Below are 142,646 nucleotides of genomic sequence, written 5' to 3'. Positions count from 1 at the left end.
ATTCAAACATTAGGCTAGTTGGCTTATTTCAAGTCAAAAAGTAGTGTAAAAGTTGTTGTGAGCAATTGATTATAACGTCACTCGTATGATCCTTTTTTAAGCATTCTTTGCTAATTTTGAATGCTTTAGTAATGTTGCTTAATTAATTAATTAATCAATACTTGTATATATTAAGAAGCATATTATCAACACAGATTTGTCACTTTCTGAAGATACTCTTTTAACTTAGAAATCTTAATTTAATCTATTAAGAAACATCATTTTTGGTGTCATTATCTTAAATCTAACAGCAAATTTAAGTAGATTCTTGTATTTATAAAAATAAAAATTGCATCATCAATATTGTTTATTAAGCTAGATAGACCATGATTCATTGAAACTTAGTACTTTCCTCATACAAGTATAAGATTAAAATCTGATTTATATTTAGTTTCTTAAACAGAATTTTAGCTAGGGACATGATTCTATGTATTATATATTCATTAAAAAAAAAAAAAAAAAAAGAAGTGCATGTATCCATCACTAATTACAAAAATTAGGGACAGATCTAATTTTTCTTGGTACATCTTAAGTGCAACATTATTAGTAAGTTTGAATATATATTTTTAGTAAGAAAATATAAGATGCATAAAAAAAATTAGCAAGAAACAATGAAGAACCTGAGAGTGCGTCAAGTATGTAGTGATGAAAAACGCTTTCCTTCATACGATCAAAGTAAGTCCTCACATGAAAAGAGGAAGCTAGGGTCTTCACCAAAACAATCTTAACCAACCATATGATAGCACCAACTAGAACCGCGACTAACAATTGAGACACCCTCTTGACCACCTTATTATTTTGGTGCACTTGAGCATCAAACATACAAGTCCAAGCTAATAACACAAGTGCTAACCAAATACAACTTTGTATACTCTTCCTTAACCCATACACAAAGTACAACACCTTTTCTCTTAACATAAAATTCCTCTCTATCAAAAACACCAAGAAGCTCACTAGCCACCCCGAGCAAAGCCGCCCACTAAACACTACCATCACCATTAGGCACCATTGCCACGGCTTTAGACCCATCACGGGGTAGTCCCTAAGGGTGTTCACCATAAAAGAAAGGATCAAACAAGTCAATATAACAAAAAATATTGACCACTCTCCTACTCTCCTCCACTTAATCTTTCTCTTCTTTTTTTTTGCCTTGTGATATTTTTTACCATCGCTTTCCTCTTCCTCTTCCTCCTCCTCCTCCTCAGACGTAGAGTAGGAGGAAAAGTCCGTACCACTATTACCACCATTATTACAATTATTACTTATTTCTTCTTCCCAAATAGTCGCCTGATCTCTCTCAAACTCGTCGATGACATTTATTTTGGGAGGGAGGTTAAATTCAACATTTCGAGACTTAGGTTTAGAAAAACTAAGACGACGCAGGGTGGCTCTCTTTCTAAGAGTATTAGTTGATTGTAGGGCGGGGGTTTTTTTCTTGTCACCACGTCGATCAACATTGATATTGTTGCCATTGGCATGCTCCGAGTCTCCGGATTGGCCGCCGTTGTTATGACCCTCGGCCATGAACACAATGACTTGATCACCAACCCCATCACCACCACCATCCATCTCTAGGAGGCCACCTTCTAGCTTATTAGCTAGCTATTATGGTTAGTTATTATGAAATTGAACCAATAATATAATTATACTAGCTAGCAACTTTCTTTTTTAAGGTCCTCCTTATTAACCCTCTATTTTTAGTGGGTCACTTAATATTATACATTGACATTATTTATACAAATTTGTTGTTGGGCATATCATATATAAGATACAAGCATACAACTACAATGGTGTCACTCTCATCATGAAATAAAATTAAAGTGGAAAAAGCCAATGTTTTCACGATTTGTTATTTTGTGGTTGATAATCTCTTTAACATCTCAATCACATATTTCGTACCCCGTAGGTTACAATTTTACAATTCTTGTTATAAGTATAAAAGATGTATACAATCTAGCTTAGTAGCTTATATGTGCTTAATTAGACGAATTAGTTGGTCGACATTCATGTTTTCTTTCACTTTATTAGTTAAGTATTTCATTGATTTCCCATTGTACCTAAGTTAGATTCCTAGAAGGCTTACTAGGATTCGTATCGTCTACTACTCCCCACGTTGTATTATGAATTTAAGGGAATCGTGCACTCATTACAGTCACCTGTAATTTATGGCTCGACATTATTATTATAATCCTTGCTTCTAAAAGTTCTTCATATATTTTATTTTTTTATTTTTTTTAAGTTCGTTATTTATATAAATTTCCTATTATATATTGCTTTAATTTCGTTTTGACTAAGAAAATTCTCTCTTTTACCCTCACTTATGTGAGTCATCTCAACGGTTCCATATGTGTCCATTTTTATATTACTTTATGATAATACTCAGATCACGAGTATATACAATTTTCTCTTCCCGCTTAAAAAATAAAATCTTAGAGAGACTTAAATTTCATTTCTTTGATTAACGTATATACAACTAGAAAAATCAATGAGAAACAACGTACTATCAAATAACATTGAATGCGTGGCTTAAAGAATATGAGATCAGAACTTCCATTTTGGGCGCCTTAATTAAGTTTAGCATGATTCCACATTAGGTACCTAATTAATTAAGATGAGTATGTACCTCACCCTAACATGAGTAACATCATTGAGCTTTTTTCATCAAAATAACAATGTGGTGCATACTACATACATTAAAGTTAGTAATATAAACATGAAAAGAATATGAAATAATTTAAAATTTTGAATGATATTTAAAAATATTTAACTAATAAATTAAAGTTAGGGTTGTAATTTGAAGATTATAAGCACCAACAAGGTGCATAATTTCATATGATTAAAAAGTTCAAGAATAAGCAACATAATATGTTCATACAATCTAGTTGTACAATGTCGTTTTCCGTTTTTAAAGATTTGTTTCCTTCATCATTAATGACCTGAAAAAAAACTAGCTAGAATTAAAATAATTGTTTATAAACAAAGCAGTCTTGTATTGTTTTAATTAATTTGTCTGTATGTTTTCTTCATCATTAAAGATCTGACCCCCCAAAAATCTAGATCCAAAATAATTCTATACAAACAAATTAAAACAGTCTTGAATTGCTATGTTTGCAAACAATTACACGCAAGTACATACTACATGGTCTAGTTTACTTCAAGTAAGATTAGCGATTTATTAATTCAAGGATATATTGTCCATAATAAATATATATTTCCCAAACTTATTCGAATCCAAATGACACTAATTTAGTAAGATGTTGTGCAAGTGCAATAAAAGTACAGACCCTATCTTATCTTTCATGTACATGAGCGATGAGACCAACATAAAAAATCAAAAGAAGAGCTCAAAAAGTTCAGAGTATATCCTCTAGAGTAATCTAAATGGCTAGCTATGTTATAGGCATGCATGTCATCAATCTAAAAAAGTAAAAAGAAGATACTTAATATATTTTTTTTTTTAACCAAAAAAAAAAAAAAAAAACTCACAATAGTTACCATTAAAAAAGATTGCATGTTTCACGTTATCGCAACGAGAAACAAGTTTGAAAAGCTCATATTCCCAAATTGCACAAATATTAATTAAACCTTAAGTATCTCTAGCTAAATCCAAAGTAAAATAATCTACTAAAATGAATAATTCATGCACTATAATTAATAGAAATTTTGTTCAATAATACAACATTATGAAAAGCAAAAATAGTCTTGAATGTTGTTGATGGGATTATGGATGCGTGGATGAAAATTGTCAACTTTGAATAGAAGGCGCAGATAGTGCACTTTATTTGTCTTCTGATAGGCTGATAGTGCGAGACAGATGGAGATGCACCAACTAGTTAATTATTGACAACGTAGTACTCGTGCTCTTGCTCCTCTTCTACCTAGGCCTCAATTAATATTTTAATTGGTTCGTGACAGGGCTTGGCTAAAATGGTGATTTTGGTGGCTGGGATAATGGGTTTCGCTAGCAGCCTTGAATGGTGGTTTCGGTGGTTGTGGGTGGCTAAGAAAGTGGTTTCGATGGCAGGGAATGAAGTTATTGTCGAGAGGGTTATGGATGTGGGCAGTGATTAGAGAAGAAAAAAGAGGAGGTGCTTGTTTTATTTCTATCTTTTATTTTTATTAAAAAAGCACTAATCAATACCAACTTCACACATCACCCTTTTTACTTGAACAATAGGTTACCAAAATGAGTTAGACTATTTTGAGAAGGGTCACCCAATAGTTAGCATTATTCTAGGTTAAACTATAATTGGGATTAAAATGAGAAGGAAGACAATAGTTGGGATTATTCTTGTTGATTTTTCCTAATTAATATGGCATAAATTTCTCCACTCTTCATTTTCAAGTCTTCATCTCATAACAAAAGTGTATCCACTTTACTTATAAGGGCTATAACAATTTATCAATTCCAACAAAAAGTTATAAAAAAGCAAATTCTTGCATGTCCAGAATTTCAATATAACAATGTTTAAAACCTGTAATGACAAATGCATGTTTACATTTAGCTAGATTGCTAGAGGATGAGGTAGTGGCGTATACCCTTCAATCCGTTTCTTAAACCATTGTCTTTTAACCTATACTATACGTGATGAAGGGAGTACTACGTACTTTACTTAGCACGATGGTAGTTCGCTAGGGCAAGCCCAAATTGGCCTTCACTAAAGGTGTGTTGGAGGAGAGGGGTGGATAATGGTTATGATACTTCATTATTGAGGAAGTCCAAGCCCATAATTACTATTGTCATGAATGACAATAACAAGTGTTTGTTGGTACATTTATACCTCATGTTGGTATAATAATTGTAGCAACATAAAGTCTAAAAATATACCAATTGTTAAAATTTTACCGATAGTAAAGGATTTATTAATGAGGGGATAGCAAGCAATATGATAGAAACCTTTTATTAATTCTTTCATACATCGTTCACAATACGTGAACTTCTTATATAGCAAAATCTATGAAATATAATAATACACATTATTGTACTATATATAAATTATTGTACTTGGTAAAATTGCATTAACCGGTTAAAACTACATACATGTGAACTTCAATCATATTTGTATTTTTCTCAACACCAACAATCTTGTTGGTATATTTAGACCTCATATTGGTAATTTGGTATAATAATTATACCAACATGAAATCTAAAGATACCAACGGGACTTTGTTATTGTCATTGAAGACATGAGCAATTATTGATTCAGACAACCTCCTTCATTATTGACACTACCTTCGTTACAACTTACAATAAAGTTATTATAGTATTTGTTTTATCTATCACAGTCTTCAATGCACATAGCTGAATATTGATGTTTTTAATAACATATTCTTACTATTTATTGACAATAGGTAACACTTTAGTGGGTGATACATCCGCCCATGTTCCCTAAAGTCTAATGTAACACTTTGGGTAATGTATGGTAACACTTTTACAAGTGTTACTAAAAACCCTCTTATGTATCACTTTTTTTATTATATTAGTTTCATTTTTAAAGTGTTACTTTTTTGTTCTTATATAACACTTACTTATCTTTAGTAACGTTTTTCAATTATATAGTAACACTTTATTTGACATTGTGTGTCACTTTTGCGAACTAATGTAACACATTGTTGATTATTAGGTAACATTTTTCAATCATCTTTTAACACATAGTAACACTTTATTCGACATTATGTATCACTTTTTGCAAACTAATGTAATACATATATTATTCAAACACAATATTAACATGTACAACCACAAATGAGAAATTAACATATATGATAGCCAATATTTTGAATTGATATAATTTCATAGCTTCTCAAAAAAATTCCATACACACCAATTTTTTGTTTGGCTAAACAATCTAATAAACAAAATAAAAAGAAAGCCAACTTCGGCCTCTATTAGACCACCAAATTCCAAAAACTAAAAAAGCAATATAAGTTAGCAGTAGTAACAACAAATAGCAGCAGCAAGCAATAACATCAACTAGCAGTATTAGTTGATATCCGGATATGAGAATGAAGAGGATGGAGAGTGTGGACAACCCGTGAACCCAAGGAGTTTGTATGACTTACAAAAATTATTCCTTTTATTATGATTTGTGGAATAATGGTAGTAAACTAAGATTGGAAAATTATTGTGTCGATCTGGACTCACAGTGAGACGGAAATTAAGTAGGTTATTGGACATTTCATATAAGTTTTAGAACAGACTTTTGAAATTTATATATAAGTTTTTGAAAATTTTATATATATAGTAAGGTATTAGACATATCAGTTTTTGGAATTTATATATTGAATGGGTGAACTCATGGTAAACGGACTCAGTCAATGCATTGTAAAGCTATATACTAATCAACCTGATAGACATAAAATGATATCAATGGACATCAATTCTTCCATTATCTTATAGCTTTTGGAGAAATTTAAAGGTTAATGGGACCAATTCAATTGAGTGTTATGGACATAAAATCGTGATCATAAATACATATGTTAATTAAGGTCCCTTAAAAATAGTCATTACGATTAATATGTAGGACCAAGCAAACTTAAGTGTGGTCTATAAAGATCAAATTTATCATGGCAGACGATAATAATGTAAATGAGATTTAAACTTAAGGTAAAGTATAACCATCAGAATAATTAAACCAATGATCGATCTATAGTCATGTTCAAGCTAATCAAGCGCTCGGTAGTCAATATTCATCAATTATGGGACCTAAGGCATTTAATTTTTGTTACGAGTATTTTCACCTATGTACAATATGTACAATCTCGATTATAAATTAGGAATTTACTTTTTGATCTGCAATATACTTTTTGGCAAGGTAAGGTCTACAAATCTACAATTATTTGGTTTGCATATCAATGGAACCGTAAGTGATTCTCGTATTAGATATATGTGCCATGTTTATCGATGTACTTATATAACGATAATGTCACTGATATTAGTTTTGAGCATATATATACCATATACTAATTCACCAGTTAAGTCTATGTATAGATCTCGAGGGGAAAAGAAACTAGTGATCTTAATTACCTCGAATTGAATTTCTTACAAATGAGAGAGAACATACTTAATTTAGCCAAATATGTGGGACGATAAGGGTGATAATTGGGTATTTTTGACTCACAATTCACCTGATTTTTACTTATTTGAACTTAAACTGAACTTATTAAATATGAAATAAGTGAAAATAAGATGAACAGAACCGGCCAGAAAAGGGCCTTCTTTGAGTTATGCATGATTGGTGAAAATATAAGGATGATCAACTAGAGTTCCAAGGCCATATCTATAAACTATTACAAAAACAAAACGTTGCTGACGTTATCACTGTCCACATGTCACTCACATAATAATTTTTTTCCCGCCTAAATGCAACGATTATGTCAACTTTTTTTTTTTTTTTTTTGGAGCTACCATATTTAACAATTTCAAAATTTGAATATTATTAGCTTCTACATTACAACTATAACCTATCAATTTAACTTTAAAAAATGAAACGATTGTAATAGCACACTAATAAAAAGGACTCCTACATTGAAATATGTATTAGACGACGTTGAATAGGTATTATATCATAATATTGATGAAAATCTAAAACTATAAAATTACAAATATTTTTGTACAAAATTCATAATTCTTATTCATATTTATCCATTTTTTTTAAAAGGTACAAATTATAAAAATAACCGTGCATCGCACCGGTTTTAACCTAGTTTTACTACTAAAAGTAGATAAGTCGGTTTGGTAACAAATACTCCATAAATAATACGAAGTATATGATCTCAATCGAACCCGCTTTAATTTGTAATTTTTACACTTTTTTCTCGGTGAAAAAAAAAAAAATTGACCTTAGGAAAGTCTAGCTATCTACTTTATACATTATTATTTTGCATCCTCTAATAGATCGATCTAAATTATTTCCTAGATTTAAAAAAAAAAAAAAAAAAAAAAAAAAAATTATTCCTAGATCCACCATTATATTCATTCCAACGACGTGTTCCTTTAATAAAAACTAGTATAGCACCCGTGCAATGCACGGCTTACAAATCTTGATACTCATATTCAATTCACAAAATTTTAAAATAAAATGATTTAATGAGTAATAATGAATTTACTTATAAATATGTCTTAATCATATATTTTTAACCCTCAAAATATTGATATACGAAGTATTACTTGAAAACAACCTCTTTTTTTTTTTTAATTCTTAAATTGTATGGAAAGATTTGAAAAATAATTCAACTCAATGATCTGACAATCAATACCCACATTAGGTCATATTTTCCCCCTCATTTTTACTTGAGCCACTGGCTACCTCATTTTTAAATAGGGGATTTTTTATGTGACTGGTCACACCGTGTAGCCTGGATGACTCGAGTTACTTAGTCAGGGGTTACTCGAGTTAGTTCTGACCGAGTAACACCTCAAGTAACTCCTGACCGAACCCCCCAGCCTCGAGTAAATTAAACCCTTGACCGAGTAACTCGAGTAACCCCTGACAGAGTAACCCCTAACCGAACCCCTCAAGTAACCCCTGACCGAACCCCTCAAGTAACCCCTAAAGTAAACCCTGACAGAGTAACCCCTCGAGTAACCCCTGGCCGAGTAACCCCTGACTGAGTAACCCCTTAAGTAACCCATGACCAAGTAACTAACCCCTGATCGAACCCCTCAAGTAACCCTTGACCGAGTAACTCGAGTAACTCATGACCGAGTAACTCATGACCGAGTAACCCCTGACCGAGTAACCCCTTAAGTAACCCATGACCGAGTAACTAACCCCTGACCGAACCCCTCAAGTAAACCCTAACCGAGTAACTCGAGTAACTCATGATCGAGAAACCCCTGACCAAACCCCTCAACGAGTAACTAAGCCCTGACCGAACCCCTCAACGAGTAACTAACCCCTGACCGAACCCCTCAAGTAACCCCAGACCAAACCACTCAAGTAGCCCCTGACTGAACCCCTCAAGTAACCCCTGATCGAGTAACTCCTGCCTCACGGTGTGGCCAGCCACATATAAAAATTTGCCTTTTAAATAATGACTATCTCCGTCCTCTAACTCAATATATTTTTGGAAAAGTTTACCATTATAATAACATGATCATTATATATTGTACTTTGTATGTCACATATATTTTCGTATCTTTTTTCTCCTCTATGGCTTCTAAAAACACTTAAAGTTTAACATGAAACTTTTAAATATAGGATTTTTGATCCCATCACTTACTACCTTGATTTTATTACATGATGAATTCACTTGATCATCATCACACACCTATCGCACCTTCAACAAAAAATTTACCCGTCTAAAAAATTTGCAAAGCCACTAACTTAAAGCTTAGTACGAAGTATAATTTTTTTTTTCTAAAATTTTAACCTCGGAACGATGTTTAGGCTTGTCAATTGTTTGATTATCCGTCTTTTTTGAATTATATGTAATCATTTTATATTTTTATTGCATATATATAATAGTAAATAAAAAAAATTAAATATACAAGCATATAAAAGAAGAAAAATAAAACGCATATCATTCTTACATATCACTCGTGACGACATATACAAAATCTACAACATATTTTCTGTGCGGCTGGTCACATCATGTGACCGCTTGTAAAAAAAACAGAGTAACCCCTATGACACTAACAAACTAACCCCTATTATATTGACAGAGTAACTTCTAAGCCCTGTTCACTTCACCTTATATTTGCTAAATGAAATTATTTTTACTGAACTGATATTATTTTTGCTGATAATTTTTTTTTTATTGTTTCTCTATTATATATTTTCTTTAAAGTAATTGCTTTTTACTGAACTGAAATTAAATATACCAAATTGAACTTATTTATACTAAACTGAAATTATTTTTTCCAAATATTATATCTTTATGATGAAGTGAATAGAGTCTTATTATACTTATTTAGTAACCCTTAAATAACAAAGTACAACACTGACAAAGTAACAGCTATAACACTAACTGGGTAACCCCTATAATACTAACCGAGTAACCCTATAATGGTTCGCTACACACATATAAAATTAGTACCAAATCCTATATTAAAAATGAGAATTATAGTTTATCTTATAGGGTGGTACACTTACATGCCTCATATTATTATTTTAATATGCATTTATTTATGTCTATTATGCAAATTTATATACGATAGATAAATAAATTAAAAGCATTCTTATGCACACTCAGTACTCATAAATTCATAATAGATATTATGCTTATATTCATTCCATGAATTAATTGTCTAACTAACAATACCCACATCTTAAATATGTAGATTGTAGATATTATGCATGAGTATATTGTAATATTAGTTGTCAAATAAATGGTTTGATTATAGGTGTAGCATAAATTTAAAATCCTATTATAATATTAAGAGATTTTGGGTTTAGGAATTTTGTAACAAATTATTATAGCAAAAATTGAATCAGCAACTTTAGTGTGTTGCTGGCCACACGGTGTGGCGAGCTAACACTTGAGTAACCCTTGACGTGGCCACGTAACCCCTGAGCGACCGAGTAACCCCAGATCAAGTAACCTCTGACCAAGTAACCCCTGAGTCCCTAACCGATTGAGTAACCCCTGACTGACCGAATAACCCATGACCAAGTGAGTAACCCCTGACTGATCGAGTAACCCTTTACCAAGTAACCCCGACCATCATTTCAAAAAAAATGTGGCTAGCTACACGGTGTGGCCAGCCACATATGAAAGTTTGTGAAATTGAATTATATACCATATGTAAATTTTTTTATAAAATAGATATGATATACCTAAAATCATACAGTAGAAAATTAGTATTATATCAACATAATTGGCTCACAATTTACATATTTTAAAAACATAATTTAACAAAAGACTACTATTAAACATTTTTTAATCAATCAAAATCAATTCGTAGTATATCTAATAATTAATCAAAATTCATAATTTTGTGATCGATTTTTAATTAGCGGTATATCATTTTTATGTATAGTATTCTGATAATAGTTTCTAGTCAATTATTTTTTTGATTGATTTTTTTGGTGAAATATCCTTTTTTTTTTAATGTTACATGTTTTTAAACTAAGATTCACGAAAAATAATCATATCACCTTCTATAAATGAGTATATACAATTTTTATAAGTGTATATATATGTAAAATAATCAAATTCGAGTAAATGAAAAATATGGAAATGCACTTATCATAATTTCTTATTTAGACCACGTGTTATATAAATTAGTATATTTGAATGATATATGATTGATAATCTATATTATCAATAATATCATTAATTAACAAAACTATAATCTAAACTTGACTAAAATATGGAGAATATAAGATATTATAGATTATTCTATAATATACAATATTATAAATCTTTTACTAATATAATTTATAAAATTTTCTAGCTTCATAAAATGGTCAAGAATGCTTATAATTTGTAGCTATTCATAATCTATTATTGACTATCATTGTAGGAAAAAATATCACTTGTCAATCTTTTACCAAACTGTAAGAGATTTTTAATACATAGATTTTATATATAGAGTGGTAAAATATAGGATAAATATATCTTTTCTATAAATTATATGCATCACTCCATATTTTTTAATAATATTCTACTTAATAATATGTTACATTCTATGAAAAAGATAGAATATTACATATTATAAAATATATATTTTAAGGAATAGTATACTTGAGTGATAGATGAGTGATAATCTATATATTCATCAATACGTATACATTATATTTCTTCAAAAAAAAAAAATACGTATACATTATATTGAGTTCCATACAAGAATAAAAACAAAAAATTTATTTCTTAGGATTATGTATGTAGGATAAAAAATTATTTACTATAATTTAAGTATAAAAATATCATCCAACATCTTTTACAAAATTAATTTGCTGCTTAATACTACCCTCGCTTTCCCGAGTTCTATCCATTTACAATTCCTAAGGTTAAAGTGGAGGTAGTATATTACGTAGTATATTTTATAAAAAAAATAATTTATAAAATTAGTGTATTTGAGTGATAATCTACCTTTAATATATAGTCAATTATATCTTTACTAAACTGTAATAGAAACTTAACTAAAATATTCAATATTCATGTGTAAAATATATCAGATTTTATATATTATGAAGATTTATTTTATAATATGCAATCAATAGAATCTTTGACAATGATAAACATTACAATAGACCGCTCAAAAAAAAAAAAAAAAAAAAAAACAGAAAACTAAGGGTTCGTTTGGCATCACTGTGGTTTTCTATTTTTTGGTTTTTTGTTTTTTTAAAATCATATGATATATATCATATAATTTAATAAAAATTAGTCAAATTTATTAAAATCATGATAATTTTGAAAATTGACAACAAAAAAGTGGAAACACCTTTTTTATGTTTCCTGTTTTTGGTTTTTAGTTTTAAAAAAAACAGAAAACTAAAAACAAAAAACAATGTCAAACAAGCCCTAAAACAGGGATACGTGTCAGTTTTGGAGCTAGTGTACCCTATTTTAGTATAGTATATAGATTTGACCTAGTCTAGTATATCCACTTTGTAATTTTAACCTAAGACTCACAAGTCACAATCAAGATGCTCCATTAATTATATTCATTCCAACGACGTGTTCATCTATCTCTTCTTTAATTCTTGAAAGTTATCACCTTTTTTGTTAGAACTAGAATGAATGATATAAGAATAAACATCTATACATCAATTCAGTAACGTTGGCAAATAGAAGTTACTATAAGTGTTAGCTTTCATACTTTATAACGTGCTTTGAACATTTACATAGTCCGATCACTTTCCATGTTCATGTCATGACATATTTCGATGTAGAGATCGATTTTAATTTTTTTGTAGTTTTTTGTAAAATATAAGGATGTAAGATAAAGTAGGTACTTTAATATACTCCGTATAAATCATGACTTATATTAGTTCTATATATAGCAACATATGTTTTAATCATTATCTCTAAGTATTGTGTGATGGATACAAGACAATAAAGAAAGCATTTATATAGCAAATGCCCCCTTTAGATTGCAGATATAGTGGTAGTTGCTTTGTGATCCTAAGATGGAATATGCAAGAATTGTATGAAAGTATAGAAGTTTGGATCAACAAAAAGAAAAGTATGAACTACTAGTATCATTTTGAAAATTAGATTTTTTTTATTTTTTTATTTTTTTTCTTGCACAATCACCGTACCAAGTTTACATACAATTTTGAAATAGACATTATAATTATTATTATTATTATTAGGCCTCGTTCACTTCACCTTATTTTTACTGAATTGAAATTATTTTTACTGAATTGAATTTTTTTTTTGCTGAACTGAACTTATTTTTACTGAACTGAAATTATTCTTACTAATTCTCTATTATATTTCTTCTTTAAGTTACTAATTTTTACTGAAATGAAATTAATTTACTTAATATTATTTTTTAAAGGTGAAGTGAACAAGATTTTACACGACATAATCACGTGTCAATTGATTAATTAATTTTTTTAAAATTTAATTACAATAATCTTTGAATTAATTTTAAGAAAATCCCGTGCATGTATCTCGGGATTTATGCTGATTATACTCTATGTTTGGTCGTAGAGCTGAGCAACATGCCGGGTCGGGCCGCCGCGAGCCGTGCCTCGCCGTGCCAAGAGGAGGGTTGTGCCGTGCCAAGCCTGGGTGATGGCAGGTCGTGTTGTGCCGGGCCACCAAATGGCACACACCAGTCCACGGCACGGCGCACATGCCTGACGGGTCGGGTCGTGTCGGGCCGCGGGCCAGCCCATTATTTTTATTATTAATTAATTAATTTTAATATTTTTATTATCTTTATTTTATTATTTATAATTCTTTATGTTATTATGGTTCTTTTTGTTATTTTTATTTTTATAATATTCTTTTTATTGTTTTTATTTTTATCATTTATAGTTTTTTTTAATTATTTTTATTATTATAGGTCGTGTTGGCAGGCTGTGCTGCGGGCCGTGCTGGCAGGCCAAAAGTTCGTGCCGCCCGCGGGCTCGTGTCGGGTTCGTGCCGAATTTTTATTTTTTTGTTCACAGTACGGCCCATCCCTCGTTTCTCATGCCGTGTCGGGCCGCTATCGTGCCGTGTCCGTGCCGTCCGCGGGCCGGCCCAGCCCATGCCCAACTCTTTGGGTAGTTGCTCCAACTGTTGCTAGAACAAGTAGATCGGCCTTATCAGCTCAGCAATAATAAAAATAAATCCCAATAGAATTTATGTCTCTCAAAGCTGTAAGCCCACTGAGATCTTTAGCAAACTTATTTTTAATTGGGCCAAGCCCAAGTTGAAAAGAAAAGTTAGTAAGTCACCCTTATCAGGGCCTAGTAAATATACTGCAGTCCATATCTTGACTTTTTGAAATGAAAAAAGTGACGAGTAAATTGACTAAATTCTAATCATTTTATTATAAAATATATTTTTAAAAATTAAAATCAATATATCAATAAGAATTCATGCATACAAAGTATCATCACGATCCGTATCTAACAAAACATGAACTACGTAATAAATATAAATTGCAACCAAACTTTCAAAATATAAATTCTTTTGGTCAAATTTTAAAATCAAGATGCAAAGTATAAAAGTGTATCTCCAATGGTAAGCTATACTTCCTCTTTACACATAAGTTTTTAGGATGCTAGACTTTTTAGGTAGAAAATTTCAATAACACATTATAACTAGCCAAAACAAATTAAAAAATTTCAATAGAAACTACGAAGTATAAGTTATACTCCATAACACATTATATAACTTACCAAAACAAATTAAAAAAAAATTCAATACAAAGTTCACATTTTAAGTAACATTTGCTTTCCGTTTCTTCAATCATGCATTCTTGTTTATTATTCAAAGAGAAGCTATCCGCACGCAAATTTCCGTGCGGCTGGCTATTGGCTGATATGTTTTACTTGTTGGCTTATATGTTTTATGTGTTAGCTGATATGTTCCATTTGTTGGCCGATATGATTTTTGTATTGACTAATATATTCTTTTTGTTGGCTGGTATTTTTGATAGGTTCCTTTTGTTGGCTGATTTTGTTGGCTGATATCAGATATCATTTGGCTTATATATTTCTTTAGTTGGCTAATATGTATATTTTAGTTGTTGGCTTATATGTTTTATTTTGTTGGCTAATATGTTGATTTTGTTGGCTTACCTATTGCTTTTCTTTGTTGATTTCATCCTTTTGTTGGCTGATACGCTCCATTTGTGAGCTGATATGTATCTTTTGTTGGATGATATGTTGCTCTTGTTGGCTTATGTGGATCTTTCGTTGACTGATATATTCCTTTTGTTGGCTAATACGTTTTTATTAGTATCTGATATGTCCCTAATATTGACTGATATCAGACATCAATTGACTGATATGAGTTATTTGTTGGCTAATATGATACAACTATATTTATTTCTTTCTCTCTCCTTTTTCTCCCTCTTCCTCTTTCTCTCTCCTCTTTCTTCCTTTCTCTTTGTTTCTCACGCCACCTCCCACCCAAGAATCAATAAACCACGACCATAACCTCACTCACCCTAACCTCACGACCCTAACCTCACGCCACACCCAACCAGCCATCACCCTAACCTCACGCCACCACCCAACCAGCCACCAGCCTAACCTACTGCTGCCCTGCTACGAGCCACCACGAGCCCCCCTGCTGCTGCCCTACTACGAGCCACCACCCCTCCCTTGCTACGAGCACCCTACACACCCACACCGCAGCTCCTGCCGGAGCCCAGCCGTATCCACGGCCAGACGCGCAGCCAGGCGGAGTGCCCAACCACGCAAACCAGCAGGGAACTCCACCAACCAGCCGCTGCTTCAAATCTAGAGTTTCAATCGCCATTTGTCATCGTTATCGTTGTCATCATATCCACCATTGTCGTCATCTTCATCATCATCGTCATCTATGGACGCACGAACTGCTGGGTGCAAACGCCCACACCCAATAGTTTGTGTAGTTTAAAATTAAATTACAACAACTTTTAAGTTATTAAATAATTTGTGTCTGATGGTAAATTTTTATCGATACAATTTATTCTTAATGCAAGTCGATTAATAATATTTACCAATTACCATTGTTACTCATACTATACAATGTCAATGCAACATTATATTTCATAAATAAACAACATAATATTAGTTGTCACTTTAATGTATACACTTTTTTTTAAAACAATAATCAATCTCTTATTCTCTTGTATTAAGCAAAGCTTATTTAGTTATTTTATCGAGCCCAAGAAGGTTAAAGAAAAGGGCTGCAATGTGACGGGCCGGGTTTGGTTTTTGTACGTGTTACTATTTGGGCCAAGACCCGAAGGGACACTGAAGCTTCGTCTCTGATAATAACAAAAGACTCCAAGGACCACATCTTAATCGACACTAATTGACACATTGATAATGAGTCAAATAAGTAGTGGTCTCATGGTCTCATCCAATGGATGATTTTTGGTTAATATGCTCAACAATGCTTACTGTCATTACATGGCTCAATCATGTGAAAGACGGCTCTACTCACCGTACACCATATTAAAAGATGACACTGGGTCAGACAAGACTTGACACAATTAAACACGTCTAGATAAATGAATTACAATTTTTAATAAGTTTGCTTTAAAAAAGCTCATATAAAGATCAATTTAAATAAATAAAAAAGAATTAAAAAAAAAAACCAAAATTAAAGGGTTATCTAGGTTTAATGCAAAAGTAAAATAACTTTAATGATATTTATTATTTTTTTCCAATCAAATAATACAAGTTACTTCCTTAATACAACATTGATCAATGGTTGTTTGGTTTTTAATATGCTATTGATTGCGTACCTTGTTGATATAATGATGAAAGTCCATCTCAATTCACACCATTGTCCATCTTACTTGCATGATCTGATCATCTTCCGTATACAACTATACATATTCAAAGCGGCATAAAAACACTTGCATACAAAGTACTTGATCTATAACGATATGATATTTTTAACGAATACATCTTGAACCACCTAAATTAAAGCATATAAACCTCATATTTAATGAAAGTTTTAAGATTTAAACGTATGTTCAACCCAATAGTTGTTGAAATAGATCGTACTACTAATCAAATACAAATGATTGAAATTAATTGAAATTAGAAAAGGACGAGTTTATCTCTGTCCTTAGGATAATATTAGCCCCCACTATAATTGGGATTAAGGAACTAATTTACCCCCAGGATCCATCGTAATCTCATTGAATGTAATTGTGTTTACTGGAAGTTTTTCAAGGGAAGAAGAAGAAAACAGAATTCTGATCAATTGAACGTAATATGCCTCTTTGGAACTTATATATAAATAACAGTTCCCTTAAGATAACTGTCCATGTATATAATAATAATAATAATAATAATATTAATAATAATAATAATAATAATAATAATAATAATAATAATAATTTATACAAACTTATCTTCTTCTTTCCTTGTGCAGTGGTACTGTCCACTCACAAACTTCACCATTGAAGACTATATTATAACAATCCCCACTTAGTCTTCAATCAAACATAATTGTGTATACATGAAAGTATCTTTCGATTTGAACTCTCACTTAGTGTAAGTTTTTCAAGATCCTAACGAAATTTTATGGCAGTTTAAAAACTTTTGAGCCAAAATTCCATATGCTAGAATCGGAAAAACACACGCACAAAACATTTACAATACATTCATAACAAGGTAGCACTATTATGGCCATGTGCTCTACCTGGATTCATAGACATTTACAAAAGTTTGACCCATACTTTTGTTAGAAGCGGCACCACCTCTTATGCCTATATAGGTGAAATTCTTTATTCACGAAATTTCATTAAGAGTATTTCACTCACCCTTAAAACATACACTAGTATAATCTCAACACTAGTGTGACCTATTCAGTTATAAACAACTTGTTATTACTACATTGAACTTTTTAATTATGGGTATTCATAAAGAAAGGTTGGGTTTCCATTGTTGCTGACTAATCAAACGGGTCTTAATTCCATTTCTCGGCTTGTTCCACAAACTATTTCCCTCGGAAGACCTTTGGTAAAAGGATCTGCCAAGTTGTTACAAGACCTTACATATGTTACAGCTATAATCCCGTCAGACATTAGCTATCTCACATATGTATGTCTTAAACTTATATGTCTAGATTTACCATTATAAATTTTATTATAAGCTCTAGACAAAGTTGCCTCACTATCACAATGCAAAGAGATGGTCGGCATTGATTGTGGCCACAACTTTATATCTAGCAACATATTTCTCAGCCATTCTGCTTCTTTGCCTGCGGCACTTAAAGCTAAAAGTTCAGCTTCCATAGTGGAATGTGTAATACATGTTTGTTTCTTTGAGGCCTAAGAAACAGCACCACCACCAAGCATAAAAATGCAACCACTTGTGGATTTATTATCTCCATCACTAGTTATCCAACTAGCATCCGTGTATCCCTCGAGTACAGCAGGGAAATTGCTATAATGTAAAGCATAGTTTTTAGTTCTTTTCAAATACCCAAAAACTCTTCCAATTGCTTTCCAATGCTTTGTACTAGGATTACTAGTAAACCTAGCAAGTTTGCTAACTGCAAATGCAATGTCAGGCCTAGTACAATGAGTAGCATACATCAAACTACGTATTGCACTAGCATACTCTAGTTGAGCACAGCTCTCCCATCATTCTTACTAAGTTTACACGATGTATCATATGGAGTGTTAACTTCTTTGACCTTCAAATGCTCAAATTTCTTAAGTATCTTCTCAATATAATGTGATTGACTCAAAGAAACCCCCCCCCCCCACTGTTTCTTTTAACTTTAATACCCAAAATAGTATCAACCTCATTTATTTAGTCCTTCATATTGAAACATGAACTCAAATAAGCCTTGGTTTCATTTATGCCTTTCATGTTTGTCCCAATGAATAACATATCATCAACATAAAGACATAAAATGACACCATAATCCTTTGTAAACTTAATATATATACATCTATCTGATGAATTATGAACAAATCCATTAGATAAAATAGCATAGTCAAACTATTCATGCCATTGTGTAGGAGCTTGCTTTAAACCAATAACGATTAAGAAGCTTACACACCTTATGCTCTTGACCAGGAAGTACAAAGCCCTCAGGTTGCTTCATGTACACTTATTCATCTAAATCACCTTTTAGAACAGCAGTCTTTACATCCATTTGATGTACATGTAGATCATAGATGGAAGCTAAAGCCAACAATACTCTAATAGATGTAATTCTTGCAACTAGAGCATGTGTATCAATATAATCTATTCCCTCTCTTTGGCTATATCCTTGTCCAATAAGTCTAGCTTTGAAAATCAGTACTGATCCATCATCTACATTACGTTTTACTCTAAAAATCCATTTACATCCAATTGCCTTGGAACCAGGAGGCAAATCTGACAAGACCCAAGTCTTATTAGCCATTAAAGACTCCATCTCGTCATTATTGCTTCTTTCCAAAAAGCAGAATTTCTAGAAGCCATAGATTCTTGATATGTCTTTGGATCATCTTCAGTTTCAACATTGAAGATTATAGGAATTTTATTAGTAACACTTTCTCTGTTCCCTTCAACAAGAAAGGAAATTGCTTGAGAATTAATAAAATCTGGACCAAAATTCTTTTCCTTTCTAGCTCTTACACTTCTTCTTGGTTCACTAGTTGTATAAGGACTTGTCCTTACATTGCTAGAAGAAGGATTAGAAACTGATACTATTTGTGGTTCTCGCTATAATGACTCATCAATAACATTGGAATCACTTCAAAAATTATTTTCAAAAAATTCTACGTCTCGTGATTCCACAATAACATTTGAGTCTAAATCCAAAAGTCTATAAGCCTTTGAATTTTCTGCATATCCCACGAAAACACTTTTCAAAGCTCGTACTCCTAACTTAGTCTTCTTAGGGTCTGACACCTTGTAAAAGGTTAAACAACCCCAAACTCTAAAAAAAACTAATGTTAGGTTTTCTTCCTCTCCAAATTTCATATGGAGCTATTTTTAACTTCTTTGAGGGAACTCTATTATGCACATGACAAGCTGTTAACAAGGCCTCACCCCATGAATTTATGGGTAAATTAGAGTTTACTATCATGGCATTGACCATATCAACTAAGACTCCATTTTTTCTTTCTTCCACCCCCATTTTGTTGGGGTCTATAAGGTGCACTAACTTGATGTACAATGCCATTATCCTCACAAAATGATGTGAATTTAGTAGGAAAGTACTCCCCACCTCTATCACTTCGCATGATTGATCTTTATTTTCTTGCCCTTTTGTGTTTCAACTAAGACTTTGTAAACTTTAAAAATATTGAATGCCTAATCTTTAGATTTCATTAAGTAAACATAGGTAAATTTAGAACAATCATCAATGAATGTTATAAAGTACCTATTTTCACCTCTAGTTAAAACACTATTTAACTCACAAATATCAAAATGCACAAGTTCTAAAATTTCAGAAACTCTATCAATCTTTGGAAAAGGTTTTCTTTTCATTTTCGCTTGCACACAAACCACACATTTCTCTTTATGTTCATTGCTATAAGTAATAATGCCATTTTTACTCATTAGTTTCATGGTTTGATAATTAACATGTCCCAAGCGATTATGCCAAAGATTAAAAGAAGAGCATTCTACATTGAAACTGAAATCAAAAGAACACAAACAATAGTAAGCAGAACTTTCAATTTTATTAATACTAAGTTTGAACATGCCATCAGCTACATATCCTTTGCCTACAAAGGAACTAGTCTTAGACAATATAACTTTGTCAGACTCAATTACAGCTTTGAGTCCCTTTTTACATAACACAACACCAGAAACTAAATTCTTCCTTACTTGAGGAACATAAAGTACATTAGTTAATACATTTTTCTTTCTAGAAGAGAATTGGAGTTCCACACTTCCGGTACCAAGAACCTTATTAGTGTGATAATCTCCTAGAAGAATTTCATGGCCTTCTTCAGCCTCCTTATAATCCTTGAAGAGTGAGCGATTGTTGCATACATGAGTGGTTGCTTCCAAAGCATACCACCAATCATCACTCAAAGTGACAGCAACATGCATCTCTTGGGTCATACCAATGTGCAAATCAGAAATCATGGCAATAGTTTCATTTTCCTTTTCTTCAATGACATTAGCGCTCACTTCATCATCATTCTTCTGGTTTTTCTTCTAGTTCTGGTTGTTATGTCCCTTTTTTGGGTTCCTGCAAAAACTCTTGATATAGCCCTTTGTAACACCCTTAAATCTCCCTCTACGAAAATACTAGTATAATACGTATAATTATACCGTAGAGATAGACTTAGGCGTATTACCGTCGCGAGATTACGCAATGCTACTCAAAATACTTAACTCAATAACAAACTTGCAGCGGAAAACTCAACTCTTTTTTTTTAATACTTATAAAATAGTAATAACATTGTCAAGAGTACTCAAAAATAGAAACAAAGACCAATATTCCTAATTAGGTGAAGAATATCCCGGGATTCTCAAATGCCCATTTATTGACTCCACCTGAAAATAGTCAACACTGCTTACCGTGAAGGTAAATAGGGCGAATCAAAACAAATAGGAAATACAGATTAGCAAAATATGCTAAGTACGATAAGTGCAAGATAAGTAAACTCAATTTATTTGCAAACATGCTTTTAAAACCAATTCCAATAACAAATCCAATAATTTCAAACTCATAAATTCAAAACCAATTCTCAAGATTCTTAAACAATTCCAAAAACTCAATAATAATTTGAATAATAATTCAAGTGATAAAAACCAATTCCTTTTTAAAACCCCAATTCCTCTTCTAAGTGTGCACACCCCCCAAGCTAGTATCTTTATATTAAAAGGCTATTTTTGAGGAAAGACTAGGTCATACCAAGTCCACAATCTTCAATGAATCCGTATAGTGGGATTAATATAATAATAATGCTTGTAAAGCTTTTAATAAATAATTCTCCTGAAATTCCTCTTTTAAATAAAATCAAACTTTATAATATAATAACTCTTTTAATTTAATTCAACAAGCTTTTAAAATCAAACCTTTTTTAAAAAAAATTGAATCAATCTAACATACTTTTAAAAACCAAATTCCTTTAAACATAATAAATAATTTCAAACCATTCAAAACAAGATAGAAATCCATTCTCAAACATATTTATTAAAACATGAATTCTCAAGGTTAATTTATAAATCATAATACAAAACAATTTAATTAAAATCACACAAACATGCTTATTAATCCAACAATTTCAAAGGTATCTAGCCATCTAAACGTACCTTGATTCCGAATCTCAATCAACTCTTCACACTTTCAAAGTTCAATCACGAATACACTTTGCAATTAACATAAGCATAAGGTTATCACAACATCTTTAGACATAAACCCAAATCTAATGTGCATGGACTATAAAACTCTTTAAAAATAATACTTTAATATAAAATTATAGTTTTGAAATAAGTATTTATATTTTTAGAAAACTAACCATGAAGAAAATAAAGGAATAGGATTAAAGAGAATTGAATTTGCATTGGAAAGAATAGGCAGAACTTGCAGAGGCTATAACTTCTTCAATATAACTTTGAATTGGGCGATTCTTGAGCCTAACTTCAAGTATTTTTCAAGAGGAAAAATTTTCTGTGAAATCAAAAAACCCCAAAACTGACCAGAAGTGACAGAAAATTGACTCCAAAGATATAAGGGCTGATTTTCTTTTAGAAAAGAGGAGAAGAAAAGTAGGAAAATGTTGAGGGAAAAGAAGAGTAAGAGAGAAGAAGAGATTTGAGTTTTTGGTGTGACGAATATGAGAGGTATTAGGGGGTATTTATAGGCTCCTGAATGAAAGAATTAAGTTAAGATTTTGTAGGAAGAATTATGGTAAATGTAGTTTAAGGAATTACTTGGAAAAGAGAGTTTAAGAATTTATGAAGGTTTAGTTATGGTGATTAAGAAATAAAGAATTAAGGTAAGTAGCTTAATCATGAAATTAAAGATGGCAAGTGAGCTTGCTTGGAGAATAATCAAGAAAGATTTAAGGCATTAAATTGTATGATCAAATCTTTGTGAGATGGAGAATAGGAATTAAGGAAATAAGGAATCTAAGGAAGATAATTAAAATACAAAACTAACAAAATAATTATCCCAAAATAAACATAGGGTGGCCGAAAATATTGAGCATATCCATGCTCATATTTTCGGACCTCCACTACTAGTTTTAGGAAAATATTTGCTAGATTTTAAGGATTAAGAAAATGATTGTGTAAATAATATATTTTGTAGAAAATAATTAATTAGAAAATATTAACTTAAAACTAACTTAATTAACTAATAAAAACCAGATTTTCTACACTTAGAAAATCCGAAAATCTCATTAATTAATTTAGGAATTTCGGCCCTTTAATTTATAAATAAGGAATATAATTTTTGTTAATTAAAATATCCGAAAAATATATATATAATTTGGTTTTTATTAAAATAAATGGATAATAAATCTTATCCGAAATCCAAAATAATCATTGAGTTTTGAAAATGTTGTTGGCGCCAAAATTCAAATATCATTTTGGCTCCAAAATTCAAATAGTAAAATAAATTACTAAAATACCCTTTTTAGAAAATACTAATTAATTAATTAATACGTTTCAAAAATACAGGGTACTACACCCTTCATGCCACACTTGTAGCACAAAACATCAGAAAAATCTTTCTTACCCTTTTTGTCAGAATTATCATTGTTAGAGTCATTAGCCTTTCTTTTCTTGCCCTTTTGTTTCTTCTGACTAACATAATTCACTTTAGAACTAGAAGCAACATTCAAACCCTTTTCAAGATTTCGAGTTTCCTCTTCAATACGTAAGTGTTTCTGAATCTGTTCTAAAGTGAATTCCTCAGAAGTACGCAATAATTTCTTTCTATAATCATTCCAGGATGGTGGCCATTTGGCTATTATTCCTCCGACAATTAACTTTTCTGGAATTGCTATTTTCAAATCTTTGAACTTAGAAATTATAATCCGAAATTCATGGTATAGAAGTGCCATCAATCATTGTGAATTCAAAGAATTTAAAAGTAACAAACTTATCTGCCCCTTAACGTTCCGCATCGTATTTGTACTCAAGAGATTTCCACATCTCCTTTGCTGATTGTATAGGGGTGTAAAGATCATACAAACGATCAGGTAAAGAATTCAGTATGTAGCTTCTGCATAATGTTTCATCTTCAGTGCGCTTCTTGCGTTATGCAATCATTTCTTCAGTATCTTTGTCTGATGGTTCTGGAATAGCCTCCAATTTAGGATCCAAGATGTGGAATATCTTCAGTGCAGTGAGTAAAAACGACATCTTTTCCTTCCAACGCAAAAAGTTGGTTCCGTCAAAGCGATCTAGTTTCACAGTATCCTGACTAAACATCTTCATAGTGTTTTGAACAGACTCCATAATATTATCCTAAGATTGTTGAAATAGATACTACTACTAATCAAATACAAATGACTGAAATTAATTGAAACTAGAAAAGGACGAGTTTATCTCTGTCCTTAGGATAATATTAGCCCCCACTATAATTGGGATTAAGGAACTAATTTACCCCCAGGTGCCATCCTAATCTCATTGAATGTAATTGTGTTTACTAGAAGTTTTTCAAGGGAAGAAGAAGAAAACAGAATTCTGATCAATTGAACGTAATATGCCTCTTTGGAACTTATATATAAATAACAATTTCCTTAAAATAATTGTCAATTGATATTATCCAAAAAATAATAATAATAATAATAATAATAATTTATACAAACTTATCTTCTTCTTCCTTGTGCAGTACTCACAAACTTCACCATTGAAGACTATATTATGACAATATTTAGTTTAGCGAGAACTTCGACACATGTTTTCATAGTAGAAAACATAAGTTAATTCAAATATATGCAAAGAATTGTTCATAAGTTGTAAATAAGTGTTTAAGCAATGTTTTACGTACCTAAACATGTCATGATAAAGAAAGATACTTGTTTACTTCTTGTTAAGTATTTCCATTTCATTCATCACTTAAGCTTACGAAGTTACAAACTATTTTAAACGAGTTAATCATAATCACTAGTAGCTTCCACTAAAACCCTTCGACAATAAAAATTAAAAAAAAAAAAAAAAAAAAAAAAAGAAAAAACTCGTACTCCCTCCATTTCTATTTGTTTTTTACGTTTCCATTTTTGGTGTTCCTATTTATTCTGTACATTTATGATTATTCTATTTTAAGACATAAAGTTTAGACTACTTTACCCTTACTTTATTTTTTAATATCTCATGTTGTCCTCAATTTTGCATGTGATAGTGTACTTTTTTCAATTTTATGTTGGATTAAGTACAATTTTCAATGTTCATTATTACTTTCTCTCTCCTCTTCACCTTTTCTTTTTCATTATTTTTTGGTAGTAATAGTCCCTTTTATCATCTCCCAATGAATTATGATGACAAAAATGATTGAATGTACTCACTTTATTAATTTTCCTAAATAACCGTGTATAATTCTAAACATAAAGAATAAAAGGAAACGGAGGGAGTATGAAACAACAAAAAGGCAGCATATAAGACAATAGTTTATAAAGATGATCTCATTAACAGTAGATCTCATTTCTCTTTATTGTTGGTTTTTACCTGATCAATATTAACACAACCATATTATATTTATTTTGGACCCTAAAAATAAATAAAATTACTACTTAAAAAAATAAAAATCAATAATTACTGATTAAATGATTGTTTTTTTTTTCGGGCCAACATTATAATTTGAAGAGTGTTGTCAGATCTCAAAATCTCTTACCTTTTCTCGTGTCTCTCTCTCTTCTTTCTCTCTCCTCTTCATCTTCGCTATCCTCTTCTCCTCATCACATCTTCGCGATCGCAGGTAATCTTCCTCTTGCAGATCTATACCCTAATTATTTTCTTATGAATCACAAAAATTTCACAATAATTTCGAATTTGAGTTTAATTTTTGATTGATTTCCCTAATTCATTGATTGATTCAATTTCTAGAATTTTCATCTGTTGCTTGATTGATTGATCGGTTTTCGATTGGTCCTGATTTGAATTCTTACTGATTTTAATTTGCCCTAATTTTTTTTGTATTTTTGTGTGTTTGATTGATTTTCAGTTGTATTTACGGATTTTGTTTGATTTTTGTTCAGTTTTTGATCGGTAATGGGTGCTCTGGATATTGAGGATGGAAACCTGGAGGTTGGAATGGGTAAGTGTTCTTCAATTGCATTGTGATTCATTTTTTTGTTGAATGTCAACTGAATTGATTGATTGATTGCTCTGGAGAAGTTCACATTGATCAATTTTTTGATTTTGATTTAAATTTTAGCATCTTTTATAGGAAAATCGATTTGTGTTAATATATGATAATGTTTCAAGGTGTTGGAGGAGATAGATTTGTTGTTTCACATAGACTTGATCTATTGTAAAATGGCCTGCCTTTGAAGTAGGTGATATCAATCTATGGTTCAATGGTATAGGAACTAGCTGCTTTAGTTTGATGTTGTTGCCCTCGGGGCGTGGTGTTGGGTGTTCATTGATAGGAATGATGATGTATTTGAAAAAGTTTAATCATTTACCTTTTTGGGGATGGCAAGCAAAAGTTGATCATATAGTAGAAATTTAGATAGTTGACTTTGGGTAGTGAGGTATATGATCGAAATCTCAATAGCCGGTCAATGTTTGACTTGCTCTCTGTGAATCAATCAATTTGTGGTACTTGGATGGCCCTCATTCGAACTTGCACGTTGAGGGGACTGATGATCAGATGAGGCTAGTATGCTCATTTTGCTGTTATTGAATATGGAATGTCTTGGGGTAGTGTCATATCCAAGATTATGAGGCTTTGGAGAGTCTAAGGAGTAGTTGATCATGTTGGTTATGACCTGTATGGGTGGTTTTATGATCATGGCATGATCTATTTATTACTTAGTATTATGTTGTGTGTGATTTGTGAAAAAGGGAGAGAATGAACTGTGTGATGTTGATAGCCCATTCTGTTATCGAATTACTAAGTTACATTTTTAATTTCTGCAGAGTACAGAACAGTCTCAGGAGTTGCAGGGCCACTAGTTATTCTGGAAAAGGTGAAGGTAAGTCTGGTGTCTTTCTTATCTATTTTTCTTGTCCCAATTAATATCTATCTGGATCAATTTTACTTTTTTTACTGTTAAATTTACATTTCTTATGAATTGTGTGCCTATTTGCGACAGGGACCTAAATTTCAAGAAATCGTGAATATTCGTTTGGGAGACGGATCAACTCGTAGAGGTCAAGTTTTGGAAGTTGATGGTGAGAAGGCTGTAGTTCAGGTACTTAAAGTTTATATTTTGAACTGTTTGTTTATCTTTTACATTTTGTGACACTAGTTTTTTTCTGACCTGCTGTCACTAATCCTAATACTATTAGACAATGCTTCTACAGATGGGAGAATTTTAAGCACTTTTGTCTTATGAAAGGAAATTTACTCAGGCAGTCTGATTTATATTTCTGACAGGTGTTTGAAGGAACATCTGGAATTGACAACAAATATACTACCGTGCAGTTCACTGGTGAGGTAAGGAGACTCAGACTATCAGTGATTTTCAGTAACAAGACTAACAAGTAACAACACAAGCTATAGCACTAAATGGTTGATTGCATGAATGTTGTTAGATTAGATTCTTTGTATTTTATCAAGAGTGGATTCTCAGTGTTTTAAAGTTGTATCTATATCTTCATTGTGTGTAATTTATTACTTGCTAGAAAATTATTTTACCTGATGAATAGATAAATATGGTTGATGACTATTTAGTTTTTAATCATAACTTGTCTTTTTGCTGTGTCTCTATCCTCTTCTTTTTTCTTGCTTTGTTTGAACTTAGTGTACTATAGATTTGGGTATTGGTGGTCTTAAATTCTGCTAAGTTTAAAACATAATGCTCAGGAAGCTCCAGTTCAATGGCTCAGTATTTAAGGGAAGTTATGTGGTCTTGTCAAAAAAAAAAAGAAAAAAAAAAGAAGGGGAAGTTATGTGATGCTAAAGTCTTCTCTCACAAAAAAATCTTCAGAATGAAATATCTGCTAGTACTTAAAGGATTTTCATGAGACAATGCCCCCAAGTCATTATATTTTGTTTCTTGCATATTCCTTTACTCTCTTATTCCCCCCCCCCCCCTCCCCCTCCTCCTCCTCTTCCCTGACTTTTGTTGTTGTATGTCTCTTTTTCTTATCTTATTTGGGATTTATTACAATAATTTCTTGTACCTATAGGAACTCTCTTAAATGGATTTCCTTTTAACTTGTGGGTCTTTTTGATACAAAACCTTTAGCAGTCTTTGACTGCTTGGTTAAAGCTCAATCGATTGCACACTTACCATCTTTTCATCGTGGGCAGGTTTTGAAAACTCCTGTCTCCCAGGATATGCTTGGGCGTATTTTTAATGGATCTGGTAAACCCATCGACAATGGCCCTCCTATTCTCCCTGAGGCCTACTTGGATATTTCTGGTATGTAGCTTTGAGACTTGTTCATTTGTTAGTTAAACTTATTCTTTTTGCGGTTTTTTTCTGATGAACTTGGAAACCTTCCTTCTTGTCTTCTTCCCAGGGAGTTCAATCAACCCCAGTGAAAGAACTTATCCAGAAGAAATGATTCAGACTGGCATTTCCACTATTGATGTCATGAACTCTATTGCTAGAGGACAAAAGATCCCTCTTTTTTCTGCTGCTGGTCTTCCTCACAATGAGATTGCTGCACAGATTTGTCGCCAGGCAGGTCTGGTGAAGCGGTTAGAGAAGTCTGACAACCTTTTGGAGGTATGAGCACATTACTGGCCTGCGAAAGCTCTACGTGCTTTTCACAATTTAACAACTGAACCATATTTTAAATACTATTTTTTTTTTTTTTTTTTTTTTTATCTTGTGATGTTTATATGATTCCCTCATTCCTAATTTGGGCTTATTTTGGTGGCGCAAGTGTTACTGGTTTTTTTTAATTTAATCAATATATTCATGTGCTTTTGTTATCTTTTCCTCCGACTTTTTCCAGCCTGTTTGGGGGAAAGATCCGGGGGGGGGGGGTATTATGCTTTCACAATTTAAAATATCTATTCAAGTAGTAATATTTCTTTTTGTTTTCTTTAATCTCAAACTTGTCTTGCATACTTATATGAGGATTTGCCTGTACACTATGCAGGGTGGTGGTGAAGAGGACAACTTTGCCATTGTATTTGCAGCTATGGGAGTTAACATGGAAACTGCTCAATTCTTTAAACGTGATTTTGAGGAGAATGGATCTATGGAGAGAGTTACTCTCTTTTTAAATCTGGTATTTCCTTCTCTATGGCTGTTGCTCAGTGTTAATTGCTCTCTGGTTGTGGCTTCTGCTCTATGTTGAATCAGGTTCTGATTCTTTCAAATTTCTTCTTCTCAGGCCAATGACCCTACTATTGAGCGTATCATTACTCCTCGTATTGCCCTCACAACTGCAGAATACCTGGCATATGAATGTGGAAAGCATGTGCTTGTTATTCTGACTGATATGAGTTCTTACGCAGATGCACTTCGTGAGGTAAAATTTTGTCATCAAAATTGATGATTTACTGTAAGATGCTTAATGTGATTAAATTACGCTCCTTTATTGATACCCCCATGCACCAGATAGGACAGATTTTTTTTTGATGCAAATATGAGTTTAATCGTGATGAGAGCTTTGGACAGCCGAAGAGTTTAGAAGTTTGGCTACAATCTATAGCTTTTTTAGGCAAAGACATAATAAGTGCAATGATCTTCAGTTTGCCCAATTCATACTATTTAATGATCTTCAATTTGCCCTACTCATACTATTTAATGATCTTCAATTTGCCCAACTCATACTATTTAATGATCACACCTAGCTGATAGTGTGCCTAAGGCCGTGAGGCGGCACCTAGTGATTTTTACTTCTTTGTGTAACAATGGGTTAAAAGCTTATTGGTAGCGTTTTATTTATTATAAAATTGAAATTAAAAAGGCATTAAGCTTGAGAAAATGATTCTGATGAATTTTATTTAGTCTGCTATTGTTGAGACTTTCAAGGTTCAATACAAGGTCTAATATTAACTGAATTAATAATCCCCAGAAAGAGTTGCTTGTAAGTTTTGCTATCATCAAGTCTAAAAAATAGTCTTATTGTTGTGCCTTTTTATTTTTTAATTCTCCAACACTCCTGCTGAATAACTGTTGCTCTGTTCTGGATTTGAAGTTGTTCAGACTTTGGTTGTTCATGGAGATTCTGTCTCATTCCTGGACTGAGTGGAAACTATATTTCTTACAACATGATTTATTTTAATATATTGCCCAGGAAACTATATGCTCTCAAATGTCTAACGCTAATGGTTGAGCACATTTAGTAGATTAACTATACTTATACCGTATTTTAGCCATCTGATTGAGCATAATATTTCATGAATGTTAACCTTGTTCGGAGATCAACTAATGCAGTTAATCTTTGTAAATACTTTTTTGGTTCCTTGTCGTGTATGGGCTTTTTTGAATATATAATCGTGGTTCCGATAATTTACAGCTAAGATATTTATACGATCAGCTGTAACACGTCAGCAATACATCTTATGCTATGTCATTTCTGTACATTTTTTCTTGTTAATTAAGGTCTGTTGAAACCTCTCAAGTAATCTTAAGCGGTCAAATCTCATTCATGTCTACTGTTCATAGTAGTGCAGGGCAGCATCTACTCTGGGTGCTCTTTGTTCTAAGTTGCTTTAATTTTGAGTTTAGTCTAGGATCTGTAAATGAAAAATGGAAAACTCTTTTAAATGTAAATGTGCTGCAGTTTCTGGGGTGAGCTTGCATTGCCCTTAGTTAAAAACTATCTTTCTGAACTCATGTTTCTCGAACTGCAATATTGAGGGCATTGTTGTGATGCAGCATCTTGATAATTGATTTAATTCTTCAGGTATCAGCTGCCCGTGAAGAAGTGCCTGGAAGACGTGGTTATCCAGGTTATATGTACACTGATCTGGCCACCATCTATGAACGTGCTGGACGTATTGAAGGGCGATCAGGCTCTATCACTCAGATTCCAATTTTAACTATGCCTAATGACGGTAATGATTTATTTTAATGACGGTAATGATTTATTTTAGACTCTATCATGCCTGTTTTATTCTTCTATTCCTACTTTTGTTAACACCTTTTGCTATCTTCTCTAATTTAGATATTACTCACCCAACTCCTGATCTTACGGGGTATATTACTGAGGGGCAAATCTATATTGACAGGCAGCTACACAATCGTCAGGCGAGTATCTATTTTGGCTCTTAAACTATATGAAGCCTTTTTTTTTTTTTTTTTTTTTTTTTTTTTTTTTTTTTTTTGTGTTATGTCTTCAATTGTACTTTTGTGAAGTATGCACATGGCTGAATTAATTCAAATGTAGAGAAATTATTGGCAGGAAAAGTGTCTAGATATTATGTTGACTGAGTTTTTTCATGTACAGATATACCCACCAATCAATGTCCTCCCCTCACTTTCCCGTCTTATGAAGGTATATCCTGTTGAGCTATTGATCAAATTTAATTGCTTCTTGAATGTTAATTCATGTCATATTTTCTTAAAATCTGGCTGAATTTTACTTCTGACTGTGATTACAGAGTGCTATTGGTGAAGGCATGACTCGCAGGGATCACTCTGATGTCTCCAACCAGGTCTGCCAGCATACTTGGTTTGGTGTTTATTTGACTTGATTCCAAGCCTCTACTTGAATAATATTTGTATGTGTCCTGTTTCTGTGTTTTCAGCTATATGCCAATTATGCCATCGGGAAGGATGTACAAGCCATGAAAGCCGTGGTTGGAGAGGAGGCTCTTTCTTCAGAAGATCTGGTATTTTCTGCTTCCTTTTATTATAGATGTTCCCGGGCTATAGACATAAATTTCACAAGTTGACCATTTGTTTTTCATTCTAATTGTTCAGCTATACTTGGAATTCTTGGACAAGTTTGAGAGGAAGTTTGTGGCCCAAGGAGCATATGACACCCGTACCATCTTCCAGTCACTTGATCTAGCATGGACGCTCCTCAGGATCTTCCCCCGTGAGCTTCTCCACCGTATCCCAGCAAAGACCCTCGACCAGTACTACAGTCGGGATGCTTCAAATTAATCGACAAACGAGTCAGTACACCAGTGTCCTTGTCGCATTCGGTATTTTCAATTTGTTCTTCATTGCTGTTTATCAGTCTTCTGGCTTCAATAAAGGTTCCCATCGTTTTCAGGTCCTCTAAAATTGGGGTTCTTTGGTTAGTTGGTGTGTACATTAAGATATTCTTTTAGTGTGAGGGACCATGTAGATTGTCAAGGGAAAACAAGAAGCAGCTGTATTTTGTGGTTTTGACAATTATCCGCAATTTCTTGTACTACAATTTAAGGCTTGAGAGGGTGGATTTAGAGAGCAGGAATCCTCGGCACTTGTTTGCACTGCTTTCTTGAGCATGTATTTTATTTATAAACTCCGTAGCCCGGTTATTTATTGGGAGCATTGCACAATAATTTTTTGGTCTATTTGTTTTAACAATGCCAAATAATCGACTGTTTCACATTTTTTACACCCAGCTACGCTTTATCTTATCAGTAAACTGTTTTGATTACTTTATAAATTTTTGTGCTGGTAAACATTGTCGATAGAAAAATGGTTTTAATGGCGCAACACAGCTATCTCGATGTACCTTAACAAGGTACCTCAGGTATAGTGGTGGTGCATTTTGTGCAGCATGTGAGGTTTACCCACTGAATATGTCGTGCAGTGGTTTGTGTAGCGGACACAGCCTGAGCGACGAGCGTACAGTGGATGAGATACTTTGTGTTTTGGACGCTGTTTTCAACAATGTTCATATGTTTTAGACCATTAACAAATCTAAGATATTAAATTCAAGGGGTAATAGTCGGACAGGCTAACGATACAGAACACGATGAACTTACTATGGAAAATGAAATGTCCGTTTATGAAAAATTAATTATATCGATCCCTTAGTTTGTACTGTACATAGAATAAAGATAAGAAAAACAAATTCCAAGAGGTGGACAGGGAATAGTATTTGAAAAGATAAATTCTGACTAGCAGTATCAAAACAAAAAAAATTCTCACTTCGTTTAAAGAAAATACTGTAAATTATTATTCACCTTGTTTTGCTGAATACTTCTAATTTTACTCATTTCATATAACTTATCATTTAAAATGAGTACAAATAACGAGTATTACTTTTTGTTTTTGTGTTTTTAAAAAATCAGAGCACTTATATACAGTAGTTAACAGGAATCGGATGTAATAACACTAACTTTTAATTAGCGTGGTTGTAAGGGAAAAGCTGCAAGTTCTTGTCTTCTTGATATTGGTGATAAATTATACTCCCCTGCTGTAAAAAATAAATAAATAAATAAATAAATTATACTCCCTCCGTCATTTATTTTTTGCCCCATTTGACTTTTCACGGTCTCAAAGACACGTATTTAAACGATTATATCTCCATTTTTATATTCGTAAAAATTATAAAAACTTGATATTAATAAAATATATTCTAACAAGATCCTACATGAATATATTATCACTTATAAATTAATGAGAATTCATGGTTAAAGTTTTAAAAGTTTGACCCATATATTGCTATGGGGTAAAAAATAAGGGATGGAGGAAGTGCGGAGTAAAAAGAATTGTTGTGCAATGCTCATCCATTATAGAAATTTCATTACATGGTATCTTTAACAGGTGAACGAACTTAGTGTCAATAAAAAAACGAAAAGAAAACAAACAGGGATGATACACTACAATAATACTCCTTTCGTCCCTTAGAAGTTGATATACAGAGTAATAGATATTCGAAACAACAAATAATTATCCAATCACTCCTACTCCACAAGTTCTTTTTATACCTTTACCCCACCTTTAAGTCAAAAAAGAGCCTTTTTATTGACGCTAAAGTAAGGTCTTAAACGACTGAAAAGGGGTTAAACATTGTTACAAAGATCATCCTCAGAAACAACCACTGGAGTTGCTGGCTAAAAGCTGACAATTCATGGTGTAAAAATCTCAGCACATTTTCATATCATCACGTGCACAAAATTTAAGGTACTGGCTATTTTTAGTACGGAGTACAATGTTCGGAGCATGTATAAACTTGATTAAAAAAAAAATACATCAACTACAAAATAATACTGTAAGATCATATTGTTTTCTAATAGACTAATTTCAGTATGACAAACTCTGGTTTCTTTTATAAAACTTTGAATTCTTCTATAATGAATTGGATAGACAGCACGTTCCTTCTCGTGCGGCAAAAAGAATCATCTATATAAGCTTTGCCTTTCTTGACCTGTGCTCTTGATCTTTCTCTAAATTACATCAAGAGTATAACTTATATTTCATTCTCAACCAGAAAACTCGATGGCCTTCGTGATTCAAAGACTGCTATAGTTTGTCATCTTGAACTCTGTTTAGAGTACCAGAGTTTCTTCTGGCATACTAGTATCTTTTCATTCTCACTGTTGTAACCAGTTTCTTCCTTGCGACACTCCCACTTCATCCCCTTGGCAATAGTACTGATAGAATCCACAAAGTAGTTGTTTTCCCTGATGATAGCATACCCACTAGGTCGAAGGATTCGATCCATTTCCAAGAGCACATACTTCATATCGCACCTGTCAAATAAAATAGTAAATACATTACTAAGGTCCTTGACTCCTTTTTTTTGCTTGTGATGGGGCAAAGTCTTTGCAAGACTCTAAACCCAGATGATGATTTTAAACAATGATAAGGGATTACAAACAAGGAGTTACCTATGACTTTCAGCAGTGAAGAGGCCATCTGCGTGAAGAAGATCATATGTTCTTGGATAGGTAGAGAATGGCTCGCACCTGAATCAATATAAAGGTCGTTAGTAAGGAACCCTATATTGAATTTGTGAAGTTATCGCATGGAAAGTGTGTCATTAGAACAACCAAGATAATGAATCTCCATCGGACAATAGTTTTTGTTTCTTCATCTTCATTATCATTGCCACTTCCACCACTTAGTAATGTGAATTTAGGTGGCAATGAAATTGAACATACATAGATGCTTGTCAATGGATATGCATAAGCTTGAACAATCACATGGAATTTCGATCATTTTCTATGATCTTCTACCAAAAGAATAGTAAATGTATAACAAAAGAATAGTGAATGATGCAAATCCAGATTATTGTCCACAAAGGGAATATTCGGTTACCACTTACCAGTCATGATAAGCTCCAATGAGACCCCGATCATAAACCACAGGCAATGTGTTAGGACCATAGGAGGAAACTACGTTCATAACCCAAACAGGATCCTCAATTAGTTGAGCTGCAAGACCCCCATACACTGTATTCATATCCATAACATTCCTTATCTTGTCACTTCCCAAGGCCGGGACCAACTTCTTGTAATGCTTAACTCTGACCTTCCACTTGCTTTCATCATGCTTGAAGGCACCGCCATTCCCACCAGGAATATCAGAGAGGCGATCTGGTGCAACGTCCAAACGTTGTGGCCACTTTGACACGGATTTCAAACTCAATTTTTTGAACTTTGGGTTTGGGACTGTCACACACGAGCGTAGAGGAGTGTACCAAGCTGAGTCAGGCTCCACACTGTCATCACACTTGGGAGGATAAGCATCAGGATTAGCAAGCTTCTCATCATAGCAGCTATTGTCTGAAGCCTTCCGCCACACAGCAATATCATCCTTTTTGCTGAACAGCTTGAAGCACATAGAAGTAAGCAATTCCTGTAATTTTTCATAGTCTGATCTTTGTTCCTCAACAGTGGTATTCCACCCTCGCCAACGGTTTTCATAGTTCACAGGTGGTCCAGAAAGAACCCAGAAACCTCCTGGCCGAAGTATACGGTGAATTTCCATGAGGTAGACTCCACCTAGAGACAGCATTACAAAAAAATTACATCCACATTAACATAGGATAACCAGATTATCAGATATCTTAGGTGAAAGTCTTCAATCTGAATTTCACACAAGAACACCTTTGAGCTGAAACAAACATAAACTGAGGGACATACCAAACTCTGTCCAAGGGATAAGACATCTTGAGCAGTGAGCCATATCAAACGAACTGGAAGGGAAAGGAAGTCGTTGTGTTGAAATAACTCCTAGAATTGCAGGAATACCACGTTCCAGGGCAAATTGAACTTGTGCCTCATGGTTATCCCTTGGGGCTAGGGAGACAGTAAGAATTCCTCTATCCAGCAAATCGCCTCCCCAGCTAGCGACCTTCAAGTCAATTAGCTCATAATATCAATATTTAATAACAGCATCAATAGTTTGGTGATATAATTTAGATCGATATTCTTTCAGAAAGAACCCATTAACATAAATTCAAACTATCCTATTCTCAGGTGATGTAAAACTTACCCCACAGCCAGTATCAATAGCAGTACGAATAGTTCCATCTTTCAATTGAGGAAGCAAGTTTTCCATAAGATCTACATAATGACTGACTCCCTTGGGAAACATCGTGCCTCCACCAGGGAAGAAGAATTTTTCTCCTTCTTTCTTCAGCCAATGCTGATTAGACTTCTGCTTGTTGATCCAATCGTATGGCACATTTCTACAAATAAATCACAAGAATAATGTCTTGGAATCAGCAAGTTTTTATTTTTAGATATCATACATAATCTAGTACAACAATGCCCATGGGCAACTATATGGAGTTATTGACAATTAAAATCACCTGTACCAACACTCGTTCTTGCTCTTTGGCCATCTAATTGGCAATTTATACCCCTCAGGTGGGGGCACCAAGCACTCTTTTCTTTCGAATATTGGTGGACAATGTCGTTCCAAGAAAGCAAGCCGTTTGTAACCATACTTCTTCCATCTCTGTATAAAGATACACAGACATATAATCAACATAACTTGACTACTTGAGCAGTGTACTTAAGAAATTAATCATCTATGATATGTATAGCTAAGTATTGTGTATACCCTTGGATCAGTGCAGGGAGTGTAATCCTGGTATTCAACGCCACATATAGGGAAGGAAACAGACTTAATCTGTAGAGGTGCGACAGCTGATTTCGTCGTCCGTTTTTGTTCTGTTTTTGTAACCGCGTCGGTGATATCTTTAGCATCAATATTATTGAATACCCCACCAAGATAGAATGATATCCCGCATAACAGAACAATGATGAACGACAGGGGGACGATCTTCACAGCTTTATCAGGGTGAGAAATCGGCCTTCCATCTTTAAACTTCATCTTACTTAGACTTGATGATTTACCTACATCAACAAATCCATGCATGTCAAAAATGGCTGCATATCTCGGCAACTTTGGTACAGAAAATACACTTATATGAGATCCTGGAAAAGAAAAAAAACAAAAGTATGAAGCACAACAAATTGTAGCCAACATATCATCAACCCACCAAACAATACAACATAGCTAATAACTCCAAATCTTCAAACTGAACAAATTTAGTATAACTTTACACTTACCAGAAAAACCCAACACCGGTAATAAATGATGGAAAAACCAAAGCTACTTAGACCTAGATGATTACTCACTTCAGACTTCCACAATCAAATCTAATGGAAAGACACCAAACTCGGGAAGTGTTAGCGCACACGTAAATTCTTGTATAAGACGGTCTGACCTGAAAGGTATATAACAATGACAGTACCATAAACAAAGGAGTCTAAACCAGGATTATAATGTAAACAGATCTACTAGTCAAAGAAGTAAATTGGAATATAATGGCAGCCCACCAAAATACTAAACCAATCTACAAGATTTCCACATGAAGGTGGGGTCCCAAAATGCTAAAACCAATCTACAAATCTTTTCCATGGAAAAAGGCCAACCACAGTCCCCATCCCCACTGTTAGAAAAAGTGGTGGAAATTATAAAAAAGCAAATCATATACTTGTATAATTGTTGACAATTTCCTGCATTAAATTAAAACTAAAATGGAAAGCTGAGACAAACATGAATACTACAAGATCATTGCTTCAAATCTAAGGATAGGAAAAAAGAATTCTTCCTTAAATCATGCCCGAATTTCCTCACCAATCAATAGTTTTCAACGTATACATGATTAAAAAGCAATAACAATAATTATAATAAATAAGTAAAAGAACATACTCAAAAATCCAGATAAATGAATATAATAAAAATTAAAAAAAATCACCAATTAATTCCAATATGAAATTACGAAGTATATTGGATTAGAAACCAATTAAATAGATTCTTGAACTGCAAAATCCATACCCTATTCTTCGAATGATTTAATTTCTCAACCATACACCATTTAAAATTCGATTTTACTGAATACCCATCAATTATAAACCATTAAACTTCAATCGGGAGCTCAAAATGATGAAATCAAAGATACCCATTTAAAGATCTAGCTAATACATTGCAGAAATAAAGGTAAAAAGGAAAAAAAAAAAATCACAAGAATATGGAAGAAATTGCGATGAAAATGGGAGAAGAAAATACCCTTGTATTTATCCTTATAACTTTTTTGTAAATCTTAATCTTTTGCCTGAATCTAGCAACAGAGCACCAAGCAAATTATCACCCAAAAAATGGATGGTGGAGAACTTTCTCTCTCCAAAAAAAAGAGAGAGAGAGAGAGAGAAAGAGAGGATGGAAGTCAAGTGAGAAAGAGTAAGAGTGTGAGAGAGAGAGATATGGTGAGAGAAATTTGGAAGGTTATGATTATCGAAGATTTATTTATAATTCAATTATTTAAAGATTATAATAAGAGGCCAACATTTTAATAATTGTACGAAGGTCGAAGTATCAATTTTTAATACAAGCCTACTATACGATGCAGATACGGTGTAAGGCTCCGGCCCGGTAGGACATCTAAGTGGCTTAACACACCTTCTCCTTCCTACCAAAAATAAGAAAAAGTGTGGTGTAACCCGTACTAAATATTTACGGAATACTTATCAACTTTAATCGAGAATTTTTATTGATGTATGAGTATAAGAATAAACAACAATAATACTGCGTATTACTTTGCTTGAATAGGCGATTTCAATAAAAATAATTTCGTTTTACCATTATTCATCATTACGTTAAAGATATAATTGATCATCAAACATATTTTTTAGAGACCGTAGAAAAATAAATAGTGCAAACATTAATATAGGGATTGAGGGAGTAAACAAATGAAAAAAAAAAAGAGAGAATCCCTAGTTGCTTGCCTTATGTTTTGCTGGGGTGTCCCATGAATTTAGTTCATGGTAGTCTCTTGACAATTTGACATGTTAAATTTGGGATAGTTCTAAATTGATATATCTTAAGAAAATAAAAGAATGATACTCCGCAGTATTTTTGCCGTTTTAACATTATTTATGAAATCATAGTTTAAAAAAAAAAGTTAAATTAGGAGAAAGGTGAAATCTTAGTTAATTTTGTAATCTTGTTAATTTTGTTTCAATATGTACTTTTAAACTTGTTCTAGTACATAATCAAATATGTTAATTGTAAATATCATACAAAAATTACTTTTGTAGATTTCTTTTATTTTTATTTTTTTTTTAAACGAGGCTTTTGTAGTTTATACTAGCTAAAATCCTGTGCCATGCACGGATTTTACAAAAATTTGTAATGAATTGTTAATTCAATCATAGAAAGTAATAATTTACCAAAAGAAAAATAATTTTTAAGTAAAGAAAAATAATTTTTAAGAAAAAAAAACTTAGAATTTGAAATTATATTTTAGTTGAATATTTATGGTAAATATATTATGGATAAATGGGAAGGAAATATATTATATAATATTCCAAATATTCTTCAACGATGTGATCAAGTAAAAAAAAGGGGGTTTGAAGGAAAAATAACAGCACCAGGATGTGACACGTGTTATTCCCGGTGTCTGTTTTAGCATTATAAATAGTATAGCACCCGTGTGATGCACGGCTTACAAATCTTGATACTCATATTCATTTCACAAAATTTTAAAATAAAATGATTTAATGAGTAATAATGAATTTACTTAGAAATATGTCTTAATTATATATTTTTAACCCTCAAAATATTGATATGCAAAGTATTACTTGAAAACAACTTTTTTTTTTTTTAATTCTTAAATTGTATGGAAAGATTTGAAAAATAATTCAACTCAATGAACTGACAATCAATACCCATATTAAGTCATATTTTTCCCCTCATTTTTAAAAGGGGGATTTTTTTGCGTGGCTGGTCACACCGTGTGGCCGGGATGATTCAAGTTTCTTAGCCAGGGGTTAGTCGAGTTACTTCTGACCGAGTAACCCATTAAGTAACCCCTGATCGAGTAAACCCCTGATCGAACCCCTCGACCTTAAGTAAATTAAACCCCTGACTGAGTAACCCCTGACCGAGTAACCCCTCAAGTAATCCATGACCGAGTAACCCCTAACCGAACCCCTCAAGTAACCCATGACCGAGTCCCTAACCGAACCCCTCAAGTAACCCCTAAAGTAAACCCCTCGAGTAACCCTTGCCGAGTAACCCCTAAGTAATCCATGATCGAGTAACTAACCCCTGATCGAACCCCTCAAGTAACCCCTGACCGAACCCCTCAGGTAAACCCTGACCGAGTAACTCGAGTAACTCATGACCGAGTAACCCCTTAAGTAACCCATGACCGAGTAACTAACCCCTGACCAAACCCCTCAAGTAAACTCTGACCGAGTAACTCGAGTAACTCAGCTCATGACCGAGTAACCCCTGACCGAGTAACCCCTTAAGTAACCCATGACCAAGTAACTAACCCCAAACCGAACCCCTCAAGTAACCCCAGACCGAACCCCTCAAGTAGCCACTGACTAAACCCCTCGAGTAACCCTTGATCGAGTAACCCCTGCCACACGGTGTGACCAGCCACATATAAAAATTTGCCTTTTAAATGACTATCACTGTCCTCTAACTCAATATATTTTTGGAAAAGTATACCATTATAATAACATGATCATTATATATTGTACTTCGTATATCACATATATTTTCGTCTTTTTTTTTCCTCGATTGCTTCTAAAAACACTTAAAGTTTAACATGAAACTTTTACAAATAGGATTTTTGATCCCATCACTTACTACCTTGATTTTATTACATGATGAATTCACCTGATCATCACCACACACCTATCACACCTTCTACAACCAAAAATTTACCCGTCTAAAAAATTTGCAAAGCCACTAACTGCTTAGTACGAAGTATAATTTTTTTTTTTCCTAAAATTTTAACCTCGGAATGATGTTTAGGCTTGTCAATTGTTTGATTATCCGTCTTTTTTGAATTATATGTAATCATTTTATATCGCAACTTCTATAATAGAAAGCATTCAGTGTGACAGATTGTCAAGGTGCATTTGTGAAAGATAGGTTTTTTATTGCATATATATAATAGTAAATTAAAAAAATATATATACAAGCATATAAGAGAAGAAAAATAAAATGCATATCATTCTTATATATCTTTAAGATGAAGTGAACAGAGTTTTATTATACTTATTTAGTAACTCTTAAATAACAAAGTACAACATTGACAAAGTGACAACTATAACACTAACTGGGGTATCCCCTATAACACTAACCGAGTAACCCTATGATGGTTGGCTACACATATAAAATTAGTACCAAAATCTATATTAAAAATGAAAATTATAGTTTATCTTATAGGGTGGTACACTTACGTGCCTCATTTTTTCTTTTTCTTTTTTTAATTTTTTTTATATTCATTTATTTATGTCTATTATGCAAATTTATATATGATCGTTAAATAAATTAAAATCATTCTTATGCACACTCAATACTCGTAAATTCATAATAGATACGTATACGTAGTATCAAGTATAATGTTATCCTTATATTCATTCCATGAACTAACTGTCTAACTAACAATACCAACATCTTAAATATGTAGATTGTAGATATTATGCATGAGTGTATTGTAATATTAGTTGTCAAATAAATGGTTTGATTATAGGTGTAGCATAAATTTAAAATCCTATTATAATATTAAGAGATTTCGGGTTTCACACAGTGTGGCGAGCTAATACGTGAGTAACCTTGACGTGACCAGGTAACCTCTGAGCGACCGAGTAACCCCAGATCAAGTAACCTCTGACCAAGTAACCCCTGAGTCCCCGACCGACTGAATAACCCCTGATTGACCGAATAACCTATAACCAAGTAAGTAACCCCTGACTGACCGAGTAACCCTTTACCAAGTAACCGCGACCATCATTTAAAAAAAAAAATATATGTGGCTAGCTACACGGTGTGGCCAGCCACATATGAAAGTTTGTGAAATTGCATTATATACCATATGTAAATTTTTTTATAAAATAGATATGATACCTAAAATCATACAGTAAAAAATTAGTATTATACCAACATAATTGGTTCACAATTTACATATTTTAAAAACATAATTTAACAAAAGACTACTATTAAACATTTTTGAATCAATCAAAATCAATTCGTAGTATATCAATAATCAATCAAAATTCATAATTTTGTGATCGAATTTTAATTAGCGGTATATCATTTTTATGTATATTCTGATAGTAGTTTCTAGTCAATTATTTTTTTGATTGATTATTTTGGTGAAATATCCTTTTTTTTTTTTTTTTAATGTTACATGTTTTTAGACTAAGATTCACGAAAAATAATCATATCACCTTCTATAAATGATTATATACAATTTTTACAAGTGTATAAATATGTAAAATAATCAAATTTGATTAAATGAAAAATATGGAAATGCACTTATCATAATTTCTTATTTAGACCACGTGTTATATAAATTAGAATATTTGAATGATATATAATTGATAATCTATATTATCAATAATATCATTGATTAACAAAACTATAATCTAAACTTGACTAAAATATGGATAGGAGGATATAAGATATTATAGATTATTCTATAATATACAATATTATAAATATTTTACTAATATAATTTATAAAATTTTCTAGCTTCATAAAATGGTCAAGAATGCTTATAATTTGTAGCTATTCATAATCTATTATTTACTATCATTGTAGGAAAAAATATCACTTGTTAATCTTTTCTTTTACAAAATTAATTTGCTACTTAATACTACCCTCGCTTTCCCGAGTTCTATCCATTTACAATTCCTAAGGTTAAAGTGGAGGTAGTATATTACGTAGTATATTTTATAAATAAAATAATTTATAAAATTAGTGTTTGAGTGATAATCTGCCTTTAATATAGTCAATTATATCTTTACTAAACTGTAATAGAAACTTAACTAAAATATTCAATATTCATGTGTAAATATATCAGATTTTATATATTATGAAGATTATTTATAATATGCAATTAATAGAATCTTTGACAATGATATACATTCTACAATAGACAGTTCAAAAAAAAAAAAAAAAAAAAAAAACAGAAAACTAAAACAGGGACACGTGTCAGCTTTGGAGCTAGTGTACCCTGTTTTAGTATAGTATATATAGATTATTGATGTCTATATGAGTAGAATATTGAAACAAATGGAGTAATAATCACGTTACATTTTTAAACATGATTCATTTTCGACCATTTGTCAAAATAACATTAAAAACCTTACAATATACAATTCACTTAATATTAAAAATGTACGTAGTGTTTTTTTTTTTTATCATATCATTAAATTTACTAATATAGATATTTGGCCGAAAAGGGATATAAAATAATAAAAAAAAAATTACTTCTCAAAAAAGATATGCATAGTTGGTAAGCAAAAGGCAGCTCTTTGCCACCATTTTTTCCTTAGTGTCACTTTTCATTTTTCTTTGCCCATTTTGAACAAAATACTTTCTTGTGTAATACTCCTCGGATGTGTTAAACTCCGTATACATAACAGATTGAATCAACCTAACAAAAACAACCATCTACCGCTATCTTGTCAAATCCTCAGACACAATTACTTGTATATAACAATCTCTACACCTCTAAAAATTGTTGTCAAATCAGCCCGTTTTTTGTGTGGCTGGCCACACTGTAGCCAACTGACACACATCAAAACACCAGCCGGATAATTCTTAATCGACCGAGTAATCCTTGATTGACCAAATAACCTCTAATCAACCGAATAACCCCTGACCATGTAACTTCGATCATACAGTGTGATCAGCTACATATGAAATTTTGTAATAGAACTATATTTACCATTCTCTAAATAAAATATAAATAAAGGACTTAAAAAAGAAACAAGAATATTCTACTAATAGAATTGAAATATTTTAGTCTCAAATTGAACTCTAGCTTTGTATATCAGTCGTATACTCTCTTACCAGAGTGGCAGAGTTACCTTTACAAAGTTTACAAGTTTAAATTACACTTTAACAACTTTTTTATTCCCAAATTAACGAAAATACAAAAAAGAATCTAATTTAATGACAGTAACCAAAAAGAAAATACTGTCACTCTGCCAGTAAGAATCGTACCAAAAATAAAATAAAATACTCTGATAAGGTTTTTATTCCACATTTTTGTGACTTCATTTTTCCGAATTTATACTTGAAAACGAATTTAGAATAGGTTCAATAATAAGTTACCGACACTTTCACAATCAATGACACTGTTAATTTAAAGGCCCACTTTATTCCTTGCTTTGTTTCTGTCCATAATCATCATTTACAGAATAAAAGGTTTAACTTTATATAATCAACAATATCAACTTTTTTAATGTATGATTTAACTGCTTTTTATTAAATAAATTCACCGTAATCCTCTCATTAATATGAGTATTGATATTTTGTCAGAAGCAGGTGCCTTTAAATGTGGATTGTCTTTTAATAACAATAATGAAAGTCATGAGAGTTGTTTCTCAGTATTAGATTGTACCTCTTGTGAAGGTTTTACTGGGTGAGGGATCATTCGGTTGTTTTTAAGATATGTTTTCAGTATTTATGACATATAAGAAGTGCTTTGTAAGTAGACGCGTTATGTAAATAAATAATAGACTGTATAAGATTAGATGATCCGAAATACGTGTTTTATTTTAATTAAAGGTTATTTTTTGTAAGAAGTTGCGATTATTATTGCATCAACTTATCCAAATTATATATGGGAATGAGCTTAAATGGAGCGCTAGTAACTTTTTTCGAGCAAATGAATTTTGTGGATGACCAAATAAGTACATCAGGTTATGTAGGGCTAAGCTAGACTATCACTAGAAATATATACGTTAGATAACCCATATCACAAGATTTTGGTAGGGTACTAGGTTGTGCCAAAATTGTGCTAGCTCGGAAAAAATACACTCCATAATTCCATATGCATCATATTCATGTGCGTCATGTTGTGCATAGTTCATGAGATAGATCTCGTCAAATTTGTACTCCTTCCGTTCTTTTTTTGTTACTCTGTACATTTTTTTCTAATATTAATCAAGTTCTTTGTAATTTTTAAAAATTGTTGTTTAAGGAAAAAAAATAATTCAACAATACTCCGTTTATAGTTTTATTTTAATAAAATAAAAAAAATACTCCATATGAATAACTAAATTGGAGTTATTGATCGACTCCTTTTGAAAGAGAGTAGACACTAATAGCATTTGATTGTATTTACACGAATTAATATTTGGTCAATAGACCAAAATAATAATGAATTCTTGACCTATTACTTAAAATTTAGGGTTAGTATGTATAATAAATCACAATTTTAACTTTTTAGCCATCCTTATTTGTAATTTGTATTGGCCAATCTAATACAGTAAAATAGTAAATGCTACCACTTACCACCGACAATCCACTCCTCAGCCAATTGAATGTTACATACGAGTTGATGAATTTTGTCTTTTTTTTTTTTTTTTTTTGACGAGTTGATGAATTTTGTCTTTGCTTGTTCTAATTTATTTAGCTTCATGTGACACAATATATATGCCAATATAGGCTTAGGAAGAAAAGAATCCCATAAAATAATTTATATTTTAGCCTTTTGAAAAGTCATCAACCCATCCCAGTATGACATGCCCCCCCCATAGCTATATAGAAAATAAGAAAAAAAATAAAAACTAATTAATACTGTTAAATTTTATATTTTAGATCATCCCTTGGTTACAAATTAGATTATATACTCCTAATTACTCCGTAACACATTATACGGATCCCCTAAATAGAAATAAGTAATGTCCATATAATATCCAATATCACCCATTTTATACACTACGGAGTACCACATATCTATCTTATCAAAGTATCGATCAATCACGTAGTATTTCTATTTTTATTTAAGGTTCACTCGTGATTTCACACTTTTTTTATTTTATAATATATATATATATTTTTTTTTTATGGTAAGAAAAAGGGAAAAATTAGGAAACCCTCCTCACGATGAGAATTCCCAATGCATTTGAAGAAAGAATGAGAATTAAAGTAGAGTTATTACAAGGTATGATATCCATATTGTCACTAACTAAATGACCTACATTTGCTATCCAAGCTGCTGCTATATGCGCCTCTTGATAGATATGGTGAATGCTCCAACTGTGAAATTGAAAAAGAAGAGCTCTAATATCGAAGATAATGTGCTCGATCTCCCATGGAATGAACCAAATACCTTAAACTGCGTTGATAACTAAAAGGTTGTCGCCCTCAATTTGAATATTGCGAATACCTTGTTGAATAACTAAAAGGTTCACTCGCGATTTCAAACTAGTAGTGTGGAATACACAAAGTATTGAGTGAGTCTGTTTCACCGTGAGTTCACTCACCCAATATATAAAATTTCAAAATTGATGTGTACAATGACCTGTATGAAAATTTCAAAAACTTACATAAAATGTACAAAACACTTAAATCTAAATGTGTAAAGTCAAGGTCTTTAAAAAGTTACTCCCTCCGTTTTTTAATGTTAGTCCCATTTAGAATATTTTGACTATTAAAAATTATTAGAGAGAATTTTCTGAATTTTTATTCGTTTCGATGAGTACTTTATTAATATCTAATTTTTAAATTTTTTGTTTGTGTTATATTAAAGATATTTGCGATCAAAAATTTGCATCGATATACATAAATGGGACTAACATTATAAAATGGAGAGAGTATTAGAATTGTTCGATAATATATATCCATCTCACAATAAATCCAAACTCATAAGGGAGAATATTATTAGGTTGACAAATCATCAGTAAGTTTGAACTTTTCTAATTTCTTTACAGTTTGCAAATATTTTTTTTTGCGTGGTGCTTATAGTTATAGTCTAACCACACCCTTACACAAAGGGGCGGGTAAACAAAACTAATGATTGTTTTTGACAAAAACAATGAACTAAGAATTTATAGGGTAATAAATCATGGGTTTTGACCTAAAATTACTTATTTACTCCAACCAAGAGACAATTGTTGCTTGCCAATGCAACTTAACATCCCACAACGTGAATTTTACGAAATTAAATGCCATTTGCCAACATAATCACATTAATTAAATATCAAATCAAATACACCAATTAACATATTGGACGAGGATGTTTGAGGTGTGACACACTTAATTCGTTTGAGAGTGTTAATACTACACGTTTATTAGTTGTTAATCAGTTTTAATATTTCTTTTTGAGATTTATCCCTATTATCGAAAATATAATAATTTGAAAAGAACATTTTTATTAATTAGTATCATAAATATTTGCATGAGGAATTGAGGAGGATACATGATGGTTATCATGGTACTCATCACCAATGTTGCATACTTATTGCAATGGTTACGTCTTGCATGTTGACACTTGGACTTCTTTTTTATTTCTAAAATAAAAAAGTTGACTTTTGTGGATACTTAAATAATTCGTACACTAACACAATAATGTTGGTGGTTATAGTATATAGACATATAGTGGAACCTTTTCACAATATCTAAAATATCTTGCAAATTTAAGGAATGAAAACTTAAGCTATAAGAGCACTATCAACAATGAGCAAAAAATTAATTTTCTTATTCTCTCTTTATTTATTTTCTTTCTCTTCTAAACTCATGAGCATTTTTGTGATCATATTTTTATCTCACCAATGATCAAAAAAAACTTTCTTCACCATTCTCTCTCTACTACATCTTCTCTCTTACTTTTACTAATTTCCTCCTACATGTCTCTCTACTATATTATTTTTATTCTTTTTTTTACTTGTCTTGTGGACCCCACATAGTTACTATTCATCTTTAAAAATGCTCATCCAGCAATTTTCATTTGCTCATGAGCATTTTTGCTTTTACTCATTGATGTAAGTCATTTTTGTTTTAATTTTACCCAAAATTTTGCTCATTAACATTTTTTTTTCTCATTGTTGGGAATGCTTTAAGAATTAAGAGTCTTCTTGCTCCATATATACTTTATGCTCGTATGTTTGCGGTGGTGAACATATGATTTTTTTTATTTTTTTAAACATCTTTATATAGTACTCGCTTTAATTTTAAAGCAACATTTACACTTGTATATCTTGATTTAATTTGTAACTCGTAAAAGTTTCAATAAATTGTTAGTTTCAGATAGATGTGGAGTAATAATAGTTAAGACCACAGTCGACCTTCCTTGTCACATCAATTAGCTCAAAGTCAAAGGATCAAAATGCAATGTTGCCCTACTCGCTAGTGCACTACTAAATTGCATTCTACTAAGTACTTGGACTTGGAAGCGTTAACAGTTTCTAATCATATTAATTAATTTTCCAACTTTTAAGTTATCAATCAGAAGCCTAGTATATTTACCTCAAACCACATCCAAATTGAACCCGTTTAAAAAATTTATAATTTTTTTTAAAAAAACATCTAAAAGTATAAGAGCATTGAGCAGTTCCGAAAGTATAAGAGCATTGAGTAGGATGAACATACAAAAATATACTTTTTTTTTTTTTTTTTCAAAAAAAACCCCCTTATTTTACTAAAGAAATGAACTTTTAAGTTTTAATATGTTTTTTTTATTCTTTTTTTTCCCAAAACTTTTAAGATTCACTATATAGCAAAGCACATGGCAATTCCCATGGCCTTTATTTGGTAGGGTGGAAAGGACCCGATTACATGTGACTTAATTCGATTGATTGTATTTGAATAGCTCCGATTCATCTACATTCTACTATATACGGGTAGTTGATCAATTTGCTTCATTTTTTGTATACAAGCTAATTAAGATATTTGAATTGATTTATTTAAAAAAAAAAAAAAAAAAAAAAAGCTAATTAAGATATTGAAAATGACCCATTAAATTATTGATAAGAGGTCCACCTAATTTTAATTAATGTATATTTTTTTCCCCTCACTACACCAATCACAGCAATTGTCCTACAGCCATACATGTACTTGTTGAATTCTAACTCATACTTGAAATTAGACAATTGGCTTAGACAATTTAAGGTCAAGCATTTAGGCCACCACCATTCATTCCTGATAATGCGCCACCACAGTTAGCGCAACTGTCGTCCTACTGTAATATCAGTGTCACTCACACTCACATCTTACGATCACTCTAATAGAGTAGTTATAGTAGCGGGCGTATTATGTTTTGTGATAGGTTACCTTAGAATACTCGTACAATAATAGTCGTAGAAATAAACATAGTTGGTCTGGGTTGGGCAGATTAAAATGAGGATTAATTGGTCAAGCAAGGCATAAAATCTGTCCAATTCGATAAGAACATGTCACATGCCCAACATGGCATGAAAGACACATTGATGGACCATGATATGGGTCATGCATAGACATCATTTTTAAATTTTGGCCTAATAAAAGGGTGTGCTGGCACATAATCACCTAGCATGACAATATGACATGACACTGCATGTAAGACAGGACATGGCATGACACTATGACTTTCTAGCTCTTGACCCATTCTAAACACGACTCATTTGAACGCAAGGCTTAAATATTCCTTAACCCCTTAGAGACACACGACACGTGTGCTTGCATGACTTGACACGTGCCCAATCATAACTAATTGAGATCCGATCCATAATGTATAGTAGTATTATTGACCTATTGTATATTGAAATATTTCACATAATTGAGACATGAATGAAGGGAGCACAATAAATATTACTGCATGCATGTGAAACTCAAAAACTATACATTATACACTACTGTTACATTCACGTAGTTTAAATGAAATATCAGAGATCGAGAAAGGGACAAATGCATGGGGTTGCCGTCATACACATAGTTATAGTTGTTAAGAAAATGATATTTATTTATAAAAAGATGTCGGTATTAATAAGTATCATAAAACAAAGGAGTAAGTTCATCAAAGAAAATCCACTTGACTTTACACAAAAACAGCCAAAACAGTCCATGTTCATCTTAGTTGTTACACTCTAAAATGAAAGATTAATATTTGGGTTTTCAAACTACTTGTCCAAATTTTATTAATTATATTAATTAATGTATTTATTATACATACCGTCAATTTTGGAGCATTTTCGCCGACGTTTTTTGTTATCCTTGATTTTTGTGGATAGAATGTCCTCCCTAGAATTTATGTCTACTAAAAACGAATGTGAATCCATGATTGATAAATTACATATTTTTTTCATTTAATCAAACTTTCATTTACTTTATATACACTTGACTATCTCTTTCTCTATGTTACTTTTTGTATGACCACATGGGTTAGCAAGTTGCAAATGTTGCAATTTCAATAAAACGAATGAAAACGGAAGCGTAAATTCTTATCATGGGGTTACTCCGTTAGCATAATAAAGATTATTCGATCAGTGTTATAGGGGTTACTTTGTCAGTGTTATAGGGATTATTCAAGCGGCCACATGATATAACCAGCTGTGTATAAACTGCTGAAACGGAGTACTATGTAGATAGATCGGTGCTCGCACAAGTGAATAACAAAAGCATGATATGAACCGGCCCATCTCTCAACCTTAATTAGCTCATGGGCTGGCCCTGTTTCATTCTGGGCCGATAACAATTACTCAAACTGTATCTCGACCCAGCCCACTATACTCAAACAAAGGCTTGTTGACCACCCAAAAAAGTCAACACAAGTGGGGCCAGAGCCTCAGAAATGAGTTTCTAGTTCTACCAACAAATTTGTTTTTTTTAATTTTTTTTTTTCCCTTCAATATTAACCTTAAATTAATTTTCCATTTTTAATTTAGGAATTGTTTGCTATTTTTCTCCTTCACTGGAAATTTTACCCGAAAAATTAGGGACAATCAAAACTTGTGCTCTCCACACGTTTCTCTCTGCTTTGTTTCTCCATCTTCCTCAAATCCCCAATTTTTCTGTAAGATTTTCTCTCCTTTTTAATTTTTTTTTTTTTTTTTTTTTTTGTAATGTATTTTCATTTAATTTGTTTTTAATTGAAGATTGAATCTTCCCTAGTCAATTTATACATTTGCATGTTCTTGATTATTGTACTAGTATTTATGAAAATGGATTTCTCTGCGAAGATTATGTTGTTTTGGAATCATAATTTGTTGTATTTTCTGGGTTTCTCTGCGAAAATTATGGTGTTTTGGGTAAATTAAATTGGGGTTCTGTCCAATTTTTTAACTGAGAAATTTTGATTTGTTTTGGGTTTTAAGGTAGGTGAGATAGGACCCTTGTTTATCTACCTTAGGGAATCTGTGCATGCTAGTTGTTTGGTATACAATATCTATTGTACAATAAGTTGTTTAGAATGTGTAAAATAATAGTCTTGGTTGTAGCGTGCACAACTGCACATGCTACATTCCGTTTAAAATGACGTGATCAAGAGCCCCGTTAGTTAGAGACATTGGTGAACTAGGAAGCTTGTTGGATCATGAATGTAGAATGTACATGCTAACAATTGTAATAGGGGATTCCTTATGAACATTTCTATGTTTTAGTGATGATGATATGTGCACTAAATTAACAATTTTTAACTGCTGATGGCTATACTGTTAGCTGAATTGCCTGTGTTTACATTGGCATCATGGCATGGAACACTCAAAGGCAATGAGCTTAAGCATCCATCACAATTGAGACGCTTAACATTCTTACAGAAAGATATTTTAATTTTTTTTTATGAAGTACTGTTAATTGTTGTTCCTAGAATGGAGGTATAAAGTTGTCTCAATGCCATCTTTCTCTGTGGAAATTTGACTGGAGGAATTACTCAAACTTCTGGACTGATTAAAAATAAACAACCTACGAATCATTCAAAGGATTTGGGGTAGAGGTTTATGCAAAATACTCTTGTCCACTGATAGCCTAACTGAATGACATATACTTTGATTACTATCAATATTGATAGCGCCCCAGCTTCCTAAGTATAATTGTAGCAGAAACCTGAAGCAGCCTAACGATATGAACTTTTTACTGATCCAGCGCATATGGAAGACAATCCTGCGCATTTCTCCATAACCTTTCTGTTGCTTGTTGCCTTGTCGGTGCTAATATGTCATAATGTCATATTCTGATTAGCTTTTATTTACGGAAATCTCTCTTCTTGCAGGCCAAATCCACAAGAGGTTTTATGGACTTCTTTCTTAACAAAATGAAGGAGAAGTCATCTGAATGCCCCTTCGATGAACAAGATATCCAGCAATGTCCGTTCTTGAGGAACATTAGCAAACCCACAAACTTGTCATTCGCACATGTGAATCTTCCTGTTCCAGTGAGTGCTAAACTGCTAATCCAGTGTCTCTTGTCTGTGGTTTTCTAGTCTAGAAAATTTGCAGGATTTCTTAGCTATCTACTACGTATTACTTGGTGGTACAGTATTGCTTATTTCATAGCTATGTCAATTCTCTTCGCTATTTCCGAAAATCATAATTGCTTCTACTGCTGCAGGCTGCTGGATCCAAGGGTCCAATTTTTGAAGATGGTCCAAACTTCGATTTGGCTTTCAACCTTTTCCATGGGAAGGATGGGGTTGTCCCACTCACAAGGAGGCCAAGTTTTCATGCTGATGATCATTTGGAACCCCAATCTTCTCTGATGTTTAATCCGTTGGCTACAAAGGCAGCCACGATTAGTTTGTCAGCATTTGGACTTGGGGGCCCATTTGGTTTCAATTTCTTATCTGACAAATGGAAGAAACAGAAGCAGAAATCCGAGTCTTCAGGGAAAAAGGATCGTTTTTCTCAAGTAAGTCATTGCGTTTTTCTTGAAGAACAAATTGTGGGCATATTGAAATTTATACTTCCAGGAAAACCATGAACGACTAAACTATATGATTCGTACATGGCATCACTTGTCATTTCTTTTGATAATCTAAACGAAGTATATGATATTTCTTCTCTTTTTGAGATTTTTTTTTTTAAAAAAAAAAAAAAAAAAAAAAAAAAAAAACTTTTTACATGTGTTTTCTCATATTTAGGAAGGAAATCCAGCAGAACATGAGGCCCTCAGCAGTGAGTGGCTACAAAGTGGGAACTGCCCAATCGCAAAGTCTTATCGGGCTGTAGGTCACGTGCTTCCCCTAGTTGCCAAGGCTCTGCAACCACCATCAGGTATGAAGCTCCATTGTCCACCTGCTATAGTGGCTGCCAGGGCTGCTCTTGCTCAAACTGCCTTTGTGAAAAACCTCCGCCCGCAACCTCTACCAGCAAAGATGCTCTGCATTGCTGCATTGGGCATGGCAGCTAATGTACCTCTTGGGATTTGGAGAGAACACACCCAGAAGTTTTCATTGTCATGGTTCATTGCAGTTCATGCTGCTGTACCCTTTGTAGCTATGCTTAGAAAGGCCGTTTTGATGCCCAAGACTGCAATGGCCTTAACAATTGGTGCATCAATTCTAGGCCAGGTAATTGGCTCAAGAGCAGAGCGAATTCGGATGAAAGCAGTGACTGAAAATCAAATTATAACTTCTGAGAAAGCTGCTTATCAAGAATTTCCAGGCTATAGTACAGACCGTGTAGACGACGGCATCACTAATTCCTGTGGGAATGAGCAGGTGATATTTTGTACACTTTCAAGCAAGCACAATAATGCGGGCTCATCTGGAACTAATGTATGTTTCTAAGAATGAGTGAGATGAAATAAGACATAATGAACTACGTAGTAATTGAGTTAGTAAATCAATAAAGCTTGCTATGTAGATTATACTAGTTGTAATCTGCTTAAGTTTGTGTAAAGTGATTTGGAATGCAAGTATATTTATACACAAAAACAATAATTATTATACCAAGGAATTTTTTTTCATTGACACTATTAGATCTGTCTAGATTGAAAAAAATTACAAAACCAAATACAATTTTCTTAACTTTAAAAGAGTTGAAAGTTAATTTTGCGCAACGAGCAATTGTCTTGAAAGGGGACTCCCCTAACCTTTGTGTATCTTTCCATTACCAAAAAAATCTAAATCCGCAACGATTGCTTTTACTCCGTATTCTTAAACAGATGATCAAATGTCCTTGATGGAAAACAGAGGACGTGGGTATCCTTTTTGTACACTGCCATAAAAAGTGTACAAACTCAAGCTGGTAAATGCTTCCCAATTTCATTGACATCCATAATGTAGTGAGAAATAAGCATCAAAATTGGTTCATGACTTGTATTTTAGAAGACTTTTTTCAGAACAGAAATTGCATCCAACCAGGAAAAACAAAAAGCACTATGCACAACCAAGCTGGCTAGGAAACGTTACATATAGTACAGAGTGAAAGCAGATTATACTAAATTACATAAACTAATATCCATTAGATAAACCAAGTCAAAATGTGAAACTAAAATAATGTAAGAAAAAGAAACCTCTTAACTACGCTACAATATCATAGCAAAGCCAATCTACTGTGCCAAAATCTCCTTAGGCTCGGATGGCTAAGTATCAGTTATTACAGACATCAGCGGACTGCTGTACAGAGTCAAAAACACCAGAAACAGTGCCAAACCTAAACCAGGAGATATAAAGTATCAATCAAAACCCGGCGCCAACACTTCTGTACAGACGTCACCTAATACCTAAAATTTAAAAACCTCCAACGTGTTGTCTCTGGCCACCACCATATCTACCAGGACCCATGTTACTACCACCATAAGCTGGTGGCACAGCACTTAAACCAGGACAGTCCCTCGCAAAATGCCCAAATTTTTGGCATTTATAGCACTGTCCAGAATTGCTACCGGCAGGAACTGTTTGATTCCCAAAGGTTGCTGGACTGTTAATAATACTAGGGCAATTTGCTGAACTATGACCAATACCACCACAGCTACTACAGGTCATAGGCATTCCAGAAGCAGCAGCACCGCCAGCGTACCCACCACTATATTGATTCCCCAATTGGCTACTGTTAGTATACATGCCAGCTTCTCTCCCAGAAATAGCAGAGTTTGTTCCGTAGCTCACACCAGAAACTGAAGGCTGACTAATTCCAGCGTGACCAATTCCTGATCTGTTTGCTCCAAAATTGGCAGTGGCATTCTCTAATTTGGCACCTGGGGCACCAGAATCACCTAATTTAACTTTGTTCATCAATTCCAAAATAGACCTGGATTCAGCAGTAAAATTGACCCTCTCTGCCTTTACTACTGTCGACTTAACACGCTGCTCATCGCTGAAAGTCTCCTCCTTTACTTTCAGCTTAAATATGTATTTATTGAAAACAGCTGCACGAACAATTTCTGTAAACTTCTCATCATCTTGTTCCTCATTTTTCAAATAGTACAAATTTTTAGCAGAGATGCCCATAATCTGTTCACCACCTTCCTGAAAAGCTGTTACCCAGGTTAGGCTAGTATGATCCTGTATTTGAAGCTGGAGAATATACCTATATTCACATTCATCAACAGACTGATCACATCTATCACAACGCCACTTCCCATCTCCATTATTTGTGACCTTTTTGCTGCACTGTCGATCCCCAATCAAGATGGGGCATGCTGTATAGCAGAAGTTGTCTGTTTTGACAAATGATATGGTGGCGCACACTGTTATCCAATCAGGCTTGTCAGAGGTCCCCAACTTCTCATCCTTAATTTGAGACAAGGTCTTACGAGCATCAGTCCTAGCCAAACTTGTTGTCTCTCTAGAAATAGAAACAGAAGGCATGTTTCTTCCTTCCCTATCGAACCATTCCTTCAGATTCTGAGCCTCTGGAAAATCTGGCTCTATAAATAACTGGCTTGTGGAAAGAGTTCCAATACCTTTCCCATTGAACTCATATACTCTGGCTGATTTGACAGCTAAAACAGGAAAATTTCCATTATCACACATATTTTGCAAGGTCTGTCCTTCTGCATTACAGAAATTTCCCCACAAGGTCAATTCAACACTTCTTCCAGACATATCCTTCAAGTTAAGACTCCTTTTCTGAGTTTCAGTTCCATTTTTCCTCATAATTGTGGATGATGGACTGATAGAAGAAACGACACCGATCAGATCGATAATACCATTGGTCTCTATGCCCTCAATGTCACTGATAGGCCGGAAGTGGAATTGCTGCCTAGGAATTTGACTGTCATCTTCAAAACAAGGCTGCACTATAGATGTGGTGTCCAAGAATATCTCATGATCATTAGGAAGATGATTGAAATTCTTCTGAGCAGGTTTCAACGCCCCTTTTGATATCATGTATACTTTGCCTTCCTCAATTTGGTTGTAAAACTGATCAACCACAGCATTAAAGCAGGTAACTCGAATTTCTCCTCCATCAGCGTCTAAAAGATCAAAGGAAAAAACTTTCCCATCTCCACGTGTATTGTTATAGTGCCTAAGGTCACCCTTCGATGTTACTCTTGCCTTGATTGTCCATCGAACAAGATAAGGATTTAACGCAGCAATTGGAAAAATCCTAGGGGGCGCCTCATTCTTTGCAACAGGACCCCTATTCATGTACATTGAAGGTGGTTGCTGCTGATAGGCAGGTTGCTGATTGCGTGAATAAGCATTTGGAGGAGCACGTAAGGAATCTGTTTTGGCACTGTGAAAGGCTCCATATGGACCAGCAGCAGGAGCATTTAAAGTACTCCCAGCAGCAAGTTCTGGTTTAGGGCGCAAGGGAGATCCATTATTCGTAGGATAATGTCCTGAGACCTGGGTGGTAACAGAACCACTATAAGACTGTGCTTGAGGAGTACGTTCCAGCTTCGGCTGCTGCAAAATACCACCCCCTGCACTACTAGGTCTAGGAATGGAACCAGTGACTGGTGGCTGAAGATTTGCTTGCTGGACATTTCCAGAAATCATCCCAGTTTGACCCACAGGGGAAGGAACTTGAGCAATGGGTCTAGCACCATCATTTACAAATTGCTTTGGTTCACCAATTGTTGGGCACGTCTCTTGTATCACTTCAAGTTCGATAATAATAATAATCCTGCATAATATTTGACCATACAAAAGCCAAAGTCAGCACACTCCAAATCCTTAACATCTTCAAGAAATCAAGGATGGCTAAAAACAACACATAAGCAGATAGAAAGAGTCCAGCACACAGCAAATGTGTTATCAAAGATGCTATAAGCTAACAATCAGCAAACTAAAATCATAAAATCAAGGATGCTATAAGCTAACAATCAGCAAACTAAAATTATGTTATCAAGGATGCTATAAACTAACAATCAGCAAACTAAGAATGACTGAGAGCATAATTAAAATTTTACAGTTTCGTCAACATACTTTTAACTTTCCCTCCAGATCATAATTTTAATGCATCACATGAATAACCATGCCACTACAAGTCTGGAGTCTGGACTTGAAGAGTAGACAGTCTAGACACCTTGCATCTGATCTTTTGTTTATAAAAAGTATATAATCACCTAGATGTTTGAAGACATGACACATTTGCTTCCACAATATCCAGGAGCAGCTATAACCAATCACTTACTCTCACGGAGTACAATACATATCTATACCTCACCACAGACGAAATACAATCACTTCAAATGAGAAAGTCAATTGTATCAATCATTAAGCAACTCAAGTTGTAATCCTAAAGTGATTCAATGAATTTTATGCCTATAAAGGCTCTAGCCCTTTACAAAAGGGAAAACAATCCTAACCTTTTGCCCAATTAGAAGCATCATCAATTCCGTTACTGCCTAAGTGCCTATTACAAACATATCCTCATGCAATTCCACCAAAAGCCAATCTTTGCAATCTTCAATATACACAAATGATTGCCAAACCCACCAAAAAAAATAATCTTTAACCATCTGCAACAAACTAAAGAACCACAAACCTAGCCCAACAATTCCCTTCCCACCACCAGAACAAAAAGGTAATACCCATCAAAACAAGTATAATAACCCAACATTAGTTTCTTAAAGACCAGCACAAATCAGCTGAAAACACTAAAATATTTCGAAATCAAACATACACAAAGACCCAAATCAAAGAACCCCCACCTAATACTCACAATCCCAATTCAAAAAACTTCATACACTACAATTTAAAGAACCCCCAAACCTCCCCTTTAAACAGCCTCTACCCCTCAAAAAACCTACTTAAACAGTCGAATTAAATATTTTAATAACCAGATACAAAAACATCAAAAATTTAAACTACAATCATCAATAAAATGAAAGAAAACCCATAACACCCCTGATTCCAATAAAAACCCACTCTAAAGCACAATCAATGAATCAATCTTCCAAAATCAAATTATTATAAAGCAATTAACATCAATTATAGATGAATAAAAACAGCAAAAAAGAGTTAAGATACTAACGTTCGGCCTTGAATGACATTGCAAACGGCTTGCATCAATCGAATAATAGAACCCTTTTGCAACGCCCCGGTTTTAACGAGTTCATTACGCTGAGTAGCAAGCATCCCTTGTTGCAAATGCAAACCATCGGACAACAAAAGGCGGTAACGCTCAGTCGCACTGGTCGGATTTTGAGTATTAACAAGTCGAATATCGGCTACTTGAAGCAACGGTTTAAGCTCAGTGTCGCCATTACACATCGCTTCGATTGCTCCTTCTGTTAGATTAATCGCCATTAATGGTGAGATCTGGAATTGAAAACCCTAGGAGAGAGAAAATTGGGGAAATTTCGAGAGGTTTTTGGAGAGAGAAAGAAGATGGAAGATGAAGAAGCCCTAATTTTTGGGGATAATTAAGTTGAATTGGAGAAAAAGCGCCATTTAAGAGGATGAGCGCCAAAGTGAATTATTTTTAGTTTATTTGCTTAGAGGGGTCTGTAGTTTGAGGAAATTGCGGAAATGAAGGGCTTTTTCAAGTGTTGGATAAACTTACAGGGCAAGCTTTGGGAGGAACCGTCATCTTTCCGTTTGGGTTTCACTTGCTTTTTAGTTTACACGTACTCCACATAAGACACACCGTGTAATATGAAGTACTCTTTCGGTTTTTGAATAATACGAGTAGCATTTTAAAATTCTACAATATGTTTGATTAATTATGAGAAGTTGAGAAGTTTCACTTACCTAGGTCTCTCTAGATAATTAAGTTCATCCATTTTGTGAGAAGGGAATTAAAATTCCAAGGAATTTCTATTTCTCATAAATTTGTCGACTAAACACCACACAAGTATTTAAATTCCTAGCTAGAAATTTCAACTTTCTATGTTTTTTTCGTCAATCAAACGACAACTAGATTTTTTTACGTATTACAGTAGGATTTTTCTAGACTCGAATCATAAAGTTGTATTCATAATTAAATTGACATTGCTAGATTAGATTCGAATTAAGTTAACATGGTTAATGAGATCAAAAGTGATGTGTGATCATATGAGAAGGTTAGCAATGCAAACTTAGTACTAAGAGTACACATTTTGGTAAAATATTTGAGTACTGATCATGGACTCATGGTTGTCTAAGTTATTTTGGTATTTTTCTTGGTACAGTATGTGCAAACCTTGATACAGTACCTCCATTTGGTTAATACCTAAGGGTTTTTAATATGTGAAACATTATATTGATCATTGGAGTGTTGGAATCAAGCTGTCATGAATTATTTTCTCTCTTTGGTTGGCCAGTTCTGATTTGAAATGTATAAATTTTTCTAGTATGGTATGAATATTATCTAAGAACGAAGTGGTCTAATCATTATCGAATGAGATCTTGTTTGATTGGTTTCAAGGATGTATTTTTTAAATATCCAATTTTTCGTAATTTTTACAAATGCTCGTACGAAATTAAGGCCGGATACGAAATATATGGCAATAAGCAAACAAATATAAGAAGATATGACCTCGTTTGGTCTTATAGGCATCCAAACTTTGTTGTTTATTACTGACTATCAAGTAAACAATTAAAGGTATTATATCATATTCTGTAACATATTTATGTTCTCTGAGAAAGATAGTTGTTGCTCCATTACACACACACACCGAAGAATTATAGGAACAGATTTGGGTAATATAAGGCAAAATTTGTAGAATATTTGATAAAAAGAATCATGAATAAAGTGTTAATTGTATGAATTCATTAAAAACACGCAAGAACATGATGAATAGCCAGCCTTCTTCAACTACATAGGGAAATTAAAGAATGTGCTACATATGTAAGAAGCAATACACCATTTTTACAACTCCAAACGTGAACAATGGTCGTCTATGACTATCACTCTTATATCATGTAATTTTTAGGGTTAGTGTATTTAGTTTATAAAATTGGTATTGGCTTCGTAAGTTTGCCCTGTAGACCAGTAAGTAGGGCAAACATTATAAGCATAAACAGTTTCTCCGGCTGCATTTTGGAGTTTGAAAGAGAGAGGTTGGCCTCCTAATTTGGAGAATGCTTGGAAAGAAGCTCCCCAATTCCGGCTCATGCTAATCCAATCTGTTAGAGTACCTTTTACCCACATTTCGGATACATCTCCATCTCCTCCCACGTTCAACACAACCACTAGCAACCAATACGGGTTCCCTTGGAATTGAAATCTAATCCCTCCTTGCCTTCCACAAGACACCCTGCGATAATGTCAAACACACGCATTAGTAAAAGATTGATAGAGTATAAAGCATATTCTTAGGCTTTAACTATCAGTTTAAGTTTTTGGTTGAGTTGGTCCATTAACAAAGATCATGTTTTAAATAGACGACAATTACATATCTAAAATTGACATATATACTATATCTATGTGTTTGTTACGTACATTAATGTACAACACAAGTATACATTTAAGTAAGTTAATTAATACAAAAAAGTCCATTAGAGAAGTTTCGTATGTAGAATAGAGGATTGGATACGTACTTTCTATAGTTGACGGGGACAATGCCGGCAGTCCATTCGGCAATCTTCATGAACATGGGCTTAGACAAGTCGAAATGGGAGCGAGGTGGGTTGCACCACCCACCGGCATCGCTGGCCTGGTACCAGTTAGGAGGGCAGAGGTTGGTTGCCGTGATCTTAATGGAAGGTGCGTTGGCGAAGCACCATTTTGACTCGACACATTTGATTTCGTAACAAGCCCCACAAGCTTTCCCATTGTTGAACATCACCGTGCTAAGCGCTGCTGTTTCAAATCCGTACCCGCTATCATGCAAGTTTCCGTATCCACACGCCCCTCCTGTTCATCACCAAATTTAGTTATTTTTTTTATCCTCCAAAAATATACTACTACGTATATGAAGATTGATACGTAATTTATTACAACAATATATTGAGAGATTGTTATATATACCCGGGTGCACGGTACATTCAAGGGTATTATTTGGTCATTTTGATGATTATTGCTCCTTTAATCATCAAATGAGCAAAAATTACCGTTAAGTGTACCATGCACTCAGATGTATATAATTATTTTTACTCAAGTGTTTTGGTCAAGTTTCATACATACATGCCTTGTTGCTATGATCAAATTACAATGACTACAAGTTTTGTATACGTAGTCATTGAAAAATCTTCCTAATAGTTATACAAAGATATAATATGAAAGCATATACTACGTATAATACATCGAAGTAAAACTAACCCATGGTCTCGGAAGCAGTTTCATCCCCATAAAACGTAGCATGGGCTGATTGCCACGTTGACGATGACGAGAAGGAAGTTGATGGCATGACGTCAGAGGTTGAGGGAATATCAGATGTCGAAGGTGTGTCCGTCCACGGTGTGTAGGAGGCTGACGGTGCGTCTGAGGTCCATGGCGTGTAGGAGGTCGATGGAGTGTCGGAGGCCGATGGCATGTCATTAGCCCACGTCGTGTAGGAGGTTGATGGCGTGTCGGAGGTTGACGGCGTGTAGGAGGTCGATGGCGTGTACCATCTATGTTTATTGTGGTCATAGGACCGGCCATGGCGGTCATAGGACCGTCCATAGGATCCATCTACGACGGCTAATCTTGTAGTCATCGTCACTAATACCACCACCACCACCACCATGAGATTGAAGCTTTCAAGATTTACTCTCATCAACTTCTCACGACCCATTTTTTTTTTTGTTTTTGTAAATTGTTTGTTATAAATGTCAAAGTCCATGAACAAACATATATAAGAAGCTCCTAAGCTCCAATTGGTCGACAAGTTTATGCATTCTACGTGAGCTTCACAACTTGGAATAATACTATTTCTTTCATTCGCTAGTCCAGACAAATTTACACGTTGTATCTTAATATTTCATTAGAGGTTATATATATACATGTACTTAAGGTTTAGGAATAATCTAGTATATATATTGACATTAATCTCATTATAACTTATTACATACAACTATATACAAGGCTTTAATAACTTTTTATTAGAAAAGTTCAATGTCTCACATACAACAATTACAACAGTATATGTTTGAGAACACATTTCAGACACTATATTATTAAAAAAGATGCTAAAGATTTTTTATTTAACAATCTACATTATCATCTCAGTTTAAGTTCAAAAAAGTAATTAAAGGAATTTCATCAAATTTTAAAAATCAGTTTTATCAAACAATTGAGGTAATAATCAATCACCTTATTAATTTTAGCTGCTTATTATTTTCAGCTACTACTTTATTAATTCACATTATTCTACTTCAATTTGCTTGATTTGCACCTTTGTTACTTGTTAGAGAATTTCTTTAATGTCAAAGTCGACAAAAAGTAGATATATATAAAATTCGGTAATTATTCAATCCCATTATGAGCCCCCACTAAAGTCTACTTAGGCCATGTTATTTGCAAATTGTAAAAAAAAAATTATTCAAGTTCAATTTGCAAATTGTCAAAAAAAAAAAAAAAAAAAAAAATCAATTTGCAAGTGTAATAAATTCTTAAAAGTTTAAGGGGTCATATAGGTCACTAAACTGGAATGAATTGGTATATAAAATCTCATATTAGGGAGGTATAGACGATTAAAATCCCATACTATATATTTTAAAGTTGTTTAATTTAATTTTGGAATGATTTTTAGATCTATTTATGATGGAATGAAATGTAAATCTTAAATGGTGAAGTGGATATAAGATCCGAGTGGCATGAAGTGGACGGAGTTAGAAACCCGAGGTTTTTTCACTAAAAAGTCTAACCAAATAAGATAAAATGGGTGGAATGGACTCTTGTTCAATTTTAACACATTCTTAATGATGGGTGGAATGGTCCAACCAAACGGGCACTAAAATGTAAATCTTAAAATGTAAATTTTAAATGGGTGGAATGGTCCAACCAAACGGGCACTAAAATTTTCAGTAGGTTCAAATTAACTTATATAAGTGAATAGAACGTAGCCTCTTCTAGGATTTGTACGTATTTTAGCCGATCATAGTTTCAGGTTTGAATGTGCTCCATTAGAGCATTTTCAAGCCACGAGTCACATAGCATTGTGTTCAAAATCAAATTGACATTTTTGGATCAAGTTCAAGTTGAGTACACATTATTATTTGTCATGGATAATGAAATCAGATCAGTAAGTATTACTTCGTATGTGCCTTGCACAATAGCTACTTTTGTGACCAAAATTTAAAATTAGTACCGCAAACGCAGTATTTCGTACATGTGTGTGTAAAAACTAAAAAGAAAGGTTACAAATTTATATGGTATATATGGTACTTCGTATATACTCTACAACCGTCAATCTCATATGATTGAGTTTCTTTCTTTTAATTGCCATATGGTTTACACTACAAGAAAATAGCCTATTTTCGACGGACGGGTTCCGACGGACACGGAATTCCGTTGAAAAAATCGAAAATTCCGACGAATTCAACAGTTCCGTCAGAAATCCGTCACAAATTACCGACAGAATAAACATCCGTCGGAATATATATACATTCCGACTAATTTTTCCGTCGTAAATTATTATTTCCGACGGATTTAAATTCCGTCGGAATCTTATTTAAAACGAAAAAAAAAACTCTTTAAAACCACAAACCCTAATGCAACAGCTCCCAGCCCCCCTTACACTTTCCGCTTCTTTCTTTCTGTTTTTCCCCTTTTTCTTTCTCTCTCCTTATCTCCTTCTCTTTCCCTTCTTCTCTTCCGCATCTTCTCCTTCTCTCCTCTTTCTAACCACCGGAACAATATCAACTACCAACACCGCCTGTTTCTTCTCGCCTCTTCCTTCTCACCTGTACTTTCCCCTCTTTCTCTTCCTCCTATCTCAAACCATGACTAATGACACCGCAACAACAACAATAAGAACCACCAACGTCAACGCCAACACCGACATCAACAACAACCACTAGCGTTAAAAACAACACCAACACCAACACCGCACAACAATGGCGCAACAAAAGCCACCGTCGCAACAACACCACCGTATTGTAGATCTTGTTTTAATTTAGGTTAGATGGTAGATCTAGCTTTTTTTTTTTTCCTTTTAAATTCTAATTTTAGTTAATTATTGATGTCATTGTAATGTTAATGTATAATTTTTGCTAAATAATTGTATATTTATATATTTCTTTAAATTGTTTTGGGTAATTTTCGTTGTTTTTTTATGATAATTTTCGTTTATTTTTGTTTGCTAATTATAGTTGCTAATTTACTTTTTGTTTGGAAAATTTTGTTCTTTTTGGTTAAATTCTGGTGGTAGTGGTTTCGGTTTGGTGTGGGTGGGGGTTTGGTTGGGGTGGTTTCGGCTATGGGTTACGGGTTTTGGTGGTGGATCTGGGTGATGGTGGGGGGTTTTGATAGTGATGGGGTGAATTTAGGCGGCGGTGGTGGGTGAATTGCGGTGTTGGTGGGGTGAATTTTGATGGTGGCTTAGGAGGGGAGGGGGGTACGGTTTAGGGGTGGGGCTGTTTTTTTTATTGACTTTTCCGATGAAAATTCCGTCGGAATTTTCTGACGGAACAGTATTCGTCGGAAATTACCGACGGACTTTTCCGGGCTGGAAATTCTCTTCCAACATCTGAATTCCGTCGGAAAATGTCATTTTTCCTACAAATTCTTTTGCGACAACTGTTTCCGAGGGTGTTTTCAACGGAAAATTTCTGTCGAAAATAGTTTATTTTCTAGTAGTGTTGAGTATTAAATAATAAACTTTATGAGAATTACGAAGTAAGTATTAGTAAGGAGTCTAAGGATAATGAAAATCCTTGATAAGATTGTGTTTAATGTCAAAACTCAAAATACATATGATCACTAACACGCATAAGATGGCTTAGGGGCTGATTATGTGGAAAACCTCTTCAATGTCTAAGTTAACTTGATTGCATAATAGTATTGGTCTTTCTTGGTGGATACTGTGCAAGACCTTGAGATCTCCATTTGGTTAATAACTTAATATATACTTTGTATGAATTATGTAAGACTTTTTATAAGCATTGACTATTGTCTATTGGACATACTTAAGTTGTCATGAGAACTTTGTTAGTCCATTCTCTTTAGGCTGAATGCAAGAGCCTTGCTAACCTTATTCAGTAGTGTTATAACCATGAAAAAAGTGCTAAATGTTTGGATTCATTAAAAACACGCAAGGACATAATGAGTAGCCGACCTTCTTCAATTATATAGAGAAATTAAAGAATGCTACATATGTAACAAGCAATAATAATTAACAATTGCTACAATTCCATAATTGAACAATTCTCTAAGACTACCAGCCGTAAATAATGTGACGGTCCTAAATCATCGATCATTATTTTTCTGGTTAGGTTAGGTAATTAGTTAATAAAAGTTGGTATTGGCTTCGTAAGTTAGCCCAATAGACCAATAAATAGGGCAAACATTATAAGCTATAACAATTTGTCCAGCTGCATTTTGTAGCTTGAAAGAAAGAGATTGGCCTCCTAATTTGGAGAATGCTTGGAATGATGCTCCCCAATTACGGCTCATGAAAACCCAATCAGTTTCAGTACCTTTCACCCACATTTGGGATATATCTCCATCTCCTCCTACGTTCAACACAGACACTAGGAGCCAATATGGATTCCCTTGGAATTGAAATCTAATCCCTCCTGTCCTTGCACATGACACCCTGCATATATATATATATATTACGCCGATTAATTATTAGTAGACCGCATGAATATATATATAATCTCATGTCTTAACTGAAGTACGTAAATACATATATATGTTAATTACACTGACTATTTTAAGTAGACCTCATGAATATAATATATATCTGGATTCAGTCTCATGTCTTAACTGAAGTACATAAGTACATATATATGTTAATTACACTGATTATTATTAGTAGACCTCATGAATATAATATATATTTGGATTTAGTCTCATGTCTTAACTGAAATACGTAAGTACATATATATGATACACTGATTATTATTAGTAGACCTCATGAACATATCTGGAATCAATCTCATGTTTTGGAGTATGTAAGTTTTTTAATATGCAAGCTGACACATTAATTTGTAATTTGTTATATGTAGGGTTGTTCATTGGCCAAAGAATTGAATAATGGTGCAGATTAATTTGAATTGATGTTAGAATTTGTTTCTATATTTTAAAAACTTTTGATGATGATATAATGAAATGGAGGAATTGATCGAGTACATACTTTCTATAGCTGACGGGAATAATGCCAGCAGTCCATTCAGCAATCTTCATGAACATGGGTTTAGACAAGTCAAAATGGGAGAGAGGTGGGTTGCACCACCCGCCGGCATCGTTGGCCTGGTACCAGTTAGGAGGGCAGAGGTTGGTGGCCGTGATCTTAATCGAAGGCGCATCGGTAAAGCACCATTTTGAATTGACACACTTGATTTCATAACACGTACCACAAGCGTTACCATTGTTGAACATCACCGTGCTAAGTGCTGCCGTTTCAAATCCGTAGCCGCTATCATGCAAGTTTCCGTACCCACACGCTCCTCCTGTTTATCACCATATTTTACTCAATTTTATTTTCTCTAAAATATATATATTAATCAAGATTACATATTGCTCTAATACACCAACATATTAGCTCTTGGCCTTTTTATTCATAGAAGCATGTAGGTGAATCCGTGAATAAACAAATATTTTCCCGTTTTATAAAAATTGTAAAATTTGTAAATGTTGCTACTAGCATCTATATCATAAGATTCCCACAAAATATGAGGTGGGGAGCGATACCACTACTTTACTGCCACAACCTCTAACGTGTATGCATGTGTGTATTATGTTTTTGGCAGACATTATAGATAAATCCTCAATGAACTAACATTTAATTGCATTTGTAACACACGTTAGCATTTTAGCTATAAGGAAAATCCATAGCTAATTTAAATTAGTCGAGGAATGAAATAAAACTAACCCATAGTCTCAGAACCACTTTCATCCCCATAAAACGTAGCATGCCCTGATTGCCATGTTTCTGGTGGTGAATAGGAGGTCGACGGCGTGTAGGAGGTCGATGGTGTGTACGCACTGTAACCCGCCATTGTCGATCTCACCGTCATGGTTGCTACCACCACCACCACCACCACCATGAAATTTATCTGACGACCCATTTTTTTTTTTTTTTGTTTTTCTTTTGCTACACTTATACAAATCGTTAGTAATAAATGTCAAACTTCATAAACCTTATATATAGGGAGCTCCTTAACTCTTAATGGTCGACAAGCTTATACATTATACGTGAGCTTCACAACTTGGAATAATACTTTTTTTTTTTGGCTAGTCAAGACAAAATTACACGTGTCTTTATATTTATTAAAAGTAATATACTTATGAAGTCTAAGTCCTCTAAGAAAAATTTTGTATATGACACTATTATTACGTAATTCCTCGTATTAGTACTTAAAAAACGATAAATTTCTTTAATTTAAAATTTGTTAAGACTTAAAACCGTTAAAAATACCATAACAAACTAGCTACTGTATTAAAAACAACTACAATTTTTTTTTTTTTTTTTTGTACATTCTTCTATTTCAAAATATTATATTTAATAACAATGGCAAAGTTGACAAAAGGTTAATGACTTATATAATATAATTTATATAATAGACGCAACTAGATAATTAGTTTAATCCCTTTATGAAATATATATGAATCCCACTAAATTCGATTAACCATTCATATATCAATGCAGTTGAGAAGGTATAATTTAGCCGTCTAAAATGTAGATTTTGTGGAAATTATCAATCAATCGGCCGGCAACAGTCCTATGGATAGCGACCGACCTCAACTCTTTGCGTCGTGCTGGGAGGTCATATATATTAACTGTTTGAAGACGTATACAAATTGCTAATTCAACTACTTATACGAATAAAGTACCAGCACTATGTATAATATAATTAGTGTGTGGATGTATTCATCAGAAAACTTAGTTAGTTAAACACGGAGTAAAAGTCTTAAGAGGTGGTACAATAATGGAATCAAATCCCACCAACATCATGAAATTGATCAAATTAAAGTCTCTCACTCCTTTTACATCAAAATCATACTCGCTCCCTCTGTGTATCAATTTGATTGACACCCATAACTTTAATCATTAATACCTATAATTGTCTATATTAACAAAATCAATAAAAAGATTAAACACATCTTTCATCACTTTTAAGTTAAGAATACTACGAAGTACTAAGTTTTCTCAACCAAAAGCTTAACTTAATTAATGGTTGAAGCCTATGAATATGCTTTATACTCTATATTCTCACGTTCTCTCACATGAAAGCTCGTTGGGCTTGAAATGTAGAGGCTTGGACCTCCTCATACTCAGTGCGAAATAAATTCTACTCTGAAATCAAAGAAGGGTGTGAATGGGATTTGAACCGGTGATTTTTGTGTCAAGTTAGCTCTAATACCATGTTAAATGATCATCTCAAATTAAACTCAGGAATACGAGTAAGTTTTCTACGCTATCAGATACTATTAAATACGAGTTTGGGTCGCCCCGTCACCAAAAAATGGATGTATTTTACAAATCGAAAGAAGTTTCATCCCAAAACCATATGATAATAGGATAAGATTGGAGAACTAATAAACTCCTAACCTTATAATGTATTTAACTCTCTCATATATTATCAATATAGACACTTATACGTGTTGTTTGGAAATACTATAAACTTCAATAGATACGCGTCCTTTACAAGTTCTCAATATCATTTTCATCATGAATATGATTACAAACCCAAAATAGATCCTCCTCCAGTATTGTAACACTTAGCATTACACTTATTAGTTTGATTGCATTTGAAGGAAAGAAAACATGCAACAAATAACAGTATCGTTATATAACTGTTTAGAATTTTAAATAGCTTGGTGACCTCAAATGATCATGTAATAGTCGTTTAATTTTGTTGGTTAATTAATAAAAGTTGATTCTTCCTTCATAAGTTTGGCTTGTAGACCAATAAGATGGGGCCACGTCGTAATCCACAAGAGTATGGCCAGCTCCATTCTTGACCTTGAAAGAGAGAGATTGACCTCCCAACTCTGAAAATACTTGGAAAGAAGCTCCCCAATTCCGAGTCATGCAAATCCATTCAATGCTTTTAGACCCTTTTACCCACATTTTCTCTACATCTCCACTTCCTCCTACGTTCATCACGTACACTAGTAGCCAATATGGGTTCCCTTGGAATTGATACCTAATCCCTCCTTGCCTAATACACGGCACCCTGTAAAAACGAACAATATTAGACTAGTAACGAACATACAGTCTGGATTTGATATCAGGTCTTTCGTACGTGTACAAATTACCTTATTACACGTAGTCAAAACTTTTGACAAAGTTTGTACGTACCTTCTATATTGGACTGGAACAATGCCGGCTGTCCATTCAGCAATCTTCATGAACATGAGCTTAGACAAATCGAAATGGGAGCGAGGTGGGTTGCACCACCCCCCATCATCGGCGGACTGGTACCAGTTTGGAGGGCAGAGGTTGGTGGCCGTAATCTTAATGATAGGTCCATCTTTGTAGCACCACTTTGACTCGACACACTTGATTTCATAACAAGCTCCACAAATTTCTCCATTATTGAACATAACCGAGCTAACTGCCGCTGTTGCTATTCCATATCCGTTGTCATGTAAGTTTCCGTATCCACAAGCCCCTCCTATTTTTAATAATTTAACAATTTAAATCAATTATTCATTTAAGCTAGAAAAATTAAGTAAAAAGATCAATCACTAGCTAGCTATATTTACCTTGAAAAAAAAAGCATCAACTATAGCCGAAGGTTATTTTTGTTGATTGATACGTATGTTATCATCAATGACCTAAAATGTTAATTATGCATACCTCTAACCTAATAACACCTTAGCTTGTTAATATAGTACGGAGTACGTAGTATTTCATTGCCTTTTTCTCGATGGTATTGATCATGACAATTCATTCGTATTACGGAGTACAATAATTTGCTTTTATTTCATATGTGAAATTGCATGTACTAAATATTGACCATATATAACTTCTTCAAGAGCATAAACATGACTCCACTCGATCTGTAAATTAAACAACAATATTATTGAAAAGGTATTTAATCTATTTACTTTAAACTAGCTCAAAGAAATTAACTAGAGTTGTATTATATCAAATAAGAAGCAAAGCTAACCCATTGTCTCAGAGACAGATTCATCCCCATAAAATGTAGCATGAGCGTAAATCCAATCCGTCGATGGCTTGTATACTGGTGCACCCGGCGGTGCACTAGGCGGTGCATTGTAGTCATTGTATCCGTAGTAGCCATCCACAATCATTGAACTCATCACGATTGTCGTCGTTAAAACCACCACCAAAAGACAATTGAAACTTCCAAGGTTTGCTGATGATCTCATAATCATTTCACGTCCCATTTTCTCTCTAAATGTCTTCCTTGTTCTCGATCTCTCTCGTAGTGGTAATACTAACGCAAGTTATTAATTAGACATTTTAAATTATATGAACACAATTATATAATTAAGGATCTCCTTAGCTAGCTCTAACTAGTCAGCGATATTAGATTACATTATACGTGGGCTTCACTACTAACTGTAATCTAAAATTATTATATTGTTTAGCATCTCTATATCAACTATCCAAATTCAACTAATTAAACTTAATTAAAAAGTAGTTGACATCATCTCGTCATTATAAGTTGCTTTAGTCGTGTAGGTAAGTAGGTTATAACTGTTTGAATTGACGGATTCAAAACTTGTTCGAAAGTAAATCTAGGCTTGAATAATAAAAAGTCAAAAGTGAGGTTTCTTATAAAAACCAATTAACAACAGAAACCATACATTAAATTTTATGTGTGCTAAATTTGGCTATATCAATTATTTTAATATAAATGAACTATTGTTGTAAATTGAAGAGAACGGAGCCTAGAGGGATCAGGGCAGGGGTGGTTGTTTAGAGTGGTGGAGGATTAATTTTTTTAGTACAACTAACGGAAACAAGACATGTTACATTATTAGCCAATCAAGACAGTTTTTTGAGAAAAAATCCATAAAGTTGTTAGTTATTGAGTAGAATCAATAGGACCCCATAGAGCATACACGGATACACTTTCACGTGAGAGGAGCATAAAAAATCGTGCTTTTCGCAATATATAAGTGTGCCAAAATAATTTTCTGGTGCGCCAAAATCATTTTTGCATATTGTAGGCGTCGTTCAAAGCGCGCCTACGTTAAGCATGTTGTGAATATGTTTGACACTCATAGGAAGTGGGAATTGACATACGATCAAGGACACGATTAGGGACAAGAAAAGTAGGGAGCCGCCAACAAGTTTTTAAGGAACTTGTAAACCGTTCACGGATCATTTAAGGCAACCACGATTAAGGGACAACGAAAGGCAACAACGATTGAACCGTGAAGGTTACACACCATTCATAATCCATGAGAATACTAACTCCATATGGTTCAGAACCACGAAAGGAGGATCGGAGATGATGGTACAAAGTGAATCATGGAGTCACATTCACCCGTATTAGACCCTACTCGATTCTTTTTGTGAAATGTGATTCCTACGATCTCAAAGGCATGCAAACAAAGATTCAATTTGCTCCAAACTAATATTAAGCTAAATTGGTTTAATGTTAATGCAACATATAATTCTATAATATTGTGATCACTTCAATTAACAACAAGATTAAAAATGAACCTAAACCGGTCGTCAAATTATCTCATTAGGCGTGATATTTACTTACATATTCCCTTTAAACATGCAATACGGTGATCAATAAATATAATAGAATAAACATCAATATTGGAAGCAATTTAACAATAATAACGTTAGTCAAATCAAAGCATAATAATAAGCCTAATCATGATATTAGCAACAAGAATAATAAAAAGAGTAATTAAGTGAATTAACTACTCATGTTCCGTGTTTCTTTAAATTGCTACATTATGAATAAACTGTTAGTAACTTCAACAAATAATAAATCGAATTGAAATTAAATTAAATGAAAAGTAGAGTTGATTTGGTCCAAACCCTCAGTTAATTCTACCTTTCACACCTTGGTTTAATTAGTATAGAATTTTGGGTCAAGTATGGACTCCTTGTAGTGCTTAGGGGAAGTATTATGAGAGAATAGGGTGGCCAGTGTTTAGGCGAAAGAGAGAAGAGAATAATTGTTGGTGTAGGGAGAAAGAGAATGATTTTTGATGCCTAAAAACTGAGGAAATCAAGTTCGTATTTATGGAGGAAATGAATAGGTTGAAGCACAAAACCCTATAAATGAAAAGGCGTCGCAGAGAAACCTTAGAAAAATGCCGCGTCACGGCATGTGTGCAGCGACACGGCGCGGAATACCGTGACGCGGTGTGTCTGCCGTGGCACGGTGCACATGTTTTCCTTAAAACAGTCCAGATTCATTTATGCCTTAGCTTAATAATTAAGTACGTGATATATTATGTGCCGTTTCAGCTATTCCGGATTATTTCAGGCTTAGGGTTTTTATTATTTATTAATCGAGCTTAATTAATAAATAACACGAAATGAATTAAAAGGGTTTGGGCTAGGATATGAGTTAGACTGAGTTTGAATAAATAGTTTGACTGATTTGTTGAATATGTTTGACTGAACATGGATTTTAAGTACTCTCGATATTAAATACTTAATCCGACCAATAATTGCGGTAAAAAGTTGTTTATCATCGTATTTGATTTTGGGGAGACATTTTTAGGTGTCAGCACGTAGCATAGTTGTGTACTAGTGTAAGTTAGCAGTAGTAAAATCTGCAGCATTTGTTGAATGTTTTCCCTTTTAACACCACTCAGACCAACCAAGATTCTCCAATTAATGGATTCACCTTCATCATCATCATCATCCTCTGATTCACCATCACCATCACCATCATCATCATCATCAACATCAACATCAACATCAACACCATCATCTGAATCACCATTAACATCATCATCATCATCAACACCATCATCTGAATCACAATCAACATCATCAAATGAATCGAGAGCGAAGGAATCAAATGATATGGTACTACTACGGTGTTCATTAACCTTAGGGTTTATGCTCATCTGCATAATTTCTCTCTCCTATACTTTCGGCTTCTTCGCTTTACTCTTCTCCAATTTCTCAATTCCTCCTCCTATTTCTGTTCCTTCTCAATGCAAAATCGTTTCCACCAGTAAGTTCAAACTTTCCCCCCTCTTCTTTTTTCTCTAATTTTGGTCTTTCATGATGTTTGTTTCTGTGATTTTAGCTTGAATTTGTGTATGAATTTGTGCAATTCTTAATTTCTGTGATATAGGTTAAGTTAGGTTAGTGTATATCTTTGGATTGCTAGTGATTTGCTGAAATCTGAAGTTTCAGTGATTTTAGCTTGAATTAGTATGTTAATTATGTGTATAATTAATCCTCATGTTTGAAATTTCCGTAATATAGATGTATACTACTAGTTAGAATTTGGATTGATGGTGAAATTGCTGAATTTAGGCTTGACTATGTTTTTTGAAATTATGAGTTGCTGGATTCTAGTTGTTGTGGTGTTTCGAATTGGCAGGATTTTTTCGATTGTGGTGGTGTTGGTGTTTATTGGAAGTTAAGGCCATATTCTATTCACATTGTAATGGAGTTTCAGGCTTAAATAAGTGGACAGAGTTCATTTCAGGGCCGATAAGTTCGGATAAGATATATACGAGTAAATAAGTTAATTATTGGACAAGTTTGTTCGTAAAAAGTCCAATTTAGGTGAACTGGCTGAAGGTCGAAATTCAGGGCTAACTAGTCAATATAAGCTCAAGAGTTTTCTGTTTAAAAAAAATCTAATTTGAGTAAATTTTGCATTACTGAAAATCTGAAGATTATGTGTGTGAAATTAAAGGTTGATGAGGTGGAATCGGGATCATACTGGATTTTTCTCTCTGTGATTGTTCCTTGTTGGTTGTTGTATGATGATCTGTTAGAGGGTGAGTTGGGATTCGGGGGTGTTTACATGCTTAAATATTGGCAAATAACTCACATCCATTGCTACTGTGGAGTATTGCGTTGCTTGGTCTGGTGCCATCCTGGTTGTAGTGTGTGCTTTACACCTGCCAAGAATTTGGAATGTAATTGATAATTGTCTTGAGGTTTCTCTCATAATAATTGATTAGCTATTGTAAAATTTTATACTTAATAGTACAGTCAGTCTAGTTTGAACTTATGTCGTACCAGTAGTAAGAGTAACTTTTATGCTTGATATGAACTGTAAGTATTATGAAGTGCATTGCTTTTTAGAGAGAAAGAGAGAGATATCAAAGCTCAAAGTGCATTGCTAATTGGCCATTCTACAGCAGGTCGATAAACCTCTTTAGCAAATCTTCAGGGCTGCTCAAGGGAACCCATCTTTCATAATATTTATGCTTTGAGAAAATAAAGTGAAATGGAACTAGGAGTAAACTAGTAACATTAGAGATGGGGGAAACAGAATGTGTTAGCGGAAATGTTGTGTCTGAGCTGTACAGCTGTTAACTATGTTTATAAAATCTCTGGAAAGTGAAATGCTTTGTTAAGACATGTGGTTGAGGTAATAAATTTAAATAAATAAATCTGATGTACTATGTGTTTGCATTTATCTTTGAATGTGTGAGCAGGTTGATGTGTTAAATTATTTTTGCAGGTGTTGACTTGAGATCATCAAAAAATATGTGAACTTGGGCTACTAAATTATAAGGCCAAGCGAGTTTTTTACCCATCTGAAAGAAGAAAATTTCGTTGCCGTTATGATTACTACTGGGCTTCTATTTTTAAGGTCTGTAATCACTCTGTACTTGTTACTTTCTGAAACATTTCGCAATTTGTGGTGAATTTAGGGCTCTTGTTCTTGATTGTGGTTCATAATTCATATATTCTTCATTAACCTTCTGTGTCCTTAACATTATTCAAATCATTGTTCTGTTATTCATCAGTGACTTCTCAAACAAAATAAATTGAGATGGTCTCGTAACTTGTTAGCTATATTTCTTGGATTTTTCACCTGCCTTGTGTCCTTGCCTTAACCATGTTAAATGGAGTACCAGTCTGACAGTCTTTGCGAGTCCAATGAATATAGCTCTTTTGTGTATGAGTCGGTTCTTGCATTCTAACAAAGTTCTTACTACTGTGTGGACATGACCTTTGACGAGTAATTTGAGGCATTCAGACGATATCCCACGTTGACTTTAAAATCACTGCTTGCTTGGTTTTTGCAGCAGTTCCAGAGTTGACTCTTCAAGTTTTGGAATGAATCTTTAACCAACTGCTTGCTTGCCTTTTCCTCTAATTTCTAAGGTGAATCTCCATAAATTATTAAATTGGTACTTTTGCCAATCTGCTCTGTGCTTATGCTAGTGTGCTGTGTGAGCTTTGACATCTAGGTCCTATGATGACTACTGGTAGATCATCATTTACGTTTACATCTCTAAATGATCGGGGGAAGCACTATCTTCTGTGGCTGTCACACCATTGCTGATTAGCTTGTGAAGTGTGAGACCACCTTTATGTTGCTTCCTGGAGTGTTCTGTATGAGTAGATTGCATTTGTATCTGTCTATAGATTTTCTGCATGTAATTTCTTTTCCAACCACTCAGATTCCAGGGAAAGAGGAAGATAAAAATAGTATTTAGATATAAAATAAGGACCTTTCTGTTTTATGCTCTCCTATTTTCTGCCTTTTCTGGGAATGAGAAAAGGCCATATATATTCATTGGGGTTGAGAAAAAAGAGAATAAAGAAAAGGTTTATGCAATAGCAATATAACGGTGACAATATGAGATGCAACTATACTGAGGAAGGAAATTTTGATTATCAAAGTCCAATTGTACTTGAAAGGTGTATGATTAGTAGCAATGCTGCATTAATCATAGTTGCTTGGAATAGAAAAGATAATTGCATAGGGATCTCTTGCAGATTAATAATTATCACTAGAACTTATATGGACTTCTAGTCGGTGCTGTGGGTTGAAAACTTGAAATGTTAAATGTTGGCTGTTTGAGTATCAGAGTTCTTGTGCAGGAATAGAGACTAGAGTTATCATAGAATTGTTGATGAATATGATGATTATACTAAGTACTTACTTCTAAATGCTGATGCTTTATTGTCTTTAGCTGTGTGATGTCACCTTATTTTACCCCTGGAAAATGGCGGAGAATTGAAGTAGTATAGTAAGTAAATTTGCTGATACTACATGGCTAACTCATTTGGTGGAACTTACTTGTAGATGATCTTCTGACAATCATTTAACTGTAAGAACAGCTACAACGTTTAGAGCTTGAGATAGTGGGAAAGTTATAGTATACTTCACTTTAATCGTTTAACTGATTAGTTGTGTTTCACCAATTCAGTTATTTGTGCTTCTCTATCAATAATCCCGCTTCATTATAATAGGTGGAATACAAAGACCAGTTCTCAGGTCAGACATTACTTGGTCTGGCAGAAGCTCCGCAGGAAGCTCTTCCTAGTGATTGTCGGCCTAATTTTTCTACTGCTTGGCTGACTAAGCATATGCTGAAGGTAATTGCTATTGGTCTCTGGTTCAGCTGTCTTTGATAGGCCTATATGAGAGTTGGTTCTCTCCTATAATATATCTACCTACATAATTCAAGTTTAGATTAACCTTTTCTAATAGAGCAATGGCCCTTTTTGTTATGTAGATTAAAAATGTAGGAAACGACTTGATATTTATTAGCAAATGATCATCTAGATGAAAGGGACTAAGGAGAAATTTAGCATTATTTTCACATATTATGAAGATGAAAAGGTGTCATGATTCAAAAAAATCTGAGCACTTCTTTATTACTACATTTGGAAAAATGGCCTCAACTTTGAAGACTGGACTGTTGGAGTCCTAAAGTGGAAGGTTCCTGGATGGACTCCTTGGTTATTTGCAAGAATTTCATGTTCTGATTGCTTTTTTTTTTTTTTTTTTTTTTTGGAGAAATGATTGCTTATCACTTCGGATATGTAAATGAGTAGCAAGACAAAGAGTGCGCATTGAAAAACAGTGGAATAAAAATGTGAAGCAGATGAACTTGCTTCGATATATGGTCTGAAGCAATTTTAGATATAGACTCATTTGAGGTTATATGGATGCTTATGCCAGTTCCTAACTTCCTATAGACCTAAAGGCCAAATGTTTTACATTAGGCTGACTGGTACCGGAAACAATAACTATCCATATTGCACATTGATTTGTAATAAATTTCTATTCTCATGTGGTGGATTAGGTGAATGAAACCTACGACTGCTGGTATACCTCTGGCCGATCAAAATTTGAGATATTTCAAGACAGTCACTTTGGTTGCCAAGCAAAGGATCCATCTTTGTTTGAGATGACGAGAAGATACTCCATACTGTGAGTATATTCCTTGAGATTCTAAATTTAAACTTCAATTTCTTTTAGTTTCATCTTTACTACTCTCAGTATAAAAATGATTCTGCTGTCCTATGAATTACACCGGTAAATTGTTGGTTGACTATAGTTGATTTTGGACGTGACACTCCTATGTCGTGAACGTATGATCTACCTTTAAATTCATATGGTTTCTCAACAAACCACTGACAAGAACGTCACATGATTTTTTTTGTGACTTATTTTCAGTCTTGAACTTGTTTTCATTATGGATACTGATACATCTTCTACGTTTCTTGTCACCACAGGTTCACAAAGATGATGCTGTCCTGGTTATCTGGTCAACTAAAAACTAAGCTTATGAGATGGGGAGTGATACTAGGTGTCACTAGTGGTTTTTTCAGCGCCATGATCTCCTTTGCCTTGTTTACTCTCTGTAGTAGATTGTTATGTTTGATTCCTAGAGCTGCAGTAGCAATGGTAACCTCACTGATACATCGGGTGATTTTTTCTCGGATATTTTTCCTTGTGGCATACTTTTCGATTGTCAGCTGGTTAGCAATTCAGTATGGTAAAAGGCTTGGTCTCCCTGAACTCTTTATAGACTACTAACATTCAACAGCGCATATTTAAAGTGCTGGATTCCCTGCGGAAGCTCAGTCCAGCAATTTGGCACTTCAAGACAGACTTATAGATCGAAAATTGCCTTTCTGGAATTTTCACATTATTGCATGATCATGAACAAGTGCATCGCGCAAGACAATGTCAATGTACTCTGTATATTTTTAGCGTAATACAAGTATTAATCAAGCCACCTGATCTTGTACCGAGTCACTCGTATTTCATGCACAAAGCAAGAGTACAGTAAAACTTGCTTTGGTGTGGCTTTCTGTAACACATGTACTAAATCTAGATATCCTTATTATTAGGGTCTTTATTATGATCTGTATAAGTAACTTTTGGAAATTGCATATCATTTTATACCCGAAAAGTTTTTTTTTATTTTTTTATTTATTTATTTATTTATTTTTAAAAAAATAAATAAATTTGGTACTCCGTGTTATAGTACTACTACGTACTGAGAACCTTTTATTCGATTAAAGATTCAGGGTTATGTGTTGTTATCAATTGCTGGGTTATGAGTTTATGGCTTGTGTTGCTATCGATTGCTGGGTTATGAGTTTATGACTTGTGTTGTTAATCTTGTTATCAATTGCAGTGTTGCATGGTTTAATTATATGGCATATAAGGGGTTTAATGAAATTAAAAATATTTTTTTTTTTTTTTTAACTAATCAAATGGTAATTTTATGAACCAACGACAAAACGAAAAGAAAAAAAAAAAGTGAACAAACCTTTAAAGAAAAAGAAAAAAAAAAAAGCTGTAACCCTACTAAAGTAATACATCTCTGTCTTTGTTTAGTACAAAGGAACTTGAACCTCACGTAATCTAAAAAACCTATTATCTAGAGAATTAATTAGTTTTAACGAATACAAAGAACATCTAGGAACGTCACATGAAGATTATCATTTATATTAGGCAAATTATTCATCGGTTTTGGGTTGCACCTGGCTTCACGTCCGAATTGGTCATCGTCCTGTGGATTTGTTGTTGTTCTAATGGTTGTAGTGGTGGTGGAACAATTTGTTGTTGTTCGAATGGTTGCGGTGGAGGTGGTGAATATCGAAAAGTTAATCTTTTTGTCCTCTTTGAAGGACCCGCTTCGTCGTCTTGTTTAGTATGGGCGGAGGAGGAGGCAACATTGATGGAGTCGCGATAATTGGGAAAGGAGCTAAGTGGTTGGTATTTTCTCATACCCATGCAACTTTCACAATCTTTTTCCTTTCTTTCTAATTTTTCATAATCTTTTTCAGCAACCAAAGCTAACAAATCCAATGGACTTAAATTATTCTCCACTTTGCTTATTTCTCTAAATTCTTCTTTGGTTAAGAACTCATCATTATTATTCTCCATTGTCTGAGTTTGAATTTGCAAAAAAGAATTTTTTTTGTTAACGAAATTGTAAGAAAGAAAGTAAATAAAGGTGAAAGTGAATGGCTATATATATGGTTTATTTATAGGAGTTTGATTATTATTTGCATGTTAGTTAAAGAATAATTTCATACATCAAAGGTATTAGGAATTTTATTAGATTTTTTTAAAATATCTTTTTCCACCACTGTGAAAAAGATAAAATAGTAATCATATTTCTAAATCTAAATTTTAAAATAAAATAAAATTTGAAAAAAAAAAAAAAAAAACTGTGGTTGTTATTGGAGCATCTTTTATCATCAAAACAACTTTAAAGACAAAGTAATTTTATATGTAGCTGAAAAATTTATGGAGATGATTGTAGAGGAGAGGAACATTTTTAATGCTAAAAAATTAATAAAGTTTGTATCGTAGTATTAAAAGTGGACTATTATTGTTATAGTAACAATAGTTAGGAATATATATATTTTAGTCATGTCAAATATTTGACTACTTTATTGTAAAGCCGGGAATTCCTAATCCGATACCACAACTTACCTAACACGAATCCCACCCGAAATTATTAAGAGAAATTCAAACCCAACATCTAATGGTTCGAACTCAACCCAAACATATAAATTGGTTATATTACAATAAATATCGCTTGTAAAATATTCTATAATTTTTAAATTGTGAACAATAACCCTAAATTATAGGAAATTTGCTTGATATCGATTGTTACATTTTCAATTTGAGTTAAAAGAATATAAAGTGTAGCCATTAACCCTTGCCGGTAAATATAATAGGTGGTTTGAAAAAAAAATATATAAAAAAAAAAGTGCATTTTAAAATATTGGTGTATATCTCTATTAAAATAAATAAATAAATAAAAAATTCCTTAAAAAAAAGAATTGTGTATATCTTCTGTTAGTCGGATTATAAAGAGTCAAAGGAATAAGTTTTATTAGAAGCTGATCGACAAGCAACAATAACCAAAACCCTAAAAAAAAAAAAATTCCTGTGATTCAACATGTCTCCAAATAACACTAACAAGCCTCTAATTCCTCCAGGTAATAATTCATTCATTTTGCTCAACTATTTTTACTTATGATTAATTAGGTTAATTATTGTGAATTTCTGATGAATTTAATAAAATTTAAACCCAAATTGGTTTTGGTGGATTTTTTCAATGGGTTTATACTTGTTAGTTGTGTATACATTATGCACTTGATGATTGATGTGTTCATATGAATATGGTTTTCATGAAAAATGTTACTCCGTAGTACTTTGTAACTGTCTTCCATTGGTAATGGTGCTTGAATATTTGAAAATCAATTGTATTTAATTCGTAAGAAAAGAACACTTAAATACTAATTAAGATAGCGAACATAGATGGTAAAAATTAAACTTGAGTGTACGATATATAAGAAGAGCGAATATTGGTTAATTATATTGCAAGTACAATGCATATCATATTTACGGGTGTACTACATAAAAATTGGAACAAAATGACTTTCCGTCATTGAATAAACTGTACTTCATTATTGTTGCGTATAAGGTTTCAATAGCTGTGCATATGAAATTCATCATATATATGTTTGTTGATTTACTTGTAAATGGTAATTGGTTGCCCCCTCTATTCTTAAGGATATAAACGAGACCTCTTTGATTTAAGTTAGTTTGATACAAATTGTAGCTAATTTGTTAACTCAGTCTATCAATTAGTTAGATACTGATCAGTCAAAGCTCTATTTTTTATTTTATATTTTTAACAAAGTCAAAGCTCTATTTTTTTTTTTTTTAAAAAACAAAGTCAAAGCTCTATCTTTTTTTTTCTTTTTGAATTATGTTATTTATTTTATGATGATTTACTTCTTTTTATTTTTATAATTTTGTAGGCATAATACAAAAGAGATTTGAGCAATTCTTTTAAAATGTTAGGCTTTGACCATGATTTTAAAATTATGACTTAATTTTTAGAAATAAATAAATTAAACTTACAGCTTTAATATATATATGTAAATATACTTCGTGTTGACATACAAATTAAAAGTATGAGTACATTTTAACACTTATTTTCAAGTTCTTTTCTCCATTTTTGATTGTTAGGTTTTCACATCAATTTCATTGTCGTTTTTTTATCCTAAATTTTATTTTTGTTTTAAAGTGCCAAACCATCCATTCCAAGTAGTGACCGATGATTCACCTAAAGGCGCCTTTGAGGAGAAACAAATCGTTACAGATTATCATGTTCGAATTGATATGTCCGGTGTTTCGAAAAATGGGTTAACAATAACACAAGATTTCGAGAAAAATCAAATTCGATTTTGTGGTAAAGTTCCATCAATTAAAGAGTTTCCTGAACGTGTAAGAGCATATGCAAGTGTTATAAATCTTAATACAAATTTGGGTGATATTGAAATGAAGCATTCTCTTGTTAATGGCTCTTTGAGGTTTGTCTTTCATAAGACACAAGGGAGTCTTCAAATCCTCAAATATAGAGGTATTATTATGCTTTATTTCAATCTATTTACCACATATATAAACTCTAAATTTTAAAATTTAGAAATTCAATTCACTGATTTTTTTTAATTTATTTTTTATTTTTTAGGTGGGAAAGCTGTCGATCAATCTGATGATCATCTAATTTTTGGTAAGAAAATAGAATATATATAAATTTTCTTCAAATTAGAGTAATTATTTAAAAATAACTGTTTGTTAATCCATATTTTCCTTTAAGGTAATTTGGATTCCACAAGTCTTGATGAAAGTAAGTAAAATTGGCTTGATTTTATAATTTGATATATTTATACATTATGTTTCTAATATAATATCTCTGTTTCTTTCAGCCCCTTTGACTCCATCAAATTGTGACATTAATCCGCTAATGATTGGTTCGACAAGATCTTGTATTATTAAGAAATTTGTGAATACTGACGGTGGTTCGATCAATGTTTTACATATTCTCGTAGACACTCCGGGAATGGAGGATTTTATGTTTGACATAAACCATAAAGCTTGCATCATACGTGGGACAGAAGAGGAAGAGGAAAAGAAGAGTAATTTTTTGAAGAGTGAAAGAAACTACTTCATTTCTATGATATTTGATTGTTCTTGTTGTACATTTGATGCAAAAGGGACTAAAAGGAGACACCAAATTCTTAAAGATGGATTGCTCCATCTTCAATTAAGGGTTTTAAGTTCGAGTAAGCTCATAACTGTCAGCTGAAATACAAATTACTCCGTAGATGCTAATTTTAATGGTTAATTTATTATGTATTATGATATTTTTTTTTAGTTTTTTTACAGTCTATGATTGTTATTTCAATTTAGAAACAAGTTTAATTTATGATTTTCCAAATCAAATGTCTTATATTCTATATATAATTACATTGAGATACTCTGTCTTAATATCAAGATAATTTTAGATATTGAGACATCACTTAAATAAATCACACCTTTTATTAATCAATCATTATTGTGATAATCAAATTTTTTTTTATCATCATATGACAGTTTCATAACTAAGGCCTTGTTTAGAGTGATTTCCCAAAATAATGTAATAACACAAACTAATTCCTTATATACATTGGTTTAAAAACTATTTCCCACGATACCTTCCATGCAGGATCGGTTCAGTATTTGCAAGTATAAAACCGCTAACATTGTTGGCGGTTTTTAACTAATATAGAACCTCTATTGGTATTAGAGGTTCTATGCATAGAACCTCTAATGGTATTAACGGTTTTATATATGAAACTGCTAACATTATTAGCGGTTTTATACTGCAAAATTCCAAACCCAAGAACCAATCCTACGTGGACGGTATTGTGGGAAATAGTTTTTAAAACGACTTATATAAGGAATTAATTTGTATTTTAGCATTATTCAGGGAAATCACTCCCTTGTTTAGTTCAACTAATTTTTACTTATTTCTGAAAAAATAAGTTCAGATCAGATCAAATCAAAAAAAATAAGTTCAGATCAGATCATCATTTTATGTGCAATTTTTTACTGTTAAATATCTTTAATTTCGTAATGAAAAAAATTATGAAAATTACATATTAATAAAATAAACATTATTACGTATCTAACAGCAAGAACCCACTTGATATATTTTTTCTTTACAAATTATCGTACACTTATGGTCAAATCACTACTAGAAAATAGGCCATTTCCGACGGAAAAATTTCGTCGGAAACACCTTGCACCCTGTTTTCCGTCGAAAAATCCTGTTCCAATGAAATTTTCTTCGGAACCGGTTGTCGGAAAAGCTTTTGTAGGAAAAACGACCTTTTCAACGGAAATTCCGTCGGAAACACTATTTTGACAGAGGAAGAGGTTTTACGGCACCGGAAAAGTCCGTAGGAAACTGATTTACTGAAATTAAAAAAAAAAAAAAAACACACCACACCACCACCGGCACGGCGTATTACCACCTCAGAACACCACCAGCCCTTAACTAACCCTAAGCCCATAGCACCATCAGACCGTCACTCCCCAAACTAACCCAATTCCACCCACCACCGAACCCTAACCCACCCGAATCAGCCACCACCACCGAACCCTAACCCAGGTTCACCAACAACCACCATCGAACCCTAACCGAAAATTAAACCAAATCCACCAACCACCACCACCGACACCACCCACACCACCACACCAAAAATTAACCCCAAAAAAACATAAATTAGGCCAAAAGTATGAAAATTAACACAACAAAATCGAAAAATACCACACAAAAAAATCAAAACCAGTAGATCTACATATTTAATCAAAATTTCATAAAAAAATAAAAAAAAACGATAATTAAACAACAAAAATTAAAGGAAAAACAATTATCTAATCAAATTTATAATTAACATTACAATTACATAAAAAATTAACTAGATCTATAATCTAACCTAAATTAAAACTAGATCTACAAAACAAAAACCTTGAGAGTGGGTGACTCGCAACGGTGGTTGTCGGCGCTGTTGTTGTTGGTGTTGATGTTGGTTGACGGTGGTTGTGGTTGTTGTTGACGGTGGTTGTGGTTGTTGTTGTCAACGGTGGGTGTGGTTGTTGTTGACAGTTGAAGGTAGCCGTTATTGTTGACGGAGAGAGAAAAGCAGGACGGAGAGACAGAAGAGGAGGACGGAGAAAGAGAAGAGAAAGAAGAAAACGGAAGAGGAGAAGGGAAAAAAGATAGAAGAAAACAGAAGAAGGAAGAGGAAAGAGGAGAGGAGAGAGAAAGAGAAGAGAAAGAGAAGAGAGAAAGAGAAGAAGAGAGGACAGAGAAATAGAAGAGAGGCAGAGAGAGAGAAAAGGAGAGAAATGAGAAATGAAAGGGGGAAGGGGTAGTTCCTTTTTTATTAGGGTTTGGGTTTTTTTATCTATTTTTTTTTTAAAAAAAACCCATAATTCCGTCGGAAATTTCCTACAGATTTGAAATTCGTCGGAAATTAATTAATTTTCAACGGAAAATCCGTCGGAAACTAAATATTTTCCGATGGATTTAAATTTCGTCGAAAATTTCGTTTTTTTCCGACGGATTTTCGTGTCCGTCGAAACACATCCGTCGGAAATTGACCTTTTTCTAGTAGTAAAGTTTGGTCAAATCAGACAATAAGATCAGATACACCAGATCAGATAAGTTCAGATAAGCAAAACTAAGGTGAACTAAATAGGGCCTAAATCAATAACTTTTTCACAATAGTTATTATGTGCACCATGGTGCACCTAGAAATAGGTGCACCACAACTATAATATGAACATTTAGTAAAAAAATCTGAATACTTTACAAAAAATGAACATTTTGTATAAAAATATGAACACGCCACAAAAAATGAACATGAACATCCAATTTTATATGTTCATATTTTATAACGTAATGTTCAAATTATATGCAATAAATGTTCGGTTATATTACAAAACTATTAAAATTATCCCAAGCTAGTAAACTTCTTTCAAAAAAATTTTGTTCATTATAAAATAGTGCTATGTTCATATTTAAATTTCAATATTCATTTTCAAATAATAAATGTTCAAATTCGAGTAGTGTCATATTCATATATATTGATGCTCATTATAAAATAGTGTAATGATTATATTTGAAAATTTCAATGTTTATTTTCAAAAATTATATATTCAAATTCTAACAGTGTCATATTCATATTTTATATGTTCTTTTTCAGAAAACTATAGTTTTAAACTTTATTTATATAATTGTTAACGAAAAATAGTTTATATTAATTCATTATAAATTCTTTGTATGTTCATTATAATGTACTAAATGTTCATTTGAAATATAATAAATGTTCATTTTATATATTAAATCCCAATTGAGGTTCGTAATTCCTTAACCCAAATTAATTAATGTTCATATAACGATCTATTTCAAATGTTCATAAAAAACATATACATGTTCAGATATCTAACATAATATGTTCATAATTACAAAACTTAAAAAGGTTTTTAAAATACATAAATCGAAATCAAAATAAATTTTCATATGAAAAAAATCAAATGTTCAGATATATAAATTATAAAGTACAGAATGCTAAATTTTTTAAATGATTAAAAATACATAGATCTAAAACAAACAAAAAAAGTTCATAAGTAATGTATCACAAGTTCAGAATTATAATTAAGATGTTCATAATTTCAAAAATATATGTCGGTAAAAATAAATAATTATTGAAAACGTATCATACGTTCATATTTTTAACTTAAAATGTTCAAAATACCAAAATATAACCAAATACAGAACTGTTTATAACAAAATACACAAATAACACTAACAAAAAAATCAAAACAATACGAAAGATACATTTTCCGATCCGAAACTCAAACCTAGCCATGGCGATTTAGATAATGGAATCTCTTTGGAAAATAGTCATCTCTGCCGTCTTAACCACCTTCTCCTCGTTGAAGCCGCCATTTTCAGCTTCACTTTATGCAGAAACTCCATTAACAAAGTTTCAAATCGAAAGTTGAAGAAAATGAAATTTGAATTTAATCTATGGTAATCAACAATGGTGATGAAGGAATTCAATCTATGGTGATCAACAATGATGATGAATGATTTCAATCAAAAACAAAATGATGAAAAAATTTAAGAGAGAAAAAAATAGAGGAAGGAGAAAAATGGAGGAGAGAGAAAATAGAAAGTGTTTCTGGAAACATAATACTCCTCAGAGTGTTAGGGTATGATATCAAGATGTCCTAAAGACTAAATCCAAGTATTGTCCAAATGTTCTCTGGCTCCGCCTAGGAAGGATATGTCCAAGAGCTCCGCCTTGCACAGGTATGTCTGAGAGCTAGGCCCTGCAAAACAGAGAAGGTTAACTGCTCCGGGGGTGTAACCCGGGAAAGCCCCTCTGATGCTTCAATCAGCGAGAATACTTCTAGAGAAAGAAAGTAGAGAGAGAGAATTTAGAGAGAGAAAGTAGAGGGAGAATTAAGAAAAAGTCCGTATCATTAATGAATGATGAGCTATTTATAGATGTACTTTTCAGGTGGCAGACTTGTACTTGAGTAGACAGATTAAGAGCAAATCCGTACTTTGCAATGACTAATGATGGGTTAGATCGTGGAGGGGTATTTTCGTCATTTCAGGTCATTGGGGTTAGGACAATGGACTATGCCCAAACAGAGAGAAAAATAGAGGAGAGAGAAATCAGAAATTAGAAAAGTGTGAGGGGGGGAAAAGATAAGAGAGAGAATATATTTTTACTTGATGTTTCACTTAGTTAAAAATTTGCGATTGTTCAAATATTTAAACTAATTGACATGGTGCACCTAGAAATAAGTGATTTGCGACTTTTTCATTTTATGTAAACATATAGTTGATAAATTGGAAAGAACTCCTAGTCCGTGAGTTGATACTTAAAAAGTTCATAAAAGTTGATATTCGGAAAATACAACGAATTTTAGAATATCGCCTATGGAGTATTTTGAAATGGATGGAATACTGAGCTTACTAATCAAACCGACTGTTAACATCAGCAGCATTTGCTGAATTTTCTTCTTCAAATTTAACTCTACAGTCGTCGTAATTCAAACCAACCAACATTCTCGATTAATGGATTCACCTTCGTCATCATCATCATCATCGTCCTCTGAATCACCATCATCTGAATCACAATCATTATCATCTAATGAATCGAGAGCAAAAGCATCACATCATATGGTACTACTACGGTGTTCATTAACATTAGGGTTTATGTTCATCTGCATATTTTTTCTCTCCTATACTTTCGGCTTCTTCGCTTTACTCTTCTCCAATTTCTCAATTCCTCCTCCTATTTCTGTTCCTTCTCAATGCAAAATCGTTTCCACCAGTAAGTTCATACTTTTCTTTTACTGCAATTTTGAGTTTTTATGATGTTGGTTTAAGTATTTTAGCTTTAATTTGTGTATGCCGGTATATAATTCATCCAATTTATGTGATATAAGTTAGGTTAGTGTATGATTAGTGACTTTGGATTGTTAATGGACTGCTGAAATTGAATTTTTAGTGATTTTGGCCTATTTGTGTTTGAAATAGTATATGTTAAGATGTGTGATATAGGTAAGGAAAGTGTGTACTAGTTAAAGTTTGGATTGATGAAATTAGGTTGACTATGTTTATTGGACATAAGATTTGTTGAATTCTAGTTGTTGGGGAAAGTGTAATGATTTTCGATTAATATTGATTATTCACGAGGTTCCATGAGATGAGGTTCATTTCGTTTTGGATATTATAGCAAATGTTTCACTATGAACAAGTGTAAACAACCAAAATTAACAATTGTAATGATGTGTGTAACATTAATATAAACAACCCATTCATCAACAATGGTAATGAGTGGGTTTGAGTAGATAAACCCAGTGACGGATTCCCTACACCTTAATGGGACTTCGGGATGCCTATGGTGATTAGAGTCATCTCTTGCACCTCTCGACTACCTTTACAACAATTTTCTTAAATTGCTATATAGTTGTACCAAACTTATTTTCGGGACATTATAGACTTATAATTGCTCCAAACCTACATTTATGAACTTGGGGTCTCTGGGAATACCTTCTACACCCACTTCAATTTTGGAAAAAACTTTTCGAAATTGGTCCAAAAGGGAATAAGTGAATAACCTTTAACGTTGGACAGTTTTCAATTTTTCCACGCTCTAAAAGAAAATAGGATGAGGGATTTCCCATTAACCCTAAGAGACCTCAGGAGACCATTTGGGTGGTTGAAATCATCCACTTTGTCTCTTATCTATATAATCTATATGGATATGTACATGTCTTCGTTCATTAACTCAAGGCCACCACGGGCCTTTGTGAGACCTAATATTGGCCATATATGGTTCCAAATGACATTATATGATCCTGAGATGCGCTCCCTGCCTTCACTTGAGCTTATGATATCGGGTCCCAAAATCTCCGAAAATGGTCCGTTTTTGTGTATTATTGCCTTCAAATTCGCTTCCCGGAGAATTTTCGAACTTGGCAAGGTTAGGCATTGGGGTGCTTCCCTTGGTTCCCAAAGAGAACCGAGAGGCCTGTTTAGTGCCTAGAACTATTTCATTCATGCCTTGGCCTCCCTTATAATTATGTCAGTATGTCTTATGATGCCTTACCATTCTAGAACAGATATATAACCTTCTATAGCAATTCCCTAGAGCTGCTCAAGGGTCCCATAAGATGTACATGATACGTATTTGCATTTGCCTTTGAAAATATGAGCAGATTGATATAGTACTTTATGTTTTCAGGTGTTGACTTGAGATCATCAAAGATATGTGAACTTGGGCTACTTAATTATAAGGCCAAGCGTGTTTTTTACCCATCTGAAAGAAGGAAGTTTCGCTGTCATTATGATTACTATTGGGCTTCTATATTTAAGGTTGTGTTACATTTTAGGACATTTTGTAAATTATAGCTTCTAATATTCTGAATTTTAGCCTCTTATTCTTGATTGTGGCTGATATGATCTGATACTTCTGTGCCTTAAACTTACAATTTTTGTCATTGATTTCTCAAACAAAATGAATCGTGAATTGTTATGGTCCTGTAACCTGTTAGCTATGTTGCTTTGATTTTTACCTTGCTTGCCGTACCCATGTGGATTGTGGAATATTGTTGTCATCCTGCAAATGTTAAAGAAGAATTTAGTAAAGACTAGACATATCCTTGTTGGACGGAGTACCAAGTCTGACAATTTTGGTGAGTCCAACTAACATATTTTTCGAGTATGAGAATGAGTTAGTTATTGCTTATTGAAATGTTTTTTCTACTAACATGTAAATATCAATCGTTAAATCATTAGGTATAGTTGAGGCATTCAGACTTTATCCCACCTTGACTTTCAAAACCACTGCTTGCTTGCCTTTTGCAGCAGTTCCAGAGTTGACTCTTCAAGCTTGCCCTAAATCTTAAACCAACTGGTTGCTTGCCTGCCTTTTCAACTAATTCTTAAGGTGATTTTCTATAATATGGTACTTTTGCCAAAATTTCTGTGTTTATGCTGTATAGTTTAACGTCTGATCTCTGACAGTTATAGTGCCTCTGCTATTTGGGACATAGGTGACTTCTAGTGGATCGTCAATTACCTTAAAGCAAGAGGTTGAAAAAAAGTATGTGGGTTTGAGACAAGTCCTTTCCCTTTTAAGTTTACTTGTTTACTGCCTTTTTGGGGATTGAGATAAAGCCAAAATTACTTATTGCGGGCAGAGGAAAAGAAGATCAAGGAAAGGTTTGTGTGTTAGCAATATAATGGTGAGAAAATGAAAAGCAATGACACTGAGGAAGGAACTTTTAGTATATCCTTGTCCAATTGTACTGAAAAATGGCCTGGTTGGTAGGAATGCTGATGGACATTCTCACTGAAACTAGAATGAACTTCTAGCTGGTGCTATGGATTGAATGTTGGCTGCTTGAGTACCATTGTTATAGTGTAACAATAGAGTTACCATATATTCTATGATAGTGGTGCTTACTGTGGATGCTCTAATATCTTTAGCTGTGTCATTTTAACTGAATCTTTAAAAATATAACTTTACCTTATATTATTCCTTGAAAATGGCTGAACATTTTATCTGAATAGCCTTAAAGTTGCTAATTCAACATGACTAAAAGATGCAGTCCAATTCATGTTTAGTTCCAATTACATATGGCTTCTGACAATCATCTGTGATTTAACTGTAAGAAAAGCTACTCCTTATATATTGAGAAGTAATAATTGTAAAACTAACTTTGATTGTTGAATGATTAGTTGTGTTTCCTTAGTTAAATTTTGTGCTTGTCTATTCATAATTCTTGTTCAATCTAATAGGTGGAATATAGATTCTCAGGCCAAACATTTCTTGGTCTGGCAGAAGCTCCAAAGGAAGCTCTTCCTAGTGATTGCCGACCTAATTTTTCTACTGCATGGTTGACTAAACATATGCTAAAGGTAAATGTTATTCAGCTCTGGTTTAGCTATGTCTTTGAAAGGCCTATATCATCATTAGATTTCTCCACTACATCCATTTTTTATTAATGTTAAAATCTAATTTTCTGCCTACATTATATTTGGTACTGGAGTAACCTTGATTTCTATAGTTTGCCATCAAATTAACTAATTCATATCAATAAAGAAACAGCCATTTTTGTAACTGTTGATTGAAAAAGTTGGAAAGAGCTTGATATTTGTTAGCAAATGATCACCTAGGTGATAGAGACTAGGGAGATATATGGGGTCTTTCATTGTTTGTACCTGTGATGAGGATACTAATGGGGCATGAAGCACTTTCTAAAAGTTCTTGATCACATCATTTGGGTGACTGAGGTTTTGGAGTCCAAATATGTCAATGGAAGGTTATTGGATGGAAAACTCTGATTTCCTTTGATATGCCTTATTTGAGGCTATATGGATGCATATGCAGCTTGACAGTACCTTATGCCATGCCGACAGCTGTTGGATTTTTCAATTATAGCTCTTAGAGCTAGGAGTGACCATGTCATTATTGTACATTATGCTGACTGATACTAGAAATAATAAGATTGTTTACTATATGTATTACACTCTGATCTTGTAATAAAGTGATATTCCTATGTGATGGATTAGGTGAATGAAACCTACGATTGCTGGTATACCTCTGGGCGATCAAAAGTTGAGATTTTTCACGACAGTTACTTTGGTTGCCAAGCAAAAGATCCATCATTGTCTGAGATGATGAAAAGATGCTCCATACTGTGAGTATTTCTTGAAATTCTGAATCTAAACATTGATTCTTATAGTTCTATCATCTTTACTACTCAGTAAAATAACAATTAATGCAGTCCTGGTCATGTATCTATAATCTACCGTTAATTTTATACAATTTTTTTTTTTTTACTGAATCACTGACAAGAATGTCTCATACAGAGTAATAATTTTGTTTGGACTTGTTTTCAGTGTGGATCACTAACTCATCTGCTATGCCTCTTGTTGCTGCAGGTTCACAAAGATGATGCAGTCATGGTCATCCGGTAAACTTAGATCTAAACGCATGGGATGGGAAGTGATAATAGGTGTCATTAGTGGGTTTCTCATTGCCATGATTTCCTTTACCTTGTTTACACTCTGTGGTCAATTGTTATGTTCGATTCCTAGAGCTGCAGCAGCAAGGGCAAACTCACTAATACATCGGGTGATTTTTTCTCGGATTTTTTTGCTTGTGACATACTTTTCCATTGTAAGCTGGTTAGCAATTCAGTATGGTAAAAGACTTGGCCTCCCCGAATTCTTTATAGGTTACTAATAATCAACAGCATATATATAAAGTGGGTGATTCCCTGTGCGAGCTCAAAAATTGCAGCAATTTTGGCACATCAAGAGAATTTTAGAAATCAAAAACTGCCCTTAAGGATAGAACAGGTTACTGCACAAATCTTTCGAGCAAGTGACTCCGCAAGCAAGAAACTGTCAGTGTATAATATTAGCTTGTACTCGTAATAATGTAATATAGAACAAGTCGTCTGATCAGGTACCAAGTCTCTCATGTATTCATGGACCAAGCAAGAATACGGTGGAAAGTGCTTTGGTGTAGCTATCTGTACGACTGTACATGTACTAAACCCAGATATTTTTCAGAAAAAAAACCTAGGTATACTGTATTCATATTTTTATTTTTTCTTTTTAGCTGTGAGCCTTAAAAGATGGTCCAAAGGGAGATTAATACATTCCGGAGGGGTGGATAAAGTCATAAGCATAAATACTACGTAGAAAAGAATTTATAATACGATTTTATGTTCATGTTCAACACAAAGTAATTGAATTTAAAATTTTATACTACGTAATTTGATACTCTACATCTAAAATCGTACTACAATCTGTAATGTATTTCCAATCCAACAAGTGTAATTGCATAAAAACCTAAAACGCCCTTCAATTTTTTTAATGTATTTCAGAAATTTAATTTCCGTCATCAACTCATCGGATGCATATAAAACTATATATACTGCGCATAAGTGTACACGTAACATTGGGGTAAATACTGAGCATTAGCTAAATATTTAGTATTTTTCAATAAATACAACGTATGTCCGTGAATTAAACCAAATTCTCTCGTGCATGAAGTAGACATCATCCGCCAGAATTTCACTTTAAATAAATCTGATTATCCACCCATCTTGTTATAGCAAAGGAAACACAAAACTGGGACTTTAATATGAAACAAGGTAGAAGAATATATATAATATCCTAATTTAATTCTACCAAAATGCATAAAACTAGACATAATTTTAGTAACCCCCTAGTACCCAACTAAATATGCGCCTTCAAAACTTCAAGTGTACATATCTCTTCTGACTACTTCCAGAGAATATCTTCGAGTTTCATGCAAATGGCATGGTGAGGAGAAGTGCCATGGAGCTTCAACCAAGAGCTTCAGTAGGACGACATTTACAATATGACTTAAGGATCAAATAGCACTGCCAAAGCTCAATACTGAGCTTTAATCAAGATCCTTATTATCAATTTCATAATCTCACATTCACTGAGACACACACCCAGATTAACAATATGGGTTACCTTCAAAATCATTCATCATCAGAGTCAGCAAATGTTATCTTTGTAGCTTTGGGAGCATCAGCTGTGATCTCTCTGAAATGAGCACCATAGAGCTTGGACTCCTACAAGTATAAGGTCACATAAGCTTGAGCAAGAGCAAAACATCACAAATTTCACGACCAGAACTACTAATTTCCTCGAAAAGAAATTTATATAGGAGGGAGGAGGGGTGGGTTAAAACAAGTCGACAAGGAGCGATCAAAGATGCTTACCTTTTTCTTTACATGGGTACCAAATTTTACAAGATCGGGAGGTATATGCTGGTTAGCTTCTCGGAGAACATTCACCAGCTCCCCAGCGAGACCCTGTAGAATGGTGTAAAATTTATTACTAAGGTAAATTTAAAATGGAATAGTAGTAATATAGTTGACTAGATGTAAGTCTCACCTTGTTCTCTTTGGTAAAAAATGTGTGAGCAACACCCTTTTTACCAGCTCGTCCGGTTCTCCCTATCCTGTGGACATAGTCTTCTGTAGTGAGCGGAAAACTGTAGTTGATAACTACTTCAACATCTGGAATATCCAAACCTCGCGCAGCCACATCAGTTGCTATCTGTAAATGCAGTTATTCCAAATTAAACTCCAAAACTAAATTGAAGACTCATACACTAAGCTCATAGTTGTAGTACCGTCCAATGACACAGCTACCTCAGATATAGTTGCACTACAACCAAAAAAAAGGTGCCTTGAAATTTGAAAATTACTGGATTTACTAGCTAAATATAGTAAATGGCACTAAAGGACCCTATTTAAAAAATAAATAAAAAAAAAAACCTTCATAAAAAAATTGTCTAATAGCTAGTTTTTGGGTAACGAATCTAACGATAACTAATTGTTAAATTTAGATACAGAATCATTTCAGCTAAATTGTAACTAAATTTAAAATTTCATCTTGCAAAACAACACTTTTTAAAAAGAGTTCAAAATTTCAGCAAAGCTAAAATTGCTTGCTGTAAACACTTATGCACAAATTACGTACCAATAATGGACAAGTTCCACTCTTGAACAAGGCCAGTGATTTTGTCCGTGTAGATTGTGGTTTACCAGCATGTATAGCAACAACATTCCAGCCCCTAAAAAGCACAAAATATTGGAAACAACTTCAAAAAATACTAGAAGGACAAAAAAATACTGGAAAAAAACAATGGAATTATAAAGCTACCTTCCTTGCAGCATCCTCTCTACTCGGTCTCCTTCCTTCTGATACAGGACAAACACTATAACTCTATTCCTGTACAAGAGAATAAACAGAGTTCAGAACGATGCATCAACACATTCACACTGAAAGTGAGGAATCTACCCAAAATAAACAATCAGAGAAGAAAGAACATAAAGAGTGTCTCATCTAAATTTAAAACATTGATAGATGTCAAGCAGATAGCCAATGTCCCACCCAAATGATTTGTGGAACGCTAATAGAAGTCTTTGTGCATATAGTGTCTTCAACACCCCATATAATATATTTTTCATTTTTTCTGGACCCCACATAAGAAGCTTCACATTTTGACAATATTAAACATGTCATTTTCTTAATGATAACGTACTTTTACCATGCCCATTCTCAACAGAGATGAAAGAGTATCTGACAGAGTGACAGTCAAATTTTAAACTTAGGATTACAATGGACTAAATGGTAGTAGTAGAGGCATCAGATGACGTTCGAACCAGGTTATCAGAAATAGCTTCTTTGCACTTGTAAACAAGCCTCCTTGTCCATGTTAATTCTAAGCCTTATCAAAGGCTTGAAGCCTTGAAAGTAATATCAAAGTTGATAAAGAGGCAAACTGTTTTATTTTGTCTTGATATCAACAGTGATATCAAAGGTGCTCCTTCCATCAATTACTTTTTTTTATTTTGTTTCAACTTTAACTACCTATTTAACAGCTAAGCAGATAAAAGGTTGATGAGAGGCAACTGTTCAATCCTAACATGAAGAACATACTTCTGAGACTCATGGTATTTGTCGAGCAGAGACACAAGGCGTCTATCCCGTGTATTCTCTTCCAAGACCTACAGAAGAGAGAGAAATCAACAGCTGTATACAACAGAACCTACATAAATGTTATCTAACAAAACAAGCCAAACCTCTACTATCTGCATGACGTCGTGATTGGCAGCCAAATCTTCTGAGCCGACCACTACCTAAAAAACAGAAAACAACTTAGAAATACGGCCATATTACCGATTACATAGCAATGAGCCAATGATATCAATATGTTCTTACCTTTATAGGGTTTGGATCCATAAATTCCTGGGCCAGTTGATGAACCTCCATAGGCCAAGTAGCACTAAACATCACCATTTGCCGAGCTAAAAGCAAAATAATTTTAAGAAGATAAGACAATCACAATTCGTAAAATAATCAAGACCACTTCAATCAATAAAGTAATTCAAATTCAACTATGACAAAGAGGTAGGAGGACTAAAGAAACTTCAAGGACTGCCCATCCAATCTCTAATTATCAAGTCAGCTATGAAAATGTTAAAGCCTATAAAAGAACATATAAATTTCATGGGTTAAATAAACCACAAGAAAGAACAAATAGATGGTAAGAAAGAAAGATCCTTACATCGAAGGAAGATAGGTCAAAGTTTAGACCAGATTAAAAAGTTAATTATAAAATAAAAGATAAAAAGTTAATTAAAAAAAAAAAGAAAGAAAAAGCCCATTTCAATTTCAAGTCAATGATCACATATAAGCAAAATATTAATTTACAATAGTGCCAGCAGAGTCATTACTAAATGCTGCTTATTTTGTCAAGGACTCTAATCATAGTCATTGATCTTCTTACCCTGTGCTTTCCCCAACCAAACTTAGAACTCTGTTGACAAAAAGAATGAAGGAAAAACAAAAAGAAAAATGCATAGTAAGTTACTTCAATACCCAATTTTACATTTCTACAAATTCTGTTCTAGACATGTAAAGTCGAATGATACATCCAAATTTATGAAATCAGAAGCAAATTGCTATACACTGAATTATTAATACCTATAAACAAAAAGACATGTTTGGTTCTAATAAACTAGATGCTTCTATTTTTCTCTAATTCTATTTTCCATCATATTTGCAGGGTTCTAGAAAAAGAATATGGACTTGTCAACAAGAAGCATAGAGTTTTAGGCATAGAAGAAATCATAACATACCAGAGTTTGTTTTGCTCAATATAGAACGGACATCTTGTTCAAACCCCATGTCAAGCATACGATCCGCTTCATCCAAAACCTGCAGAGAAGGCATAAATCAAGCAGTAATTAAGATTAGAACTACAAGAATCTACCACAACATATTATTTTGAAATGGAGGGGTATTTAGTTAAGCACTTAAGCCTTCTAGTTGCCAAGATGGCACACAGGAAGCATGCACTAATGGAGCCTAATTCAGAATACAATATTGGAGCTGAATGTAAGAAGGGAAATATGCAGTACAAGACGCATACTAAACAGGCAAAGCAAACACACATTTTCTTCTACCGCTATTACAAGAAACGATCCATCATGGTTAAAGTAACTATAATATGTAAATAACACCTCGCAAAATTCACTAAAGCCAAAAAGAAATCTCAGATGGCATACATGTAAGTACGTAACTAAAAAACTAAAACTTTGGTCTGACAAGCTCAACATATGGCATTTTAGGATCTCCTAGACTAAAACTCTTAAGCACCATAATTTTTAATACTTCCTCCGTTTCTTTTTAGTTGCATCACTTTCCTAAAACGGAAGTTTCAAATTAGTTGCATCACTTTCCTTTTTAGTTAATAAACTCTCTCTATCTCTCTCCTATCACATGGGTCTATCTTTTTATTCTCTCTATCTATCTCATCTCCAAAAATTACCTAGGAGTCCGCAATTTGCAAAGTGATTTCAACTAAAAAAAAGGGAGAAAGTATCAAAAAAGAGAGAGAAGTACAAATTATTGTTAAATGGCATCAGCAAAACTATTTGAAATCTGGGAAGTTTTTATTAACAAAAAGTCCGCAATGCTTCTATTCTGTCGTATTCCATGATAAAGATCAAGGGGCTTATAATTTATGTCTTAGAAGAATCAATCTAACATAAAGGACACACAAAGCATGCTAAAAGAAAAGTTAAGGTACTGATGTTGAGAAACTTATTAACATTAACAAGAAAATTTTAAGCTGAGGAAGAGGATGTCAAATTAATTCAATTAAATATCTCCATTGGTTTCCTCTCTTTCTCAATCCAAAACAACCTCTGAAGACAGGACACAAAACAATGACAAGTGTTTCAGGCATCAACTTCAAATACTACACTGTTTTTCCAAACCACAAAGAATTTTCAATCAGTAGAACACTATTTTATTATAACAATCAACACTACTCAAGAGTAACTATTTGTATCACTTATTGTGCTCTCGGCCATAACAGAGCTGGATCAAAGCTCTGAGGCTCAACAAAGCAAAGGAAGAGTAGTCTTGGTTGGAAGATGAATCAAACTAATACTCAGCCGGTCAGCCCTATAGTGATCTTCTGCTTCCTAAATTGTTGCGGGAAAATGAGCATGATTCTAGGAGGTAGCATTAAGAAGATATGTCTGCTTGTGAATAATGATGACTACCTGTGAGGCTAGGCTGCAACCCTCATATGCCAGAATACATGAAAAGAAAAAGGTGAAAAAGAAGGAGAGGAGGGGAGGGGGGTGTTACACTTGACAAGAAATTATTTGTACTTCAATTCATGCTTACCACAAATGATACATCTTGCAGACGGCATGCACCCATTTCAATCAAATCCTTCAAACGCCCTGGAGTCCCAATGGCTATGTCCTGAAGTCACAAAAAATTAAGGATGTTCATTAAAAGGAAATCCTTATATATACTCAAGATTCTTAAGAGATGCTGAGAGCTACACAAACAGATAGAGACAGCCCTAAGGCAAGATAATAGACATGAAAGAAGATATAGAGGATAAATTAAAAGATCTAATGTTTTCTTATTATGGATAAGAAGAGCACAATGATGTTGACTCGAGTAACGAAAGAAAAGCAATAGCAAGGAATGCAGGCAAGTAGCAACAACTTGACTCCAACACTAGAAAATAAACAGTGATTGAAGTGTGACAGGCCAATGGTACTTTCCCCATAAAAATAGCTCTATATGGTTCTTTGCACTTAAGTAAAACCTGTGTGGTATAGTGGTATATCCAACAGTCTGAGACAGTTTAGTCTTACAGCTTCAGAAGCAGCCGGTCCACATATAAAAATCAAATATTAAAATTTTGAAACAGAAAGTAAGAGGAGTCACCATAAAATAACAATTCAAGTCCAAGCTTTCAAGAAAGTTATGCTAATCATCTTCAGCCCCTTGCCTCATTTGTTCCAATTATTTTTTTTTTTTTAAAAATTGTTCATTTCTATTCATCTAGTTAGCACCCAAAGGAAAGTAGGTAAAGCAGTGAGTATTAAGTAACAAACTTACAATACCAGACTTCAGAGCAGATAATTGAGGTCCTTTTGAGGTTCCTCCATAAAAGCAAGCAGTTTTTATGCCACAAGACTTCCCAGCATCGCAAAGGACATCCGCAATCTACCAACACAAGACACAAGTACATAAACCCTCAATATACAATTCCTTGCTCAAAAACACACTACACTAAACCAAATGAAGAATACATACTTGTTGTGCAAGCTCTCTTGTAGGTGACAAAAAAAGGCAAAGTGGGTTCACCCTTCTAGACTTCTCATCTTTTCTTTTGCCCAGAACATGCATAATTGCTGGAATTCCAAATGCCAAGGTCTTACCTGATCACAACAACATTAAAATCAAAATTCATTACAAACCGATCCGAATCCTCAAATAAGATTGCCTCACACAAACTTACACTAGTTTACTATGAAAAGTTAGGATTTCACATATCACAAATCAAACATTCTCATGCCATACATTACCTATTTACCTACACACTAATTACTAAAGATACCAAACTACATATAAAATCAAACGCACCAATTCAAAATCCAATAGAACAACATATACCTGACCCAGTTTGAGCAATCCCAATAAAATCGCGGTTATCCAAAAGGAAAGGCCAAGCATGAGCTTGAATTGGAGAAGGTTTAGCAAAACCTTTGCAGCATTCAAGCACATTATCAGGAAGCTTTGAATCAGCAAATGAACTCAAAGGTGCATACTTCGAATCACCCGAATTCTTCCCAGAAACCACCACACCACCATAGCTCTTCCTCTCTTCTTCACCCACTTCACCATCTCTCTTCTCCTCTTTCTTCTTCTTCTTCTTCCCACTTTCCCCATTAATCCCTTCACTCAATTCGGACCCGTTTTCCAACTGGGTATTTTCCTCTTCCTTCCCATTTTTCTTCTCCTTCTTTTTCTTCTTCTTTTCAGACTTTTTAGAAGCTGAAATTTCTGGGGTTTCTATCACTTCGCCATTAATTTGAGCGTCTTCTTCTCCTTCAAGCTTTCTCTTTCGCTTGATTTTTCGATCTTCCTCACCGCCTGAACTCGTGAGATCCTTGATTTTTTTACCCATGTTAGAGAATTGATGAGGATGATTCAGGCGAAATGGAAAGAGAAGGAGGCAGAGTTTAGGGTTTAAGAGGGGGATATCGTATTTGGGGGGCGACTACGCTTTCAGTTTTCGTCCAAAAGAACGTTTCTGTTAGGTTTCGGCAGTTAAATGCTTCGCAAATATTTCCGCGAGATTTTTATTTTTTTATTTTTATTTTTTTCCTTTTTTTTTTTTTTGACCTCCAATAGTAAATTGAATTTTTTTTATTTTTTAATAAACCTTTAAAAGCAAAAATCGGACAATTCTAACCACTCAAATGGTCTCTAGGGTGTGGGTGGGTCAATTGGGAGCACCCAAAATCTCATTTCTTTTCGAGTTCGACAACGTTAAAAAATATATCCAAAAAATGAAGACAATCATCATAACATATGAAATGATACTAATTTCAAAGGTCGGGATTGTAGGAGATGCAATTTGGGATCATATAAAGTTGTTTTGAGACCATTACAACATAAAGACTCGTGTTGGACTTGAGTCAATGAAAGGAGGCGTACGCGTAAACGACTAAATTGACATTTTAAAATCATAGCAGACGATTCCAACCACCCAAATGGTCTCTCAAGATGTCCTAGGGTCCATGGGAAGCACCCCAACCTGTTTTCTTTTCGAGATCAAAAGAGTCAATTTTTTCCAAAAAGTAAAGGTTATAATACATGAAATGAGACCAATTTCGAAGCTTTCAGGACCTAGGGTTGCAAACTCTCGGGAGGGTAGGAGATGCATCTCGAGGTCATATAATGTTGTTTGGAACCATATACAACCATTATTCATCAACAAAAAGGCTCATGCTGATCTTGAGTTGATGAAAGGAGGCGCATATGTAAACAACAAAATTTACAATATAAAGTCAACTTGGACTATTTCAATCACTCAAATGGACTCTTGAGGTTTCATGAGGTTTGTGGGAAGCACCCTAATCTCTTTTCTTTATGAATCCAGCAAAGTAAAAATTATCCAAAAAAATAAAGGCTATAATTTACAAATCAGACCAATTCAGAGGTTTGAAAACCTAGTGTCAAAGACTAGGCTTGTGACAGCCTTGAGACAATGAAAGGAGGCGTATGCGTAAATGACATAATTGAAAGTATAAAGTCAATGTGGATGGTTCCAACCACCCAAATGGCCTCTTCACACTTTTTTTATTTGGTGAAGGAGAGGAGCAAGCCCCAAGACCCCAAATGGCCTCTTCATTTGTCTTGGGATCCACGGGGAGCACCCTTTCCTCTTTTATTTCCGGGTTCGGAAAAGTAAAAATGTCCAAAACAAAAGATATAATAAGGGATATGGACTTCATTTAAGATTTTTATGGTCAAAGTATTATATTGAAAAATATGCATAGTCAAAAGATGAAAACATTTAGAAACATAGGGAGTACTTACTCTGTACTATTATAATTTATTAGTGGTGTTTTTGTTAACACCAATGAATCAATATTTGGCTGTTTACAATTGTTCATTCATAATTGATGGAATGAATGAACGAGTGAATGAATCCTTTTTATCTCAAGGTGGAAGATTATCTATGTGAGACTATGAGGTACCTTATTATCAGCTCCATCATTGAGCTTTTCTCCAGAAATATGATGTCGAGCAGAAAATCATCAAGCCCTCAGAGATTAACAGAACAATGAAAAGTAAACGGTAAAAAAAACTCAATTTAATCACAGCACTTCGAAACATCTAGTGCACAGCGACAAGGCCAACAACATCATGAAATAGTCATAACTGATTTAACATCAGCTACAAGCCTAGAGTGACAAGAAATCGTACAAGATTAACTATAGGAATCACAATAAGAAACTTTAAAGATGAATTTATAAAATGAATAAGGGATATGGACTGCCCTTAACATTTTTACAAGGTATGCACAAACTAAAACTAAGGTTTTGTCTACTAGAATAACACTCAGACCCAAGAAAAAATTATGAACTCTTTGCAGGGTTGGAAGGGTACGGAAGGTTATACAAACCAAATGAAGCGCTTGTATGCTTGGAGAATTCTACTTGTGCCCCCTGAAATACATGTAAATTTTCTGCAGAATAGCAAACACAACGGATTAGAAATTTCATTTATAGCAAACCCCTTTTACACAGTGGATTAGAAATTTCATATATAGATAAGCACTTCGTTTGACGTTTGATTCTATCTTATATTATTTCATTCACCTTTTACTTACACCCACAACCACTCATCCTTTTCAAACTCTTATAGAACAAGAGTGAACAAAATATAACTTGGTAAGAAAGGGAGGGAGTACAAAATTGAGATGTCCTTCCTAGTGTTGGCACACAATAGTGATGGACAAATTCACAAATATATGAAAGTGATATCATTCTAACCTGAAGAACCCACAAGCTCAGGAGTGATTCCAGGCAAAAAAACCCAAACCCAACTAGGTAAAAAACCTGCATAGAGTGCATACGCAAACAAAGTCAGGAGTTTTGATTTCTAAAAATACAAGGATAAAGCATGAAGGATGAAAAAAAAAAAAAAAAACATGAGCTGAATGGAGATAATAAACTCTCAAGAAACATATTGCACACATTAAAGTTCCATCACTTACTGTGCTAGACCAGAAAATAACTGGATCCAAATTAAAACTATAAACTCGATGTCAAAAAAATTAGATTTACAAATCGATTACCATATTATACAACAGGAATGATAATGTTCAGGTTATGGAAAACTGATAATTGGAAAACTTGACACTGAATTCGCTACTCCATAATTCAGAAAAACATATTGCAGAACTACACCTATGACTAAATGACATTTCTAATCAAATTCACTGATCAAACTATAAACAAGACATATTTTCCCATTGATGTGATGTAATGTGTTATTGGTTGACTTCAGAAATACTGAAAAATAATTTCCTGGCCAAGACATGACATTAATATCTAACGAACTTACCCCAACAAGAACACTGTGAGGAAATACATCAATTGCTGCAAGAATGCCCCTGGATATTCAGAAATTTAGGTGTAAATAAGAGTTAGTAGCAAGATATAAATTAATAAGTAAACCACATACATATAAGAATAATTATCAGAAATGATATTGACATATATATTATCCAAAAACTACGCCATGTGGACCTTCTACCAGGGTAATGACATATCATTGACAGGTGCCTTACCATGACTTTGGCACAAGTTGTCCTAAAACAGAAATAAGTGATGCGAAGATTGCCAACAACCAAATTAACAAGACTGCAAATCTGACAGCAATATGATGGCATAATAGATGCAGATGAAGATGTAGGATGAGTTCAATATGACCAGGTATACTTTACGATTTACCATGCATGTAAAATGAGTTACAAACATGACCAAGAAAAATTAATAAATTGTGACTCTTATCTAGTGAGCATTTGCCGGCTTATCATCTACAAATTCCCTTCATACATAATTATTTGAAACAAAACTAACAGCCTAGAGAGGAGGGAGGGGGGGGGGGGGGTTAAAAAACTAAATCAAAATACTTTGGAGATTTTTTACTACGAGTAATCATTTATTATTTATGTATTTCAATAAAAGAGAAACCTCCAAAACATAATTTAGAAATCACCGTCAGAGTCCCACAACTCAATGTCTTAACAGAAACTCCTCGTGTTTGTTGACCAAATTTCATGAGTATCTTTCACTCATTCAGCATCACCAACAGATACTGAAAGATTACTACTCTATACTGTAATTTATGTTCTTATCTATGCAGAAAAAGCAGAGTATTAATTTCACCTCTGAAAAAGCAACAATAATAATTTTGGGCCTTTTGGCACCATTTAAATAATAGTTCCAAATTTTGTTTAAGCTTTCAAAATGTTTTTGTATAACCACATACTCACAGTTCACATCACCACCAACAGTCATCATGACTATAATTAAAAAAAATATTCCTCCGGTTTTTCTTTCTATGATGAACCTCGGTGAATTTGTAAAAACGGATGACACCCAGCATAAATCAAAGCTCATATTATCTCAAAAGATAGATTGGCTGAGATAGTGTCAATGTGAAACGGGAACGAGAAACTTACGTAAGAGACTGCCCATGAAAAACAATTGGAGGAGCAATTGCAGCAAACACACAAAAAAGAATATGGATCTGCATGAGGATAATAATATTTAATCAGGACACAGAAAGATGAGAAAAGAGGGTAAGATATTACACCAGATGCCCCCCCCCCCCGGCAACACACACACACTCACACACACACAGACACACTCACACACACTCACACACACTCACACACACACACACCAAAAAAAAAGAGGTATTACAGATATATTGAGTGTAAACTCACCAGGTAGAGCAAGAAAAACCAGCCGAACTTGAAGGCACTATCTGTCCTGAAAGAGAAAAACAAGGCAATTAACATCAATGTTAAATATCTCCTTCAGCGCCAAATCATTGAGGAGAGGGAAGAGACAAGGCACATTCAACTACCTCATCGCACGATAAAGTGGTCGATACCACAGCACATATGACAGTGGAACACCCAATAAAGCATATATTGATGCAAGGAAAAAAATTTTGGCACCTGGAATACAAAATGGGATCAGATTTTTGTATGAAACAACATAGCAGCAGACTGTTAATTCGGAAAATGGAACAAAGTGCTTACCTCCTCCCTTGATCCAACAGACAATGATTGCAACTATGTTGTATGTGAGACAAAGAACTATACCTGTTTAGATAAAAAAAAACGAAGTTGAGCTATTAGACCAAGAAAGAGGTCATTGACTTCAATCAACAAAAACCAACATAAAAAAAGGTCAAACATTAAAATTAAAAATATGACATGCTTAAGACCCTGTTTTCAAAGAAAGTAACATGAAGCAAGAACTACAAGTGATACTATAATATTTACTCAACTTCCTTCATTTCCATTTAAAAGCAAAGATCAACATGCCATGCAATGTTATATGTTACAACGATGCTTAGAATCTAATGATTAAAATACGTCCAGAAATTAAACTTTGAGCAAATCTAGATAAGAGACATGATGTAATTGAATTTTAGAAATGTCCAGCTACACTGCAATGGAATTTTTCATAACTTCACAAGATGAACTGCCTAGCTTAATTTAACAATAAATTTTTTGCAGGTACGTGATAATATTCCATGGTTTCACCAACATAAAGTCATTTCCCATGTGAATAAAAAACATTAATATCAAAGCAACAAAAGTAATATAATGACTTCTATCCCATGGCTCAATACATTCATCTCGTAATTGAACCTCAACAGAGAACTTTGAAGGAGAAAAACTCTTACCTAGCCAACTTGCAAATGCCATATACTGCAACTTCTGAGCATGAACAGGAATTTCATTGGCAATATCATGGTGTATGATTGGGAAGAAAGGTGGCCAATTCCTATCATCTTCAACAACACCAGCTGCATTAAAAAAACTGGTTAGTAAGCAATTAGCAATGTACTGGAAAAGAACATATGAACAAACAATTAATTAGAGCATCATTGAGAATAACAGTCATGGCCAAAGTCCCAAAAAGGGAAAATTAAGCATTTGATATCAAGCTCCAATTCACCGAACCTCCGGCAACAGCATCTTCTCTCCGCTTTATGTCCTGCGACAGGAAAGTTGAAAATGATTCAAAAAATAATAATAAAAATAAAATAAAGACCTAAGATGAGAAAATCAATATTGATCCATTAAGATAGAATCATAGTTTACAGTATCAAGTATCAACTATAACAGTTTAAAAGTAATTAGGAATCATTCCATCTCCACTTAGATAATGGTAAAACTAACCAGCTCTCTTCTTCTGAGATCTGCCTCCCAATCAGAAAGTTCTTTCTGTTTGTTAGGATCCTGCATAAAATCATAAATAAATACCTTTGACAACCTTTTAAGCATAATGCAAAAGCAAGCAATTAAGTGTTAAAGTTTTCATACATTCCTGGTCTCCAATGGTACATCATCAGTGGCATCATGCTTCTGACCAAAACCAAAGTTAGGGAGGCGAAACTTTGAGCCAGTATCACCTGAACCATTCTGTGAAATATGACACAAGCATTAGCAACGAGGGGAAAACGTCATCACTAACAAAGAAAGTAAAACTTCAAAGTCAAAGGAACTTAAATTCGGACATGCACAAAACAGGAAAAATAAGGTAACAGATCAGCTTTGCCAGTGCAGTCTATGTTCCAATTGCCCTTAGAAATACACTGTAACACATAGCATTCAGTAACAAGGTAACAAAATTTCTATCCCTTTGAAAAACTTAATAAGTTCATTAATGACAACACTCACTGTGCCTCATCTTTGAACATGAAAAATTCTGGCCAAAACAAGAACACCACATGTATTGTATTAACAATACTCTAAATCAAGATTTGTGAAAACTTAGTCAAATACACAAGCCCCATCCATACAAAATCATTAAACACTAACACTATGTACATAATATTTAGGATTATTTCTTCAGTTCAGAATTACTTTGAAGTTCAAATTCTCTTGAACAAAATATATACACAATAACTCCAAGCTTGAGCGCTTTATGTTTATTGCAAAATTTGAGCATTCAAAGTACAGTCATGGAAATTGACTTGCATTATATCTAGAGGGACTCTCCTGAGTAAGAAAGTTAACTACCTTTAAGTAACTTAGCAATCAATAAAAATAGCACTAGGAGAATATAAAGTAGGTCCAAATCTTAATTTCTATAGCATATGGTTATTTAAGAAATTGATGGCAAAAGGCAAAACCACCACTCCACTCTCATGAACTATGAGTGAAATGAGCATAGTTGATAGTCAATATTCAATACTTCCAAAATCACAGTTGATAAGAAACATTTATGATGTTACCGAAAAAAAGAATTCTGACAAGTAATGCTTAATGGTGTGAGCTGCTACCATTCTACCAATTCAGAGGACTCTACAAAATTTTCCATCAAAAAGACTTGTGGTTTCTTACTTTCAATTTTGCAATCTTCGGTAAACGTATTTTGAACCTAGAACATCCTGTGTAATATAGGTCCCCTATATTTCAAAATATATGTCACGAACTCACGATTTGCCAACCCCAAAACATTTTGGGAATAAGGCTTTCGTGTTGTTGTATAATTGTATATATGTCACAATTTCATTAAGCCATACCTACAAGGCTACAACAATGTCATTCTTAATATTTCCATACTACCTTTGATCCTTTTTCCCTAACTTTGCCACACAGCCTATACTGTATAGAATGTCTAGGACTCTACACTATAACTCCCTCCTCTAAGATAGGTAATATTTGATTTTTAGACGTCAAACCTTTCCAACTTTGATGATTAATACGGAATACTATCTATTATTATCTAATACATGTACTAAAATTGTAATTTTGCGCAAACATTTCATAAACTAAATGTAAAAAATGCTAAATTTTTTACCCATAAATGACCAATCCTAGGGTTCTTTTACAACTAAACTCGAACGCAACCAGCTAATTTCGGACAAAAGTAGCATATATTTCATTAGATTACGTCCTGAAATCTTTAAAGTGTTGCGTTCATTTTAGGAAGATTATAGGTGGCAATCAACCTTCTTCCTAAGATTAGCTTGTCGGTGATCACAAATTCCGGAAATAATAAACAACATTAACAAAAACAAATCAAAATTGAAACTGAAACGAACTCAGTACATTTTAAATATAAAGCTGAATTCTGAAATGCGCACAAATTTTAAAATAGGGTTTCAGATCCAGATCAAACAATAGCAACCAAAATCAAGCACAGTTACCAAACCGACATAATCAAATAAAAACCAACATTATTCATACAAATTATAACGACAAAACAATGAAATTAAATGCGAAAAAAATGGAGAAACAGATCTAAATATAGAGAATTTAGCAGAAAAAACAAATTTTAAAAAAAACGAGAGAATTTAGGGAAAAATTACAGCGAATGGATTGACGTTTTCCGGTTGAGAACTCATTGATAAGTTGATAATTTGATTGAAATTGAAGCGAAAAAGATTGGAAGGAATAGAGAGTTTGAAAATGGAAAATGCACCAAATTATGAGAGTGAAGAGAAGAGTGTGAAGAGAGAGAAAATGAGAACGAGGGAAAACACGGAAATAGAAAAATATGTTTAGTGTAGCTGTGTAGACATAAATATCTGTCAAAGCAAATCAGATACGCGGGATGTCGAATAGCATGAATCGGTGCTGGGTTACGAATGTTAGCTTCTCTAGTCAACCACGCTAATTGCGCTATGCCCGGTTGGGCAGTCAAGTCGGTTTGGTTCTGGTCAATAGTTGGTTCAGAGGGACACTAATTGTGCTATGCCTGGTTTGACAATGGAGTCGGTTTGTTTCGAGTCAATAGCTAGTTTAGAGGAGGATTTTTGTTAACCCTCATTAAAATTTGTTCTTCGTAATTTTTTTTTGAGCTATTATTAAATGTGTTAGGAAATAAGGGTGTAATTGTGTTTGATTAATGCGGAACAAGTCAATGAAAAATAAGAACGAGAAAAACAATAAAGAAGATAAACAATGAACACAGGGATTTACGTGGTTCGGTCAAATTAGACCTACATCTATGGGTGGGGGATTCGAGAGCTTCTTCACTATAAAGGAGAAAGAACGAGAGAATAATACAAGGAGTCTTAAATCTAATAGCTTAAAAGGTATGATCTAATTGATCAACTAAAGGGTCCTTTTATAACATAAAGAAACGCTAATTAAACCCTAAAATTGTTCCCCAAATATACTCAAATAGCCATCATAGAAAAGATAAAATTTTAGGAAATTATCCCTAAAATAATTAAGCTAAAACCGGAAATATAAAACTGCCCAACTCGTCTACACACGGATGTGCACCCTTTGGGCACGGACGTGCTATGTTGAGCACTTCGTCAGCATCATTCCAACTTCGTCAGGTCTTCGTAAAACAGCCATAACTTTCTCGTTTCTTACCGGAATTGGGCATATAACCTATCGTTGGAAAGCACTTGAGCTATCACCTCCAACTTGAATCACCTCAAAATCACTTATAGTTTGATAGATATCTGCCTTCAAAGTCAACCCTACTAGATTTCGAGTCACAATTTAACAAATCTCCACCTTGACTTGAAATCGACCAAAAGAAGGTAACTCCACCTTGAACCAAGAAGTAATGCTCATAAAAAAAACATAGAACCTCCACCTTAAACAAAATTCCATAAGCCTACTCACATTAGGCAATCAACAAACAGACATCCTCCATAACTTGTGAACCGGTGCGTCTCTGAACACAAAATTTCGTACACAAAACCATTACATGGCCTAGATTGAGAATATAATGTCACAACGACAAGCATGCTTATCAAAATTAACCAAACTCTCTTCAAACACTTCTTCATCTCAAAACCAACCTAAAAAACTTAGGCAATATTAGAAAAATAAAATTACATCAAGAATTTCTAAATTGCAATTGTACTTAATAAATCACAAAAGTACCAAAATTGAGATAAGAAATAGCATAACTAGATCAAAATCTAATGCATAACCAAGATTGCTACTTTATTACGAACGAAAAATCAAAAGCAATCTATCACAGACTCCATAACCCAAAAAATCCACACGGTTTCTCGTTTCACCAAGAGATCTCAAAGGGGCACTTATCATGAAGAGAACGTAGAAACCGCAACCCCAAAGCTCGTAACCCTAAAGTGCATAATCATAATCATCATCGGTGTTGGCAATATTTGCGGATTTGTCCTCATTAGACTTCTCCTCATTCTTCTTCTTCAATTTCCACTCGGCTTTGGTATTACCTTTCACGTGACAATAGTTACAAACTTTTCCTTTACCAAAATTCTTATTACCACCATGAGCAACTAAAGCATTATTTTGAGCAGGATTATTAGATTTATTAACCAATTTATTGTCAATTAAATATCTCTGGGTTAAGGCATCCTTAACATCCTCCAAACTCAAATCATCTCTACCATACAATAAAGTATCTCAAAAGTGCATATACGAAGGCGGTAAAGAACACAACTACCTAATAGCCATATCCTCATCATCGATCTCAACATCGATGTTTTGCAAATCCATAATAATAGAGAAGAATTCATCTAAATAAGACTTAAGCGGTTAACCTTCTTCTAGACGAAGATCATGAAGTCTAGATTTGAGTAGTAGACGGTTGATCACGCTCTTTGTCATATAAAGTGACTCCAACTTCAACCACAAACCAACAGAAGTCGTCTCCTTGGCAACCTCTCTCAAAACATCATCAGAGAGACATAATTGAATTGCCGAAAGAGCCTTCAAATCGATCTCCTCCCACGTATCCTTTGTCATGCCTGATGGCTTTTTGGATACACCTTTAAGAGCCTTGTGACAGCCACTTTGAACCAAGATGGCTTTCATCTTCAATTGCCATAGGCCAAAATTCACTTGCCTATCGAATTTCTCAATGTCAAATTTCATTGGCATAATTTAATCAAACAAATCTATAAACACCTAAAACCTAAGACCTTATAATCTGCCTCTAGATACCAATTTGTTAGGAAATAAGGATGTAATTGTGTTTAATTAATGCGGAACAAGTCAATAAAAAATAAGAACGAGAAAAACAATAAAGAAGGTAAACAATGAACTCAAGGATTTACGTGGTTCGGTCAAATTAGACCCACATCCACGGGTGGGGGATTCGAGAGCTTCTACACTATAATGGAGAAAGAACGAGAGAATAATACAAGGAGTCCTAAATATAATGGCTCAAAAGGTATGATCTAATTGATCAACTAAAGGGTCCTTTTATAACATAAGGAAACCCTAATTAATTAAACCCTAAAATTGTTCCCCAAGTATACTCAAATAGCCGTCATAGAAAAGATAAAATTTTAAGAAATTATCCTTGATATAATTAAGCTAAAACCGGACCCAAAAAACCGCCCAACTCGTCCACACACGGGCGTGCATCCTTTGGGCACGAACATGCTATGTCGAGCACTTCGTCATCAGCATCATTCCAGCTTCGTCAGGTCTTCGTAAAATGGCCATAACTTTCTCGTTTCTTATCGGAATTGGGCATATGACCTATCGTTGGAAAGATCTTGAACCAAGCTATCACCTCCAACTTGAATCACCTAAAAATCACTTATATTTTGATAGATATATGCATTCAAATTCAGCCCTACTAGATTTCGAGTCACAATTTAACAAAGTGTATACAAAATCTTGTATCTCTTCAATTAGAAGTTTAAGGTACAAGCCTTTACCCTCTATATTTTTTGGTTCAAGAAATGCATCTGAGCCAATTAAACTTCTTGTTGCAGCTAGGGGTGTTAGTGAGGCAAATTGACCCCGAGCCTCTTTAGGCTAACTTGAGCTCGAAGCTTGTCGACCTTGAAAATTTTGGTTGGCTCATCAACACCCTTGATTGCAATTTGTTGATTTATATTACGTTGGGTCAACAGTTTATTTTATACACTTTAATAATTGGAAAATTAACCGGGGTGGCGAGGTGGGTGTTTATCCCCTCACCCCCAATTTTCATACCCATCCAAAAATTTTATAAGCATCATGTATTGAAGGTACATAGACTACATTTGCTTTATCCAGTGATTCACTAGCAACTTATATCTAACTAATAATTTGCGGACGTGCCTATATAGTAACACCACAGGTCATTATGAGCCCACTAGTAGATATTGTTCTCAATGAGCCTTAGCTCGCAAGGATTTCTTTTTTATTCAGAATCGAAGTCCTACCTAAAAGTCCTCTATTAAGTTGAGATATCAACCCCCATATAAAACGTGTTTGAATGGGTAAAATATTACAGGAGACAGGGGTTGTGGAAACGTATTTGAGAGGGTAAAATTGATTTATATAAAACCAAGGGAATTTAGGGGTTAGGGAAATGTATTTGAGGGGATAAAGTTGATTTTTATAGAACGTTTTTGAGGGGTAAAGTACTATAAAAGACAGGGGTTGTGGAAACGTATTTGAGGGGATAAAGTTGATTTCTATAAAGCCAGGGACTTTAGGGGTTAGGTAAATGTATTTGAGTGGGTAAAGTTGATTTTTATAGAACGTCTTTGAGGGGGTTAAGTACTATAAAAGACATGGGTTGTGGAAACGTATTTGAGGGGATAAAGTTGATTTCTATAAAGGCAGGGGATCTTAGGGGTTAGTAAATTGTATTTGGGGGGGGGGAAGTTGATTTTTATAGAACGTTTTCGAAGGGGTAAAGTACTATAGGAGACAGGGGTTGTGGAAACGTATTTGAGGGGGTAAAGTTGTTTTTATAAAACGTCTTTGAGGGGGTAAAAAACTATAGAAGACAGGAGTTGTGGAAACGTATCTGCGGGGTAAAGTTGATTTCTATAAAGTCAGAGGACTTAAGGGGTTAGGGAAATGTAGAGATGATCAACTATGCCCCGATCCGCAAGCACGACCCGATCCGCCCCGCCAGAGGACTCAAGGGGTTAGGAAAAACGAGGGGGTTTGGGCAAGCCAAAAATCACAATTTTAGTTTAAAAAGTCCGATCAGGCCCGAAAAGCCCGTTAAAGGCCCGACAAACCCGACATTTTTTAACAGGTTTGGGCTTGAGTTTTCTTAGTAAAGCCCGACCCGACTCGAATTTTGATCACCTCTAGAGAAATGTGTTCGAGGGGGTAAAGTTTATTTTTTTTAAGTGACATAAGATTTGATCCAAATTCAATTACAATACCCAATTGACGGAACTAAAAATCAAGTGTGATCTTAATGGTTCGACCCCAAAATCATTAACATTTCATGGTTTGAACCTTTGGGTTGGGTTTGTAACAAAGGAAAGCCGCAAATCACACACACTTCCCAAATCACACAGCCGCAAAACCCTTCGACCCTAAAACCCTCCCTCCATTTCTTCCCCCCTGCAATCCTCAAATCACTCGAGTTTCTGCACTCATTGCTAACAATATGTCTTCATTTCAATCATAACCTCCAAATTAAAAAAACCCTAAATCACAAAACCCCCATTTTCTTCATCTTGTTGATTGAGGTTTTGAGTAATTTCTACCATGTCTGCCGCATCTAGAGGCTTAATTTCTCGGCTGAAAACGGTGTTAATCCCACAAAGAACACTAACCCAGTTCAGAAATTTTAGTTCTGAGATTCTAACACCTCAAAATGAAGTTATTCGACCCAGAATCATTGAACCAAAACCTGGTGTTATGACCAAACAATCTAAAAGAACTGGGGCAATTGCTATTAAATGTGGGATGACTGCGCTTTGGGATAAATGGGGTGCTCGTGTTCCCATTTCTGTTCTTTGGTTTGATGATAATATTGTTTCCCAAGTTAAAACTGTTGAGAAAGAAGGCTTCTTTGCTCTACAGGTACTGTTTCATGCTTACTACTTTTTTGTTATTATTTTTTCATGTTTAGATCTCATTTTTGGTAGATTTGTTGAAGTGGGTGTGTTTGATTTGCTTGTAATTGTGCTTTTATTTGATTGGGTTTTGCATTGAAGATGGAATGTTGAGATGTTTTTGGTAGGTTGTTGAGAATGGTGAAATGTAAGAAATTAGGATTGAAGGGTTTCATTGTTTGAAATGTAGTTGTTTGGGGATGATTAAAATGTGATGCTAGGTAGGTTGCTTAATGCTGTGCATTTATCTGATTGAGTTAGATGTCGAAGTTTTAAAGTGCTTTCTTAATTGCCCATTTCTCTTTTAAAATTGGGGTTATCTGTTAGTTGGTGCTACATATTTGTAAATGTTTCAATGTCAAGATGTCTGAGACTTTACAATTTTAGGTTGAGGGGTTTCATTATTTGCAATGTAATTGTTTGGGTATGATTTGAATGTGGTGATAGTTAAGTTGGTTGCTTAAGGCTGTGCATTTATCTGGCTGAGTTTGATTTCGAAGTGGATTCTTAAATCTTAATTGCCCCTATCTTTTCTTTTTTTTTTTTTTGGTTGATTTTATATTTTAGTAGGGATTTGTAATTGTTGCAAAGTTAAGATGTTGAAGATTTTTGTTGTCTGCGAAGTTAATTGTTTGGGGATCTCTTTGGATGTGGTGTTAGTTAGGTTGGTTGCTCGCATAAGAAGGAGAAACATTTGACAAAACCTGAAGTGGGTCACTTTAGAGCACAAGGGGTTCCTATGATGAGGAAGTTGAAGGAGTTTCCAGTGACAGAAGATGCACTTCTTCCTGTTGGTACGTCAATTAATGTACGACATTTTGTTCCTGGACAATACGTGGATATCACTGGGATCACAAAAGGGAAGGGATTTCAGGTGAATTTCTTTATCTGATGGTGTTATATCCATTCAAATATTTGTTATATAGATGTATTCTGTAAACTATCCTGAGTACTACTTTGTTTGAAAATAGAGAAACTATTCCTAATAAACTAGAAGGGTAGGAAAAAGGGGAAAGCCAGTTGAAGGAGGCGTGCAAGGCAATGCTACAACTTGAATTTATCTGTGCTGTATTGGATTCCATGCTGATGATACTAGAACTCTGTTCATCTAGCCTCTCCACCTTGTCATACTTGTCCTTTGCATAGTTTCTTCCTCTTAATGGTGAAAAAGTATTGACTGATTGCATTGTTGGCAGATTCAGCGGTGTAAATTTTCGAGTACCTTTGGCTACTTTATCTACATTGTTCCTACTAGGCTCCTAGCATGCACTTGACGAAGAGCTTTCACCTTTTTCTCCCAGTAATTTTTACTTGGACTATATTTAGTGAGGTGTGTTAGTATATCACCATAAAAATGAATGTTTGTGGGTCATTTGTAGGTAAATAAATGAGATATGGGCTTAGGTCAGGGTTTTTGAGTACAATGCACCACTAATCTAAGAACAAACTAAAAAAATAACAAACTGAAAATATCAACCCCATGTTAGGATTAATGAAGCAAAGTGTAGATGCTTAGGTTATTGAATGAGATTGATTCACAAAAAGAGTCTTGATGTTAAGTTTTAAAGAGGAGATATCTCAGTTTCTCACTCCAGTTCTATTTTTGAACATATTCTACTGAAGTTCTTAAGATAGGCACACACTTTATTTATTAACGGAACTAAACTCTAATGACCACTTAATCTTGGCCCTTGGTGTACAAATTGAAATGATTCACTAGCGAGTTTTGACACGAAGTTAAGAAGAGGAGCCACAGTCAGTTTCTGTTTATCGACATAAGCTAATGAAAGTTCTTAAAATAGTAGATACATATATATAAGGAGACTACATTACAATAACTAAATCCTAGTGACCCCTTTAATAATTTGTTGTTGATTTACAAATTGGATGGCTTGTTTGTTTACAAAACAAATGGACTGTAGAGTTCAATCTTGAAATTCTCGTACTGTTCAGGCCTGATCTCATGACTGCCAGAGTGCCAGACACAAGCAGCTTGTGTTAATAATTGCAGCAGCATCAGCCTTCATGGCTGTGAGCTTGTTCAGCTCCCTCAGATCAACTTCTTCAATATTTGTCTCTTTTTTCTTTTTTTTTTTTTTTTGGGGTAAATGATCATGCGTTGTAGAACGTTGAACTCTAATTTCATCTCAAGTAGTTTTATTTTCAAAAGATTTGTAGACTAATTATAGCTCATCTCTATGCCTCTCAGTAGTTGAACCTTGTAGTCTTGTATGAACAATCTAATTTTCACAAATCTTATAGTCTTATGTACACTGTACGATTCTTATGCTTCCGTTTGTCCTCTAAATCATAACCTTGCCTTCAAATACATCATGGACTATTCCACACCTTTATATTCTCAATTAGACCGCTAAAGAAACTAGAATATCGTTAATAATTATAATTCACCCAAATAACTTCGTTGGAACCTGGATCGTCATTAAATTGAATGTAAGGGATTCTCTGTCTGACTTATCCTTGTAATTAGATTAAGGAAATGATTATCTTATGTTATGGAGTTGTTATGCTGTTCTCTATTTGAGCTGATATCCTATGGGATTAAATGTATTTATCTTATTAAAACCATGCTTAGCTATAGTTTTGCTTAGTTGTAGTTTTTAGATGCACATGGACACTGAAACATAGCAAGGGTTATGTCAAAGGCTGACATGTGTTAAGTTGTTGCCAAAATAACTCTGTTTGCTGACCTACTTACTTCATGTGTACAGGGTGTAATGAAAAGGCATCATTTTCCGGGGTTGCCAGCATCACATGGTGTGTCAAAGGCCCATCGGAGTGGTGGTTCCACAGGTCAAAGGGATGCTCCTGGAAAAGTAAGCTCATATGCAAAGCGATGACTGTTTGCCATTGTATTCTGTTGTTTCTTGTTACTGAAATTGATATAGAATATCATTTTCTTTGCTTGCCCTTGGATTTAGCATTGTAGCCTGACCACATTCTTATGAAGTTAATTGGTGTTTAATTTTCCTCTTATCCGTTGCATGTGAAAAATGCCACCTCAGAAGTTTTTCTTGTAAGAGGGAAAATGAGAAGAGGGGGAGGAGTTGTCTTGGGAAGAAAGGGGACCCACCAAACGTATTCTAATTCCCTTCTTCATAAGTTCTATGAATTTTACTATTTCTTTTTCATATGCAATGTTCAAAAGTCTAGCTATAAATCATCCAATAGATTTTTTCCTATACGAACTCTGCACATTGGTGGCTATTGTTCTACACTCTTATGGAGCCATTGGAACTCAGTTGCATACGCATGAATGAAATCCCCTTTTTGCATAGTAGTTCGGCTGTATGCTTTTCCATTATCGGGTAGCCAGATGTTTATCCTCATGTTCACCATAAAGTGATTCAGTTATCTTTACGTGCCTTTTTTGATGACTTAATCATCATTCTGATACTAGAGCAATTTTATACGCTTCTGTTTATCTCCTTACCTTTAATCAAATTTATAGGAGTTAAACTGAGCCTTTACTAGCTTCATTATGAGTGGTGAAGGGACAGATGAAGATTTTGATGCATCAATCATGTTTTTAGGTTGGACAGATGAGTCCTTGAGCTACCCTTGCATTGATGCCTATTCGTGCTGTTGCATGGTTGAATTTGGGGGTAATACTATCGTTTTGGAATCCATCACATTTCCAAATGTAGTAATAAAGTAAAATTAGATTTCCTAATCCTCAAGATGTCACTGCTAAAATCAAGTGATGGGGTTTAGGATTAAAATTGGTTTAATTTATTATAAAGGATCTTTTTGTGACACTATGTCATGTCCGTAATCATATGTGACAGCTAACCTCGGACAGAGGGAGTATATCCAACATTACCTTGAAATTTGAACTATTCTCTCTCTAGGAGCTCTGGCATAGCATGATAGTAACACCTCTGATGTCTCTCTACAGTATTATGGCTGCTGAATGAGATAGTACTTTTGTTTCAGAATCTGTTGCTTTTTTATGTTGTGCTTCAACATTAGTCATTACATAGTTGAATATAGCTTGAAAATTTCTGTACCTTTTTTATGTTATGCAGTTATGCTTCAACGTTAGTCATTGCGTGGTTGACTATAGAGTGATTGTATGCTTTGTGTCCTGGTAGGTTTTCAAAGGCAGAAAGATGGCTGGGCGCATGGGTGGCAAACAGCGGACAGTGAAAAATGTTTGGGTTTATAAAATAGACCCCAAGAGGAACTTAATGTGGGTTAGAGGCCAAGTATGAACCTTTTTAACTATCTTCTTTCTCTTTTGACATTTTTTAAACAGCCAATTTTCTGCTTATTTCATTTTTCAGACATTCCGAACTCTTAATAAACTCAGTCACTAGGAGTATCCAGAACTCTTTTTTTTTTTTTTTTTTTTTTTTTTTTTTTTTTTTTTTTTTTTTTTCTATGAGCTGGCTCTGCTTAACTCTTTGGCTATGTTTGTAGGTCCCTGGTGCTGAAGGAAACTTTGTGTTTGTAAAAGACGCTTTTTATGAGAAACCTGATGTCTCAACGCTTCCTTTCCCAACTTACTTTTCACCAGAAGACGAAGATGAAGATTCATTAGAACCTATAACTGTGGATTTAGGAGAATTAGATCCATTTATGGCAGCTGATTAATTGGCGTGCTAATTCAGAATATCTGTAGAACTCTGGTCTTTCTATGCCTGGGAAATGCCTAGGAGTTTTTTGTTCTTATATATAGAGGGATATGGTCAAGTATGTTTCGAGGTTGGGTTGTGTTTATTTTGATTTGGTGCTGGAGCTAGTGTTCTCCAAACATTACGGTGTTAGCCTCATATTTATTTGGCAGAGCTCGAGACCAGAATGTGACAAGAGTAAACTATGTTATTGTGTAAACTCTGTTCAAATAAACTGTTGAACTACTGAATGTTGAACATTGTAATTCATCATTTAGAGTTCAAAATACTTTTTGTTGCCTTTTCTGGTAAAAAAAAACTTGTCTTTTGTTTTACTTCGACAAATTTAGTACTGTTTTAAGCCAAAATTGATACCAATAGCAAATGTTCATATGTGACTTTATGTTTGCTATATAAATCAGATGAGATGTATGCACTCCAAAGTCCAACCGTCGTGCGTTGTACTGCCAACAAGCTACGCCCAACTGTATATAACCAATCGGTATAGGTTTGGAGGAAGCGAATTTGATCAGTTTAAGCCTCATTGTTGTGGAACAATTTCTTAAAGAGTGATACCGTGATCCGATTATAACATAATGCTCAAAATAAATGTACAATACATACGATAAGAGAGTTCAGAATAAATCATGCGCTTGATAAGGGAGAACTCATTGTTTGATCTTTTGTAATAAATAATCAACTATGAAGTATATCTAAATACCACTTTTAACATATCATATGATTCTTTTTTCCACTCATATCCTTGTCCTAGTTCCATACAAATACATTTTACAAATACAGTTAATTAGCAAATACGGAGTATATGGTTGGACTATACAATAAGTACTTAGGTACTTTCTAAGCAAGTATGCATTCTATACATAAATAAAAATGATGGTATGAAATTATCAGCATTATATCCTTCTTCAAAAACCAAGAAAATTATGGCCCTAAACACAAAGCCAAAGGAAATACTTAGGAGAGTAAGTCCAAAAACTTGAAATGAATGACATAGAATTAACCCTTCTTCCACTCCACACCCTTAAACCCTCATCTTCAATCAGCCAATTTATGAATGCCACGTGGCAATGCAAATATCCAAACTGCATTAGATTACCTCCATGCAACCTTTGTCCATCACATACACCTACAGAGCCTCATCAACAAGATCTCACCCTTTTTTATTTATTCAAAAACAAAAGAAAAATACAATATACAAAAATAGAAATTCCTTAAAAAGACTATTACACCCTCACCCACAAAACTTAATATCTCTCGATATCCCCTCTTTAAACCTCTGTTCGACCTTTCAGTAGCTACCACATTTCATCGAAACAAGGGGCAACATTGGAAATTCGAAAATAAAAATCGCAATTTTTTTTTCTACCAATCATCAAAAGTTGAATAATTTTCTTTCCTTTGTCTTAATTCATCAAATCTTTTTATTTCCATTATCCAAAATTCTGGTCCAAATTCAATTCTTTTTCCACCAAAAGAAAAAAACCCATTTGAAGGCATAACTTCCACAAAATCCAAATAATCAAAAATCTCAAACACCCACTTCATTTTTCTACCATATACAATTTCTCCTTCTCTCTCTTAATTTTTATTAGAGAGAGAAAAAAAAAATCAAAAAATGGCAGTGTGCACAGTATACACAATTCCTACAACAACCCACTTAGGATCATTCAACCAAAACAAACAAGTATTCTTCTACAACAACAAAAGCTTCAACTACAATAAAAGATCATCATCCAATAACATATTGACAAGTAGTAGACCATATGTGATAACATGCTCAGCAGGTGACTCACAGACAGTGGTGATTGGTCTAGCAGCAGACTCAGGGTGTGGGAAGAGTACTTTCATGAGAAGATTAACAAGTGTGTTTGGTGGAGCAGCAGAACCCCCAAAAGGAGGAAACCCTGATTCCAATACCTTAATAAGTGACACAACTACTGTTATTTGTTTGGATGATTTCCATTCACTTGATCGAACTGGTAGAAAAGAGAAAGGTGTTACTGCTTTAGACCCTCGAGCCAATGACTTTGATCTAATGTATGAACAAGTTAAAGCTTTGAAAGAAGGTAAACCTGTTGATAAGCCTATTTATAATCATGTTAGTGGTTTGTTGGACCCTCCTGAGCTCATTCAACCTCCTAAGATCTTGGTCATTGAAGGGTTACACCCCATGTAAGTATTCATTCAATTCGTCTCGCTTACTTGTTATAACTAATAATTAAGTTCATGCATTACACAGACTTAAATTAACAGTCGTGTTACTATATACTGTATATGAATAGACTGTTGATAATTTACTATATAATTTTCTAGTGGCTTTTACTTGAGGTTAAGTTTAATTTGCTAATTCTTCCTTCTTAGGTTAGTATGATGAGTATGTTAATGAGTAAAAAAGGGCTATTATTATTTTTTTTTTCTAATTTTTTTTTTTTTTGTTGAGTATTAATACCTACTTTTGTAGCTGATTCCAACCTTTTCGAATTAAGTTTTATTTAGTTGGTTTTTATTAATTAACTATGCATACATTTGAGAGAGAGAGATCAAATGTACAATATGGTTGGCTGATGTATTCCAAAATGTTGATAAGGAGATAAAATCCTAAAAACGGTTGGCTGAGCTTAAGCTACTGTCTTTATCACACTCTTTTATTTTTTTATTATTGATTTTCTTACATTTATTTTTTTAATTTGAAAAAAAAATGATACTCATCTAATTTCATAGCAATGTATCGAACATGCGGTCCATATGTGATTTGAATGGTATGTTTGCAAATTCTTGTGGTCATATACTAGGAGGAAGATAATGTCATGTATTTTGTAAATAAAATAAAAATTAAATTATGCGTTTGCCGGGAGTCGAACCCGGGTCTATTGCTTGGAAGGCAATTATCCTAACCGTTGGACTACAAACGCTTGTGATGCTAACATTTTTTCTAAAAATTTATAAAGGTATGATGCACGTGTGAGGGAATTGTTGGACTTCAGTATCTACCTGGATATTAGCAATGAAGTCAAATTTGCATGGAAAATTCAGGTATAAAAATTGGAAAAAAAGACCCCTTGAAATTTCAACTATATTATGATCATATACTAGTATGTAAATTATTTTGTAAGTTGTATTATACTTTGTATTTTGTTCTAACAAACTAGTTAATTGTAAATGACATATCAGAGGGACATGAAAGAGAGAGGACACAGTCTTGAAAGCATCAAAGCCAGTATTGAAGCCAGAAAGCCAGATTTTGATGCTTACATTGGTAATTTACCATACAAACTTTTGGCTAACTATTAGCTGCATAATGAATCCCCCTGTTCCAAGAATCAAGATACTTGTTACTTATGCTCGTTAAGTCGTTATTACTTTTTTCGAAGGGATTGGAAACTCTTAGAGTCGATTAAACATTTTTCAAAATTCTAGTTTCGCGCTTGAAAGGATTAAAACTAATGATATGCTATTCTGAGTGCAGATCCTCAAAAACAGTATGCTGATGTGGTGATTGAAGTACTACCAACCCAACTCATTCCTGATGATGATGAAGGCAAAGTCTTGAGAGTTAAGATGATTCAAAAGGAAGGAGTGAAGTACTTCAACCCAGTTTACTTGTTTGATGAAGGATCTACTATTTCCTGGATTCCCTGTGGTAGGAAACTAACATGTTCTTACCCTGGCATCAAGTTTTCCTACGGCCCCGACACCTTCTATGACAACGAGGTATCATCCTCTTCAATCTATATTATATATAGCCTTATTGGCAGTGGTTCGAAATGATGTGTGTGCCATATCATGACATTCTGTATGATTTTGTAGGTGACTGTGGTAGAGATGGATGGGCAGTTTGACAGATTAGACGAACTAATCTATGTCGAGTCTCATTTGAGCAACCTATCAACCAAGTTCTATGGTGAAGTCACCCAACAAATGTTGAAGCACCAAGAATTTCCCGGAAGCAACAATGGAACTGGTTTCTTCCAAACTATCATTGGATTGAAGATCAGAGACTTGTTCGAGCAGATTGTTGCCAACAGGGCTGCAGCTCCCGCAGCAGCTGCTAAGGCCTAAAAAGCTTGAGTTTACAGATGATAAAATATTAATATGCCACTCTGAATCTCAAATTTTTCCTCCTCTCTTCATTTGTAATTTCCACTACCTATTCTTCTTGTATAAGTTGTTTTTGTAGAGTACTCTGATATTCTGCTGTTAATAGACATCATTTAAAGCAAGATATGAAAAATGCGGTTTCATAGCATCAAACATACTTCACACGTTTCTTTTTGTCAATCACGTCGTATAGCTTCCATCAGAAAAAAACTTCTTGTAAAATTCTCTTGATAAAAGATCTTCTTTACAGTTGAAGTGTTGAACAATATCAAAAACTTCTAGGTTGTGTAAATATTTTAATTCAGATTTCAGTTCCATGTTTGAATAATAACAGAATTCATATCACGCATCAAGAATTCCTGGTCACTAACACTTCACCTTTGATCTATACTTTTAAAACAACATAAAAGATGCAAAGAGAAACCAATAAATTTTAATGGTTGTCTATTTCCTTCAAGAACAAAGACGGGAAAAGTTGGGAAAAATTAAGAGCAACAAACCAATTTCAGGCTTAATAAAGGGATCATAAATACTTCCATACACTAAAGAACTTAAACAAGTTTAAAAATCTACATACCCGTACCTAAAACCTTGAACTGCTTAGATATAGACATTAAGATTTTATGCCTACTTGGAAAATGATGCAGATACTGTAAAAGGAGAAACAGGAAACAGAGGCATCTTCATAGAGAAACTAGACCATTTCACTTAATCGTCACAAATTTGTTGGTACCATGCTTAGCCCAATGATCCTTGAGGTCAATCGGAAGAGTCAGGTCATAGCCCTCAGCAGCAAGTCTTTGAAAAAGTTTATCATAAGCCCCATGGCTCATTTTCCTTCCAGCAGTGCGTGAACCAGGCCTTGTGGCACTCATAGGAAGTGGATACTCTGATATGTTAGTTGTGCAACAAGACGATTGCCAACCCCCTGAACCCCATCGGTAGCACTGCCGAGCAGCACCTGTACAAAAGCAAACTGGTGCTGGGAGTCCAGAAGCATCTGTAGTTGACTCATTGCTACGGGAATTCAAGTTTTTCCTCTCACGTTTTGCTGCTGAAGAACCACTTTTAGCCTTTGCCTTTTTAATTTTCGGTTTAGGTTCCTTTGGTGCAGCATCATCAGAGGTTTTCTTTGATGTCTTTGGCTTCTTAGTAGGCTTAGAGGGCTGAGGCTCATCATCCACAACAATATTGGCTGCCTCATTTATAGGCATGCATCGAATGGGCATAGCTGACATTGCTCCTTCAGGGTTGTGTTGAGTTCCTTGGAATGGATTGAATCCATTTCTTGTTGCAGCTAGATAATTTCCTGGGTGAAACCATGAAAAGTGCGGGACAGATCTGCTTCTATTTCCTTCAGGTATAATGGGGTAGTTTGAGCGAAATGTCCCCATCTTCAATCTAACAAACCACTACTTAACAAGAGGAAACAGCTAAATCCGAAACTTTGAAGGTATGCTGAAAGCGGAGTTCTACACGTCAATCATCGATGTTGCAGGCAGGAAACTATAGCACCTAGCAACAGGGCAGACAAAAAGCAAACAAAGTTCAACCTTTTTTTCAGAAATTTAAAACAATTGATCAACTGAATACAGCTATTAAACAATCAAGAAGCTACACAAAACATCCTACCCATTCTAAATAACTTTATCTCAGGAAAACCCTTGAAAGAAGAATTTCAATGGGAAATTAACATCAAGTTGGTTGATAACAGTCTAGGATACAGAAACCGATTGCGCGAATATACCTCCAACTACAACTATATTCACCCTTCATAGATAAAACCAACATTTCAAGCAACAATGGACTCTAATATTCTCTACACACTAGCCTAATTACTCCCTCCGTACCACTAAGATTGCTCCATATACTAAAAATGGATGTCAAGATAATAGAGTTCCTAGAGGAATCAACAACTCATAAAGCCAAGATAATTAAAAAAAGTAAACTGACACCCAATTCCTGAACAATACAAAGAATCATTCATGTTCATAGCAACAAACAAATAAGAAACCCAATTAAACCAATTTGTACTGATTGAAAAGGGGGAAGTACACATGCAATGAACAATTTTCAAGCAACCCTTTAAACTTACAACTACATATTAGAAATCCCACAAAATAAAATCAACAAAAAGCAGCAGATATTCATACAAAAACCACTAAATCAAAACATATGAAATAACCCAAAATCACAGAAATGGAAACAGCAAATTGCCACATTTTAAGCATAAATACAAAGGAAACAACTCAAAAGTCAAAACAAATCAGAAAAACTACAAAACCGAGGTACCCAGAAGCCAAAATTTGAATTTTTCTTAAAAAAAAAACGGAAAAAAAAAAAAAAAAAGGATGAAGGGATTATGAAAGTTACCCAAATCCCGTTATCCAGAAGTTGAAATTGAAGGTTCTAAGCTCAAAAGCTGTGAACTTTACAAGCTGATTTCTGTGCAAAAATGGTAGAAAAGAAGCAGAATAAGGATGAATTAGTGCAAAAATTGGGAAATGTTAGGCTTCACTCGGGAAATGAACGAATCTGATAGTAAAAGAGTAAACAAAATAGGGGGAGAAGGGAGACGAGACGAGAGTAGTGGGTGTTGCTGCTGCCTGACATCTTTTGACGGATTTAGGACCCACTTTCAAGAAATTTGTTTTTTCGTTGATTTGGATGAATTTTTAAAATTACGTTTTTTATTTTGACTCCTAAATTTAAGTGAGACGGTCTGAACAAACGTTTTTAATCAATGAATATTTTTTACTTTAACTAGCAAAAAAATATCATTTTTTCATTTAAAACAAGGTACTCTGTAATGAAAAACTACTAATGCCTACTCCCTTGAGGCCTGGATCCCTCCGATCATCTATGCTCATTGAATTTTGATGAGAGAGGATCAACTTAAGCTATAGAGAGTTAGAGAGTACATGAAATATTCCCATTTTAAACAAAGAAATGTGTTGTTTGAGAAGGGTGAATGACGCTTAAAAATTGAAATCATGCATTGAGAAATTCAATTAGCGAAAAATGAAAGAATGTTAATAAATTTGGACATTCACAATATAAAGTTTGAGATAATTTTTTTTTCAAGATTTCAATTGGAAATAACTTTTTAAACCTTCCTAATAGCGAAACAGGAAGAACAAAAATGATCAGGGAGGATAGTTTGTTAATATACTCCTTTTAATCATCTTACCTTCCTTTATAAGAAGAAGTCAATTTTTATTCCATTTTAAATGTTAACCTACATATTTGATCAAGATAAAATAAATGTGATGAAATTTTCTACATTGTATATAAATAAATAATTTTTCTTTTTCTAGAGTAGCCACTAATATTACTAGTTTGAACTTTGAAATGTTAAGTTACCCAAAAATAAATAAAAAAAAAAAAAAAATCAGTAGACTGCACTAATTTTATGGGATACCCAATTGCATCTTTCCCTTTAAAGTCAGGACCTTTTGTTTTTACAAGTAATGGTAATCGTATCAATTTTTGTTATACAAATTAAAATTTGTGTACTAGTACAACATCCTGCTATGGCGGCTATGCATGGTGTCTTCATTTGTCGATCCACTTAATCAGTTGAACTATCAATCATACAAAAGGTTACTCGAGTTCCTCGCATTCTATTTTACTTAGACTCGGGTACCCATGTCCGACACGGGTACGTATCCAAGCGTCCGACTCGGCTATTATGTGAAAAAAATTCCATGATTTTGAGCTAAAAGTAAAGTGTCCGAGTATCATATCCATGTCCAAGTGTCGAGGGTTCGACACGAATGAGTCCGAGTAACATAGTCACATCTCTCTTATTACATCCAATCAGATATATAATTGTACAGAACGACGATATTACAGCATCAAAGGGCAGCATAGACGGGTTTAAAATAAGTTCACATCTCAGTATCTCACCCACCATTGCTTTATTGATGCTAATGAGAGTTACAAGTATATACCAGGCATTCAACAAATCTTTACATTCTCCCTTCAGTTTCGTCGCCTGGTTGTGAAGGAGTCCATCAAAGATAGTCTTCGATAAACATTTGAGGACAATATAAAATAAACCATGTGCGAAAAATAGGTTGAACCATAATTATCTACAACGAAAACGAATATACTTTGCCACAACGAATCATTATGTACAATGCGTCAATGTACATAGGAAGTTTATGTTACTTAGTAATATCTGGAAAAAATTTACAGCAAATGAACCAAGAAAAATCAACCAACCACAGCAAGCAGACTTTGGCGGACAGCAGGAATTGAGCATAGAAGGGAGCCAAAGATTCCAGTGAGCGCATACGCAATTGCACAGAATGGTAGTGCCTCTGGTTCCTTTGCTGATAAAGCTGCTGTCCCTAATCCATGAGCACTATATTGAACACCAATAATGTAGTTTTAGAATTGGTAAAATGAGCAAAAGTTCAGAGGTGTTGGATCTTACGATGAGCTATATCAGGAAAATCAAAGCAAGCAATACTGAACCACTGAAATCAATAAATCTCGACCATGTAAAGGCCTTGAACCACATACATTAAAAAGTTTGTAAGTTCGTTAATATGTATTGGTAAAGAAACATTGATTATTGTAATGATATTGCAAATTAGGCTTCAAGTTATATTGATATAGCGAAACAACATTTAATAATGCATAAGCTTAGTGGAAGGGAATTGTAATTTGACCAAAAGAAATTAGTAAGAATGACCAATGTTTGGAACAAAGGGAGTCTTTGTATAAGTTTCTCACCTAGATGCCGTAGCTATTCCTCGAGCAATGGGATCGCGGAACTGCAGCTTATCGAGCACAAATTGCACAAAATTGGCCCCAACAAGACCAGTTAGCACGACCACAGCAGCGGTTAGGGACGAATTTGTACCTAAATAAGCAGAAGTTTATCAAGCTTTCCATTTTCAGCACCAGTTAAAGAATGCTTGGAAAAAAAACCTCAGGACAAATGAGTTCCTATTTGTCAAGCTTACAAAATAGTGCATAGAGCTTTTACCTTCAAATAAAGAGACAATGCTGAGGGCCAAAGCCACAGTGATACACCGTGGTAAAATCGAAATAGTCAAAGAACGTTCAAGCCCAACAAGACGCCCTACGAGAGCAGTTGAATACAAAGAGAATAGTGTTGCGACAATGATAGAAGTGAAGATCTCTGCTGCATGCCTCTTCACAAGCTGAGAAGTATTGAACACCAGAGGTTACAGGTCAAGAGATTAATATTAAGACAATAATTTTAGTAGCAATGATAAAAACTGGTGGGAGAGGATTTTATTTCATTACCTTTCTCTGTTTGAACATAGAAAAGGCAAAGGAAATGATAACAGATCCCAAGAATCCCATCAAAATGTCACCAGCTCCAGGGTTTGTTGACACCTTGGTTAGATAATATCCTTCAGAGACCACAGTCACAGTGTATTAGCGTTAGCCTAGGAAGAGATAAGCAAAGCCTATCCTGCTTATTTTTGCAAAAAGAGCTATCAATTAGATTTCCTTTTACTCTAACAACCTCATGTATACGAAAGAGGCTTAAAAGGGAAGAAGTGATGAAACCAAGAAGACCCTAGATGGAAAAAAATTACAAAATATACACACATTGAGTCACCGATACAAAGATACACTCCGATTTCAGGTTTTTAATTTCACCTGGCATGACTAAGCCAAAGCATTATATTACTATAGACTCTGAGCAAAGTTGGTTGCAAACCTAAAACAGGATCCATTCCAGATTTTGAGATGTACCCAAAGGCAAAGGCTGCCAAATCTGCTGAAAGTGCACAACAGATAATTGGATGAAATAGCATCTTCAAGGCAGAAGGTAACCTAAATGCAAAAGAAAAGAAGGATAAGTTTTTACCAAATCAACAATGTTCTAGTCATCCATCAGTCAGAGAATTCAGAGCGGTGAAAACAAAAGCATACCCAGAGCCAATCATGTAGCCTAGTACTGTTGCTGCAAGCAAGAAAGGAAGGCAGGTGCGAGCAGCAGTTCCCAGTATAGTTGGGTATAGGTATGCGCCAGAAAATGATGCAATGAAAATGCCACTCCAAGCCCACACTTCAGTAGCAGAAAAGGGAGGTGGTTTCGACATAGGCTCAGCAGGTATCATTTCTGTCTTGACGAGGTTCCTCACAGCTATAGCTGTATACGCAGCAACACAAAGCGAAGCTAGCCACCCACCAGCTACAAAGAACACATGGTTAGATATAGAGACATAATCAGGCTCTAATATGGCAAGAGCCGTATGACTACTTACTAAAGGAAAAGAAATTATGTCTAGTCTGTAGTGAAGAAGACATGTCACACAATCTAAATCGAATTAATCATTAATAAGCTGGTAACTACTGATAGCATTGGCGATTCTTTCACCAAGTACATAGCACTTTAAAAACCATATTACTATTTTGGTATTTACATAGTCCAATGCCTATAATTGTAGCTGAGGACACTTGGTTGTGCACTGGTTTCGAAATCCATAATGTGGAAACCTATCTATTACAGTTGACATGATCTTCTATTTCTTCACTAGTAATTCTGGTCAGATAGATTATCTTTAACAAAGACATAATTTGGCACCCCAGTGATACCAAGTTTTAACAGCACACTCTGTAGCACTGTTGCTCAATACACTCAGAAGCTGAAAGAAATTATGGCCTCAAAGGTTATATGATATAAATTCAGAGAAATTCAGAACAAGCATTGATTGAACAATAAACAAAATCCAAATGCACTAATTAAAAACAATAAACATTTTCATCCAAAACCATGATTAAAACAATAGCAGACAATTGAAATCCAAAAGACAAAGAAAGTTAGAAAAGGTGTCACAACAGTTTTAAACATGAATTACACCAAAAAGGAGCAAACACTAAAAGCATGTATATAAGGGTGTAATAAGCGTGAATACCTAAAATGCCAACGATCTTCAATCCAGAAGCTGCGGGTATATCTCTAACAGCAAGAGGCAAGATTACCAGTGAAGGAACATAGAACAACGGAAGCCATCTTTGAATGAACAAAAGGGCTGGCTCAAAAAAGTTCACCAAACTCGCTGCAGCAGCCGGAACTATAGTGTCAAGGATCGTTAAAACTGAAAATGTACAAAACATTCCAAATAATGCACTTGGGAATTGAATTGATGCAGCTACAAAAGCCTGCTTCAGCAACTTATCCATTGCCAAAATAATCCCCAGTGAAACAACCAAATGCAGTACACCCACCACCTGATTATATCAATGAACACCAAATCACTTTGTTAGCTAGTAAGCCATCCTAACAACAACCCGCCAAAAACTAACATTCAATCAACATCTAAATTATACTTGGTACCTAATTACATCAATAAAATACATAATGGCAATCAAAATTGGGCTTTTACAATAACCCGCCTCAATTTCATTTATTTCAATCAAATTAATACATAAATAATATGTATAGTAGATCAATAGTTCTTACTCGTATATACTTACATGCAACGGGTGTATTGTAAACAAAACGACACATTTTATCACCCCAAATCACATAAAAGGTCAAAATAAACAATAATACACTCAATAATCAACAATGTCTCAATGCAACAATGACATTATGAATACATTGGTAAAAGAAAGTTGATACTCACAGTTTGAAAGATTGAGGAAGTAACACCATCTTTAGAACTAGAACCAAGTGATTTTGCCAAAAAAATTCGATTTGAATGGGTTTTATGAGGACCCAATTGCAAAAATCGGTACCCAGAACCAACAAATTTAATGGGTATCCCTGATTTTTCATTATTTGATAGACATTTGATGGGATTAACACCAACATTAAAGGGTCTGGGATTTTTCCCTAACAAATTTTGTGTTCATCATTTTGCGATTAGTTAAAGGGCTAAATGATAGATTAGTTGTTGCAACTGCCATGGCAGTAGCCATGGTAGTATAGGATGATAGTACTGAGAGAGTGAGTTTGAGGGTAACAAAAATTGTGAGTTTTGTGGGGTTTTTGTGGCATATTTTTGGTTGAAATTCCCAAATATTTTTGGTTTTGTGGGGGCCTTAAACTGTTTTGTATGGATACAAAATAGCCGTTCTTATCAAAGAGCTAAGAAGGGGTAATCTCCCGGAGAAATTTCAGAGTGTGGTTTTGATTAGTTGAATGTGTGAATGATGAGCATTCAAGAGGTTGTCTCACTTGTTTTTATCTTGGGAATAAAGGGCAAGGGTCCCCTCTCGGCATTAATAAAATATTGATTGAATAGGAGTAGTTTCAGATAAAATAAGTTGATTAAAGCAAAACTTAACAAGAGAGCCTAAGCATAATATTAGAGAGTTGGAGACCTTGGAGCCAAATCCTAATGATCAAACCTAATTCCTCTCATGTTCGCCACAAATACATGAACGTAGTTTTCACTTCACCTTATTTTCTTTAATCTTATTAGTTCTTATCATTCCTTGTATTATTTGAACTTATTAACCCTAATCTATCTTATTTAAACTTTCTAAACTTATTATCCCTAGAAGTTTGTTTATATCTCTACAAAAGGATATAAACAAACTTCTAGGGTTTGGTTAAGTGGCTTTTCCACATCGATAGAAATTATATTTAATCTTATAAGGAGAATATTATTAGGAGTACATAGATTGTCATCCATTAATTTATTGCTTATTGGAAAATTATTTGAAAGAGGATTCATTGATAAATCAAGCTTCAAAAATTAAAAATAGAAATATAGAATTGTACCTTATCAATTAAGCATCTTGGAATCATTTTCTTCATTTGTGCTTGAAATGCTACTCTATGTAACATCAACCTCGAAAAATTGATAGATAGGATTGGAGAGTAGTGCATTGCTGAAAAAAGAATGAAACTCCAACAACTTTAAAATTTGAGTGTAAAAATATACAATGTTAAATTTATAATAAAATTTGAATTCTACGTTTTTGCCTATATCTTAGACAAAATAGAATTTTAACTAGAAAAGTGGCCATATCCTCTTTATTAGGAATAGATATTTATGAGAGTGATTCAGGAAAGTAAATCAATGCAAAATTTTTGTAATTAAATAATATCTACCTTTTTAGGTTTACAACCATCCTTTGTACTACGTAACCAAATACTCATACGGATTAATTATAGCATTTATATGAAAGGTGTTATCTTATTATATGTCTATGAATATATATTGGAGAAAAGGCAGAGTTTATAAAAAAAAATGTACAAATTGATATTTACTCCTTCGGTGATAATATACTCCGCACTTCATAGTACTTATACATTAATATTCCTTTGCAGTCAAATTTTACACGGTTAGTATTGCGTAGTAAGGTGATTTTATTTTGTACTATAAGAGACAAGGTGGCTCATTAGTTGATTTGTCATTTACATTGTACTCATTCTCTCTCTCACTCCATGGCCACCCTACTAGCCTACTAGTCTATTACCATGAAGTCAGCCCATTGGGCCACTAGAGATCCAATGGATCTTATGCTAATCCAAGAAGGACCGTATTGGGCCAGTGAAGCTAAGATATAGCTTTGTGAATTTAGCCATTTAGGCCCATGCAGCCATTCTTGGATCTTCTTAAATTTGGAGTTGTCTCAACCCAACTCACCATCTCATAATCAATCAATCAACACCTTTTTCTTTTTTTTTTTTCCCTTCTTTGTGTGTGTTAGTGTGTATGTTTGAAATTTGAAAATAATCTGACTATGTGCTTTTAAATTTATAAATGTAAGTATAAATTTATATTACTACATTTTGAAAGCAACTTCACACGTTAATATTAATGATCATCTCACACAATAAATTTTAGAGTAAGTAATTACAGATTATGAAGTAGGATGAGTGATTACTAGTTAAAAATGTAAATCGTGCAAGTGTTAATTAGTTAGCCAACTTTGAAATACAAATGGGTGATAATTGATAATGTTAAGGGGAATTGTGGACTCTTGGAGGATCGTCAATTGTTCATGCTATTTTCTTGGAGAACATGAGTAGGGATTACTTGCCCTCGAATAATATCAACTTTCGTGATGTATCTTAGATTAAGCTTGGCTAATGTACAATAGTTTTTTTATTTTGCACTATTCATTATTTGTCTCTGTTTTTCGCACGCCTTTTATTTTGTCTATTCAGTTATACCTTTGATTTCCTACCATAGAAAAAATAATATATTGGATCTAAGTTTTAACAGGACTTACAAAGTATTGCTTTTCTTTTATAGAATGATTCGAGTAATTGATAAATTTTTAAATATTACTATAACTTAGATATATACTCTGTACAAAAGAATAATGCCTTATCGAATTAGAAGCTCACATAGTTCAATCCTACCTGAATTATCCCTTAAGAATAAAGGGATAGGATAAGAGAATACTCTTATGTTTAAATTACACAAGAAAATAATTTTTTATTGGGTTGAATACAAACCCTCATCCAAGGAAAATATGATTGTAAATAAGCCCATTAAATTTTTATCTTGTTCTTTTATTTAAGTCAACAAGTTAACCAATACATTTACCAATATACATTTTTAGCTATTACTATATTTAATTTTACATCATATCTATGTAGATTATATTTTAAGTGTATATATATTATGAAGATATACTCGTACATTGTACAAAGTAATAACTAATCACTGCTCCATACATAAAAACTTAGATGTATTTCATACTTGTGTTATTTTTTTTTTTGGTTGGTAAGGAGAAGGGTCCTATCGGGCCGGAACCTCACACAGGTATTCCCGACCCGAGATAGCGGGCTAGACACTTTGGGAACAGGGGGAAAGTGTAAGGGAATCCCCAAGGTGCCTCTAGGGGATACAAACTTACCAACTAGACCAAGCTTTGTTCGGTTCATACTTGTGTTATTTATTCCCTCTGTTTTTTCAAATTTATCACTTTGATTTAACCTCTTCTATTCACATACTACCTTTGACTTAATTTTTTATTATTATAAAATAGATAAATGTTATTATATAATATATCATTAGATTAGTCACAATATCTATTTTTATTATTTAATTTTATTACACTTTTCACTAATAGGCAATTAAAGATATTAATGATTAAAATTACATATTGATAAATGTACTGATCAAAGTAATGCAAAAAAAAAAAAAAAAAAAAATAAAATAAAAAGTATACACTAGTATGGACTATGGAGTAAAAGATTAAGGCAAAGTAAGGCTTTGTTCATTTGAGCTTATGATAGAGTAGATTTCAGTAGAGTAGAATAGATATCAACAGAACAGGGCATATTTCAGTTAACAAAGCAGAGCAAAGCATATTTCAGTTAACAAAGCAGAGCAGAGCATATTTCATCCGAACAGTTCTAAAAAACAAGGCCAAAGTAGAAGAGGGGCAAAGAGAGAGAGGAGTTTACTCTTTTATTCAATTGTGGGACCATTGTTGGAATGTAAGTTTGCAACAGTACATGCAAGATGCAACAATAATATCCAAATACTGACAAAACGTCAAAACATGATTCATTTGCATGTGTCTGAACTCTGAAGTGTTATAAGAAAAGCAAGTGACAAAGATATGACTGGCAGGCCCAATGCATGATGGCCCAGTGTAGTGATGCAAACAATTTTGCAATGTTTTGGGAAGGTTGCCCAACAAATTTAACCCTCAATTTTTAGTCTCGTGAGCAATGTAATCAACAATGTCGTTTGTCTTACACCTTTAAATATTTTTAATTAGTTCGATCCCGAATTGAAATTACTTAGACAAATTGTATTTTGACATTATAATGGTTTCGGTAAAACACAATTATATCTTTACGAAGCTTTAATCGTGTACTCATTCTGTGTTTTAGTTTAAGTGCCCTTACTTGAATTTTTTTATTTTTTTTTTTTACTATGCTCCCGCACCATTTTGATAAAAGATTGTGATTTATATATAAGATTAAATATAGTCATATGACTACTTGTTAAAATTGTCTTAATGTGTGTTTTTCAAATATCTACTTTTTATTAAATGAAATATACCTATGCCGAAATTTTGCATTAGCAAATATGCCAGTAGTCATTTTCGAGTATCAACTTTTTATGAAATAATACGGAGTATAATACCAAAATTTCGCATTAGCAATTTTTGTCGATCAAATTGGTGAGGAGTACAACTTTTAGCGCAATTTGCTAATCAAATGTTGATTACTCTGTAAATTAATATCATACAAGAAACTGTTTTCTTGACAAAAGAGGATCAAATTACACTTGAGCTAAATCAAGCAAATAATATGACACAAAACCAAAAATGATCACAGTTTCACAGTCTAATTTACAGAAATTAAGAAATACTAGAGCTTGGAACTGTTGGAAGGCAGTAAGTTTTTCAAATTTCTCCTTAGTACTTTCCCTGCTACTGATTTCGGTATCGAGTTCACAAACACCACTTCTCTCACTTTCTTGTGTGGCGCTACCTGCAACAACTCAATACAATTAGCATCACTTTAATGTTGCTTTATGTATTCGTCGAACTTGATTTTTCATCTTCTTTTTACGAAACTATATATATAATCTTTAAGGTAAGAGTGTTAACCATGTCTGCAACGTATTTGACAATGTCGTTCCTAGACAGTAAGCTTCCCGGCTTCTTCACGACAAACGCTACCGGTATCTCCCCAGCTTTGTCATCAGCAACACTGGATCGGACACATGCAGTTACGTTATACGAAGTACAAACGTTATAATTCAGATGATTTGTTTGTTTTTGATAATGTCGTAGATTATATATAAAAATGACAGTAAAAATACTGATACTATGTTGTTACTTGGACTATTCTTCTCATCTCTAGTAGTAGTATTTTTCAGATAACACTTTGATAAGTTAATAAACATTAGACATTTCAATTATATGCACAATTTTACGTACTTCTTAGTGAATAATACTTCGTACTTCATAGTAGTTTAGTATATAGTAACATACCCAGTAACGGCAACATCAGCTATTTCAGGATGAGACACCAGTATAGTTTCAAGATCAGCAGGAGCAATCTGTAGATGGGAATTTGAAAGAAACCCGAATTCCTGTTAGACTAAAAATTGACATACAGTAAAATACTCCTAGTTAAATATGGTGTTTTTTTTTGGTTTTTTTTTTTTTTTTTTTTTTTTTTTTTTTTTATTTTTACAGTTCATACCTGGAAGCCCTTATACTTGATGATATCCTTCAACCGATCAATAACGTATATGTAACCATCATTGTCAAAATACACTATGTCCCCAGTAAGCAGCCAACCATTTTCGTCGATTGTTTGTCTTGTAGCCTCTGCGTTGTTGAAATATCCTGTCATTCACAGAAGGCTTAGCTTGTTATGATCGTGTAAGGAATGTACGTACTTAATTCCGTATGATCAACACCTATGATACATACGTGGCTCAGGTACTCGTGCTAAACATAGGAACATACATGTCCAAATATAATAAAATTCCAAATGTTCGTTTGGTGGAATTATGTAGTGTCTATGTAATGTACACTAGACAAATGGCGGTGTTTCACGTACCTTTCATGATACCAGGACCGCGCAGCAACAGTTCTCCGGCCTTCCCGGGTGGCATGCATGAACCTGTACTGCAATTAACCACTTTTGCTTCCATATTTGGAGCCAAGAGGCCTATTGAAGTGTACTTGTGAGTTTTTCCTGGTGCATTGAATCCACGAGTTCCTACAGCTGTTGTCTCAGTCATGCCATAACCCTGCATAATATTATGCACTAGATTATTTGCACCTGAAGTCACAAGTTTATTACAATAGTAAATTGAAAAACTTATTCAAGAATCCATTTTCAAAGCAAATTAACCCCAAAATAAGTACAGTAAATAATATAAGGATTCAGTTTTTATAATTTCGTGTATGACTAGTTACAAGATTCCGTTACCAAATGAACCTGTCAAATAGGTTGGTATGATAATAAAGGTTTAATATTGGATCGTTTTCAGTCAATTTATGAGTCAAATCTTTATATTATTAAGTAATTCAAAAGTATTAAGACCCTAGCTTTTAGTTAATCATTTTGGATTATGAATGGAAAAATATTATTCAAGGGTATATGACCCTAGCTTTTAGTTTGAGCTAATTTGGGTTATATTAAGATAATTTTTCTTTAACATGATACTAGAGCACCCCCACTCACCCCCGAGTCATGATAACCCCATCTAAGAGATGAACACCTAATGTTACTCGTAAAAACCCCAAAATGTCCTCATATATGTCACCAATTTAAAAAAAAAAAAGTACCCTTCAGAGTAAAATTCTCTTTGCCTCGTTTTAGAGATAGCTTTATCATCACGCAATATAAAACTAGAAAAGAAAGAAAGAAAAAAAAAAAAGTGTGTAGAACAATCAATACTAGACTACTAGTAGAATAGGTAAATGCCATAGTGACCCATTAAAATGAATAAAGAATCAATAAATAAAGTTCACTTACCTGAATAAAATCAACAGTAGGAAAAGTGTGCAAGAAATCAGCAAGAATTTTAGTAGTTAAAGGGGCAGCACCGCAAGAAACCTGCTTCAAACTGCACAACTGACTAACCCCAAAAACACCACCTAAACTCCTAGCTTTTGCTGTCAATGCTCCCAAAATAGGTGGAACAAGAGGAAAATGTGTTACCTTAAACTTATCAATCACTTTAACAACCTCATTTATATCAAATTTTGTCATCACAACTATACTAGTTCCCAATGAAATCAAACCAACTCCAAATAATGCAAGCCCATAAACATGAAACATTGGCATAACAGCCAAATATACATTTCTTTTATGATCCATTATTTCTTTATATTGTGATGCTTCAAATCTTACAAATAACTCCAATGTTGCAATAAGATTTCTGTGTGTAAGCATAACACCTTTGCTTGCACCACTCGTACCGGAAGAATACAGTATTGCTGCAGTATCATCTTGGTTGATTTTAGGGGGTAAAAATGGAGTCTTTTCATGAATTTTACCAAAAATGAGGTTAGAAAACTCGGGAAAATTCTGGGTTTCTTTAATAAGGACATTTGTAACAACTTGAATGGTTTTTAGGCCTAAAGATGATAACTTTTCTGCATTTTCAGGTAGAGTAAAGGCTAATTTTGCATGACTATTAAGTGTTTGTTTTTTTGCCTCAGAGAAAGAAGACAGAGGATTCATGGGTGTAACAATGGCACCTAGATAAACAATACCCAGAAAAATTATTGGAAAATATATTGAATTTGGTAAGAAAATCAATACAACATCACCCTTAGAAATCCCCATTTGGTGGAGCCCACATGCCATGGATTTAACAAGAGGAAAAAGTTCAGAATATGGGATTGAATACCCAGATGAAGAATCAACAAGAACAGAGTTGCTGATGCCATTTTTATGGTAAGAGAAAATGTGAGTAACAATGTCAAGAAATGGGGTTTTAGGGAGATTAATTTTGGGATGTTTACTGCTGTAAATGCCTGTTTCTGGGGAAAACCAAGAATTGTATTGAATTTCTGGGTTTTTGATGGTTTGATGATGAGTGCTGATAGTTTCTGCCATTTTTTTTTTTTTTTTTTTCCAGTTGTCAGAAAATAAAACTAAAATTTTGTTGGGAGGATGGAATGTGTGGAATGTGGGATGTTTTGAGTGTTTTTAAAGAGTTTTGAGACCTAATAAATGCTTTTGCCCCCGCAATTTGAGCCTGACCCCGATTGAATTCGGATTAGTTGAATCGAGTCTAATATAATACGCTCTGGTTTAATCAACGAGTGATTACCCTTGAGATTAAACAAAAAAAAATACTCTGTAACCAATAATGTTTGTTCACTTGACATTTATGCTCATCACATTTATAATTTGGCAGACTCACGTTAATTGTAATCCTTCTTGAAGAATGTGAGGGTGCACAAGCAGTACCAAGTGGATGTCTTGAGTAACAAGGTTGCGAGGGATTCAACCCTGCCTATGTTGCCTTTTGAATTCAACGGCAAAATTTATTACTTTTATGACTATTTTTTAAAACATTTTTGTTGGATTTTGGTGTATAGGGAGAAAATGACTCGATTTTATTTCAAAATCAACCAACACATTTAAGAAGTTTATATAAATGAGTTACTCATTGATATTTACGTAATTTTTATCTGTGAGAGACGAGTGATTAATCGTTAGTCGTTAATAGACGGTCATACGACATCATCATTTATAACAATAATCACTCCACATCTCTAGGTAAATGATAATTTAAGAGATTATCATAAAATGCTTCATCAATTTACTATTTTGTATAATGAATATATATCACATTTTTTTTAAAAATAAGTAATATTCCAACCATAAACGAAATTCAATTAAAAAAAATCAAAATCATTGATGTCGAATCTTATAGAAATATTAGAATGAAAAATCTTTGTAAGTTCACCATAATTCATACTTCATATTTTCAAATATTGCAAGAAGTATTTTATAATTTCTGAAGAAACAATCATGTAATTAAATATAGTCATGGTGCAAAAAATAAATAAATAAATAAAATAATGAATATGCTCATTCAACTACTTGCACCATGAATGAGTATAAACGGGTGTTGCCAGTCTTCTCAATATGTTGGAACTCTGGGAAGCACTCCTAATAAATTGATGTGTATGACTGCTACGCCATATTAAACGTGATTCATGTCATGTATAAATGTATACGTCCAACTTTCAATTGTATAAGACTATTAGTAATAGCCTTATTGGTGTCAATTCGGGTACTTGAGTTGTGTTTGGTGAGGTCGGATCGGATCTATTTGAAAGTTGAGTTATGTAAAATTATTGTGTCATGATACAAGTCGAAATCTAAATTGAATTTTTTTTTTTAGATCAGATTGGATCGGGTCAGTTTTTGACACCTTTAAATGCCTTTTATATAACTCAACTTTTATCAGATTATTTTATTATAACGTTTGCATGGGTCGACATTTTTTTGTGTTCAGTCACATTCCGGTGATGAATTACAATACTGGACAAAGTTCTCACTCAATTTCTGTTTTACTGCATGTCTAAGTAGCAAAGATTTCTCATGACAAGAAAATTTGTCTTACATCAAAATATTGGCAGGACTCCAACTACCATAAAAAAAAAATTGTAAATTTCATATCATATATCCTAATATCATATGGTTCCATACTTGATTTGTATAAAAAATCATGTATAACAACAAATATGTTATTATATACTAATATAATAATCAGAAAGACAAGTGTTGCAATTAATCAGAAACAGAGGCCGTGCTTACTAGCTACTGAGTATCAAAGCATAGGTAGTTGGAAACAAGAATGAAATAGTGCACCGCACTTCAAGCATCTAAAAATCAGAAATGTGATTGATTTGGTTGACGTAAGGTGGAAGCATCTCCAAGTCTTGCAAAGAAAAACTAGTAAAGTGCATAATTTAGCTGGCTTTGCGGCATGTGAAGAACTCAAGAATGATGATGCCATGATATGTTGACCTTTTAAAAGTCAAAACTATTGCGTAATAAACTTTTCTTTATTTTCTACTAACATCAATCACTAACCCCAAATTCAAGGATCTAAATCTCACTAATTAATGATATGTAGTTATGTACTCTCTTTAGAGTCTTTATATACTAATAGTTGTTCAATACTTATTAGCTTGTACTCCCTCCGCATTTTATTACTCACTCCATTTCTTCATGCATGGAGTTTTAAGAGAAATGATAGAAAGTAATAAAATATGAAGGGAGTGAGGTTGGTTGATAGTTAGGGGTCTACTAGGAAAGAAAAAATTAGTAAAATATTGTGAAAGGTTTCCAAAAAAGAAATGGAACAAGTAATAAAATACGGCCACAAAAGAAAAGTGGAGCAAGTAATAAAATACGGAGGGAGTATACAGTACTATTCCGTGCAACTCGAATTTATAGTTGCCTAACGGATTACTCCTTATTTAGATCATCAACGTACCCTGCAATTATAATAGTATGAACACGAGTTAGTCTAATTAATATGGAGTACATTATCAATGTACCCCAATTATGATAGTATGAAAACCAGTTAGTTTTATACGGAGTACTCCCTCTGGTTACTCTTTCGTGCAACTCAAGTTTATAGTTGCGTAGCGGATTACTCTTCCGTGCAATTCAAGTTTATAGTTGCCTAGCGGATTACTTCTCATTTAGATCATCAACGTACTCTGCAATAACACGAGTTAGTCTAATTAATATGGAGTATATCATCAATGTACACCAATTATGATAGTATGAAAACCAGTTAGTTTAATACGGAGTACTCCCTCTGGCCTCTGTACCTTATTTTTTGCCCCATTTGACTTTTCACGGTCTTAAAGACGCGTGTTCAAACGTATATATCTTAATTTCTATACGCATAAAAATTATAAAAATTGGATATTAATAAAATATACAACGAGGTGATTCTAACAAGACCCCATGGGCAGTTCAGTTAGCTAAGAGATTCAAGCTTAAAGAAGTCATTGTCGAGACGGATTGCAAGTCGGTGGTCTCCAAACTCTCCAAAGGAACCTTCTTTCTCTCTGATTTAGATTCAATTTTAGAAGATGTTATGAGTAATATTTCTTGGTTCAATTTTATTTCTTGGTCTCATGTAAAGCGAGAAGGAAATTTTGTCGCTCATCATTTAGCTAGGTTTGTTCCGTTCGGCGATGAGCAAGTATGGGTTAATCATAGTCCATGTGAGATTTCCCCATACGTTCTCATGGACAAAAGTTTGATTGATTAATATAAGCTCGCTTGCGTGGTTTTAAAAAAAAAAAAAAAACAAGACCCCACATGAATATATTATCACTTATAGATTATCGGAAATTTATGATCAAAGTTTTACAAGTTTGACCCATAAAATTACAATGGGGCAAAAAATAAAGGACCAAAGGAGTATGTGTTAAGACTTAAGAGGCATTCACTGCGCCTCATAGTAACAAATCTAACATACGGAGTACTGGAGTAGCAATTTTGTAGATGTATCAAATGTTGACAGCAATATTGTACTCCTTAATATAGTCAAACTGTAACATAATTGGTACTTGGGGAGTGTAATGGTAATATAAATGTTAAATGGTACATAACATTATTTTGTTCACCTTAAAGAATATTGTTCAGGTCTTATCTAATTAAGTGTAGGGCCTCGTTCACTTCAGCTTATTTTTACTGAACTGAAATTATTTTTACTAAATTGAAATTATTTTTGCTAAACTTAAATTATTTTTACTGAATTGAAATCAATTTTACTGAACTGAAATTATTTTTACTGATTTTCTATTATATTTCTTCTTTAAAGTTACTGATTTTTACTGAACAAAACTTATTTTTACTGAACTGAAATTATTTTTACTGAATTATTATTTTAAGGTGAAGTGAACAAGGCCTAAATATAAAGTGCGCTTTGTCCAAAAAAAAAAAGAAAGAAATAAAAAGGTGTAAATATGAAGTGAAAATCGAGATTAGTTATATCTAATAAGTTATTTTAATTGTTTATCACATAACATTTTCATAAATAAATATATAACATTTTTCATAAAAGCGATTCCCACAATGATGATTACTGGATAAAGTTGTTGATTATTTACCAAATTATCATAGGATAAACAATTTTTGTTTATCCCAGTGATTAATCTGGGTTTCCTCAATTCAAAGGGCCAATTCAAATGAAGAGAGTACATGTATGTATTAAATGACACTACCATAAACTGGACCGACTACTTAATTCTCTTTCTCCCCCTCTTCCCTCGGTCAATCGGCGGATCTTCCTTATTCTCTATCACTCTACTATTCTCACTCACACACTTGCTCAATTGTTTTTGTAAAATAAAAAATTGTCACAATATGAAAAAAAGTTAACGAACGCCCCGGAGGCGTTGGATAAGATTAGTAAAAGTACAAAAATTTAATTAAAATAAATAATAATTACATATTTT

The 142,646-nt window shown here is 33.7% G+C and overlaps 15 protein-coding genes, 1 non-coding gene and 2 pseudogenes across 20 annotated transcripts in view; 6 read left to right on the top strand and 12 right to left on the bottom strand.

Annotated features, from left to right (window-relative positions):
• The window catches only part of LOC110732658 (mechanosensitive ion channel protein 10-like), a 4,845-nt gene extending 3,065 nt beyond the window's left edge, over window positions 1-1,780 (bottom strand). Inside the window, exon 1 of the mRNA XM_021912623.1 lies at window positions 660-1,780. Coding sequence (XP_021768315.1) covers window positions 660-1,608 — 949 coding nt within the window. The 5' untranslated portion in view covers window positions 1,609-1,780. The remainder of the gene's footprint in view (window positions 1-659) is intronic.
• Window positions 1,781-25,837: 24,057 nt separating this feature from the next.
• On the top strand, window positions 25,838-32,699 carry LOC110732656 (V-type proton ATPase subunit B 2). Its single transcript, XM_021912622.1, has 15 exons — window positions 25,838-25,986; window positions 26,267-26,325; window positions 27,153-27,208; window positions 27,329-27,427; window positions 27,613-27,672; window positions 28,492-28,603; window positions 28,704-28,912; window positions 29,292-29,423; window positions 29,529-29,666; window positions 31,050-31,200; window positions 31,311-31,393; window positions 31,593-31,640; window positions 31,747-31,800; window positions 31,894-31,977; window positions 32,069-32,699. The coding sequence occupies exons 2-15, from the start codon at window positions 26,280-26,282 to the stop codon at window positions 32,252-32,254; spliced, it is 1,458 nt and encodes a 485-aa protein (XP_021768314.1). The 5' UTR covers window positions 25,838-25,986; window positions 26,267-26,279; the 3' UTR covers window positions 32,255-32,699.
• Window positions 32,700-34,029: 1,330 nt separating this feature from the next.
• Window positions 34,030-38,828, bottom strand: LOC110732653 (probable methyltransferase PMT21). 4 transcript variants are annotated; one of them, XM_021912619.1, is made up of 9 exons: window positions 38,618-38,828; window positions 37,615-37,772; window positions 37,103-37,398; window positions 36,849-36,997; window positions 36,530-36,725; window positions 36,178-36,388; window positions 35,358-36,036; window positions 34,921-34,998; window positions 34,030-34,782 (listed from the first exon to the last, which is right to left on the bottom strand). In XM_021912619.1, the coding sequence occupies exons 3-9, from the start codon at window positions 37,373-37,375 to the stop codon at window positions 34,563-34,565; spliced, it is 1,806 nt and encodes a 601-aa protein (XP_021768311.1). In that variant the 5' UTR covers window positions 37,376-37,398; window positions 37,615-37,772; window positions 38,618-38,828; the 3' UTR covers window positions 34,030-34,562. The 4 variants fall into 4 exon arrangements, with proteins under 4 accessions (XP_021768311.1, XP_021768313.1, XP_021768310.1 ...); XM_021912621.1 differs by having other exon boundaries at window positions 37,684-37,772; XM_021912618.1 differs by lacking the exon at window positions 37,615-37,772 and having other exon boundaries at window positions 37,103-37,479.
• An 11,908-nt stretch (window positions 38,829-50,736) lies between these two features.
• LOC110732652 lies at window positions 50,737-54,241 on the top strand. Its single transcript, XM_021912617.1, has 4 exons — window positions 50,737-51,353; window positions 52,548-52,709; window positions 52,886-53,182; window positions 53,415-54,241. The coding sequence occupies exons 2-4, from the start codon at window positions 52,569-52,571 to the stop codon at window positions 54,060-54,062; spliced, it is 1,086 nt and encodes a 361-aa protein (XP_021768309.1). The 5' UTR covers window positions 50,737-51,353; window positions 52,548-52,568; the 3' UTR covers window positions 54,063-54,241.
• A 455-nt stretch (window positions 54,242-54,696) lies between these two features.
• LOC110732651 (replication protein A 70 kDa DNA-binding subunit A-like) lies at window positions 54,697-59,296 on the bottom strand. Its single transcript, XM_021912616.1, has 2 exons — window positions 58,705-59,296; window positions 54,697-57,351 (listed from the first exon to the last, which is right to left on the bottom strand). The coding sequence occupies exons 1-2, from the start codon at window positions 58,977-58,979 to the stop codon at window positions 55,008-55,010; spliced, it is 2,619 nt and encodes an 872-aa protein (XP_021768308.1). The 5' UTR covers window positions 58,980-59,296; the 3' UTR covers window positions 54,697-55,007.
• A 1,117-nt stretch (window positions 59,297-60,413) lies between these two features.
• LOC110732242 (expansin-A18-like) lies at window positions 60,414-62,518 on the bottom strand. Its single transcript, XM_021912157.1, has 3 exons — window positions 61,915-62,518; window positions 61,194-61,509; window positions 60,414-60,910 (listed from the first exon to the last, which is right to left on the bottom strand). The coding sequence occupies exons 1-3, from the start codon at window positions 62,417-62,419 to the stop codon at window positions 60,598-60,600; spliced, it is 1,134 nt and encodes a 377-aa protein (XP_021767849.1). The 5' UTR covers window positions 62,420-62,518; the 3' UTR covers window positions 60,414-60,597.
• A 3,283-nt stretch (window positions 62,519-65,801) lies between these two features.
• Window positions 65,802-68,019, bottom strand: LOC110732241 (expansin-A18-like). Its single transcript, XM_021912156.1, has 3 exons — window positions 67,616-68,019; window positions 66,878-67,193; window positions 65,802-66,334 (listed from the first exon to the last, which is right to left on the bottom strand). Exons 1-3 carry the CDS (start codon window positions 67,809-67,811, stop codon window positions 66,025-66,027), a joined length of 822 nt encoding a protein of 273 aa, XP_021767848.1. The 5' UTR covers window positions 67,812-68,019; the 3' UTR covers window positions 65,802-66,024.
• A 1,378-nt stretch (window positions 68,020-69,397) lies between these two features.
• On the bottom strand, window positions 69,398-71,126 carry LOC110732650 (expansin-A7-like). Its single transcript, XM_021912615.1, has 3 exons — window positions 70,863-71,126; window positions 70,049-70,364; window positions 69,398-69,923 (listed from the first exon to the last, which is right to left on the bottom strand). Exons 1-3 carry the CDS (start codon window positions 71,101-71,103, stop codon window positions 69,611-69,613), a joined length of 870 nt encoding a protein of 289 aa, XP_021768307.1. The 5' UTR covers window positions 71,104-71,126; the 3' UTR covers window positions 69,398-69,610.
• Window positions 71,127-73,469: 2,343 nt separating this feature from the next.
• Window positions 73,470-79,064, top strand: LOC110732648 (annotated as a pseudogene).
• Window positions 79,065-87,717: 8,653 nt separating this feature from the next.
• Window positions 87,718-93,147, top strand: LOC110732649. The gene is made up of 5 exons (XM_021912613.1): window positions 87,718-88,357; window positions 89,774-89,904; window positions 91,333-91,452; window positions 92,107-92,234; window positions 92,479-93,147. Exons 1-5 carry the CDS (start codon window positions 88,099-88,101, stop codon window positions 92,780-92,782), a joined length of 942 nt encoding a protein of 313 aa, XP_021768305.1. The 5' UTR covers window positions 87,718-88,098; the 3' UTR covers window positions 92,783-93,147.
• Window positions 93,148-93,494: 347 nt separating this feature from the next.
• Window positions 93,495-100,830, bottom strand: LOC110732647 (DEAD-box ATP-dependent RNA helicase 5-like). Its single transcript, XM_021912612.1, has 13 exons — window positions 100,087-100,830; window positions 99,727-99,851; window positions 99,529-99,636; window positions 98,797-98,877; window positions 97,236-97,314; window positions 96,316-96,401; window positions 96,177-96,233; window positions 96,034-96,101; window positions 95,254-95,322; window positions 95,071-95,164; window positions 94,480-94,644; window positions 94,305-94,397; window positions 93,495-94,154 (listed from the first exon to the last, which is right to left on the bottom strand). The coding sequence occupies exons 1-13, from the start codon at window positions 100,598-100,600 to the stop codon at window positions 94,062-94,064; spliced, it is 1,632 nt and encodes a 543-aa protein (XP_021768304.1). The 5' UTR covers window positions 100,601-100,830; the 3' UTR covers window positions 93,495-94,061.
• Window positions 100,831-102,266: 1,436 nt separating this feature from the next.
• Window positions 102,267-108,752, bottom strand: LOC110732645 (secretory carrier-associated membrane protein 4-like). Its single transcript, XM_021912611.1, has 12 exons — window positions 108,553-108,752; window positions 106,559-106,657; window positions 106,415-106,474; window positions 106,196-106,229; window positions 105,916-106,038; window positions 105,263-105,325; window positions 105,085-105,178; window positions 104,942-104,987; window positions 104,675-104,742; window positions 103,552-103,600; window positions 102,978-103,043; window positions 102,267-102,670 (listed from the first exon to the last, which is right to left on the bottom strand). Exons 1-12 carry the CDS (start codon window positions 108,586-108,588, stop codon window positions 102,638-102,640), a joined length of 771 nt encoding a protein of 256 aa, XP_021768303.1. The 5' UTR covers window positions 108,589-108,752; the 3' UTR covers window positions 102,267-102,637.
• A 4,611-nt stretch (window positions 108,753-113,363) lies between these two features.
• Window positions 113,364-118,969, top strand: LOC110732644 (50S ribosomal protein L3-2, chloroplastic-like). The gene is made up of 5 exons (XM_021912610.1): window positions 113,364-113,968; window positions 114,665-114,874; window positions 116,730-116,834; window positions 118,113-118,226; window positions 118,441-118,969. Exons 1-5 carry the CDS (start codon window positions 113,651-113,653, stop codon window positions 118,612-118,614), a joined length of 921 nt encoding a protein of 306 aa, XP_021768302.1. The 5' UTR covers window positions 113,364-113,650; the 3' UTR covers window positions 118,615-118,969.
• Window positions 118,970-120,086: 1,117 nt separating this feature from the next.
• LOC110732642 (phosphoribulokinase, chloroplastic-like) lies at window positions 120,087-122,910 on the top strand. Its single transcript, XM_021912607.1, has 5 exons — window positions 120,087-120,827; window positions 121,604-121,688; window positions 121,827-121,911; window positions 122,122-122,366; window positions 122,463-122,910. Exons 1-5 carry the CDS (start codon window positions 120,271-120,273, stop codon window positions 122,712-122,714), a joined length of 1,224 nt encoding a protein of 407 aa, XP_021768299.1. The 5' UTR covers window positions 120,087-120,270; the 3' UTR covers window positions 122,715-122,910.
• On the bottom strand, window positions 121,496-121,567 carry TRNAG-UCC. The gene has a single exon. It is a non-coding gene; the product is annotated as a tRNA-Gly (tRNA).
• Window positions 122,911-123,171: 261 nt separating the features above from the next.
• Window positions 123,172-125,463, bottom strand: LOC110732643 (protein BASIC PENTACYSTEINE7-like). Of its 2 annotated transcripts, none has more exons than XM_021912609.1 (2): window positions 125,127-125,463; window positions 123,172-124,259 (listed from the first exon to the last, which is right to left on the bottom strand). In XM_021912609.1, exon 2 carries the CDS (start codon window positions 124,145-124,147, stop codon window positions 123,458-123,460), a length of 690 nt encoding a protein of 229 aa, XP_021768301.1. In that variant the 5' UTR covers window positions 124,148-124,259; window positions 125,127-125,463; the 3' UTR covers window positions 123,172-123,457. The 2 variants fall into 2 exon arrangements, with proteins under 2 accessions (XP_021768301.1, XP_021768300.1); XM_021912608.1 differs by having other exon boundaries at window positions 123,172-124,268; window positions 125,127-125,462.
• Window positions 125,464-126,631: 1,168 nt separating this feature from the next.
• LOC110732641 lies at window positions 126,632-130,896 on the bottom strand (annotated as a pseudogene).
• A 3,430-nt stretch (window positions 130,897-134,326) lies between these two features.
• On the bottom strand, window positions 134,327-138,714 carry LOC110732640 (4-coumarate--CoA ligase-like 6). Its single transcript, XM_021912606.1, has 6 exons — window positions 137,173-138,714; window positions 136,249-136,441; window positions 135,886-136,031; window positions 135,672-135,739; window positions 135,285-135,387; window positions 134,327-135,165 (listed from the first exon to the last, which is right to left on the bottom strand). Exons 1-6 carry the CDS (start codon window positions 138,259-138,261, stop codon window positions 135,043-135,045), a joined length of 1,722 nt encoding a protein of 573 aa, XP_021768298.1. The 5' UTR covers window positions 138,262-138,714; the 3' UTR covers window positions 134,327-135,042.
• Window positions 138,715-142,646: the final 3,932 nt, after the last annotated feature.

This window comes from Chenopodium quinoa, unplaced genomic scaffold (genome assembly GCF_001683475.1).
Source record: "Chenopodium quinoa cultivar QQ74 unplaced genomic scaffold, ASM168347v1, whole genome shotgun sequence".
NCBI lineage: Eukaryota > Viridiplantae > Streptophyta > Magnoliopsida > Caryophyllales > Amaranthaceae > Chenopodium > Chenopodium quinoa.
The sequence above is the reverse complement of the archived record's forward strand: the minus strand, read 5'-3'. Positions and strand labels throughout refer to the sequence as shown.

What these genes read in the sequence shown, in the direction of transcription:
- LOC110732643 (XM_021912609.1), bottom strand. Translation starts at nt 124,147, where the DNA reads ATGGGGACATTTCGCTCAAACTACCCCATTATACCTGAAGGAAATAGA.
- LOC110732653 (XM_021912618.1), bottom strand. Translation starts at nt 37,420, where the DNA reads ATGCATGGATTTGTTGATGTAGGTAAATCATCAAGTCTAAGTAAGATG. An exon ending in CTCCCTGCACTGATCCAAGG is followed by an intron (nt 36,998 to 37,102) that starts GTATACACAATA and finishes ATCTTTATACAG; the next exon opens with AGATGGAAGAAGTATGGTTA. An exon ending in TTCACTGCTGAAAGTCATAG is followed by an intron (nt 34,783 to 34,920) that starts GTAACTCCTTGT and finishes TTTATTTGACAG; the next exon opens with GTGCGATATGAAGTATGTGC.
- LOC110732656 (XM_021912622.1), top strand. Translation starts at nt 26,280, where the DNA reads ATGGGTGCTCTGGATATTGAGGATGGAAACCTGGAGGTTGGAATGG. An exon ending in AGTCTGACAACCTTTTGGAG is followed by an intron (nt 28,913 to 29,291) that starts GTATGAGCACAT and finishes TACACTATGCAG; the next exon opens with GGTGGTGGTGAAGAGGACAA. An exon ending in CACTTTCCCGTCTTATGAAG is followed by an intron (nt 31,641 to 31,746) that starts GTATATCCTGTT and finishes CTGTGATTACAG; the next exon opens with AGTGCTATTGGTGAAGGCAT.
- LOC110732647 (XM_021912612.1), bottom strand. Translation starts at nt 100,600, where the DNA reads ATGGGTAAAAAAATCAAGGATCTCACGAGTTCAGGCGGTGAGGAAGAT. An exon ending in GATTGCTCAAACTGGGTCAG is followed by an intron (nt 99,852 to 100,086) that starts GTATATGTTGTT and finishes TGTTGTGATCAG; the next exon opens with GTAAGACCTTGGCATTTGGA. An exon ending in GTACCCATGTAAAGAAAAAG is followed by an intron (nt 94,155 to 94,304) that starts GTAAGCATCTTT and finishes TTATACTTGTAG; the next exon opens with GAGTCCAAGCTCTATGGTGC.
- LOC110732652 (XM_021912617.1), top strand. Translation starts at nt 52,569, where the DNA reads ATGGACTTCTTTCTTAACAAAATGAAGGAGAAGTCATCTGAATGCCCC. An exon ending in ATGTGAATCTTCCTGTTCCA is followed by an intron (nt 52,710 to 52,885) that starts GTGAGTGCTAAA and finishes CTACTGCTGCAG; the next exon opens with GCTGCTGGATCCAAGGGTCC. An exon ending in AAAAGGATCGTTTTTCTCAA is followed by an intron (nt 53,183 to 53,414) that starts GTAAGTCATTGC and finishes TCTCATATTTAG; the next exon opens with GAAGGAAATCCAGCAGAACA.
- LOC110732241 (XM_021912156.1), bottom strand. Translation starts at nt 67,811, where the DNA reads ATGGGTCGTCAGATAAATTTCATGGTGGTGGTGGTGGTGGTGGTAGCA. An exon ending in AAGTGGTTCTGAGACTATGG is followed by an intron (nt 67,194 to 67,615) that starts GTTAGTTTTATT and finishes GGTGATAAACAG; the next exon opens with GAGGAGCGTGTGGGTACGGA. An exon ending in ATTCCCGTCAGCTATAGAAA is followed by an intron (nt 66,335 to 66,877) that starts GTATGTACTCGA and finishes ATATATATGCAG; the next exon opens with GGTGTCATGTGCAAGGACAG.
- LOC110732649 (XM_021912613.1), top strand. Translation starts at nt 88,099, where the DNA reads ATGGATTCACCTTCGTCATCATCATCATCATCGTCCTCTGAATCACCA. An exon ending in ATTGGGCTTCTATATTTAAG is followed by an intron (nt 89,905 to 91,332) that starts GTTGTGTTACAT and finishes TCAATCTAATAG; the next exon opens with GTGGAATATAGATTCTCAGG. An exon ending in TGACTAAACATATGCTAAAG is followed by an intron (nt 91,453 to 92,106) that starts GTAAATGTTATT and finishes GTGATGGATTAG; the next exon opens with GTGAATGAAACCTACGATTG.
- LOC110732650 (XM_021912615.1), bottom strand. Translation starts at nt 71,103, where the DNA reads ATGGGACGTGAAATGATTATGAGATCATCAGCAAACCTTGGAAGTTTC. An exon ending in ATCTGTCTCTGAGACAATGG is followed by an intron (nt 70,365 to 70,862) that starts GTTAGCTTTGCT and finishes TATTAAAAATAG; the next exon opens with GAGGGGCTTGTGGATACGGA. An exon ending in GTTCCAGTCCAATATAGAAG is followed by an intron (nt 69,924 to 70,048) that starts GTACGTACAAAC and finishes TCGTTTTTACAG; the next exon opens with GGTGCCGTGTATTAGGCAAG.
- LOC110732642 (XM_021912607.1), top strand. Translation starts at nt 120,271, where the DNA reads ATGGCAGTGTGCACAGTATACACAATTCCTACAACAACCCACTTAGGA. An exon ending in ATTGAAGGGTTACACCCCAT is followed by an intron (nt 120,828 to 121,603) that starts GTAAGTATTCAT and finishes AAATTTATAAAG; the next exon opens with GTATGATGCACGTGTGAGGG. An exon ending in AATTTGCATGGAAAATTCAG is followed by an intron (nt 121,689 to 121,826) that starts GTATAAAAATTG and finishes ATGACATATCAG; the next exon opens with AGGGACATGAAAGAGAGAGG.
- LOC110732242 (XM_021912157.1), bottom strand. Translation starts at nt 62,419, where the DNA reads ATGGACTTTGACATTTATAACAAACAATTTACAAAAACAAAAAAAAAA. An exon ending in AACTGCTTCCGAGACCATGG is followed by an intron (nt 61,510 to 61,914) that starts GTTAGTTTTACT and finishes GGTGATGAACAG; the next exon opens with GAGGGGCGTGTGGATACGGA. An exon ending in GTCCCCGTCAACTATAGAAA is followed by an intron (nt 60,911 to 61,193) that starts GTACGTATCCAA and finishes ACATTATCGCAG; the next exon opens with GGTGTCTTGTGGAAGGCAAG.
- LOC110732651 (XM_021912616.1), bottom strand. Translation starts at nt 58,979, where the DNA reads ATGGCGATTAATCTAACAGAAGGAGCAATCGAAGCGATGTGTAATGGC. An exon ending in AATGTCATTCAAGGCCGAAC is followed by an intron (nt 57,352 to 58,704) that starts GTTAGTATCTTA and finishes AATATTATGCAG; the next exon opens with GATTATTATTATTATCGAAC.
- LOC110732645 (XM_021912611.1), bottom strand. Translation starts at nt 108,588, where the DNA reads ATGAGTTCTCAACCGGAAAACGTCAATCCATTCGCT. An exon ending in CCACTTTATCGTGCGATGAG is followed by an intron (nt 104,988 to 105,084) that starts GTAGTTGAATGT and finishes TTTCTCTTTCAG; the next exon opens with GACAGATAGTGCCTTCAAGT. An exon ending in TTTCATGGGCAGTCTCTTAC is followed by an intron (nt 103,601 to 104,674) that starts GTAAGTTTCTCG and finishes CTGAATATCCAG; the next exon opens with GGGCATTCTTGCAGCAATTG.
- LOC110732644 (XM_021912610.1), top strand. Translation starts at nt 113,651, where the DNA reads ATGTCTGCCGCATCTAGAGGCTTAATTTCTCGGCTGAAAACGGTGTTA. An exon ending in CAAAAGGGAAGGGATTTCAG is followed by an intron (nt 114,875 to 116,729) that starts GTGAATTTCTTT and finishes TCATGTGTACAG; the next exon opens with GGTGTAATGAAAAGGCATCA. An exon ending in AAAGGGATGCTCCTGGAAAA is followed by an intron (nt 116,835 to 118,112) that starts GTAAGCTCATAT and finishes GTGTCCTGGTAG; the next exon opens with GTTTTCAAAGGCAGAAAGAT.
- LOC110732640 (XM_021912606.1), bottom strand. Translation starts at nt 138,261, where the DNA reads ATGGCAGAAACTATCAGCACTCATCATCAAACCATCAAAAACCCAGAA. An exon ending in GCTGATGTTGCCGTTACTGG is followed by an intron (nt 135,388 to 135,671) that starts GTATGTTACTAT and finishes TGTCCGATCCAG; the next exon opens with TGTTGCTGATGACAAAGCTG. An exon ending in TCAAATACGTTGCAGACATG is followed by an intron (nt 135,166 to 135,284) that starts GTTAACACTCTT and finishes GAGTTGTTGCAG; the next exon opens with GTAGCGCCACACAAGAAAGT.